This window comes from Cupressus sempervirens, chromosome 1, assembly GCF_028749045.1.
Source record: "Cupressus sempervirens isolate cs-2001-9-10 chromosome 1, ASM2874904v1, whole genome shotgun sequence".
NCBI lineage: Eukaryota > Viridiplantae > Streptophyta > Pinopsida > Cupressales > Cupressaceae > Cupressus > Cupressus sempervirens.
This window is the reverse complement of record NC_143118.1, coordinates 243,171,769-243,315,947: the sequence shown is the minus strand read 5'-3', so window position 1 is coordinate 243,315,947 and position 144,179 is coordinate 243,171,769. Positions and strand designations below refer to the sequence as shown.

The 144,179-nt window shown below is 33.6% G+C and overlaps 1 pseudogene; it reads right to left on the bottom strand.

Annotated features, from left to right (window-relative positions):
• Window positions 1–49,662: 49,662 nt before the first annotated feature.
• On the bottom strand, window positions 49,663–109,929 carry LOC149577070 (ubiquitin-activating enzyme E1 2-like; annotated as a pseudogene).
• Window positions 109,930–144,179: the final 34,250 nt, after the last annotated feature.

Below are 144,179 nucleotides of genomic sequence, written 5' to 3'. Positions count from 1 at the left end.
CCTAATCTCCCATCAAACTAAATAGTTCTAAGGTCTTCTATGCCTTTTCAAACTTGGTTCTAGCATATTTAGGCTTTCGTGCATAATGATCCTATTGTGTGAACCCTTGAACAACTTTTGGTATTGTATAAACCGGTTGTTTCATGAGGTCACAAGAGTCTAGTAGTCTCCTAGGATCTTGTTAGAAGTCTTAGGAGGTGTTATAATCTCTTAGAAGTCATAATAAAGTCTTAAAGGCAAAATAAGTTGCATAACATAGAAATAATGCAACATTTATGCCATAATAAAGATTTTTGTTTGTAATGGTTTCATCCAACAGTCACAACCTTCAAAATTTAGTTGGACCAGTTGGAGGAAGGTCTTCATAATCCCTTATAGGTGGATGGAAGACATACATTCTAATTTCTTGCTTTGAAATCAATAAAAACCATCATTTTTCCTGCAAAAACACCATTTTTCTGAGCATTGTATGAACTATATGAATCAGGGTGGCTGGAGAGTCAAATTTTATTGAAGCATATTGAATCACCTTTCCAATGAGCCTACTCTGAGCTCTTGAATTGATGGGAGATTGGAGATATAAGAGTTTTTGTGAAAGTTGCTCTCAAACCCTAACTACCTAGGGTTTTGAAGAAAAATGCCAATTTCTCCCATTTCCAACATTAGAAAATTCTAATTTTCAATGGAATCGGAGATTGTTAAGTGTACTTTAAGATTTTAGGGGTTTCAAGATAGGAGTAGATGGTGGCTATACTATACCAGCAAGGATGAGTTGGCATTACCATGTGACAACTCTGATGCATTATGAGATTTGTTGATTTGCATGCCTTGGGGTTTGAGCCAGTGAATGAAACCTTGGAATCTACCTTTGCTTGTCCTAACCTAGCTATTTTGATGCATTGGTTTGGTTTACTTCATTGAATTTTTGGTGCTTTCTTTGTTAAAGTGGCCCAATTGAGGTTTTTTTAGGCCTATTCAACAGTGCTATTTTCCAAGGTCAAAAAGTAACTTCAAAACTTGTCCTTTTGGGAGTTTGACAAACTCAATAATGGGTATTAGGGATTCTAATCTATTCCTAGGGTCCTTTGGAGAAGTTTGGATATATGGCACAATTTGCCTTTGGAAGGGCTACTAGCCTAATTGTTGCATTATTAGGATAGGGTCATGAAATTTGTGTTTGGATTGTTGTTAGGTCATGATTCCTTGATTTTGGTGTTGTATTGAACCCATTGACATGTTGATGGACCTTATATGTGAAGATCCACCATTTATGGTTAATAAGTCAAGTAGCCATGTGTGAAGTTGAATGGATTGGTAATGATCCATTAGTGTTATTCTTGTACTAAGGTGTAGAAGTTTGGGTGAATGTTTTGTCTAGTTGGATTGATGTCCGCATAACTTGGGATTGTACTTGATAAACCCTTACCTTTGCATCACTAACAAAGACCTTAATCTTTAAAAAACATGCCTTATGACAACCTCTAATAGGAGCTTGCAAGGAATATCCTATAAAAGAGGCTTGCTAGGTAGTTTTCCCCTCCTCTTGCAATACAATATAAGATACAACCCTATCTTACTAGATACAATACAATATAAGGTATTACTCAAAAATTTAAAATCAAATCATATCTTGTGAGAGGTTTGAGGATTTATCTAGAAATGCTTACCCTTAATGGTTGTATCCATTAATTCACAATTGTTTGAGGCATTTTATCAAACCAACATGGACCAACATGTTTCCTAGACAACTCACAATAACATGGTAACAAAAACAATTCCTAAACATAGAGGCTTTAACAAAACAAGAAGATAAGATAAATTTAAGATCATAGAGAAGCACCTTCTAAATGATACTAAGAACTAGAACCATAGATACATAATTTCTTGCATCGATATTGAGGGGTCACCATAATGTATTATAATGATAAACCAATTCAAAAAAGGAATAAAAACAATTCCATCTTACATGATATAGGCTACAAGAATAACCTATTACTAAGCAAGGTGTCATCTATTAATAAAAGCCAATTCAAATTGTTTTATGTTGTTATGTATATGGAAATCTTTTGATAAGTCATTTTCCTAAATCTCATCATTAAAATTCCAATATTATTAATTTTTTGACATTATGTGAGTGTCCTTAAATTTTTACAAGAATATTACACCTTTAACAATGAAAAATCAATCTTTATCATAAGTACTACATGAATATTGCATTTTATATTTTTGGTCTTTCATTACCCATATAATCTATTATGTTATTTTGTTTTCTTTTTGCAAAAATATTTTGATAAACTCAAAAAAGGGGATAAATTTAAAGTTTTAGATCTGTATGATGGTCATGTGTTTGGTATTGGGATTATTCACTCCTTGTCTATTTTACATGGAGAAAACCTAAGTGGAATTGGAGATTCTAATGTAAAAATTATAACTATCATAAGTAATGTACTGCTTGCTTATGAAGATAAAAAAAGATGGAGTTGTTCCTATTAGAAATTTGATTGAAAAGATCATTGATGAAGAAGATTGATTGAAAGAGGGAGATTGTTGTTAAAAGAATATCTTCAATCATTGTTTTGTCATTGATGTCAAACCTGCTATTTGTAGGAATAACAATTGCTTATAAGATCCAAGTACTATCACTTAGTTGGTTGATGAAGAGGATTTAATCAACAAGATGTAACAAGAGTACCTAAAGGAAAGGTTGAGTTATGGTTTTCTAATGAAGTGCAAGGATTAGCTAAGACATTGGTTAAATGATGCATTGATAACATACTTGAAGATACAAAGGTTGGTCACACTAAGAAACACTAGAAGTATAAGATGGAACAAGGTTGACTGCAAAGCTTAAACTAAGTTCATTAGTGGGTGCCAAGCAAGCTAGTTTAAGCCATTCAACTATTTAGTTGTAGCCAAGAAAATGCAAAATCTAGTGTGTACCAAGTGAAATTCGAGTGCCAAGTGATATACAAGGAGCAGAGTGATAGAAAATCTTAGTAAGTGTCAAGTGAACTTCAGGTGTTGAGCATCAGTAAAACACAGTTGATGCCGAGTAATATAGTATGTGCTGAGCACCAGAATTTCAATAGTGTCAAGCTACTACATTATTTGAAATGTCAAAGATTCATAAAATTTGAGCCAAAAATGTTGTTAACTTGAATTTTGTGAACCAGTTGGAGGATAAGGATGATAAGCTAGTGGCACAAAATTTTATGTAAACCATTTTTGAGAAAATTCAAGAGGATTCTTCATGATGCTTCTAGAAGAAATGAAATATGGGTTAGATTCAATGAATCCTAAATAATCCATATGAATTGAAATTAAAGGAGGGAAGAATCAAGTGGGAAAAAGACTCCAAGACTTCTATTTAAGGAGTCACAGACCAAGAAGCAAGAGTTGTTAGTGTGCCAAATTGTGAAGTCGTTGAAAGGGTGTCAAGGAAAAGGCATCTAGGAGAAGGAAGAATAGAGCACAAAGACTTTGCTTCAACAAGTGGTCCAAAAGAGTGGGTTGCACTAGTACAGTGACTATGCAGACTCAAGGAGACTAAGCTTGGAAGGAGGGAAAGCTATTAGAGTTGCAAAGACTAAAAGCCAAGCAATGATATGAGCTGAGAAGTGATCTGAAATCTGCAAGTTAAGTTGTATGCTATAATAAGGTCAAAACCCCTTATTGTTACTCTCTAGAAACTATATCAGTTAGGGTAAGAGAAAATCCTATGGACTTAGGTTGGTCTAACAACCATTTGTAAACCCTTTAACAGGGTGGCATTCAAAATGAATGTTCTAAAGTCCTCTAACTAGGCCCTTTTTTAATAGAGAGGTTAAATCCTTTAACTAGATCACATTTAATAGTGTCTTGTAGCCTTTAACAAGGCAGGCCTTTCATAGGGCATCACTTTAGAAGAGTAAGAATTGAGTAACATGTTACTGGTGGTTTTCCCCAAATTGGGTTTCTACGTAAATCATTGTGTTATGTGTTATGTTTGCATCTTGATTTACAATAACTTGCTGAATAGGAAAGTTAAATCTTGGATGAATGAATAAGTTTGATGGACACAAATTAGTTGATGAAAAAGTTTGAATAGGATATTTGGACCTTGAATAACTAATTCACACCCCCCCCCCCACCTCATTTATTCTAAAGAATTTCTAACAATTGGTATTAGAGCCATCTGCTGATTTAGTTTTAAGGTACTAGAAGCACAAAGATCAAGATGTCCAAGAGAGAAGTTCCCAAGCTCAACAAAGACAACTTTGTTGCATGGAAATTTTTGATGAAATTGCACCTTGGATCAATAGGTGATTGTGAAAAAACCTCAATTGGAATAGACCATGTAGACCCAGTTGGACCTCTTATTGTAGATGATCTAAACAAAAGGAAGGAGCACAATTAAGCAATGTTGGAGATTTCCTTTGCACTCAATTATGCTGAATTTGATGATATCAAAGGTTGTGATACTACATTCAAGATGTGGAAAGCCCTGTCAGATATCTATGGAGGAGATTAGAATGTCCAGAGAGCAAAGAGAGAAAGCTTCAGAGGAAAGTTTGATGACATGAAAATGGAGGAAGGTGAAAATGCTGCTAGAATGAAAGTAGTAAGTGCAATAAGATGTCTGGGTGGTCAATTGGAAGAAGATACTATCAATAGAAAATACTTAAGGACCCTACCCCCCATCTATGCTATTAGAGTTTCAACCATCCAAGAGCTAAGGTGTGTACAAGGAAACACACTAATTTTTGAAGGAATAGTAGGAAAACTTACTACATTTGAATTGTCCAACTTTGATAACTATAGACATAAGAACCTTGAATCTACTTTCAAGACCAAGCTAACAATGAAAGACACTAAGGAGGTGACATCAAGGAAGAAGAGTAGAAAAGGAAAACATGCATCTAGTGATAACAACATAGATGAGGAAGATGTGGAATAGTTAGAAGCACTATTGTCTTGAAGATTCCATAGAGGTAGAGGTAAATTCAAAGGAAACTTGCCTATCATTTGTTTTAATTGCAATGAAGTAGGTCATATTGTTGCAAGGTGTACACAAAAGAAGAACTATAAAGAAGGAAATAAGTACAAGAACAAGAGAGAAGATGATAGTGGAGATTAAAAGGACAAAGGAAAAATATGCTACATTGTTGAAGAAGATTCTGATGATAATGATGATGAAGTAGTCTATGCAGCCATGAAGGATGAATTAGATAAAGATGAAGCAACAACACTAGTAACTTGTGTGAACAAGAATGATAAGTGGATCATAGATAATAGTTGCTCACATCACATGACAGGAGACAAAAGTAAGTTTATTACCTTTACTCAATATAATAGAAATAGTGTTAGATTTGATAATGATGCTCCATGTCAAAATAAATGAAAAGGATCAATTAAACTTACAGAAAAAATTTCATGTGATAATGCATACTATGTTGAACGACTGAACTATAATCTATTGAGTGTATCATAATTAGGTAATGTAGGTTGCAAAGTAGAATTTGGGAACAAATCTGCCAAGATCTATGACACTAATGGAAATCTAATAGGAAAAGGTGAGCAAACAAGAAGTAATTTGTTTTACCTAGATATAGAAGATGTAACTTGTCTTATTGTTAGTCTTGATGATGTATGCTTATGGCATAAAAGATTGTGTCATGTTAACTTTGATAATCTGATTAGCATCAACAAAAGGAAGAAAGTTAGAGGTTTTCCTAAATTGAAGAAGCCTAAAAATACAGTGTGCAAACAATATCAACTAGGGAAGATGACCAAGTCTAGTTTCAAAAGAAAAACATACACTTCCAAAGAAGTACTAGAGCTAGTCCATACAAACTTATGTGGTCCAATAGAAGTGTAAAGCTACCTAGGAGATAGATACATAATGCTATTTGTAGATGATTATTCTAAGATGATGACTACTATGTTCCTAAAGCAAAAATCTGATGCATTTCAAATGTTCAAGTAGTATTTGGCCATAGGTGAAAAGGAAATAGGTAAGAGTCTAAAATGCCTAAGATCAAATAGAGGAGGAGAGTTTACATCAAAGGAATTTGAGATATTCTACAATGAAAAAGGTATCAAAAGGTAAACATTATTACCAAGAACTCCACCTCAGAATGGTATTACTGAGAGAAGGAATAGGTCAATAATAGACTATGCTAGAACCTTGATGATGGAGAAAAATGTTGCTCTAAAGTACTAGAAAGAAGCTGTAAGTACTATTGTTTACACCCTAAATAGAGTCCAAGTCAAGAAAGAAAAAAATGCAATACCTTTTGAATTGTGGTATGGTCACTCATCTAATGTAAAACATTTCAAAGTCTTTGATTGTAAATGCTATATTCTTAAAGATACTAGAAATGGCAAGTTTGATGCAAATAGTAATGAAGTCATATTCTTTGGATACTCCACTAGAAGTAAGGCATATAAGTATTTGAATACTAACACTAACAAGAAATTGGAGAGTGCAAATGTAAATTTTGATGAGCATGCAGAAGTCCAAGTTGATGAGTCCAAGCAATTAGAAGATTATAGATCTTTTGTATACTTCTATCAAGGAATGACTATTGAAGATAATATTGTTGATCAAGTTAGAAATCAACAACAAATCTCAGTATCAGCCAAGTCACAACCAGTGAATGTTGAGATGCATTCAGAAGCCAAGTTGTAGAATGAAGAAAATGTACATTCTAACTCTAAAAATAGTATACACGAAAGAAATGATAGCCAAGTCACAACTAGTGAATGTCAAGCTGCATTCAGAATCCAAGTTGCAAAATGAAGAAAATGCACATTTTGACTCTAAAAATAGTATACATGAAAGAAATGATGAAGTACCGAATGAAGAAGAATAGAATGACTCCAAAGTTGAAGGATCAAACATGGAAAGAAGGATAGAACCAAGGTTAGCCAAGTATGTGAGAAGACATCAACCTACAAATCAAATCATTGGTGACAAGGATGCAAGACCATTGACAAGAAATAGATTAAGGAATGAATCATGCATGCTAAGTGAGGTTGAGCCCAAAATAGTGAAAGATGCACTTCAAGATGATGATTGGTATAAAGCTATGGAAGAAGAGATAGACCAAATTGAGAAGAACAAAATTTGGACCCTAGTTCCTAGACTAGCTGATAAGAATGTAATTGGTACCAAATAAGTGTTTAGAAACAAACTTGATGAGAATGGTTAGATAACTAGAAACAAACAAGACTAGTTTGCAAAGGTTATGCACAAGAAGAAGGACTAGATTATGGGGAAACATTTGCCCCTATATCTAGAATGGAAGGAGTAAGAAAATTACTTGCATATGCTACTTACAAAAGTTTCAAGGTCTACCAAATGGATGTGAAGTCTACTTTTCTATATGGTATACTGGAAGAGGAAGTCTACATAGAACAACTTGAGGGATTTTTTGATGATAACAACAAATATATGGTTTGAAAATTACATAAGGCACTTTATGGGTTAAAGAAAACACCTAGAGCATGGTATGAGAGACTACACAAATATCTTGTGAAAATAGGATTTGAGAGAACATATGACAACAACAACCTGTATATCAAGGCAGAAAAAGGTAAAGATATTTTGATATCTAAAATCTTTGTTGATGATATAATATTTGGAGGAAAAGATGCTCTATGCAAAGATTTTTTGGATCAAATGAAGTATGAGTTTGAAATGTCAATGTTTGGAGAAATCAAATTCTTTGTTGGATTACAAGTACATCAATTGAAGCATGGCATATTTGTGACCCAATCAAAATACATCAAGAAGATACTCAAAAAATTTGGATTAGAAGACTCAAAACCAGTTAGCACACCAATGGTGACAGGACATAATTTATCAAATAATGATGGGTCAGCTAAAGATAATCAAAAAATGTATAGATCAATGATTGGAAATTTGTAATATGGTGTACATAGTAAACTAGACATTGCATTAGCTGTTGGAATAGTAGCAAGATTTTTTGCAAATCCAAGAGAAAATCATCTGATGGTAGTAAAGAGAATACTAAGGTACCTAAAAGGAACTGATGACTAAGTGAAAATTTTGAACTAAGAGCCTACACTAATGCAAATTGGGGATGTAATTGATGATAGAAAAAGTACCAGTGGAGGGGCACTTTTCATGGGAAGAAGATTGATTACATGGACCAACAATAAACAAAGTTGTAACTCATAGTCCACTATAGAAGCTAAATATATTGTAGCTACTATAAATTGTACTAATATTGTATGGATCAAACACCTGTTACAAGGTATGAAGGAAGAGGTGAATGAGCCTGTGATACTTTATTGTGATAATACAAGTGCTATCAACATAACAAAGAACCATGTAATGCATGTCAAAACCAAGCACATTGCAATTGAGTATCACTATGTAAGAGAATTGGTGGAAGACAAATAAGTGAAGATGGAATATGTTAGTTCAAAGGAAAAAATTGTTAACATCTTCAAAAAAGCACTACCTAAAGATGCTTTTGAGTATCTTAGAGGTAAGTTAGGGGTGATACTCCTAGCCAAGGCTACTTAAGAAAAAGCAAATCTCCCCTACATCAAATGAGCTGATTGTTGAAATATTACACAATGATGTAGAGGATATTTACTTTAGGATTCATGCCTAAAGTAATTGAGGTGATGAAGTTCAAAATTAGTCACAAGCAAGGTGATAGAGGGAGAAATTGAAAGAACCTACAAATACTAAACTTGCATGTTAAGATGCTAAAATAATATGTCTTTGGCATTGTTGTCAAAGAGGGAGAAATATCAGAAACTGATCAATAGTTGAGGGAGAAGATGAAGAAGTTGAACATAAAATATGGATAGAGAAAGAAATAGTAGAAGATGAGCAATGCATAGAGAGGGAGAGAATTTAAGAAAGGATACAATAGCTAAGAGGGAGATAGAAGTAAAATAATTTGGAGAGTAGATCAAGAAAAGGAGATGAGACAACTGATGGTAACACAATTTCCTTTGGGCATTTGACTCACTGTTCTAACCTAGTTAGTACTTTAATAAAATAGTTGAATAGTTTGGTTTGCCATCAATGCCAAAGAGGGAGATTGTTGGAAATCTAATTGAAAAGATCATTGATGAAGAAGATTGATTGAAAGAGGGAGATTGTTGTTAAAAGAATGTTTTCAATCATTGTTTCATCATTGATGTCAAACTTTCTATTTGTAGGAATGACAATTGCTTATAAGATCCAAGTACTATCACATAGTTGATTGATGAAGAGGATTTAATCAATGAGATGCAACAAGAGTACCTAAAGGAAAGATTGAGTTATGGTTTTGTAATGAAGTGCAAGGATTAGCTAAGACAATGGTTAAATGATGTATTGATAACATGCTTGAAGATATAGAGGTTGGTCACATTAAGAAACACTACAAGTATAAGATGGAACAAGGTTGATTACAAAGCTTAAACTAAGTTCATTAGTGGGTGTCAAGCAAGCTAGTTTAAGCCGATAAAATTTTTAGTTGGAGCCGAGCAAATGCAAAATCTAGTATGTGCTGAGTGAGCTTTAGGTGTCGAGTGAAGTTCAAGTGCTGAGTGGTATAGAACAAGTCGAGTGATAGAAAATCTTAGTAAGTTTTGAGTGAACTTTAGGTGCTGAGCATCAGTAAAACATAGTTGATGCCAAGTAACACAATATGTGTCAAGCACCAAAATTTTAATAGTGTCGAGCTTTTGCATTATTGGAAATGTCAAAGATTCACCAAATCTGAGCCAAAAAAGTTGTTACCTTGAATTTTGTGAACCATTTGGAGGATAAGGATGATGAGTTGGTCGCACAAAATTTTATGTAAACTATTTTTGAGCGAGTTTAAGAGGATTCTTCATGATGCTTCTAGAAGAAATGAAATATGGGTTAGATTTAATGAATCCTACCTAATCCACACGAATTAAAATTAAAGGAGGGAAGAATAAAGTGGGAAAAAGACACCAAAAATTCTATTTAAGGAGTCATAGATCAAGAAGCAAGAACTATTGGTGTGCCAAATTGTGAAGTGGTTGAAAAGGTGTCAATGAGAAGACATCTAGGAGAAGGAAAAATAGAGCACAAAGACTCTACTTCAGCAAGTGGTTAGAAAGAGTGGATTGCACTGGTAAAGTGAGGATGGAGACTCAAGGAGACAAAGCTTGGAAGGAGGGCAAGGTCTCAGAGTTGCAGAGACTAAAAGCTAGGCAATGATATGAGCTGAGAAGTGATCTAATGTTTACAAGTTAAGTTGTATGCTATAATCAGGTCAAAACCCCTTATTGTTACTCTCTAGAAATTGTATCAGTTAGGATAAAAGAAAATCCTATGGACTTAGTTTGGTCTAACAACCATTTGTAAATCCTTTAACAGGGTGGCATTCCAAGTGAATGTTCTAAAGTCCTCTAACCAGACCCACTTTTAATAGAATGGTTAAATCCTTCAACTAGATCACATTTAACAGTGTGTTGTAGCCTTTAATAGGGCAAGCCTTCATAGGGCATCACTTTAGAAGAGTGAGAATTGAGTAGCATGTTACTAGTGGTTTTTACCAAATTGGGTTTCCACATAAATCATTGTGTTATGTGTTGATCTTTTAATGTGTTATGCTTGCATGTTGATTTATAGTAACTTGCTGAATAGGAAAGTTAAAGCTTGGATGAATGAATAAGTTTGATGGAAACACATTACTTCATAAAAAAATTTGTGTGAGGCCTCACCCTAAACCTTTGTAGCCTTAATTGTTACTTTATCATTTTGATTCTCACGACTCAAGATGTCGAGACATTATCAGATACTTAAACATATTATATTATTTTATGTTGCATGATGTTACTTTCAGATATTTGATGTTCATCATTTAAGGTTTTATGTATATGTATGTTGATGAAATAAGTAAATGCAGGATTAACATCTTGATTTTTGGAATTTTTTATGATTAAGGATATAAGTAGGATGAATGAAACCCTAACTGATGTATGTTTCAATTTATGTGAATTTTTGATATTTATATACATATGTACATGTGATTTTTGGGACTACTGATGTGTGCAATGAGTGTGAAGATATTTTAGCTGAGAAAATTGACAGAAGAACATAACTAATCCCTGTGTGCTATTGTGGAAACCTTGTTGTTTGTAACCAGATTTATTGTGAGATGTATGTATGTATCTTTCTGTGATTAGTAAATGTTGATGTTTGTAACTATATTCTTTTAGTGTCGCTTGACACTCGTGAATTGTTTGTGCTCTTTAGCATGCTAGTTAAGGTTAGCTGTGTAACCTTTGGACCTAAGTTGGATTAAGTTAGTGTCTTTTTGCTAATTTGGTTCTTAATCGAGTTTAGTCACCCTTAATCCAGATCAGTTCTTAATTTGCATTTTAGAGTTGTTAGTTGGTCCTAATTATTTCCTAGCTTTTGTTTGGTTCCAAACCTATTCCTAAGGCTTCAAAACATGTTATTATTATACCCAAGGGGTATGGGTATGGGTTGGGGGTCTTTTCCAACCCCTAAGCCCCTTTTATTGACTTTTAAGATCACTCAAAAAGTATCTTTTTGCCTTTGTGCGAAAATTGACTATGGCTACCATGAGTTTCCTCACCTCACCTCCACTTAGTGGTTAATCATAGTGTGGGTTGGGTTAGGAGCTTCTAGATTTGTAGGTGGATGGGAGAAGTTATTGATCCTTTTGGTGGTTGAGTTTGAGGCTTATTTTAGAGGCCCTTCTTCGAGTAGTGGAGTTGGTTACCCAATCTCTACATTTAGAGAGGAGTCTTGGAAGATTGAAGAAAGGAAGGGAAAAGCTCTACTCAAACTTGTTCATTTCCATTACCTCTTTCTGAAGGTAGGAATTCTCATCTCCCTTGTACAAATTTTCATGTTTGTTTCATGCTTATGCTATCTTGTTGTTGTTTGAATGATTGTATGTTTGTGGGTATGTTGGGAAGATTTGAAAACCATGTTTTTTGAATGTTTTCCTTTCATGTTTATGTTTGAATTTTGAGATTTTTCTTGTAGGGGTGTTTTGGTCTTACTCACCCTTGGATAGGGCAGAAGTGACCAATTTTGGGAAAGGTCTTTTTAGTTGGACTCCAACCAGTGTAGAGTCTCTTCTCAGGATGAGAAGAGGGAGAGAGGGTAGGGTGTTATGAGCCCCTACCTATTAGCACAAACCTCGTATGAGTATGGCATGTTAAAATGGAAGAATGAAAGTTCTTGGTTTATAGCCCTGATTGGGCATCTATTTTGGTGTTGTGCTTGACTTCTCCTGTTGGAAGAATCCACCTTTCCCTAGTGTTGATTCATTGTGAATCCTATTGTGAAAACCTTGTATGAATATGCATGTTTGATTGGTTCCTTGGTCATGCTTGTTGTCACCTGATCAGATTCTGTTCTCTCCACAGTTCTTAGAAATGTGTTGCAGAAATTGTTATGGAACCCTTGATGAGAGTCATGAAGGAAATTCGATTAAATTACTGTAATTCAGGATTGAAATCCTATGTAATTTGTATTTCAAATGTTGTTGTAATGGCAATGAAGCTGAGTTTTCTTCCTGGTTCTTTCCCGACTGAGCCTTTGAATTAGGTTTGCCAATAAAATTGGTGATTGAGTATAATTGTTTATCATGTGATTTAATCGTAATTTTAAATTAGATGGATGCACATAAAAAATAGGATGGAAATGATGTTTGATTCAATTAGGCAAATTTCAAGTTTTCTTATATGTTGGAAACAAAAATTCTATTATGAATGAAAGATTAGTTTTTGTGATTATTGGAATTAAATCAATTCTTGTATTGTGGTGTAAATGATTATCTAAATTTCTTGGTTTATCTATTCACAAGTAGATCTATTCAATGTGCTTTAAAAATAATAATAATCCCCCCTTGGTTATTAATCAATTGAAAATTTTATACTTAGAAAATTATAAGACCAAACAAAAATGTGTTTCAAGAGAGTAAAAAGTCTCTATCTTTTGTATGGGAGGAGCAAATTATATACCCTTTGATAATAGAGAATCTAAAAGATTCTCCTATTATCCTTTTTACTTTATTGAATATTGTATTTAAAATGAAAAAACAATAATAAATTGACTATCAAAAGAAAAAAAAAAGAAAAAATATTCTAAATATCCTATTCTTACCTAATAAACTTTATAACTTAATGGATTAACCCTTAGTCTTTATCTACCCTTGCATACTCCCTAGGCATTGCTTTGCAAGTGCCATCTTGTTGCTAAGGTCATCACCCACTTGTCCCATCACCTTGGGTGCAGTATGCAAGTGGAAGGAAAAGTTTTAAGTTTGTTTATTGTTATGAAGTTGTTTGCTTTTAATACCCTTTTCACTTTGACATTAACATCAACCCCAATCCATTTTTCTTTAACTAATATACTCCTAGACGCCAGCTCACAGTATGGGGTTTGTAAGATTTTAATTGCATAGTCAATATCTCCACCTAGGGTGACATCACCACGGTACCCTTCTCCTTGCTAAAGCTAGGCGTTCACACTCATGTTGGATGAAAGTTAGTTTGTCTCCATGAAAATAAGCATATTCTATTTGTCTTTTATCTTTTGCAATCCCCTTGGATCACATGCTTGGTGGGGGGGTCTACCATGCCTGACCTTGGGCAGAACGTTGTCCCAACTGCAGTAGTTGGGAAGTGCTCCAGCCCTTGGGAAGCACTTGCCCAAGGAGTTAGTGGGGCATAGGGGGGTGTAAATAGAGTGTAGGGGTAATGAAGTTAGTAAGTAGGTTAGTTAGTATATTTTGTTATGTTAGTTAGTTTTTATTTTGTTATTAGTTTTTAGTTAGTTGTTATAGGTTTGTTTAATTTTTAAATTAATTTAGTTTTATTTTAAGTGAAGTTAGTTAGTTTAAAATGTAACTAAGTTGTTATTAGTAGTTAGTTAAATTTATTTTAAAATGTAAGATAGTTTGAGTTAGCATGCTAGTTACAAATTAGTTTAATTTATTAAAATTGTCTTAGTTAGTAGTATATATTATGTTTTATAGTTACTTTATGTTATTGATTAATTTGTTATTACTTTTAATTACTTAAATTTAAATGTAATTTAAGATGTTAGTATATTATTTTAAATTTTAAAATGTTATAAAGTTTGCATTAAAATTAGTTTCAAATGTAATTAAGTTTGGTTAATAATGTTAGTGAATTATTTAAAATTTATTTAAGTTTTAAGTTAGTTATTGTTTTGTTATTTGTTAATTATTTTAGTTAGTTGTTATTTGAATATAGTTTTGTTTAATTTTGCAAATGTAATTTAGTTAGTTTTAACATTAATGTTAATTTAATATAGTGTTTTTTTTTAATTGTTATAATTGTTTTAGTTCGTCCTAATTAAATAAAGTATAGAAGGGAACTTAATTGCCTATTTGAAATAAGTTTAAATGGGGAATTTATTTGATTAGATTTTACAATTAATTTTAAATTTGAATTCATGTACATTGTTATTTAAGTAATTTTCGCATATCATTATAAGTTAATGTAATATCATAACTTTTGTCAATATCAACTTAATAATGAGAGTATTAATTTAACAATGTAGAGAACCTATAATTAACTATGAGCATAACCTTACCATACTTAGAGCATTTTACAATATAATTATAAAAAAGAATTGTTTGTTTTGCCTCGTAGTTTGGGCATGACAGTTTGAATAGGACATTTGGACCTTAAATAACAGATTGCTGACATCTTCACAAAAGCACTACCTAAAGATGCTTTTGAGTATCTTAGAGATAAGTTAGGTTTGATACCCCTAGCCAAGTCTACTTAAGAAAAAGCAAATCTCCCCTACATCAAATGAGCTGATTGTTGAAATATCACACAATGATGTAGAGGATATTTACTTTAGAATTCATGCCTAAAGTAATTAAGGTGATGAAGTTCCAAATCAGTCACAAGCAAGGTGACAAAGGGAAAAATTGAAAGAACCTGCAAATACTACACTTGCATGATAATATGCTGAAACAATATGTGTTTGGCATTATTGTCAAAGAGGGAGAAATATCAAAAACTAATCAATAGTTGAGGGAGAAGATGAAGAAGCTAATTAGAAAATATGGATAGAGAAAGAAATAGTAGAAGAAGAACAATGCATACAGAGGGAGAGAATGTAAGAAAGGATACCGTAGCTAAGAGGGAGAAATAGAAGTAAATCAATCAGGAGAGTAGCTCAAGAAAAGGAGATGAGACAACTAATGGTAACACAATTTCCTTTTGGCATTTGAATTACTATTCTAACCTAGTTAGTACTTTGATAACATGGTTGAATAGTTTTGTCTGATGATTGATTAGTTTGGTTTTTCATCAATGCCAAAGAAGGAGATTGTTGGAAATCTAATTGAAAAGATCATTGATGAAGAAGATTGATTGAAAGAGGGAGATTTTTTTTAAAAGAATATTTCCAATCATTATTTTGTCATTGATGTCAAGTTTGCTATTTGTAGGAGTGACAAGTGCTTATAAGATCCAAGTACTATCACTTAGTTGATCGATGAAGAGGATTTAATCAACAAGATGTAACAAGAGTGCCTAAAGGAAAGGTTGAGTTATGGTTTTATAATGAAGTGCAAGGATCAGCTAAGACAATGGTTAAATGATGTATTGATAACATACTTGAAGATACAAAGGTTGGTCACACTAAAAAACACTAGAAGTATAAGATGGAACAAAGTTGACTACAAAGCTTGAACTAAGTTCAATAGTGGGTTCCAATCAAGCTAATTTAAGGATGCCTATTTTTTAGTTGGAGTCAAGCAAATGCAAAATCTAGTGTGTGTCGAGTGAACTTTAGGTGCCAAGTGAAGTTCAAGTGCCAAGTGATATAGAAGGAGTCAAGTGACAAAAAGTCTTAGTAAGTGTCGAGTGAACTTTAGGTGTCGAGCATCAATAAAACACAGTTGATGCTAGGTAACACAATATGTGCTAAGCACCAGAATTTCAAGAGTGTTGAGCTACTGCATTATTGGAAATGTTAATGATTCGCTAAATTTGAGCCAAAAAAGTTGTTACCTTGAATTTTGTGAACTAGTTGAAGGATAAGGATGATGAACTGGTGGTACAAAATTTTATGTAAACCATTTTTGACCAAATTCAAGGGGATTCTTCATGATGCTTCTAAAAGAAATGAAATATGGGTTAGATTCAATGAATCCTACCTAATCTGTATGAACTAAAATTAAATGAGGGAAGAATCAAGTGGGAAAAAGACTCCAAGACTTCTATTTAAGGAGTCACATACCAAGAAGTAAGAGCTACAGGTGTGGAAAATTGTGAAGTGGTTGAAAGGGTGTCAAGGAGAAGGTATCTAGGAGAAGGAAGAACAAAGCATAGAGAATCTACTTCAACAAGTGGTTAGAAAGAGTGGATTGCACTGGTATATGGAGACTCAAGCAGACTAAGCTTGGAAGGAGGGTAAGCTATCAAAGTTGCAGAGACTAAAAGCCAGACAATGATATGAGCCAAGAAGTGATCTAAAATCTACAAGTTAAGTTGTATGTTGTAATTAGGTCAAAACCCCTTATTGTTACTCTCTAGAAATTGTATTAGTTAGGGTAAAAGAAAATCTTACGGGCTTAGGTTGGTCTAACGACCAATTATAAATCCTTTAATAAGGTGGAATTCCAAGTCAATGTTCTAAAGTCCTCTAACCAAGCCCACTTTTAATAGAGTGGTTAAATCCTTTAACCAGGTCACATTTAACAGTGTGCTGTAGCCTTTAATAGGGCATCACTTCAGAAGAGTTAGAATTGAGTAGCATGTTACTGGTGGTTTTTTTCTAATTGGGTTTCCACGTAAATCACTATGTTATGTGTTGATCTTTTTATGTGTTATGCTTGCATGTTGATTTATAGTAACTTGCTGAATAGGAAAGTTAAAGCTTGGATGAATGAATAAGTTTGATGGACACACATTACTTGATGAAAAGGTTTGAATAGGACATTTGGACCTTGAATAACTGATTCACCCCCCCTCTTAGTTATTCTAAAGCATTTCTAACAATTCCTCTCAAAGATAAAGATGGAACTTTCACACGATGGCCACTAAAGTATTTGAAGAAAATGACATAGTTGATCAATGTGTTATTTGTTAGAAAATTTGGCTCATTACTTTATATTCTAGTAGTTACAATGTTTTGTTTAAATATATTCTAATTATCAATGTGTATTTGAAAGAGTTGGAAACTCTTAGATAACTTTGACACTGTTATCATAATTAAGTGTATAGTCTTTAGACATGTTTAATATATTATTACTTATATATATTTGCATTAGAATTTTAATCCCAAGTTACTTTTTTTTAATCATGATATTGAATCAATCTTTTAATTTGTGTTGTTCATCTATAATATTTTAATTTTCTTTAATATTTTAGTTCAACTCTAATATCATGTTTTTATTTTGCATTTTAAAATTTATGGTATTCAATAAATTACTCATTTCATAATTATACTTAGTACTAATTAATGGAAATGAACAAATGAACGACCAAACTAACTATCAAATAAATGACTAGTCAACTACTAAATCAACTATGAAATCTACTACTAAATATACTACCAATTTGACTACCAAATTAAATACCAAATCAACTACCCAATATACTACCAAATCAGCTACTTAATATACTACCAAATCAATCACCAAATATACTACTAGCTAAACTACTATTTAATAATAACCAACTACCAAATAAACCATCAAATCAACTACCAAATAAGCTACCAAATAAGCTATCAAATAAGACACCAAATAAACTATCAAATAAACCACCATATAAACTACCAAATAAACTACTATTTAATAACAATAAACAACCAAATCAATGATCAAATTAATGATTAAAATAGTTTTGTGATGAATTTGGTTGTGATATTGATGACCGCCAATAAACTACCAATGGTCACATGATCAAAATTGGTCATATATTTACAATGTTTAGTAGTCTATTTAGTCATATATTATTGGTTTTATACTAGTGGGCTATACAAGAAGGGAGGCATGCGAGATGCAAATGTTTGGCCCTATGTGGTTTACCCACAATTGGTGAAGAAGAAGCTCCCATTGCAAAGTGTGGAATACATGGTAGTCAATGATGGATTTATTTTTTCCATCATTAGGTTTATTGTGGGAGATTATGGTAAATGAATGTTAGTAAAGGCAATGGCAAGAATAACTAAAGTAGGAGCCTACTACATTCAATTTAAGACATTCACATATCTCCAGGTAGTTGGTACTCTTTTGTGCCCCAAAAATCTCTCAAGGTACCATTTGGATCAGTTAATACTTTTGGAGATAGTCTATGAACTCACTTCTACATATGATAGAGTGAGGAAACGACATAAGATAATCTAGGTCTAGCCAATCACCATTGGGGCATTCAAGACAAAACAAAAATAGGATATTGCTACCTTTGATTAAGAGTGGGATTAGTATCTCTTAGAGGAATATTAGGCTTCTTGCCCATATTTTGACAATATTGGGATGGTTCAACACTTAGTAGGGAAGCTCATTCATAAAGAAGCCCTTAAAGAACATTGGTTGAATGTAATAGATAACTATGATGTCTGCATTAGGGACTATATTAGGATGAGTCTACATCTAGTAGATAATGCACTTAAAATGAAGATCCCCTTAAAGGCCATAGAAAAGGATGTCCCAGAGGTAATGGATAATTTGTATAACAGGGATAAAATCTATGATTGGCCTATTATGAACATAGAAAAAGGCCATGGGGAGAATGTTGACATAGATCATTAGACTAGACATGTAGTAAAGCTAATGAGGGAATGGATTCAAAAGCCATTCTAGATGGATCTAGTTCCCCAAGACATACCTTTACAAGCTACTATCATGCCTTACAAAGGAAAAGGTGTTGTATCATTTTAAAATGGAAGCACTTCCATATTAAAAGCATTTAGTCCTTTAAGTTAGTGGTATAGGGTCATTTCAAGAGCCTTGAATGGGTCTTTACATGTATCTAGATGTTTTCCCCCTATTTTGCTTCTCTCTCTCTATTTCCAACCTATTTCTAACAAACTACTTTGTGAAACTAAGGACTTTGTCCTTTGGGTCAAAGATGACCTTTTGGGTCAAGGTTGACCTCAACCTTGACCTAGGTCAAGGATGAACTCAACCCTAACCTAGGGTAGGGTCAACCTCATCCCTGACCCCACGTCCCATTTTCATTTTCTGAGAGTTTTAGGATCTCAGGCTTCAAAAAGTTTCTTTTCCCACTTTTGGGTCAGCTATTTCAGGTTTTGGAATGGTAGATTCTTAAATTACACTTAAATGGGATTTAATTCTAGTATGTCAACTTTCTTTGGGAGTTAGTGCCCTAGATCACTATATAAGGATGCCTTATTCCCTCATTTTGACATCCATTATCCATGCATGTCTACAAGTGATCCAGATATATTTCATGAGAACATCCACTATCTATGAGAAACTACCTACTTTATCAAGTGGGCCATTCTATCATTCAAGAATTTAAGTTCTCTATTGAAGATCAAGGATCAAAGCATTCAAGCCTTTGAAGGAATTTGGTTCAAGCATTCAAGATTCATCATTCAAAACCCTAGATCTATCCATCATGATGGTGTGATCTTCCTTCAAGATCCTTTCTTCATCTTCAACATCTATTGATACTTCTTTCAAGTTTTATTCTAAGCATACAATCATGAAGGTTTTGATTTACATTTGTTAATGTTATGTTCAAGCTTTCATATCAATATACTTGTTTACATTGTAAATATAATTGCATCTTGAGTATCATAGCTTCATTATTAGATTTACTTCTACTACCTTCTAGCATTCTCTATTTCAATTCCATTATATAGGCTGATTCCAAATTGGGGTTTGAGTGAGGCAAACCCCTCGTCTAAATAAAAAAACCAATTTTCTTGTAGATACAGTTGTGGAACAATGAATTGGAGAGTAGATTTAGATATGCTTTTCATTGAACTTGCAACAAGCAGTGTAGGTCAAGGTCAACTTTTTGGGGTGCAATTGTGCCCCAATGTAAGATTTTTCCCCACCAATAGGGTCAAGGTCGACCTCCCTTCAAAAAGACAAAATATTTCTGTGTTTTCTTTGTCTTGATAGTTCTAGTCCAAAACAAGTTTTAGAATTCCCCAAAATTGTACACAAACATTAGAAATCAACATTTTCTAGATTCAAGGTTAGTATTTGTCTTTTATCTATTTCAAGATTTAAGCACATACTCCCCTCAAAATAGAAATTAGACCAATTGAACCTCTTTTCACTCTTTCCTTCATCACTTGATCCATTTCTGCATTGAACACATTCTTGTGCTTAATCAATTTGGATCATTCCTTTAGGAAATTAGGGTTGAGAAGAGGTTTCCATTTTCTTTTTATTCAATTTTGGTGAACCCAATGTTCTTACCTTCTTTTATTTTGTGGAATTAGATTCCCTCTTGTTTTTTATGGTGTTATATTTCCTTTCATATTATCTTGTGCGTTTACCTTCACTATTCATTTTGGTGAACCCGCCACACTTACCCCCTATCTTTTATGGAATTACATCTCATATTATATTTTCTAGTGTTATATTCATTTCATATTTGTTAGGTCTTTTCTTGCATTAAGATTAGATTTAGTTTATGCTCTTGCATTATTCCAATATACAAAAAAATCTATATATTCCATAAAATACAAAAACATTTCTTGCATTTTATTTACTATGAATATTATGAAGATTATTTGGCATGTGGTTATGTTTCTTATTACCTATCTTTTATCATCTCTTTACAATAATTATGATGTTTATGAGAGTATCATTCATTTTATTATGTTCATGATCTTTCATTTTATTCTTTCTTGTTCTTTCGTGAATTTAATTGATATTAGTCTTTCTACATTTAAAACTTTCATTAAAGATTCATGTGGTAGACATATTATTATTTTAGATTATGTGAAGGATTTGGTGGATGATACACCATATCCTAATCTTCCTAATCTGAATCCTATTATTCTTAATCTGATGCTTGATTCTCCATCTATTGATCCTTGTTCTTCTTATGATGGTATTCAAGCTATAGTTTATGATATAGTTGTGCAAGACTTATTTTATTTACCTTCTCCTTTGATTCATTATAATATTAAGGGAAAGAGTAAAGACACTTCTTCCAAACCTATTATTTCATCTTATACAACATTTACTCATGAACATGATAAAAAATCATCTCCTATAGAAGATTTATCTGATATGTACACTACAATATATATGATGATCACTAAACAATGTTATAAAGGTTTAGGTCTTGGAGTTAAAGAGTATGGTAGGAAGTATCCAATTCATATACCCTCTAAACCAGATTTTCATGGTGTTGGTTGTTCAAAACCTCAAGTTAAGGAAATTGATGTCAATTATCATTCTCCTCTTCATCAACTTCTTCCTACACCTACCTTGGATAACTTTGATATTTGTCAAGAGGTGGCTAAATAGGTATATGTTTAATTAATAAATTCCAAAAAAAAGAAATATTTAAATCTATGCTGAAGGATGCTTTACCAAGTACAAATTTCCTTTTCATTATTGTAACACACACTTACCTGCTGATTGTAGACATTTTAAATTGTATGTTCGTGAATGAGTTGCTTTAGGAATTATATCTCATTCTCGTGAAATTTTACAATTCCTTCATAATTTTGATATAGGGGATTCTCCTCCTACTGATGTAATATAGATCTCTTCTTCTCTTGTCTCTAGAGTGGGGGACAAGAGGTGTATTTTCATCTAGTATCCTAGGATCCATTAGGCTTTTTATTTGGTTTAATTGGTATCCTTGCTTCCTATTTTTCTATGATTTTGTATTATGTTTATACTCATTCATAGATTCTATTCAAGATATTTTTTCTATGACATTTGTTTAAAAAAGATATCCCTTATCTTCCTCTCTTGGGGGCACTGTTCTTCCTTCTTTCTATTTGTGTAGGGAACTACTTTCCTTAGCTTAGTGGTACTTGTTTATATTGTAATATTATTTCTTCATATTGATAGATGTTTTGACTATGGATACTCGTTTTCTTATGAGAGGATTTTGTCCTAGATCATCACCTCTTCTTTATGTTGTAGATTATGATTCTTTTCCATCTTCCTTGGAGGGGGCTTGATGATTGAATCTTTGTTTCTATTTGATTTTAAAGATGATATTTTATCTAATTTCACTCCTCTATGGTGGGAATCTTGTTGATAAGATCTATTTTCTTTGAGGATCCTTTTTCCATAAGTGAAATATCCTTTTCATGATTATTTATGTTCTTAGATGTTGGGATAAATATCCCTCATTAAGAATATAGTATACATTGTTGTTAAATAGGATATCTCCTTGCCTTGTGAAGAAGGTATCATCTTCCTCTTCCCTATCATGTCTAGTAGACAACCATGATAAGGAGGGGGGCATATATAGAGTCTCCCTTGTACTATAGTTTCTTATTTATATGCCAAATCTTGGAAGGTAACACACATAAGTTGCTAAATCCTAAAGAAACACACATTTTTCAATTATATATATATGCTAAATCCTTTGAGGGAAAAGCACATAAGTTTTTAAATCCTCAAGAGACACATATTGCTAAGTCTTGGAAGGTAACACACATAAGTTGCTAAATCCTAAAGAACTATGGATTTTTCCAATTTTCAATATGCTAAATCTTTTGAAGGTAATGCACATAAGTTGCTAAATCATCAGAAGACACACATTTCATATTCATAGTGATAAAATAAGGTGGATCTATGAATATTCTGAAAGCCATTAGAAGATTCATTTACAATTTCAAGCATAGTTTATGGGTAAACTATCAAGTTTGGCCACCTATTTGGCTCTCCCTCTCTTTTGGTGATTCATGGTAAGGTGGGAATCTATAGGGAAAGGTAATCACTTTTTCCTTTCTTTCTTTTTTTCTTTAATGCTATTAGGATTGGATCATGAAGCTATGTTATCTATAGTGTTGTTCTTGTCTTTCTTATGTAATCACTAATGTTTTTATGATAGTTTTCCAAATATGATCTTAGTGTGAGAAATACTTCTTAGCAAGGTTTCTTGTGTTAGTTGATTTGGTTTTGTTTGTGCTAACCCTTTAATGTTGTTGTTTTGGTTTTCTTTTCCACTCTCATGCATGTATGTTGAATTAGAATCCTTAGCCTAGGGTCTTATATCCTTAGTTAAGTATTATTTTATCTCATTATGAATCCACTTGGATCTCTTCTTTCTTCTATTCCTTTACCAAGAGTTTGCATCAAGTACATACTCTTCTAAAGTGGGGGCTTAATGTATCATCTTAAAATGGAGGCACCTCCATGTTAAGAGCATTTAGCCCTCCTAGTATGTGGTCTAGGGTCATGTCAAGTTCCTTGAATGGGTCTTTTCATGGATCTAATTTTTTTCCCCTTGTTCCACTTTTCTCTCTCTCTCTCTCTCTCTCTCTCTCTCTCTCTCTCTCTCTCTCTCTCTCTCTCTCTCTATTTCCAGCCTATTTTTGAAAAATTACTTTGTGGAACTGAGCACTTTGGCCTTTGGGTCAAGGGTGACTTTTTTGGTCAAGGTCAATCTCAACCCTAACTTAGGGAAGGGTCAACCTCATCCCTGATCCCAAGTCCCATTTTCAATTTCTAAGAGTTTCAGGATCTCAGGCTTCAAAAAGTTTCTTTTCGCACTTTTGGGTTGATTCCTTTAGGTTTCAAAATGGTAGACTCTTAAATTAGATTTAATCTAAGTCTATTTATATGAGTTAAGGTTAAATAGGATTTAATGCTCCTATTTCAGCCTTCTTTAGAATTTAGTGCCCTAGATCACTATATAAGGAAGCCTTCTTCCCTCATTTTGACATCCATTTTCCACACATATCTACAAGTGATCTAGATATATTTCATGAGAACATCCACTATCTGTTGGTCTGACTTTTTGTGTAACAGAAGTCTTTTGTTCAATTGTAGAAAAGTCAGATTTTTTATTTCTAAGTGAAACATAGGGTTTCTAGATAATCCATCCATTGGCAAAAAACTTATGAAAACCCTATCTTTTCTCTATTCATAAATTGTTGGGCGCAAAATTTTGAATTTTCAAATGAGACGAATATTCTGTCACTTTTTATCTTCTGTTTCCTCCGAGACACCTTTCTTCTCATTTTCCCAACCGTCAGATCCAAGTAGATCTACCATTGTCGTTACCTCACTATGAAGAATTGCATGCTTTTTAAGCATGGTCAGGTAGCAAATCCTGAGTATTTTACGAGGTGGGACCACAAAGTGAAGATACAGTGGTTGAAGCTTTGTTTTTTGATTGATTTATTGTGCAGTTACACGTTGCAACTACTGTCAAAACAGGAAAGGGGACCCAATAGAATATCTGGAATCAGAGCCGAGATGATGATTTTTTTGACGCTTCACCACTTCGCTATCGAAAAAATTAGACACTTCGTTGTTTGTGAAGTAGCGAGGCCCCATGAAAATCAAGAGGCGATGACATTGCATTTTGCCGGTACCATGACTACACCAGGTGGCATGACAAGTAATAAATGCCATTGTCAGAAGCAGTTTAAATAAAAATAATAATTATCTACTACCCCTTGCATTTTTTTGTACGAAATTCATTAAAGTGCCAGAGCTCGCTACCTCGCTATCGAAAAAATCAGATACTTCACCGTTAGCAAAGTAGTGAGGCCCCGTGAAATTTGAAGGTCGGCAGGACCTTTGGTGACATGGAATGATAATTAGGACTACAATAAAATCTTGACAGCGCCAACTATGCAAAAATCTGTATTTCATTAATGCCCTTCTGATCAAATGTACAAAGAGATCCTGAACGTCAGATTGGAATGGAATTAATAGTCCTCGCTACCTCGCTTTGAAAAATTGCATGCTTTTTAAGCCATGTGACATAGTGAATATGAATCAGAAGACCTCGTGCAATTTCCTCACCCTTGATTGAGTATATGATCAACGGCTGTCATCTTCTCGCTATGAAGAGTTGCGAGGGAGATAATTATAGCGACATAGAAAATAGGGCCCACCGCTTTCTTTCTGAGAAAACCTAGTAACATATCATTTGACCAATTACGGATCAGATCAACCATAGTCGCTGCTTCGCTATGGCAAGGTGCTCGTTCTTTATGCATAACAAAGTAGCGACATGCTGACACGTGTCCTCAGTTGTCAATTGGTCTAGATACAAGTGCCATCAAGGAAAGAAATATATACGTGGTAAGTTCTCATTGGGTAAATTGACTGACATGTCAAATGCAACTCCTAGTTGTTCTCTCCATATCACATGATTGTAGGATCTTTGAAAATTGATGACGCAGTTTTAAACAAAGAATGTAGTGCCACTCTCTGTATTAATTAGACATGAAAGCATTGTCCATGAGAAAAAATAGAGTATAATACAAAGAGATTTCATCAGTTTCATCTTACGCGAGCAAAGATTTGGAGCCATTCTTGTGCAGAAGCAATTACTGAAGGAAAGTGTGTCGAAGCCTGGAAGAAATTGTGAAGTTGTCTGTTCACAGAAATTTTGCAGAAATATAGAGGAAAACAAAGACAGAATTCAAGTAATTAGTACTACCATAATCCTTGTAGGATTTTCAGTTCTGTAAAAAATAAGTCCAAGATGCCTTCGAAGAAGGGATTTTCAAGTGTAGTAAACTATTTGGATAGGAATGTGCATGATGATTTGCTTGAGTTGCTTCCTGAGTCTACTGCAGAGACAGTACAAGTTAAGAGGTTAACCTCATTGAACCCTAGGCTAAGGATAGCTGATGAACTGTATGATAAGGGTAATTGGGTTCAAGATGCTCAGACTTCTCAAACTGGTTTGAGTTTGTTCAAAAAATGGTTCTCAGAGAGGAAATTATATGCCCCTCATGCCAATATATGGAATTTTGATCTTGGAAAGCTTGTTGTTCCCAGTGTATTTATGGATTATGACTTGCTTGAAACTGTAGCGAAAAGTTATGATCCAGCCACTAAGGTAGTAAGAAGAATGGATGGTGAGGTTTTAATTACAATCAGCCTAGAAGAAATTAGGAAGGTTTTCAGTCTGGGACCTCTCTCTATGTATCATGTGCCCATTAATTTGATAGAGTTAGAAAAAGAATATATGTCCAAAAGGGATGTAGTTAGACAAGGTGCACTGAAAGCCCACCTAGGCAGAATTGGAAACCTACTAGCAATAACATCATCTTCTAAAGAACCTTTCAAGAAATCATGCTTTAATGCTAGGGCAGTAGAGATATACAAGACCCTATGTAGAGTCTTCGGAGAGGGTGAAGAAGACTTTATTCCGGAGAGCTTCATGTATATGATCACCCAATTCTCTTCTTTCGGTGTAGAAATAATTTTTGATTTTGTATCTTACCTGGCTAATGAGATTAACAATGGATTGGTGGGGATTGCAAAGGGCAAGGTGGAAAAGGTTTGGGGTCAGTACTCCCTATTGATGCATATGTTTCTTTTTAAAGGGGTTACATATTTCGGTAAAGAAATGGTTTTAAATAGGGAGCAAGAAGGGGAGGCACTACCAGTTCAATTATGGAGTGCAGACATGATTAGGGAAGCAAAAAATGCTAGTTTTGCTAGATTTGATAGGCACTTTGCTTCTAAACTAAGATGCCTCATGTTGAGTGACAATCCAAGAATTCCTAAGGCACTAATGCATCTTGTTAGGCCTATGGATAGACCCTATAGTTCAAAAGTTTCACATAATTGGGGAGATATCATCCGATATCCAGTCTCAATTATCATTAGGGTCTATGGGTTCAAAGGGACACCCCATGTGCTACCCTATCAGGTACCTTTAAAGGTAGGGATAGCTGAATTTTTATGGCAGTTGGGAGGAGTGGAGGAGACCTTTTTTCACAAAAAGGGAACAGGATCAATTTTTCCTACTTGCACTGTAGCTCACCAGTTTGTAATAACTAAAGAAGGGTGGATCTTCGTCTACAAATTTTTGGATCGATATAAGATGGCAATATTTCATGCTCATTTTTGTGACACAGAAGATTTCTTTAATTCTGCTCTTAGACATAGGATCAAGCTTCGTCCAAGTCAACATGAATTCTATTTCCCTGAAGATATAATATGGAATGAATATTCTCTCCAAGAGCAAGAAACAAAGAAAGAAAAATGGAGAGTCTATTCAAAAGTTTTGGAGTTTATCAATTGTTTTGACAAAGGTTACAGTCCTCTTAGTAATGCTGCAACTAATGCAGATAGGATAAATAAGATCATGAGTACATTCTCAGAAATAATGGAGGTAATGAATGAAAAGAAACAACATTTTATTGATTGTTTTATAGATAAAGGCAAAGAAGTTATGAGGAAATTGGGTTTCACCCCTAACATAGGAGTAGGTCCACTGGTTGTGCAAAAGAGGATAGGATATACCGTTATTCGGGATCAGATGCCCATTGTAAACAAAGAAAAATAGGTAATTGAATCTACTAATACTGTCCTTGAAGAAAGACCCCCTGAACCTTCTCCCAAAAGAAGAAAAATAATAAGGGAAGAGGAATCCCATGATGAAGATTACTCACGTTCCCAAACTCCAATGAGAATTGATGAAGAGCAGCTCAACAATGAGCAAATTGAACAAATGGGGTCGCAAGGAGGAGTTTTTGTTACTCAAGCAGAAATTGATGAAGGGAACCCCCAAGAGCCTCCTGTGCCAAGTTTTGAATTAACTGTAGCAGATTTTAGAGGAAGGGAATTAGACCCTATTTTGGAACAAGCCAGTCAGCAATTTTTGTCTGATAACAATTTTGTAAAATCTAGGGCTTTCCATCAGTTTGCATGGAGGGCAAACATGCAGAACAAAGGTGTAGGAATATGAAAGCAGAGCATCCAGAAATGGATGAAGCCTCCATTCAGAATCAAATAAAGGAAAAAATGATACAAGAATTCTAGAATATAACCCCTGACGAGGGTAGACAGATGGTGAAAAATGCAAATATTTTATTATTGCCCAATTGGGATATTGCTGATGCCTTAATTTTTAATTCTGTGTCAAATAATTTAGAATTACAGGATCCAGATAAAAAGGAATTCTTGGGAATAGCATTCAGTAATGATCAAGCTGCCCTTGTTATGTGGTCACTAAGAAGAGGATCCAAGACTACTCCATTACAGCCTGATGATTCAGGACTAACAGGGAGTATCATTGTGAGGAGGGTCGCTGATACTTCAAATGTACAGGCAGCCTACATGAATGTGGACTATTCTAAATTTTCCTTGGCCACTATAGAAAGAGAAGAAAAGAAAATGACTAATTTGCAGAGTAAGTATGAAATAGTGGTGGATGCCTACAATCAAGAAGTCAAAAAGAGAATTGAGCTAGAAAACAGGGTATCTAAATTGGAGAAGATACTTGGGAAAAGAAAGGTGGGAGAATCTAGTACACTTAGAATTGCGTACCCTTCATAGTCATTTTTTGGATCAACCCCTATCATTTAAATACTTGACACCCCTGAAAGGCCCCAATTCTATACTGCAGAGGACTTTGAAGTAGAAAAACCAAATTACATGAGTTGTAGATAGAATTTAGAAATCAATAGGAAGAAAAATTGAAGTAGGGTGTGGTATATTTGAGGGATAAAATACAATGGTCAACTTTTTATGATCATTTGACAAGAATTGTAACCCTCATGGATGAGTTGAATAAAGAAAAGGATAGACTGACTTCTCTTGCACAGAAATGGAGGGAGAGAAATAATGATATTACAATCATATATATATCTGCAGTCCAAATGCCTTATCATCAAGTTGAGAAGATTTTTGATTTATTAAATAAGCTAGAGAATTTTGATGATGAAAGAGATTCTTTATAGAGAAGATTAACACTTTGTTTTTCCAAATATATTTTTGAAAAATTCACCCTATTTTCTTGTGCTTTAGAATCTGTTGATACAGTAAAGGAAAAGGAAAAATGGAAAAGGGAGATGGATGAGTTATTCAATGAAATAATAATAAACATCATGAGTGAGACTGGCCACTGGTTCTGGGCAAAGAAAAATGAAGAGCTAGTAAAAATACAGTTGTTTTATACTGCTATGAAGAAAGAATTTGATGATTTAGAAGAAAGTGCAAATTCTTTAATAAAGATACAAAGAGAAGCTCTAAGTTTTGATTGGCCAGATGATGATGTTTTTAATAAATGGAAAAATCAGTTTATGGAACAGATGTCAGGAGACAATGAGGAGGAAGATGCGAAAGTAACAGTTACCCTTGTAATTAGTAATGAAGACATGGAAGATCCCCAGATTAAAGCGAGTTTGCAGGTAACTGAAGATGATACATCACTTTCAAACCTCATGGCTATGTACTCTGAAGATGAAGAATGATTGTAAGATCAGATCATATTTTCTTGTCCCAACAACTGAGAAGCATAATAGAAAGGGACCCACCAAGGAATGTTAGTTGTAATTAGCCTTTCTGTTATTTTGTTCTTGTCTTTTTGACAGAAGTGTAGGTGAGTGCCCCTTTTCTTTAGAGGGACACCTGTCATTTGTTTTTAGCTTGAAGCTTGTTGCATCTCACACTATTTAAGTGAGATCCCAAGGCTAAAAAAGGGGTCCGAATTCTATTTTCTTCTAAGTTTTGTTCTTAGTCTGGTTTTTGGTCCAAATTTGGAAAGCAAGTTTGTAATGTACTTTTCTATCAAACTCTCTGAGAATACATGAATATAGAATGAGTTGTGTTTCTTTCTGAAGACCATTCTGAGTCTACTGTAAAGGATATACCATTTTCAAAGGAAATGAATACAAATTATGAACTGTCCCCCATATCACTTCTTTCTGAATTTTGTCTCCTTTTAAATACTTAGCTGCCTTGATGTTGTATGAGTAAAAGCTTGTGCAATTGAATGCAATCAAATTAGGTTGTATATCCATTTATCATTGCTGTTAATTCAATGGATTAAATAAATGCTTTGATGAATGTGATAAGATTCCTTAAGTATTGAAAAGGATTTTTTAATGATAAGTTTTGATAAGAATTGCTGATAGAATTTGTTGTAAGGAAAAAAATTAGATCTAAGAATTTGCTATAGACTCTAAACCCCAATGGATTAGGCACTGATCAAGTTATTTCAGCTGAAGGATAAATATCTTACAAATGGATTTTTCAAATGCATCATCAAATAAAATTTTACTTTTATTCCCTGTAGATCTTCAAAGTTGGCCAGCACTTGTCTACATGGAATGTTTCAGCTTCAGTTAGCCATTTTTGTTGAAAACATCTGCAGATCTATAGAAGAATTCTTTGCCATATCTATTTATGGGATGTGTTTATCAAGTTAGTAAGAATTATGTATATGTTCACGGATCTTGAAATGAGAAATAGAATGAAACTAAGAATAATCCTCATACACTTGTTTCAATTTTGAACCATCCCTGGGTATACCCACCCTGGTTTTGTAGAGCCAAAAGAGTAGAAAACCATCTGTGGTTTTGTTGAAGTTGGGTCCAAATACCTTACATATGCAATTGTTAATAAGAATAGGCAAAGTCTTTAGATTGTGTATGTATTGACATTTTGGTATTAAGCTTTTTGTCGCTTAGTAGTTTTAGCACTTTTTAAAACACCAACAAAATGGCGACTCTGCTAGGGAGTTGTCCAACACATCTGTGAAAAGTACTGTAGTTTTCTTTGGTTCTGCTGTGAACGTGTGTGTCATGTGATCTATTTTTTTCCTATGGTTATAAGGGAATATTTCAGTGTCAAACCTTGAGAATTTAAAGAAGATAGAGCCCAAGTACCATTACTACACACTGACATACCCAGCTTATCCAAGTGTCTTATCTAACAAGCAAGAGTTGCAGTCTTATGACATCAGTGATTGGTCTGTCTGTGCCATATATTTTTGTTCCTACTTGTGTATTGTTTTCTTTTAGTCAATAAAAGTGTTATTATATATTTTCCCGAAATAGGGTGGCGACTTAGTCAAGGTTTTGAAGCTAGTGCTTATTGTAACAAAAGGTGAATATGGTTGACAAGAGAAAAAACACAAGAGCTTACATGAGAGCCAATCCCGATGTATCAATGTATACTAATTTACCCCAAGGTGGTAGGAAGAACCAAAATAAGAAAAAGATAGATCCAAATCCCACTTGGAAACCCAGAGGTAATGCATCCATCAATTCCCATTATCAACCAGTAATAGGAAGAGAGTTTTTCTTCGCTTAGCTCTGAATCTGAAACTACAAGACTCTTAGGAGGCATTTTCAGTACCTCATTACTAGATGAGAGAGTTCTTCAAGACAAGGATGTGTCTACTATGGGAATTGCTTCATTAAGACCAGATCCTGTAGACGATATGAATTGTAGGCTAGGATTTAGGAGTTCATCTGATAATCCTTTCAATCCCAGAGTAGCCCCATACGTAGAACCAAACCTTATAGATCTGGACGACCCTGATGATTCTGAGGAAACTTCTACAGATCCTAAAGAAGTGCACTCTGAGATAGAATTTTTGAAGAAATGGATTGTTGAGGAAGAAGCTAAATGCATTCGTCTTGAAAAAGAAAAGGAGCAAGCCACCTTAGATGTCATAATAGAAAGAGATGCTCTGTTAAGAAGGATGGCTGCTTTGAAAGAGCAAAATAAAAAATTAGAAGAGAATACCACAACTCTCCATAGGGATGTTTTTGGAGATGTTGATAATCTGAGAGCTAAAGTGCAAGAACAGGAGAAACACCTAAATCAAAGGCAAGAACCAGTCATTGCTCAAGTTCAAGCCTATAAACCTATTCAAGTTGATCCTGTAGAGCCCACTGCAAAAGCTCCAGATAAAGGGAAATCCAAGGCTATAGGAATCCAAATAAATGAGCCTCAAGCTATACCAAGAAAACTTATACAACCCTCCATGTCGAAGTTAGATCTAGATCTTGAGAAGGCTCGAAAAGAGAGGGAAGATCTCACAAAAGAGCTTGAGAAGGTTGAGAATGAAGCTCAAGCTGTAGAAACTAGAAGGAAAATCCAATTCATAAAGTCTAATTCTGCATTGGTTTCATGGCCCAATTTGTCTATCCCACCTACAAATATTGCACCAGTTAGTGCTCCCACAATTTCAACTCAGGGAATACCCCAATCTGCCCCTACCTCATCCTCCAATGTTGGCACCCAAGTCCCATTTGTCCCACCACAATAGTCCCAAGCCACTCCACTAAGTCAAGCTAATATAGCTAGTACATCAAATATTCCTGGTTTCTAGAAGAAACCTATATACCTAGAAAAATATAGACAGATGTCGTTTGCTGGTATTCCTGGTGCCCCCCATCCCATATCTTTTGATTTAAGGGATAAAGTGGTTAAGTTTTCTGGAAATAATGTTGTTACTGGTGAAGAGCATTTGAGGATTTTCATTGACATGTTGAATGATTATGAAGTTGAACATGAAGACATGGTAATGAAATTGTTTGTGCATTCACTAACAGAGGATGCAAGGGATTGGTTCAATAGGTTGCCTGATGATAGTATTACCTCATGGAGTGATCTGGAGAAGTTGTTCAAAGAGCAGTATGGGGACAATACCAATGTAGGATTCATGTTGAATGAGTTCAACAATATCAAGAAGAATCCAAATGAGTCCACATTTGATTTCAATGTGAGATTCCAAAAAGGTACGTACAAACTTTTTCAATTCATGATGTTAAATGAAGATGTTTGTCTCACAACCTATTTCAATGCTTTTGATAGCAAAATGGCTTATCGATTGAGGGATAAAGATCCTAAAACTTTGAGAGATGCCTATAGAGTTGTAGTAAATATAGAGAATAATAGAAAGGCATCTGGAAAAATAGGTAGGAGGGATGATCCTAAGCTTTTTAATTCTAAAAACAATAATAAAAGGGAGGGTGACAAAAATCCTATAGGAAAAAAGCCCAAAGAACCTACTATAGGCCAGGTTTTAGAAATGCTCAAGAAGATGAATCCCACTAGTTTTAATAAGCCAAATGTTGTTGAAAGACCCCCTATGAATAACAACAACTTCAATAGATAGCCTAGGATGCAGAATTACCCTTATACCACTCAGTGGAAAGATGGTAAACCAGTTCCCAACCAGACCCAAAATGTGAAGGATAAGGGTACTCTAGACCCCCTGCAAAGGAACATTGTAAATATGAATGATGATGTACCATGGTGCATTATATTCCAATCACCTCATTCTATTGATTATTGTGTTGTTTCTCAGTCATTTTCCCAAGTCCAAGGAATGCAAGTTGAAGAAGAAACTAAAGAGAAAAGCCATGACGATATAAGCTGCAATATGGTGATCATGTGTGATGATTTGATAGATTTTTATTCAGAAGAGCCTGAAAATGATGTTACTAGCCAGAGAATTGCTTACCAGCTACATCATTAGCAAGTACTTTTAGATGATGAAGGGCATGATATAGATAAGGTATGCAGTACATTTTCTAATGTAGGTCTCACAAGTTTAAGAATGCCCTCCAAGGAGGAGATTAATAGAATTACGGTTGAAATGATTTTACAAGTCCATAGTAATTATAATTTGAGAAATAGAGCAATAAATAATGATGCAGGAAGGCCAACTAGTGTCTTCATCAAGGACATCACTCATAAGATGGATGATCAAGACAAGAAAGTTAGTGTAGATGTGCCTAAAATCAAGGAGAACAAGGGTAAGAAATGGGAACCAAAGAAGAAAGTTCAATTTTAGATAAGTGAAGCAACAAAACCAGTTGTGCACCCAAAGAGGTCAGAACTGGATGTTATCAAGCAAAATGTGGTGTCTACTACTCAAAAGACTCTGATTCTAGGTACTATTGTAAAACCTACTGTGGTTGAACCTATTGATATGATATCCATGTTATGTCAAATTACTGTAAAAGTGCCCTTATCTGAACTTTTTAGAATTGAAGAGCATAAGAATAAGGCTTTGTCATGGTTGGGTGGAATAGCAAACAATAATATTATTATAGATCAAACTATGTCCCAATAGACCCCATTAGTAATAGAGGACAGTGGTATCATATCCCAAATTCCTCAAATGTTTCTAGATGATTCCTCAGTGGCATTCATAGAAGATATTGATCCTTTTTTCCTCAGTCTAATCATAAAGGGGAAGACCTTAAAAAATTGCACGATAGACTCAGGAGCTTCCAAAACTATAATGCCTTTCAAGGTAATGAAAGCATTAGGATTGAAGGTAGATACCAAGCAAGGCAAATGCAGAGGGATGGATGTTAGAGAAGTCCCAGTCATAGGTACTATAAATGCCCTACCATTCAAATTGGTTGCATATCCTGAAGTAGAATTGACCATGTTTGTCCTTGTGGTAGATATAACTCCACACTATGGAATGTTACTCTCCAAAAAATGGAGTGCTGCCATGGGGGGAAGCCTACAATGTGATCTTACTTATGCCATTTTTCATATAGGGGACAAAGCTATCAGGGTAAATAGGGAACCAAGGGTTAACCACATCTTAGGTGAAGAAATTGACAAAGATACCACTTGTTTCCTAGATACTGGGATTAATGCTTTCAGGGCTGAATTAATTATTCAAGATGTTGAAAATTTACCTACTATCATTGAAAATGAAGTTGAATGTTGCATGAATTCACCAAAATTATGGACAATGTTCTTTGATGGGGCTAGTTCTAAAGAGGGTGCAGGGGCAGGTGTAGTCTTTGTGTCCCCTGAGAATAACACTTTTAGGTATTCATTCACCTTGAAGTTTGCCTACACTAATAATATTGCAGAGTATGAAGCATTGCTGCTAGGGCTGAAATTTTCCATACATCATAAAATTAAGAAATTATAGGTCGTAGGGGATTCTAAACTAATTGTCTCTTAGATCAAAGGAACCTACTAATCCAAAAATAGGAGATTGAAACAATATAGAAATGCAGTCTGGGATCAGATAGAATTCTTTGATGCATTTGGGATCGCATGGAGAGATAGGACCCAAAATAAGATGGCTGATCTATTGGCAAATGTAGCCATCAAGCCAAAAGAAATATCATTTGTAGGAATCTCCTCGATTGAGGTGCAAAATAGGCCTTCCATACCTAACAACATTAAAAATTGGCAGGTTTTTGAAGATGACAAAGATATTACAAATTTTTTGTTAAATGAAGACAAGTATCACGGTTAGGAGATGGATTGCAGTGGACTGATTGAAACCATAAATGGGAAGGAAACCATTTTTGGTCAAGAAATAATGCAATTGAAAACAAATAAGATGCCGAAGGGGTTAGTAGTCTTGGAAAATATTTTTGATAGCCAAGACAGAGTAAAATCAAGAGTTAAAGACCCCAAACTTGAGGAGTTAGAAGAAATAAACTTGGGTATTGATGAAGTGCCTAAAAGGGTTTATATTGTCCAACATCTGCCTGTTGAAATCAAGAAAATATTGATTGACCTACTTAGAAAATACAGACATGTTTTTGCTTGGTCATATGATGACCTTAAGGCTTACAGGGAGGATCTTTTCCAGCATGTCATATGATTGAAGGAAAATGTAAGACCTTTTAGGCAAAAATAGAGACCAATCAATCCTACCCTTGCCCCAAAAATGCAAGAAGAACTGACAAAACTGAGAGATGGTGGAATAATCAAACCAATCAGGCATTCCACCTGGGTTTCAAACCTGGTTCCTATTAGGAAGAAAAATGGAGATATTAGGCTTTGTGTTGATTTTAGGAATTTAAACATTGCATCTCTGAAAGACAATTATGGCTTACCTAATATGGAAGCCATGTTACAACAAGTGACTGGCCCTGAATTGATGTCAATGATGGATGGTTTTTTTGGATATAATCAAGTTCTAGTAAAAGAAAGTAAACAGTTCAAGATAGCCTTCACAACCCCTTGGGGAACATATGTGTATGTGAGGATGCCTTTTGGCTTGATTAATGCAGGAGCTACCTTCCAAAGAGCGATGGATGTAGCATTTCATGAGTATATTGACAAATTTATGGTTGTGTACCAGGATGATCTTACAGTGTATTCTAACAAGGTTGAAGATCACTACAAACATTTGGAAAAAATATTTATAAAAGCCCTAGAATATGGGGTATCTTTAAACCCAAAGAAATGCACATTCAGGGTCACAGAAGGAAAGTTATTAGGACACATAGTGTCTAAGGATGGAGTAAAAATAGATCCTAAAAGGGTAATAGCTATTGATAAAGTCCCCAAACCAAAAAATGTGAAAGGAATTCAGTCCTTTTTTGGCCAAGTAAATTTTCTAAGGAGATTTGTTACCAATTTTGCTGAAATTAGCAGACCCATCTCGAAGATGCTCAAGAAGGGAGCCATTATAGATTGGAATGGTGAACCTTCACAAGCATTCTAGGATATAAAAATTGCAATAAAGAATGCTCCAGTGCTGAGGACCCCAAATTATGCAAAACCCATGCATATTTTTTCTTTTGCATCATTCCATACTGTAGTTGCAGTCTTATTATAGAAAAATCAATAAGGATATGAGCAGCCTATTGCCTTTTTCAGCAAGTCACTGCAGCTTGCTGAACTAAAGTATGAAATAAATGAAAAGCAAGCATATGCTTTGGTAAAGGCTGTAAAAGCTTTCAGAAGTTACTTGGTAGGTGCTACTGTTATCGCTTTTGTACCTAGTGCTACAATCAAGGATATATTCTCTCAATAGGAAGTGTCAGGCAGGAGGTGTAGATGGATCAATAGAATCCAGAAATTTAACATTGACATACAAATAACAAAGTTAGTAAGAGGTCAAGGTTTGGCCAAACTCATGGTCGAAACTAATCTAGAAGCTAATTAGATAAATATGGTAAATGATGATCTTAGAGCTGACTTATGTGACATGGACCAATGTGACTGGTACACCAATGTCATATATTACTTGCAACATATGGAAGTTCCTCCCCATTTTCCTAACAATGAAAAGAGGAATACTAAATTGCAAGCCATCAGGTATATAATTGTCCAAAATAATTTATGGTGGAGAAACTTTGAGGGAGTTCTGTTGAATTGTGTTGATAAAGAAAAGGCAAAGGAGGTTTTGAAAGAAATGCATGCTGGAGTATGTGGAGGACACTACATGGCCAAAACTACTGCACATAAGATAATGAGGGCTGGATTCTAGTGGCCTTCTCTATTCAAGGATGCTCAAGTTATGGTTAGAAAATGTGATCCTTGTCAGAGGTTTGCTGGAAAGTTGAAATTCTCAGGAAATAATCCATTGAAGCCAGTTGAGACTCAAGCACCTTTTCAACAATGGGGTCTAGACTTCATAGGAGAGATTTTCCCCAAGTCTAGCACTGGCTATTATTGGATTCTGGTTGCTACTGACTACTTTACAAAATGGGTAGAGGCTATCCCCACCAGAAATGCGACAAGTAAAGTGGTAAATAATTTCCTATTGAATAATATTATTTCTAGATTTGGATGTCCACAGAGAATTGTCACAGATAATGCTATGTGTTTCAGATCTGAGGAGTTCATCAAATTTTGTGATAAATATGGAATGACAAGATCATCATTTGCTCCATATAATCCACAAGGGAATGGACAAGCTGAGTCCACAAATAAGAGCCTATTGAAGGTCATTAAGAGAACCTTGGATGATAATAAAAAGGCATGGGATTCCAAGTTACAGTTGGCAATATGGGCCGACAGAGTAACTGTAAAGAAAGCAATTGGTGTAGCTCCATTTGATTTAGTGTATGGGATTCAAGCCAGAATGCCTTAGAACAACTTGATGGGACTATACAATTACATCCAGTTATATGATGAAGATACTATAGATGAAATGCAAGAAAGAATGGATGAATTGGTAGGATTGATCGAAACCAGAAGAGAAGCATCTTTGAGGAACCAAAAGTTGCAATTGCAAGACAAGACACTCTATGATAAAAGAACTATAAGAAAAAAATTAAAAAATGGAGATCTAGTCTTAATGTGGAATGCCAGAATTGAAGATAAAGGAAAACATGGCAAATTTGATCATATTTGGTTAGGCCCATATCTCATTGAGAATACTTGGGGTGAAGATTCTTATATAATCAAAGATATATTTGACAATATTCTTGAATTGCCAGTTCATGGACAGTTCTTGAAGAGGTATTTTTCTTGAAAAATACTTATTTTCTTCCATGAACAATAGTTTTAGGGTTTCCTATCGTTTTGTTTTTCTGTAAATCTTTGTAAGTATCCTTGTACAGTCTAGTTCTTTGTTTTTGTGTGTTTCTTTGTGCTCTCTGAAGAAGTTGTCATCTTACCAAATGTGTGGTCTGCTCTCCCATAGATTCTGAATTCTTGCATAGACTCAAGTAGTCTATCATCCCCAAACAAAGCCACTGTTGGTCTGACTTTTTGTGTAACAGAAGTCTTTTGTTCAGTTGTAGAAAAGTCAGATTTTTTATTTCTAAGTGAAACATAGGGTTTCTGGATAATCCATCCATTGGCAAAAAACTTATGAAAACCCTATGTTTTCTCTATTCATAAATTATCGAGTGCAAAATTTTGAATTTTCAAATGAGACGAATATTTTGTCACTTTTTATCTTCTGTTTCCCTCGAGACACCTTTCTTCTCATTTTCCCAGCCGTTAGATCCAAGTAGATCTACCGTTTTTGTTACCATGCTATGAAGAATTGCATGCTTTTTAAGCATGGTGAGGTAGCGAATACTAAGTATTTTATGAGGCAGGACTGCAAAGTGAAGATACGGCAGTCGAAGCTTTGTTTTTTGATTGATTTATTATGCAGGTACACGTTGCAACTACCATCAAAATAGGAAAGGGGACCCAGTAGAATATCTGAAATCAGAGCTGGGATGATGATTTTTCTGATGCTTCGCCACTTCGCTATCAAAACAATCAGACACTTTGCCGTTTGCAAAGTAGCGAGGCCCCATGAAATCAAGAGGCGGTGACATTGCATTTTACCAGTACCATGACTACACTAGGTGGTGTGACAAGTAATAAATGCCATTTTCAGAAGTAGTTTAATTAACAAAAATAATTATCTGACGTTACAAAGAGATCCTAAACGTCAGATTGGAACGGAATCAATAGTCTTCGCTACCTCACTTTGAAAAATTGCATGCTTTTTAAGCCATGCGACATAGTGAATATGAATCAGAAGACCCCGTGCAGTTTCCTCACCCTTGATTGAGTATATGATCAATGATTGTCGTCTTCTTGCTATGAAGAGTTGAGAGGGAGATAATTATAGAAACATAGCAAATAGGGCCCACAACTTTCTTTCTGAGCAAACCTAGTAACATATCATTTGATCGATTTCGGATCAGATCAACCATTGTTACTGCTTCGCTATGGCAAGGTGCTCGTTCTTTATGCATAACGAAGTAGTGAAATGCTGACACATGTCTTTAGTTGTCAATGGGTCCAAATACAAGCGCCATCAAGGAAAGAATTATATACATGGTAAGTTCTCATTGGGTAAATTGACTGACATGTCAAATGCAACTCCTAGTTGTTCTCTCCGTATCACATGATCGTAGGATCTTTAAAAATCGATGGTGCAATTTTAAACACAGAATGTAGTGCCACTCTCTGTATTAATTAGACATGAAAGCATCGTCTGTGAGAAAAAATAGAGTATAATACAGAGAGATTTCATCAATTTCATCTTACGTGAGCAAAGATTTGGAGCCATTCTTGTGTAGAAGCAATTACTGAAGGAAAGTGTGCCGAAGCCTGGAAGAAATTGTGAAGTTGTCTATTCGCAGAAAGTTTGCGGAAATACATCAGAAAAAAAAGACAAAATTCAAGTAAGTAGTACTACCATAATCCTCGTAGGCTTTTTAGTTCTATAAAAAATAAGTCCAAGATGCCTCAGAAGGGATTTTAAGGTGTAGTAAATTATTTGGATAGGAATGTGCATGATGATTTGCTTGAGTTGCTTCCTGAGTCTACTGTAGAGATAGTAGAGTTAAGAGGTTAACCTCATTGAACCCTAGGCTAAGGATAGCTGATGGATTGTATGATAAGGGTAATTGGGTTCAGGATGCTCAGACTTCTCAAATTGGTTTGAGTTTGTTCAAAAAATGGTTCGCATAAAGGAAATTATATGCCCCTCATGCCAATATATGGAATTTTGATCTTGGAAAGCTTGCTGTTCCCAGTGTGTTTATGGATTATGACCTACTTGAAACTATAGCAAAAAGTTATGATCCAGCCACTAAGGTAGTAAGAAGAATGGATGGTGAGGTTTTAATTACCATCAGCCCAGAAGAAATTAGGAAGGTTTTTAGCCCGGGACCTCTCACTATGTATCATGTGCCCATTAATTTGATAGAGTTAGAAAAAGAATATATGTCCAAAAGGGATGTAGTTAGAAAAGGTGCACTAAAAGCCCACATAAGCATAATTGGAAACCTACCAGTAATAACATCATCTTCTAAAGAACCTTTCAAGAAATCATGCTTTAATGCCAGGGCAGTAGAGATATACAGAACCCTGTGCAAAGTCTTCAGAGAGGGTGAAGAAGACTTTATTCTGGTGAGCTTAATGTATATGATCACCCAAATCTCTTCTTTTAGTGTAGAAATAATTTTTGATTTTGCATCTTACCTGGCTAATGAGATTCACAATGGATTGGTGGGGATTACAAAGGGCAAGGTGGAAAAGGTTTGGGGTTAGTACTCCCTATTGATGCATATGTTTCTTTTTAAATGGGCTACATATTTTGGTAAAGAAATGGTTTTAAATAGGGAACAAGAAGGGGAGGCACTACTAGTTCAATTATGGAGTGCAGACATGACTGGGGAAGCAGAAAATGCTAGTTTTGTTAGATTTGATAGGCACTTTTCTACTAAACTAAGATGCCTCATGTTGAGTGACAATCCCAGAATTCCTAAGACACTAATGCATTTTGTTAGGCCTATGGACAGACCCCATAGTTTAAAAGTTTCACATAATTGGGGAGATATCATCCCATATCTAGTCTCAACTGTCATTAGGGTCTATGGGTTCAAAGGGACACCCCATGTGCTACCCTATCAAGTACCTTTAAAGGTAGGGGTAGCTGAATTTTTATGGCAGTTGGGAGGAGTGGAGGAGACCTTTTTGCACAAAAGGGGAACAAGATCAATTTTTCCTACTTACACTATAGCTCACCAGTTTGTAATAACCAAAGAAGGGTGGATCTTCCTCTACAAATTTTTGGATCAATATAAGATGGTAGTATCTCATGCTCATTTTTGTGACACAGAAGATTTCTTTAATTTTGCTCTTAGACATAGGATCAAGCTTTGTCCAAGTCAGCATGAATTCTATTTCCCTAAAGATATAATATGGAATGAATATTCTGTCCAGGAGCAAGAAACAAAGAAAGAAAAATGGAGAGTCTATTCAAAAGTTTTGGATTTTATCAATTGTTTTGACAAATATTACAGTCCTCTTAGTAATGCTGCAACTAATGTAGATAGGATAAATAAGCTCATGAGTACATTCTCAGAAATAATGGAGGTAATGAATGAAAAGAAATAACATTTTATTGATTCTTGTCTACATAAAGAAAGAGAAGTTATGAGGAAATTGTGTTTCACCCCTAACATAGGAGTAGGTCCACTGGTTGTGCGAAAGAGGACAGGATATACCGTTATTCGGGATCAAATGCCTATTGGAAACAAAGAAAAATAGGTAATTGAATCTACTAATATTGTCCTTGAAGAAAGACCCCCTGAACCTTCTCCCAAAAGAAAAAAAATAATAAGGGAAGAGGAATCCCATGATGAAGGTTACTCACCTTCCCAAACTCCAATGAGAATTGAGGAAGAGCAGCTCACCAATGAGCAAATTGAACAAATAGGGTCGCAAGGAGGAGTTTTTGTTACTCAAGCAGAAATTGATGAAGGGAACCCCCAGGAGCCTCCTATGCCAAGTTTTGAATTAACTGTAGCAGATTTCAGAGGAAGGGAATTAGACCCTGTTTTGGAACAAGCCAGTCAACAATTTTTGTCTGATAACAATTTTGTAAAATCTAGGGCTTTCCATCAGTTTGCATAGAGGGCAAACATGCACATTTTTGAACAAAGGTGTAGGAATATGAAAGCAGAGCATCCAAAAATGGATGAAGCCTCCATTCAGAATCAAATAAAGGAACAAATGATACAAGAATTCTCGAATATAACCCCTGACGAGGGTAGACAGATGGTGAAAAATGCAAATATTTTATTATTGCCCAATTGGGATATTGCTGATGCCTTAATTTTTAATTTTGTGTCAAATAATTTAGGATTACAGGATCCAGATAAAAAGGAATTCTTGGGAAAGACATTCAGTAATGATCAAGCTGCCCTTGTTATGTGGTCACTAAGAATAGGATCTAGGACTACTCCATTACAGCCTGATGATTCAGGACTAATAGGGAGTATCATTGTGAGAAGTGTCGCTGATACTTCAAATGTACAGGCAGCCTACATGAATGTGGACTATTCTAAATTTTCCTTGGCCACTGCAGAAAGAGAAGAAAAGGAAATGACTAATTTGAAGAGTAAGTATGAAATAGTGGTGGATGCTTACAATCAAGAAGTAAAAAAGAGAATTGAGCTAGAAAATAGGGTATCTCAATTGGAGAAGATACTTGGAAAAAGAAAGGTGGGAGAATCCAGTACACTTAGAATTGCGTACCCTTCACAGTCATTTTTTGGATCAACCCCTATCATCGAAATGCCTGACACCCCTGAAAGGTCCCAATTCTATACTGCAGAGGACTTTGAAGCAGAAAAAACCAAATTACATGAGTTGCAGATAGAATTTAGAAATCAACAGGAAGAAAAATTGAAGTAGGGTGTGGTATATTTGAGGGATAAAATACAATGGTCAACTTTTTTTGATCATTTGACAAGAATTGTAACCCTCATGGATGAGTTGAATAAAGAAAAGGATAGACTGACTTCTCTTGTGCAGAAATGGAGGGAGAGAAATAATGATATTACAATCATATGTATATCTGCAGTCCAAATGCCTTATCATCAAGTTGAGAAGATTTTTGATTTATTAAATAAGCTAGAGAATTTTGATGATGAAAGAGATTCTTTACAGAGAAGATTAACACTTTGTTTTTCCAAATATATTGCTGAAAAATTCACCCTATTTTCTTGTGCTTTAGAATCTGTTGATACAGTAAAGGAAAAGGAAAAATGGAAAAGGGAGATGGATGAGTTATTCAATGGAAGAATAATAAACATCATGAGTGAAATTGGCCACTGGTTCTAGGCAAAGACAAATGAAGAGCTAGTAAAAATACAGTTGTTTTATACTGCTATGAAGAAAGAATTTGATGATTTAGAAGAAAGTGACAATGCTTTAATAAAGATACAAAGAGAAGCTCTAAGTTTTGAATGGCTAGATGATGATGTTTTTAATAAATGGAAAAATTGGTTTATGGAATAGATGTCAGGAGACAATGTGGAGGAAGATGTGAAAGTAACAGTTACCCTTGTAATTAGTAATGAAGACATGGAAGATCCCCAGATTAAAGTGAGTTTGCAGGTAACTGAAGATGATACATTACTTTTAGACCTCATGGCTATGTACTCTAAAGATGAAGAATGATTGTAAGATCAAATCATATTTTCTTGTCCCAACAACTGAGAAGCATAACAGAAAGGGACCCACCAAGGAATGTTTTTTGTAATTAGCCTTTCTGTTATTTTGTTCTTGTCTTTTTGACAGAAGTGTAGGTGAGTGCCCCCTTTTTCTAGAGGGACACCTGTCATTTGTTTTTAGCCTGAAGCTTGTTGCATCTCACACTATTTAAGTGAGATCCCAAGGCTAAAAAAGGGGTCTGAATTCTATTTTCTTCTAAGTTTTGTCCTTAGACTGGTTTTTGGTCCAAATTTGAAAAGCAAGTTTGTAATGTACTTTTCTGTCAAACTCTCTGAGAATACATGAATATAGAATGAGTTGTGTTTCTTTCTGAAGACCATTCTGAGTCTACTGTAAAGGATATACCATTTTCAAAGGAAATGAATACAAATTATGAATTGTCCCCCATATCAATTTTTTTTGAATTTTGTCTCCTTTTAAATACTTATCTGCCTTGATGTTGTATGAGTAAAAGCTTGTGCAATTGAATGCAATCAAATTAGGTTGTATATCCATTTATCATTGTTGTTAATTCAATGGATTAAATAAATGCTTTGATGAATGTGATAAGATTCCTTAAGTATTGAAAAGGATTTTTGAATGATAAGTTCTGATAAGAATTGCTGATAGAATTTGTTGTAAAGCAACAAATTAGATCTAAGAATTTGCTATAGACTTTGAACCCCAATGGATTAGGCACTGATCAAGTTATTTCAGCTGAAGGAGAAATATATTACAAATGGGTTTTTCAAATGCATCATCAAATCAAATTTTACTTTTATTCCCTGTAGATCTTGAAAGTTGGCCAACACTTGTCTGCATGGAATGTTTTAGCTTCAGTTAGCCATTGTTGTTGAAAACAGTTGTAGATCTATAGAAGAATTCTTGGCCATATCTGTTTATGGGATGTGTTTATCAAGTTAGTAAGAATTATGTATATGTTCAAGGATCTTGAAATGAGAATCAAAATGAAACTAAGAATAATCCTCATACACTTGTTTCAATTTTGAACCATCCCTGGGTATACCCACCCTGGTTTTGTAGAGCCAAAAGAGTAGAAAACCATCTGTGGTTTTGTTGAAGTTGGGTCCAAATACCTTACATATGCAATTGTTAATAAGAATAGGCTAAGTCTTTAGATTGTGTATATACTGACATTTTGGTATTAAGCTTTTTGTCGCTTAGTAGTTTTAGCACTTTTAAAAACACCAAGACTATCTATGAGAAACTACCTACTTTTTCAAGTGAGAAAGCATTCTAACATTCAATCATTTAAGTTCTCCATTGAACATCAAGGATTGAACCATTCAAGCCTTTAAAAGAATTTGGTTCAAGCATTCAAGATTTATCATTCAAAACCCTAGATCTATCCATTATTTTGGTGTGATGCTCCTTCAAGATCCTTTGTTCATCTTTAGAAGCTATTCATACTTATTTCAAGGTGGACTCTAAGCATACAATCTTGTAGGTTTTGATTTACATTTGTTAATGTTATGTTCAAGCTTTCATATCAATATACTTGTTTACATTTTAAATATAATTGCATATCTATTGAATATCATAGCTGTATTATTAGATTTACTTCTATTACTTGCTAAAATTCTCTGTTTAGATTCCATTATTAAGGTTGATTCCAAATTGGGGTTTTACTGAGACAAACCCCTCATCTAAAAAAAAAATTGGAGAGTAGATTTGGATACCTCTTTTGTCAAATTTGTGAGATCCACAAACATAAATTTGTTTGGAATAGTGCAAGTCAAGGTTGACTTTTTAGGGTATAGTTGCACCCTAGGGTAACATTGTGCCTTGCCAATAGGGTCAAGGTCGACCTCCCTTGAAGAAGACAAAATATTTTTGGGTTTTCTCCATCTTGACATTTCTAGTCCAAAACAAGTTGTAGAATTCCCTAAAACTATACAAAGACATCATAAATTAACATTTTCTAGATTCAAGGTTAGTATTTGTCTTTTATCTATTTTAGGATTTAAGCACATACTCTTTTCAAAATAGAAAGTAAACCAATTAAACTTCTTTTCACCCTTTTCTCCATCACTTGATCCATTTTTACATTGAAAACTTTCTTGTGCTTAATCAATTTGGATAATTCCTTTTTGAAATTAGGATTGAGAAGATGTTTCTATTTTATTTCTATTTAGGTGCTAAGGTCACCATACCAACCTACCCTAATAAATCACCAATGAGGTCAAAAATGACGCATCAACATGAGTAGGTGGTTGAGTATTCGAGGTTGATAATAAGAGGAAAAGAGAAGCCCATAGGGTAAGGAAACAACTGGCTAAGGGCCAAACAATACAAGCCCAACAAGAGCCAAAGAAAATTTATCATCCTCAACCAAAGCCAGAAAGGAGATAACCAAGAACCTCAAAGGAAGAAGCCTCCCCATGATTGCCAAAGAGAACCATAAAGGAAATAACTATGGTAGGTGTTAGAAGGAGGAGATTAGAGATGAAAAGGACTCCCTCCCCATAGGTTCTAGTGACCATTCTTGAAGTAGAGGATGAGGAAGAAGGGGAAAAAATATAATTTGTTTCCTTAATTTGGAGAACTCACTCAACTAAGGTAGCAAAGGAGGAGAGAAGTAGAATCTCTACTCAAATACCTACATATGCTTGTTGGGAGCCTATCCAAATAGAAACTTTAGAAGATGAACATCAAAAGTGGATAACTAAGATGGAGAGAAAAGGAGGTGATGTTTTTGACCTCTTAGATTTTGACTTCATTCCTGTAGGCACTGAGAAGGTGGGTGAAAAGATATAGGATACTCCAAAAAATGAGCAATCAAGAGAGGATTGGAATCATTTTCCTCCTCTACCTCAAGAACCTCTTGGCATTCCACCACTAACACCATAGGATACAACCACAATATTGGATAAAAGGTTAGTAGCTACACCTCCTCTAGAAATACAAGAAGAATGAGAATGTCAAGACATCAAGGAAGGAGAATATCAAAAACTTTATGTTGATGAAGTATCTAAAGAGGGGAAAATAGTAGAGGAAACTCAACAAGTTCCCCTAGATACCGAGGCCAGATCCTTAGCCCAATAAAGCATGGAAACTCCTTCCAAAGATCCTCCTTGACATGACAAGACTCTAGAGAGGAGTAATAAGGGAAAGGAGCCTGCTTTAGAATAAACTTATTCAGCCATGTACATGTCACTAATGGGGACCACACCATCATGGTGGAAGAAGGAGATTATGTTTCAACAAAATAAGTAAATGGAACTAACAGAAGAGGAAGGAATAAAGGAATTGATAAAAGAAATAAAGAAGCCTAAGCCACCTAAGGGTGATGCTAGAACACTTGCCTTCATTATGGAGAATCAAGATCTAGATCTTCTATCCCATATCACCATTCCTCCTCCTCATGTCAATACTAAATAATTGACTCTTAAGGATTACCAAATGAAGGAGATCATATTGGGAAATTCCACAATGGACATGAATAAAGAAATGATTATGATAGGCCTCAAGGAAGTGCTCAAGCACTTGGATTAGGATGAATCCACTAGTACATTTTGGCAAATATGTGACTAAAAAAATTGATCACACCACTAAAATTTTTAGTCATGTGACTAAACCTGATCACATTCCACTATGTCTTTACAATTTACAATTATGGATGACTAAATAAGTGACTAATTTGGTCGCCCAATAAAATCACAAGATCAATAAAATAGAAGTAACTAAATAAAATACCAAATAAATTATTGAATAAATGGCTCAATTATTAGTCACAAATAACTAGTCACCTTTAAACATAAACTACTAAATAACCTACCAAATAAATGACTAAATAAGTGACTAGATAATTAGTCACTATTAATTATTCATTTATATTTCCTCTTTTCACTTTCTCTAAGGTTTATTTATTTAGGTCTCTTAAATTTATATCACTCACTTGGATTCTCAATGGTAGATTCCAATATTCATAATTAAAATAGTTAATAATTTATAACTAGCAAATAAAAATATTGTGTATCATCCTAAATATTAGAAGCACTTCAATTTAGTGACCTTTTAACACTTATTTATTCCAATTTAATTATTAATTTGTATTAAGGATGCATTTGCATATCTATTTTTAGATTTCCTAGATGAAATTGGGGTAGAATATGATGAATCCTCCTTGCAAGTATTCCTATTTTATGCTATAAAAATCAAGGTAAGATGCAACACCTTGCCTTGGATTGAATGCTAGAATGTCTACATCATCATGACATGAGCTATAAATTTTGGATTAGAGGTCCAATTAGAAATGAGATGCCAAAAGTAGTAGCACATAAAATAGATCTTCTGGTAAAGAGATTCATATAAGTAGACTTGCTAGAGATGACTTGTAGAGGTTTTGGAAAATTCTTTGCAAAAGACCAAAATAGCATACCACTATTTGTGGTTTCATCCTTGTGGAATGTATAAGTGATTTACTACACACAAGATTTTCTTGTCCCTTCATATCATGGTATTCCATGAGACACATTTTTTTAATGCATTTTATCAAGCAATTCATATGCCTTGTCTATGGATCCACATTTTGCATACATACCTAATAGAGTAGTTACAAATGAAACATCTAATAGAATTTCCCCATTGTTAATGTGTTGATGGATTTTTATGCCCTCTTCCAAATATCCCATTTTGACATAGGCAATGAGGAGGATGGAAAAGGTTGTGAAATTTATCTCTAGACATACGCAAGGCAAAGTTATTCATGATGGAATATGTTTAAGTGTGGGTACTAATGAAAGATCAAGACATTAAGGTGAAGAAAATTAATGAGGAAAGTAGCTATCTTTTTTCTTGAATGTCTGATATCTTAAAGTAAAATTTTAACATACCTATTTAATATTGTTAGACATAAATGTAGATTACTTATATTTTGAGCTTAAGTGGCTAGTAGTGGCAAGTAGAGAGGTGATATGGTTAAAATTGATTCCTACTCTCTATTTTAATATTTTTTTTGTATAAACTAATGTAATGTATATGGTTATTGGTGGTACTTACCATTTCTCCCAAAAACTATTTTTTTGTGTTCTTCCTTAGTTCCATTCATGTCCATTCATGATGGGCTTTTGAAGCAAGAAGGGATAAACATATGAATTTTGAGGCTTTGAAAATGTGCATTATTGCATTAGAAGACACTTTTTAAAATAAAATAAAAATTTAATTCTTTTTCTTAAATATTTAAATTATTATTTGAATCATTTTAAATAAAAATAAGAATATATTTTCAAATTACTTTTCTTGTCTTAAGACAAAAGAAATGTGTCTTTTGAACAAGGTGGCAAGTGAAATTATTTTGACATATAAATTAGTTCAAATTTCAATAACTAGATAGACTTAAAAGGGGAAAGGTTGAAGAATTTAAATTTAAAAATATGATTAAAAAAAATTATAATTGAAAATTTATAATTAAAAACATAATTTCAAAAATATATATACTTAACCAAATGTAAAAATATAATTAAAAAATTAATAATTTAAATTTTTTAATTAAGAAAACACTTTCAAAAATATACATACTTAGCTACATGTCCTTGTTGTCCAATATCCCTATGTAGCTAGACTCATTAAAACAATTTTTTTTTCATTGGTAGATAAACTCAAACCAATTTGAGACCAGAGACTATGAAATATTTTGGCATACATGTTTTCATTTTCCCTCCAAGGCTAGTGGATTTTTTTGGGGTCTTTTGTTCACAATGATCTTCTCTCATGCTCTAGAAGTGAGTGATACTAAACCCTAGGAGCTTGTGTGAGAGTCCTTTTGATGTAGTAATGAAATGCAGGGATAGAAACATATAATAGCAGATATATGTGTGATATACAAGAGCTACAAGAATGAGAATAAGGAGTAACCCTAGTATGACATTGTCACAGGATTTGAAAATTCAAGATGGATCAATCCCATCTTTTCATGGAAGAAGGCCCAATAGCGTCACCCCTAGACACGTTGCTCATGCCACTAAAAAATTTGCTAAACATAGTAAGTCTTCAGCACACTGCATAATTATTTTTTACTTATGGAGATCTCCATTGTCAATTTTTTAGTTCAATTAATTTCCCTTGTTGTGGATGTTGCCATTATTGATTTCCCCCGACCAATGTTCAAATCTTTAAAGAGAAATTTCCTACTAAGATTTCTCTTCTCAATAACATCATCATCCATTATGGTCAACTTTCTTCCATTTCTAAAGGAGACCCCTATGAGGGTTAAGTTTTTAGAAGTTCACATCGAAGGGATCCTACACAAACCACAAACACTTTAGCATCCTCCAACATTATCTACATATATCATCCAAATATAGATATTTGGGCATCATAACAAAAATTTAAAGGTGCTACATCCTCAACATGAAATGGTCCAACTGGAAGGGATTTCAATGAATTAAAATAGAAGAATTGCAAGCCAATCCAGGTAACATATGAACAAAGGATTATCTATTTAATTTACAAGATCAAAATATATTACTAACTAGATTTATGCTGATCAAAATTTGATAGTTTAGAATACACACTTAAAAAAGTTAGTGAAACTTTCTAAAACATGCTTTGACAACATCCTATCCAATAATTCCACCATACATAGATGTCACTGGATTTAACACTATTCGTAAACCACTAAAAAAATGCTTCAAAACATTTTCATATATAGCATCCAACTTCTCATCAGCATAAGATACTTCATTAATAGCCTTCACACTCTCAACAAAAATACTTGCATCTTTTTTAGAAGAAGCATATAGAAAATGCCTAAAGTCATTTAAAATTTTATCAAGCACTTGGAAAGACAAATAAAGGAGTGGAGGATGGTCAAATTGAAAAAACCACTTCAAAGAAATTCCCCAAGATATTTGAGTGCCTCTCCCAATGGCTTAAAGTTTAACGTCATTTTTGTCTTAAACTATGTAACAATTCCTCTACTAGTATATCCTCCTAAATTAGTTGTATCCTCATCCAACAAGAATAAATATGGACACACACTTTTTATCTTTCTTTCCTTTCCATCATTTAATTCTTACATACCTCCTACTTTAGAAAAAAAACAACTAGGTCACCATCCTAAAACTCTAACCTCTCATCATCAACACATGAAACCACAACTAGATTATCATTAGAAATAGAAGCTATAATAATATTGTGTGGTTCCTCCCCATCAACATTAAATATAGTAAACTTGGGTCCAAAGTCATAGAAGATGCTTCCAAACAACCCTATGATATATGATTTGATAAATGAAATTGGTGGGTTATGGTTATGACATAACTCATTATACTCAATAGCTTTCCCAAGGATAATGTTTGTAAAGAAAAAGTACCTAAAAAGACAAAAAAATGGGCCATTTACTGCACTTATCAATATTTATACTACAAAAGAAATGCAATAAAAGAGAAAAGCCCCTTTTTCTCTTTAACAACACTAACTAATTAATGCTCAAGAATTCATTTATTTTATATTCAAAAAATAAACACACAACACATGATTTATATTACAAAGAAAATTCAATATGTTTGTACCTATCTAAAACTTTGCCAAGATTGAATTTTTAAGCTCACTATAGTTCAATAGAGATTGTTGGAAAGAACCAAGTTTCAGATAGTAGCTCTAAATGTGACAGTCTTTCAAAGAACCAAAGTATTACTTTAGATATTAAGGATTAGGACAATATTTTTATTTGATTTTCCTAGTAATGCTAATGAACTAATATCCCTTGGCCTCTTCAATTACTTCATAGATGTGCATATATCCTTAGTCTTTATAAATCTTCTCACATCTGAGAGAAGATAAACTCTATAAATGTGAATGCATATATTAATTTAAATGTTAATTATTTATAGCCATTTGAATTCACATGATTATTGTATTCACTTTTAATTCATGGAACTAATTCCCTTATCCTTTGATAATTCTTCATCATAAAACTTGTAGAGTTCCTCATAGTGGCTTCCATTTTCTTGGGCCTCTTTTCCTCTGCCCTATCTAGAGCTACAAATATGATAATATAGGATTCTTTCATCACACTAACGGTATGATAACATAAAATTTTCATGACACTGACTATATAATGATGTAGTTACAATGTTCTTCACTATTCAAAGCAAATATGTTGATTAGCGTTGCAAGTGTGTTAACTTCAATTTACAATACACTGACTTGAGAAACTACAATTTACTAGAATGTAGAGCCTATAATAATTATTTCTTCTAAGTTTCTATATGTGTATTATGATTATTGAAACCAATAAATGAAAAGTCTGCCACTTTCTAGTGGCACCCTTCTATAAGTATTGTTGTTAGAGTATGACCATTTTGCAAAAGTGATTTTTTGTGTGTTTTAGTTTGGTCTAGGTATGTGTAAGTCTAGTATTTCCTCCTTAGGTGAAAATATTGTCCATTTAATTTCCCATCTTTCCCTTCTCTTAAATTTCATGGCCAGGTGGGTTTCTCCTCGATTTCGTATGGGTAGCTTAGTACCTAATTTCATGGAGATTCCTGCATTTCATGAAGTTGTTCACAAAAATAGACTTGTTCATGATTTGTCTTACTTTTTCCCATGAAAGAATGACACTTGTAGAAAATTGAATATTGCCTTCTACTCGGTGGGTTTTTAACCCATGAAGGAAATTCCCCACAACGGTTAACAAATGAAGACAATAGATCAAAATAAGAAGATAACAAGTTGTTTTATTAAAGATCTTTGTTTTCATTGTAGTATTGTACTTTGAGAGATGCTTGGGATTCATCATGATGCTCAAAATCACCTTAAGCAGAAAACTAGAAGATGACTTCTCCTCGATTGGTTTGCAACCCACGAAGTTCGTTTTCCACTGAAAGCAATTCTAAAGGAAATAAGCCAAGAAGTAGGCCCTTTTTGATAGTAGGAGTCCTTTTGTGGTTTTTTGAACCCAGAGAAAAGGTTAACTCAAGAATTAGAAGGTAAATAAAGCTTGAGTGAAAAATTGAAGATCGCTTTCTCCTTGGTGGGTTTTCAACCCATGTGGGTGATTTTCCAGATTCATAGAGAAATAAACTTTTTAAATAGATTGGATTCAAAAATTACACACAAGGCATCTCAAGATGTTAATAGAAACAATCTAACCACTCTTGGGAAGGTATACTAGATAGAATCTGGCTAAGCAGATATTTCCTTACGGAGTACTCTGTTCTTAATTTTCTGGAACTGAATGGAAAATGGGAAGTTAAATATGAAAGGAAGGAAACTTACTGTTTGGCCAATGGAAATAGTGAAAAGACACTAAAATTTCTATTAGGGACTCCTGCATTTACTAATCCAATAGATTTATCCATTAATTCATTCATGTGGCGTGGATCTTAAAGATTAATGGGTGAATTAGGATTTCTATATAGAGGGAAACATAACAATTTTTCAAATTACTTCTTTTTCTTGAGCTGTTATGTAGTTGAATTGCACAACATTTCCAAATCTCTTATACTTGTAAATTCTATCCTCTGTGCTTCCTTCGAGTTCAAAGTTTTGATTCATTTTTACCTTAGATAAAATGACAACTAATTTTTTTGGGTTTGACAGACTTAATGGGATCAAATTCACATTGTAAAGTTTCATGAATACCTTGCTCCATTTCTATGACATGTAAGATTTTCAAAGGAGGCTAAGGTTGAAGCCAATGCATCCTATAATCAAGAAGCTCTAAGGAAGTGGGCTAGTGGAGACAACTAGGTTTCTAGTGGTAGTTGAAGCTCCTAAGTTGATTTTTGAATGCATAATTCACTACAACTTAGATACCAAAAAAATTCTATTACTTGATCATATAGTTCTAATCTCTATTGATAGGAAAACTGTAGTAAATTTCCTCCAATTTCCAAAATGAGAGGAGTTTTCTGAGTTGACAATAGGAGGAGCAATGTCTGAGTTTTCCTTGAAGAAAATGGTGTGGAGAAAAGAAATTATGAGATCTAGGTATCAAAAGCTACTTGGTGCCAAGAGTAACATTCCTAAAACTCTATTTGGCATTGATCTCAAGCCTGAGATCATAGACATTCTAGTTCTCTTACATAGATTGAAAGGTGAGCTAGAAGCACTTAATTTTGTTAATAACATTTCTTTCTCATACAAATTATCTGTTCAGATACATAGTATGTTGATTGGGCCTATGAGGTAAGTGAGCATTTGTCTAGAGCCCTTAGCATTGAAAAGTTTTACAACACCTTTTATATGTCTTCTTTTCTAATTTATGTGCTTGTTCTCTACAATTGTGGCAAAGCCTTCCTAGAATAGATAACTTTCCTAATGATGTGAAAAGCTATGAGTTCTATCCATGTTTTCAATTGTAGAATAGTTATGTAGAATATGTCAAGGTTAATAACATATCTACAATGAGAATTTGCAGTGAACTCCAAGGATTCCTAGAGAGGAGGTTCATCGTGGAGGCAATGGCGGCTATTTATTAGTTTGGTAGCTATTTTATCTAGTTCTTATCCTTCTCATATTTGCATCTTGCAGCTTTTGATGGATTTACTTTGAAGCTGCCTAGGTATTTGAGCAATATGATCGTACTAATAGAGATCATGAGGTAAGCGATCTAGGTGAACGTGCTCAACCCAAGCCTAAAGAAGAAAGGGTATGAATTCCTTATGAATTTTAGAGCTTACAGTTGCAAGTCTCACTTTGATGCAAAAAATATGCTCAAAGCATTCGAGACTAAATATCAATTGGAGGCATATGAGGTCATGAGACCTATGTTTGACCTGAACGAGTATGCAAGAGATGTATTACAAATTGGGAGCATGATTAAACATGTTACCACTATTGAAGACTATTGGGTGGACTATAGAGATGAGCTCAAAAGTAGAGATCATGCTTTCGCTAGGCTTACAAAGGAATAAATTAAAACATATGGTATCAACTTTGATGTAGAAGGCTTGGAAGATGATGGCCAAAATATGTATAGTAATACATATTTAACTAAGTTAAGGGGGATTCCTATCAGTTCAGAGCCTTATGTAGATGTTGAGGAAAATCTTGATATCATGATAGCAAGGATCATCAAGAGAATGGGGAAATGGGTTGAATGGACAACCAAGAGGAGTCGAAGCAAAGGTGTAGCCACTCAAGCTTCTCCAATAGCTGCAACACCTTCTTCATCTTAGAGTGCTACACTAGGCATAACAATAGCTTCCACTCAAGGGCTAGATCAATCTTTACATGGAGATGATCAACCTTTAGGTGGAGGTGATCAACCTTTAGAAAAGAAGATGGAGGAGCCAAAGGATAGCATGGCCACCCCAATTCCATCTACCCATGTGACACTAGTTCCACCACCTAATATTTCTCCAATTCCTTCTCCCCATACTACTCTAGTTCCCTCTCCTCATCATAGTCCAGTTCTGCCAGCAACTGCTACACTTCTCCAACCAAGTGGCTCTTCAATATAGATAGTACACTTAGGGGATGGAAAGAGCAATAATAGAAAGTCTACCGAGTCTGATTAAAAACAAAGAAAACTCTAGAAGTAGGTAAAGGCCAGAGTTCTTCTAAGCTCATCTCCTAAGATCCAAAGAATCCTTTCTCTTTGACTATTGTGACAACCACTCCAGCTAAGAGGAAGATGTTTAGTATAGAATCACTTGAGATGGGCTCCAAGGTGATAGGTACTGACTCCTAGTTGGAGGATACTTTGGAGAGAAAAAGGAAAAGGAAATATGAGTGCACTTCTACTAAAGATATTGTATCTCTCACAATCTACTCTGTATTTGTATTGGCAAAAGTAAAGAAGCAGAAAACCTTGTCCATACTTGGGCAAGATCTAGAAATAGGACACTTGACAATGGAGATCGCCAAGCCCAACAAAGGAGGGATGATTGAGGACATGACTACCAATGATTTTACTTTGCACTCTATGGATCTTGGAGAAGCTAGGCATGACACCAAAGTTAGCTTGTGGAAGTCAACCAATGAGGTGATTGAGGGGTAGTTAGAAAGTCTAAAGTTGTCCAAGACCAAAATGAAGGATGCAATAGAAGAATTGAATAAGTTCATTAGATAGCTAGTCACCCCATTGGTAGCCATCTTTGGAGTACCAGAGACTAAAAATCCTACTATTGTTGAAGTTTAGGCCGTCATCTCTCAACTCCAAGAAGATAGGCATTTTGGTGAAATTGGTAAAGAATGGATTGAGAAGCTCAAATAAGAAGGAGCCACTATTATAGAGCAGACTGGTAATGTTATCTTAAGGTTAGAAATAGAAAAAGATAACATCATAACAAATAGCAATACTCTGGCTGGAGAAAGGGTGAGGTGTGATGATTGCATCTCCCTATTGAAGATGATCATCTGATGAAGGCCAAGGAAGTGGTTGAAGAAAAATTTTTGCCAAAGGGAGATGAACTTCTATTCAAGTGGCTTCAAAGCATGTAGTTTAAGATTGAGATGATCCAATCCGTAGAGAAAGGGCTTAAAGAAATAGATGATAAAGTGAAGAAGAAACAAGACAAGGGATTTGAACTTATGAAGGGACTACATACAAATTCCCATATTAGTGGCCAAGGAAAAGCTCTTATTGGGATCAATGTCATGAAGGAGAACTTTTCCAAATTTTTAGATAGTTTGTCTGATATATCTTCCTATAGTCAAAATAGGGTTCTTGAACTCCAAATACTTAGTGGATACATAGACGTGGTCATAGAGGAACTACTAAATCAATTAAATGTTGTAAAGGAGTTAGCCAGAGAACATTCCAAATGGCTTTTAAGTTATACCAATATCCACCTGCCTAGGCATGAAGAGCTCATCCCAATCATAGTTGCTACCAAGGCCTACAGAGAAAAGGCAGAAAAGGAGAAGAAGTTGAAGTGATTCACATTATGCCTTTTCTTTTGTTTTCTTTTGTAATTATTGAAATGTGACAAATTGGTGCCTTGCCATTTGTCAATCTTGAGAAGATGAACCGATTGAACTTCCATTGTAATGATCATCTCAAAATTGTATATGTATGTGATTGAAAGATTAATAAAAGGTCAAGAAATTTTTGGTGTGAAGTACTTTATGTTGTAGAGACAATGGAATGGTATTTATATCAATTATTTTATATTCTAGTTCTATTAGATTTAGTCTTATGTTTTCTCTTTTGTTTGAATTGAGGAAAGGAAAGAACAAAGTTTCGTCCCCCTATTTCAAAATAATGAATGAATGTGATAAGTAGTGTCATTGTTCATTCAAAAAGAGATCCCTTGAGCACTCTTTTTTTGTTAATTGTAGTTTAGATTTATATTAACCTAGCTCTTACTTAGCTCCATACTAGTTATTACTTAGTTAAGCTTTGTGAATTCATAAGATGTGCGAATTCATAAAATTGTTTAGATATTCAAAAAAAATTATTTGCCTAAGTTAGATTCTATTAGGTCTAGCTTGGTTCTACCTCTTCTATTCTTAGGTCAAGAACGTACCCCAAATTAGTTTAGGAGAAAAACATAATTCATTGCAAATCTATCCTATGGAGTTGTACCTACCAATTGAGAGAAAAACCAATTCATCCATAGGTAGCTTTTCAATTGTTCATAACATAATATTGTTCCAAGTTTGGGCATTTAAGAGTTATAATAAAAAAGAAAAAATCTATTTACCAACATATTTTTGGCGACTCTACTGGGGATACAAATAGTTGCTTGACTAAAAAAACTTGTGTCATGAGGAAAAATGGTACTACCTCAAGAAAACATTATTCTGATACTCCAACCTAATCTTGGTTTTTAAGATGATCAAGAATACATAATTTCATCCCTAAATACATTTGTTTAGAGAGATAGGAGAGATGTTGAGCATTACAAGAATGCTAGCCAAGTATTGGAAGAAGAGGAAAGGAGAGCTGAAGATTTAGAAAGAGTTGTTCAAAGGAGTGACATACAAAGAGAACAAAGATGATTGAGACAAGCACCTTAGAGATAAAATTAACTTAGCATCCTAGAAGAAACAAGTTTCCTTAGAAGTACAAAGGAATAGGGTGAGCAAGACCCTAATTTTGATAAACTTACAGAGCTTGGTTTTCCCATCTTAGAAATTCCAAAGTGGGAAGGTGAAAAGAAAATTCAAAGTAGACCACCTTCCCCTATTAGGAATCAAGGCACTAGTACTTTGCATTCTACCTATTAGATATTGGCCCTGGACAGAATTATTGCTCCCCTAGTTGTTAATTTCCCACCATACATTGCTAGAACAATCATGGCTACTCCATGGGCCATAGTAACAAGACCATTTGCAATAATAGCATACCATCCCCTCCTAGCTGGTTCGAGGAAGAATTTCCCAAAATTCTTAGGAGATGGGAAGGTTACTATAGATGAACATATTAAAGCCTTCTTCGCAGCTACTCACATCTTAGGTGTTGGGCATGAGGATGTTGCCATAAGATTATTTGTGGAAACCTTAGTAGATAGTGCAGCAAACTAGGGATGACTCAATAATTGATTTGGATACAATGAGAATGGCCTTTGAGACAAGGTTCAAAACTATGGAAGATGAATATGCCTTGTTAACATAGTTGAGTTCAATTAAAAAGAAATCCACCATGAGTATAAGAGATTTTGTTGCCAAATTCAATAAGATTATTAGCAGAATTCCAACTACTAATAGACCTACAACTGGTAATTTGAAAACCTTCTTTATTAGTGTGATGCCTCTAGATGTCAATTATGATTTGAGAAGAGCACATCCCATGGATTTGGTAGACAAACAAAAGAAGGAAATTGAATTTTAAGATGATTTGATTTCTATGGGAAAATGGAAGTGAGAACTTAAAACTAAAATAAGTTCTAGTAATACTACATCATTTGATGAGATGATTCAATTTTTTTTGAATGAATTGATAGTAGTAAAAAGACAATTACCTAGATTCAGTAATTCTTATCAATGGAATTATCAAAATTTTCTAGGGAAGAACAATGATGGAAAATATCTGCAGCTCATAGGCTCACAACCTAGGTTGCAAATTGAAGCAACACCAAATAAAGGAAACATGTGCATCTTTTACTTGACCATAGATCATGATAGTGAGAGTTGTCCAAAGATTGCTCGTATGATGCAATTATTATCTACCAATGAATTGAACACTACAAATCCTTTCCAAAGTCTAATTCATATTCAAATGGTGACTCTAGAAATTTATTTTTAGAATATGAGTCAGATTTTGAACCAAAAGGCAAATGTTATGCAACCATTGATGGAACTTCATAAATAGTGCTTACTCGGGGCCAAAAGGTGAAGAATCAATCCTCTAGTCATGCTCACAAGAATGATCCATGTCCTTCAACAAGTAATGTGCATTCTGATCAAGGAATATACACTTCACAAATTGGTAAGGACAAAATACCTTTTAATTTCATTCAGTTCTATGAAGAATAAAAAATTTAAATCTCCCCTATAGATTATTTGAATTCTCACCCTACTAAGTTAAAAAGACTAGTAGACTAGTGTAAAGGGAACGTATTAGATTAGAATCATAGTGTGACCATTGAAAAAGGAGTTAAAGCCTTGACATTTGGCCTATTTAATCAAGAAGATTCTACTATTTTATCAACATCTCCTAGTCAAGAACCTAACCCATTTTATATCTCATTGTATATCAATTGGTAAAAACCAAGCAATTGCATAATAGATTTAGGTGCATCAGATAATGTTATGCCATATTTTGTAGCTAAAGTCCTGGGTCTCAACCTTACTAAAGTGCATGGGAGGTGTTATTCTATGGATGCCAAACAAGTCCCTTCACTTGGGAAAATCAAAGATGCTCAAGTAGCCTTGGCCTCACATCTAGAGAAGAAACTCTTATTGACTATCCTAGTAGAAAATATTCCAGCAAGATATGGACTTCTTTTAAGCAGGATTTTCTGTCAAGACTTAGGAGGAGAAATTAAGCTGGACTAGTCCTAAGCAGTCATACCTATCAGGAATAAGAAAGTTAAGTTAGAATCTAAAGAAAAGGCAAAATTTACAGTTCTAAAATTGAATGATCCTAAAGCCCAAATCCTCTCTCAAGAGCTAGAATTTGGCAACTATATGTTATTTACTAAAGAGGCTCTAGATGAATAAGAGATGAAGATCAAAGCAAAGGAATTCTGAATGGGGACAAATATGTAACAGGTATATGGACACTTGAATTTGATGGAAGTTGTGCCTCCTCAAGGTCTGGCATAGGTGTAGTGTTAATACCCCTTGATGGAGAATTTGAACCCTTGGCTTTCAAATTAGAATTTGGGAATACAAATAATACTACAAAATATGAGGCTTTGTTATTGGGGATAATATCAGCAAAAGAAAGAGGAGTAAAGATCTGGAGAGCTCAGAGTGATGCAAAACTCATTGTCAAGAAAATTAAAGGACAATACTCTATGAAAAAACACAAGTTAAAGAACTATAGAAACAGAGTTTGGGATGAAATAGGTGGTCTAGATGCCTTTTCTATTGACGTAGTGCTAAGGGAGATGAACACCAAAACTGATTCTCTAGCAGTTTCTACTTCTTTTCTACTTCCCCACCCAAAATTCAAGGATAAGAAATACTAGATTGAAATTGTGTATTGAGCTTCTATTCTAGACAATGTAGAGTCCTGGAAAATTTTTGAAGATGACAAGAGCTTATAGTTATTCCTAGAGAATGAAAATTATAGTTCTACACATGAATCCAAGAATGATAATCATGAAAGCTCTAATGTTGAGAAGAATCAAAATTATAAAGTTCAATTGCAAGGTAATATCATTCCCCCATACTTTGTAGCCTTGGAAATATTGTTTAATAGACATGATGCCTACATAAAGCAGAAGAGGGAAAAAAGGGGACCTACCATTGGAGAGTATGAAGGGGTAAATATTAGATATACTCATGATCCTAAAATGATCAACATTGGAAAATGTTGTTTTTCTGAAGAAAAGGAAGTTGCAAAATGACTCTTCATGGAATATATGGATGTTTTTTCTTGGAGTTACAAAGATCTAAAAAGCTATATAGGTGGGGAGGTAAAACATCAAATTCCAATCAAACCTAATGTGGTTCCTTTCTGGAAAAAAACAAAGGAATTATAATCCTAAGGTCGCAAATACCATTTTTCATGAGGTAGATAAAATGTTGAAAGCAATAATCATCTACCCCATCCATCACTCCACCTAGATAGCCAACATAGTACTAGTCATAAAGAAGAATGGACAAATAAGGATCTATGTTGATTTCCACAATTTGAACCAAGCATCTTTGAAGGATAATTTTTCTCTTCCCAATATGGATTACTTATTATGAGCAGTGGCTAGATCTAAAATGATATCTATGCTAGACAAATTTTTTGGTTACAATCAAGTAGAGGTAGAAGAGAAAGACCAACACAATATGAGATTTACCACTCCTTGGGGTACATTTGCATATCACAAAATGCCCTTTGGACTCATCAATGTTGGTGCCACATTCCAAAGATGTATGAGAAAAAAATTTGCTGATCTAAAGGACTGGATTATAGTTATATATTTGGATGACTTCACCATGTTTTCAAAAAAGAGAGAAGATCACATGGAAGATTTAAGGAAGGTCTTATAGAGATGCTGAGAACATGGAATCTCACTCAATCCAAAGAAATTAGTTTTTTGTGTGACAGAGGGAAAGATCTTTGGTCATATAGTGTCTCAAGGGGGCATTAGAATTGATCCCAAATGAGTAAAGGTCATTCAAAGGTTAAGCCTACCCTCAAATAAAATAGGGGTTAAGTCATTCTTTGGACAAGTGAATTTCCTTAGAAGGTTTGTACTAGATTTCACAGAAACTACTAAACATATTGTGGATATGATGAAGGGAAATTCAAATTTCAAATGGAATGAGGCAAGAAATCAGGCCTTTCAAAAATAAAAATTGGTATTGCTAATGCCCCAGTGTTAAGTCACCCAAATTATAAGCAAGATTTCCTTATTTATTGTTATGCTTCTAAACATACTTTATCAGCAATACTTATGCAAGATAATGATGAAGGGGTACAAGCCCCAATAGCTTTCATGAGCATACACCTAAAAATCATGAATTGAAATAATCACAGATAGAGAAGCATGCTTTTGTAGTAGTCAAAGCACTTAAAAGATTTTGGTTCTATATCTTGCATTCACATTCTATCATTTATGTCCCAGATGTAGCTGTGAAAAGTGTGTTGACACAATAGGATGCAGGTTGTAATGCCAAAGGAGTGTAGATAGCAAAGACATAGGAATATGATATAGAAATTAAACTACCAAGCTAGTAAGGGGTATCACATTGTGTAAAGCAATTGCAAAAAATAAGATCGTTGAAGAATCAGAAGAATTAGAAGAAAAGCAGCTAGTGTTGGCAGTAAGTCTTCATGATTCATGGTTTGAAAATATTACTTATCTGCTAACATATGGAGAATGCCTAGAGGGCCTAAATGAAAGAAAAAGAAGAGATCTTAAGTTGAAAGTAGCTAAGTACATAATTTGGGATGGAAACTTGTTTTAAAAAGCTATTGATGGCACTTTTCTTAGACATGTAGACAAATAATACCAAGAAAAGCTGTTGAAAACATTTCATCATGAAGCTTGTGGAGGGCATTTTTCATCATCAGTTACAGCTTTCAAAATATTGAGACATGCCTATTACTAGCCTGGGATGTTCAAAGATGCCTATTCCTAGGTGGAAAAGTGTGAAAAATGTAAGATGCTCATTGGGCGTCCTCAATTGGCTGCTCTACCATTAAGGAATGTCATCATTGAAGGTCCCTTTCAACAATGGGGTCTTGATTTTAATAGTCCTATTAGTCCAACATCTAGTGTTGGCCACCAATATGTGATAACTACAACCAATTACTTTTCTAAGTGGGTGGAAGCCAAAGCGACAAAGAAAACTACTTATGAAGTAGTGTGTGAATTCATTAAGGAGAACATACTAGTTAGATTTGGTGTTCCTATCAAATTAGTGATGGATAATGCAACCTACTTTTTTTTAATTGAGATTACTAATTTTTCTTTGAGTATGGAATTACTATTAGTCACTTATTCAATTATTTCCCACAAGGAAATGCTCAAGCTGAGTCTAGTAACAAGAATTTGATAAATATTGTTAAGAAGCTAGTCACAGACAATCAAAAGACTTGGCATAGGAAAATTCATGAGGTACTATGGGTAGATAGGGTGACACCTAAAAGAGAAATTGGCATATCTCCTTTTGAATTAGTATATGGAATTGCAACTAATCTATCATTACCTTTAGAATTAACTACAAACAAACTCAAAATAGTGATTGAAGATGATATCTATAAAGATGGTCTAGAGAAGAGAATTTTGTACCTAAGCAAGCTTGAAGAGGAAAGAAAAGAAATGGTGGATTAGATCACACCTCACCAGATGTAAGTGAAGGATCTATTTGATAAGAAGGCCAAACCATGGAAATTCATGGTAGGAGATAGTGTGTTACTCAAGGATAAGCGAAGTGCTCCAAAAGGTATGCATAAAAAGTTTAACACCTTGTGGAAAGATCCATTTAGAATTTATCAGGCATTTGAGAATAATTCTTTCAAACTGGCTTATGAAGATGGCAAAGTACTACCTCTAACCTATAATGTTCAAGATCTAAAGCTTTATCAAATTGTAAATTGAGAACAAGTAACCCCTGTATTGTATTGTACTTAGGTTTAGTTTATTTTTCGTGTTTCCTAGTTAGTTTATTCCCTTATCTTTGTTTTCCTATTTGTCTCCTATTTTTGTTTTGTTGTGATTGCCATCTTTTATTTTTGTGAAACCAGAGATTTTGAGTTCCTTGCTTGGGTATGCTCTACCCAAATCCCCAGTCAGAGCTAGCTATTGCCCCACTTTTCATCCTGTACCCATTTTGCAAAAGTGGAAAGTTTTTGTGTTTTAGTTTGGTCTAGATATGTCTAAGTCTAGTCATTCCTCCCTAGGCAAAAAGATTCTCCATCAAATTTTCCATCTTTCCCTTCCCTTGCATTTCACAGTCAGGTGGGTTTCTCCTCAATGTCATATGGGTAGCTTAGTACCTAATTTGATGGAGATTCTTGCATTTCATGAAGTTTTTCACACAATTGCACTTGTTCACAACTTGTCTTACTTTTTCCCATGAAAGAATGACACTTGCAGAAAATTGAATATTTCCTTCTCCTCGGTAGGTTTTTAACCCATGAAAGTGATTCCCTATAATAGTTAACAAATAAAGATCATAGATCAAAATAAGAAGATAACAAGTTGTTTTTATGAAAGATCTTTATTTTAATTGCAACATTGTACTTTGAGAGACACTGGGGATTCAACATGATGCTTGAAATCAACTTAAGCAGAAAACCTAAAGATGACTTCTCCTCGGCGGGTTTGCGACCCATGAAGTCTATTCTCCACTGAAAGCAATTATGAAGGAAAGAATCAGAGGAGTGGGCCCCCTTTTGACTATCATAGTCCTTTTGTGGTTTTCTAAACCCAAAGAAAAAGGTTTACTCAAGAGTTAGAAGGTAAATAAAAATTGAGCAAAAAATTGAAGATCGCCTTCTCCTCAGCAAGTTTTCAACCCACGAGGGTGATTTTTTGCATTCATAGAGAAATCAACTTTTTAAATAGATTAGGTTCACAAATTACAGATGAGGCATCTCAAGATGTTAATAGAAATAATCTAACCACTCTTGGGAAGGTATACTAGACAAAATCTAGCTAAGTGGATATTTTCTTACAGAGTACTCTATTCTTAATTTTTTGAAACTAAATGGAAAATGGGAAGGTAAATATGAAAGGAAGGAAAGTTACCATTGGGCCAATAGAAATAGTGAAAAGCCACTGAAATGTCCATTAGGGACTCTTGCATTTACTAATCCAATGGATTTATCCTTTAATTCATTTGTGTGGCATAGATCGTGAAGATTAATGGGTGAATTAGGATTTCTATATAGAGGGAAACATAATGGTTTTTCCAATTACTACTTTTTCTTGAACTATTATGCTATTGAATTGCACAGTGTTTTCAAATCTCTTATACTTGAAAATTCTATCCTTTGTGCTTCCTTCAATTTTGAAGTTTTGATTCACTTCTACCTCAGATAAAATGACAACTAGATTTGTTGGGTTTGATAGACATAACGAGATCAAAGCTACATTGTAGAGTTTTATAGATACCATGCTCCATTTCTATGACATGCAAGATTTTCAAAGGAGGCTAAGGTCTAAGCCAATTAATCCTATAACTGAGAAGCTCTGAGGAAGTCAGCTAGTGGAGGTAGTTGGTTTTTTGGTGGCAATTCAAGCTCCTAAGTTGATTGTTGAATGCATAAATCACTGCAACCTAAATACTAGACAAATTTTGCTACCTGATCATATAGTTCTAATCTCTATTGATAAGAAAACTGTAGTAAATTGCCTCTGAGTTTCAAAATGAGAGGAGTTTTTTGAGTTGACAGTAGGAGGAGCAATGTTTGAGTTCTCCTTGAAGAAAATGGTGTGGAGAAAAGAAATTATGAGATCCTAGTTTCAAAAGCCATGAGGTGCCAAGAGTAATATTCCTAAAACTCTATTCAACACTTATCTCAAGCCTGAGATCATAGACATTCTAATTCTCTTGAATAGATTAAAAGGTGAGGTAGAACCACTTAATCTTGTTGAACAATATTTCTTTCTAGTACAAATTATCTGTTGAGATACACAGTATGTTGATTGGGCCTATGATGTAAGTGAGCATTTTTCCAAAGCCCTTAGCACCATGAAGTATTACAACACCTCTTATATGTCTTCTTTTCTAATTTATATGCTAGCTTCTCTACAATTGTGGCCAAGCCTTCCTAGAATAGTGAACTTTCTTGATGACATGAAAATCTATGACTTCTATCCATGTTTGCAATTATAGAATAGTTATGCAGAATATGTCATGGTTAATGACACATTTATCATGAGAATTTTCAAGGAACTCTAAGGATGCCTAGAGAGGAGGTTTAGCCCAGAGGCAATGGTAGCTATTAATTAGTTTGGTAGCTATTTTATCCAGTTCTCATCCTTCTCATATTTGCATCTTACAACTTTTGATGGATTTCCTTTGAAGTTGCCTAGGGATTTGAGCGATATGAACGTGTTGATAGGAATATGAGGCAAGTAATCTATGTGAACATGCTGAGTGCAAGATTGAAGAATAAATGGTATGAATCCCCTATGAAGGTTGGAGCTTACAGTTGTGAGTCTCACTCTAATGTAAAAAAACATGATCAAAGCATTCCAGACTAAATATCAATTGGAGGCATATGAGGTCGTGAGACCTATGTTTGACTTGAACAGGTATGGAAGAGATGTGTTGTAGATTGGGAGCATGATCAAACATGTTACCACTATCAAAGACTATTGGGTATATTGTAGAGATGAAATTGAAAGTAGAGATTGTGCTTTTGCTAGGCTCACAATAGAAAAAATTAAAACATATGGTATCAACTTTGATGTAGAAGGCTTGGAATATGATGGCCAAAATATGTATAGTAATACATATTTAACTAAGTTAAGGAGGATTCCTATAATTTTATAGCCTTATGTAGATGTTGAGGAAAATCTTGATATCATGATAACTAGGATTATCAATAGAATGGGGAAATGGGTTGAATGGACAATGAAGAGGAGCTAGAGCAAAGGTGTAGCCACTCAAGCTTCTCCAATAGCTACAACACCTTCTTCATCTTAGAGTGATACACCAGAGATAATAATAGCTGCCACTCAAGGGCCAACTCAACGTTCAGGTGGAGGTGATCAAACTCTAGACAAGAATGTTCCCATAGCTAAGACCTATCATGATGGTTCCCTCCTAGTCATTAGAACCTAGATTAGTACTAAAGAAAAGAAGATGGAGGAGCAAAAAGATAGCATAACCACCCCACTTCCATCCCACCATGTCACACTAGTTTTGTCTTGTCATGTTTCTCCGATTCCTTCTCCCCATACTACTCTAGTTCCCTCACCTCATCATAATCTTGTTTCACCAGCAAGTGCTACACTTCTACAACCAAGTGGCTCTTCAATACAGATAGTAGACCTAGGGGGTGGAAAGAATAGTAGTAGTAAGTTTACTGAGTCTGATGAAGCATCAAAGAAAACTCCAGAAGTAGATAAAGGTTAGAGTTCTTCTAAGCTCATCTCTTGAGATCCAAAGAATCCTTTCTCTTCGACTACTATGACACCCACTCCAACTAAGAGGAAGACATTTAGTATAGAATCACTCAAAATGGCCTTCAAGGTGATAGGTACTAACTCTTGGTTGGAGGATACTATGGAGAGAAAAAGGAAAAGGAAAGATGAGAGTACTTCTGCTAAAGATATTGTATCTCTCACAATCCACTCTATATCTGCATTGACAAAAGTAAAGAATCAAAAAACCTTGTCCATACTTGGGCAAGATCCAAAAATAGGACACCTAACAATGGAGATCACCAAGCCCATCAAAGGAGGGAGGATTGAGGACATGACTAGTGATGATTTTACTCTGCACTTTGTGGATCTTGGAGAAGCTAGGCATGACACCAAAGTTGGCTTGTGGAAGTCAACCAATGAGGTGATTGAGGGGCAGTTAGTAAGTCTAAAGTTGTCCAAGACAAAATGAAGGCTGAAATAGAAGAATTGAATAAGTTTATCAGACAGCTAGTCACTCCATTGGAAACCATCTCTAGAGTACCAGTGACCAATAATCCTATTGTTGCTAAAGTTTAGGCCCTCATCTCTCAACTCCAAGAAGATAGGCATTTTGGTGAAGTTGGTAAAGAATGGATTGAGAAGCTCAAATTAGAAGGAACCACTATTATAGAGTAGATTGGTAATGTAATCTTAAGGTTGGAAATAGAAAAAAATTTCATATCAAATAGCAATGCCCTAGCTATAGAAAGGGTGAAGTGTGATGATTGTGTCTCCCTCTTAAAGATGATCATCTAGATGAAGGCCAAGGAAGCAGTTGAAGAATTTTTTTTGCCAAAGTGAGATGAACCTCTATTTGAGTGGCTTCAAAGAATGCATTTTAAGACTGAGATGATCTAGTTCGTAGAAAAAGGGCTTAAATAAATAGAGGATAAAGTGAAGAAGACACAAGGCAAGGGATTTGAACTTATGAAGGGACTACATATAGATTCCTAGACTAGTGGCCAAGGAAAAGCACTTATTGGGATCAATGTCATGAAGGAGATCTTTTCCAAATTTTTGGATAGTTTGTCTGATATATCTTCCCATAGTCAAAACAGGGTTGCTGAACTCTAGGCACTTAGCGGATACATACATGTGGCCATAGAGGAACTACAAAATTAACCAAATGTTGTAAAGGAGTTAGCCAAAGAACATTCCAAATGGCTCTTAAAGTATACCAATATCCATGTGCCTAGGCATGAAGAGCTCATCCCAATCATAGTTGTCGCCAAGGCCTATAGATCAAAAGCAGAAAAGGGGAAGAAGTAGAAGTGATTCACATTTTGCCTTTTCTTTCATTTTCTTATTTAATTATTGAAATGTGACAAATTGGTGCCTTGTCATTTGTCAATCTTGAGAAGATGAATTGATTGAACTTCCATTGTAAAAATCATCTCAAAATTTATATGTATGAGATTGAAAGATTAATAAAAGGTTGGAAAATTTTTGGTTTGAAGTACTTTATGTTGTAGAGGCAATGGAATGGTATTTTATATCAATTATTTTCTGTTCCAATTCTATTAGATTTAGTCTTATGTTTTCTCTTTTGTTTGAATTGAGGAAAGGAAAGAATAGAGTTTCATTCCCCTATTTCAAAATAAAAAATGATTGTGATAAGTAGTGTCATTGTTCATTCAAAAGGAGATCCCTTGAGCACTCTTCATTTGTTAATTGCAATTCAAATTCATATTAACCTTGCTCTAACTTAGCTCCATACTAGTTATTACTTAGTTAAGCTTGTTGAATTAATTCATAAACTTGTTTAGATATTCAAAAAAAATTAATTTCTTGAGTTAGACTCTATTTAGGTCTAGCTTGGTTCTACCTCTTCTATTCTTAGGTCAAGACCATATGTCGGATTAGTTTAGGAGAAAAACATAATTCAGTGCAAATCTATCCTAGGGAGTTGTACCTACCAATTTAGAGAAAAGCCAATTCATCCATAGGTGGCTTTTCAATTGTTTATAACCAGATATTGTTCCAAGTTTGGGCATTTAAGAAGTCTAATAAAAAAGAACAAATTTGTTTACCAATAGAGTAGTAACTTAAATCTTTACTTGCATAAATTATATAAAGTATCAGATGATAAATATAATAGTAGTTGGATTAACTATTCCATAACTATAGCAATAGATATTTATGATGTTATATCAAGTAATAATATATTTAATGATGTTCTTAGAGAAATGGAACATCAATTATAATTCCTTCAAAAATAGCTCTATACTCTAGCAGGCTAGCATGAAGGCATGAAATTGTTGGAAATATAAGAGGAGTAACTAAGAGGGGAGGGTTGAATCAATTACTACTAAAATAAATACTAGATTGCTTAAAAGTCAAATAAAATTTGGACTAATAAAATTGATTACTGTTGATACTCAGTAAGCATACAAAAATTGTTGTAATTCAGTAAATGCATAATGTGTTTAACTTTAGCAAATCTTAAGATGTTATTAATAATTTATTTGCAAGCATGAAAGAAATAACATGAACACATATGACACCAAGATTTAACATAGAAATTCAATTTGGGAAAAACCACCAAATGCAACTAGTTACTATTTTTTTCACTCTTTTGAAGTGGGCCTTGTTAGGAGCCAACCCTGTTAAAGGTTACAAAACACAATGTTAGGTGTGACCCTTTTAAAGGATTTGATCACCCTATTAGGAGTGGCCTTGTAAGAGGTCTTGAAATAATTCAATGGAAGTACCACCTTGTTAGAGTATTTACAAATGGTTGTTAAGCCAACTCTGTTAAGAGATTCTAGATCATTGCTACAATGGTTAAAGAGTAACAATGAGATGACTTGATTGTGATGCAATTGAATTGTTGATTATAGATATCTGTTCTAGCTTTATACTTGATCCTTCTTGATTGAATAACACTTTTCTACTCTAGAAGGATACCTGCTTATCCTTCAAGTTTTCTCCCTCTCTTCTTATCTCTTTCAACTCATTCAACTTGCATATTTTGAAATCATGAATTGACCTTTTTACATATACCTTCTAGATTATCAAGTCAACTCAAATACAAATTAGAATAATCAATATTCATTACCATAGTTAGCTAGAATCAATAGGTAAAATAATTAAGCTTTACATTCCAAAATCAGAAAATCCTTTAGTAGTCAACCCAGCTTGGTAGAAAGTGATTCTGAGATGATTTCCTATGTTAACCAACAGAAGCTCGGTTAACACTGTGAACTTATAAAATTCCTCTAGTAACTGAGTGAACTCTGTTAATATTAACTCTATTCACTTTTCCCTTTGTTAATTGAGTGAGGTTGATTAACATTCTTTTTTGTATAACTTCCTTTGATGCCCGAATGAGCTTAGTAGATACTACCTTCTATTCATAGTAGACTCAAGAATGCTTAGCAGACTAGGAAAATTGTCTTCACTAACAAAGTGAACTCAGCATGCACTAATTGTCAACTAATATGAAATTTGTGTAACATCAAAGACAACACACAATTAATCAATTGTATCCAAAAATATCCCTCTTTAGCATTGATGGCAACACAACATGTCATGGCACAATGAAATTTTGAGAACAAGACTCCCTCTATCAGAAAGTTTCTCCCTCTCTGATTTTACATAGAAAATATTTCCTATAGTATTCTCCCTATGTTAATTATAAAATTTAAAAAGGATATGATAGTAAAATTCTCCCTGTTTGACAACACATGTCAACAAAAATTCTAATTAGTATTAATGTACCTTGAGTACAGATTCATCTGCAATATGTCCTTGTCAATACTGCATCAATTGATTGATCTTCAACTTAGTTCTTGTTGATGCATCACTAAACCTTATTTAGTAAGCTTCAGATAAGGGAATGATTACCTCTTAGATACAAAAATGCATCCTTAGGTAATGACTTGGTGAATATATCTGTAATTTGTTCTATTGTATGCACATATTCCAATCTGATTTCTTTGTCCTAAACTAATATTCTCACAAAGTGATATTTTATAACAATTCAATTTGTTTTGGAATGCATCACTGGATTCTTTGATATGTTCATTGCATGGTGTTATCATAATACATGACTATTAGCTCTTTGATTTCAATCTTCATTCCTTGCAACAATTGTTTGAACCAAATAATGTTACAGCAATTTACTGTTGTAACCACATATTTTGCTTCTACTATGGATTGAGATGTGTAGTTTTACTTCTTTCTTGTCCAAGGTACTAGCCTTTTACCAAGAAAGAAAGCTCCAACACCAGTACTTTTTCTATCATCAAGATTTCCTGCCCAATCAGCATCAGTAAATACTTTTAGGTCAAGATTGCCACCAAGTTTGTACCATAAGCCATAGTCTTCAATATCTTTTAGATATCTGAAGATTCTTTTTATTTCCATAATGTGGTTTTCTCTAGGCTTTGCTAAGAATTTTGCCACTATCCCAACTGCTAAGGCAATATTAGGCCTTGTATGTACTAAATACTGTAATTTCCCAATCATTGATCTGTATAAGGTCTAATCTACTTCTTTAGAGTCATCATCTTTGATAAGCTTAAGTCTAGTACACATGGGGGTTCCAACTGGTTTTGAGTCCTCCATTCCAAACTTCTTGAGTATATATTTGATATACTTAGATTGAGTGATATAGATACCATTTTTATTCTACTGTATCTGCAATCCAACAAAGAATTTTATTTCACCAAACATGGACATCTCAAATTCTTTATTCATTTCTTCTGAGAATGCTTTGCGTAAGTCATCATTTCCTGTGAATAGAGGATCATCCACATATATTTTTGCCAACACAATCTTCTTATCTAGTCCTTCCTTGATGCATAGACTATTGTTATTATTTGTTCTATTCTGTATCAAATAGTTATGTAATCTTTCATACCAGGCTCTAGGAGCTTGTTTTAGACCATATAGGGCTTTGTGTAATTTTTAGACCATGTCCCTTTTGTTTGGATCAAAAAAACCTTTTGGCTATTCAATGTGGACTTTGTCATCAAAAATTCCATTCAAGAATGTAGATTTAATAGTCATTTGATATACTTCAAATCCCTTATGAGCTACATATGCCAATAAAGTCTGAACACCTTTTAGTCTTGCAATAGGGGAAAAAGTTTCACCATAATCAATACCTTATTCTTGAGAATATCCTTTACATTCCAACCTTGCTTTATTTCTTGACACTTTTTCATCTTTATTTAGCTTATTTCCAAATACGCATTTTTTACCAATCACATTTTTATCTTTGGGTCTAGGAACAAGAGTCCAAGTTTTATTCTTTTCTATCTTTTCTATTTCTTCATTCATAGCCTCAATCCAAATTTCATTTTCCAATGCATCTTTAACACTTCTAGGTTCAAATTTAGCAAGTAAACATGTACCTTTTAGTTTTCTTCGTATCATTATTCCATCTAATTTATCTCCAATGATCTAATTAGGTGCATGATGCCTTCTGACATATTTAGCCAATATAGGTTCTTTGACTTTTGAATGAGTTCCACTATTTTCATTTTGAATTTTAACTTCAGGCTCGGGTCCTTCTATCTATGGCTTGGGTCCTTCAAACTCGGTATGCACTAACTCAGTAGCCTCTGAATGTGTCTTAGGTTTTTGTGACTCAATTTGCACTTCCTACAACTTGGTAAATATTGAAGACTTGGAGAGCTTGGAAGATGAAGTCTTCATTTTGTCAAATGTGTTTGGCAATGTATTAGGTTCATAGTAGACAAATCTTCTATAATCTTTTGGCTCCTTTTTTCTTTCTTCTTCACTCTTTTCTACAAACTCATCAATTCTCACATGTCCACTTTCTATGATTTTGTGAGTAGATAAATTTAGACATTTGTATGCTTTACTTTTGTAAGAATATCCTAGAAATATACCTTCATCAACTTTTACATCAAATTTGGCTTTTCTAGATTCTTTCAAGATATAACATTTGCTGCCAAATACTTTCAAGTAACTTACATTGGGTTTGTAGCCATACCATAGTTCATAGGAAGTTTTGTTTGTGTCCTTCTTCAACTGAACTCAGTTCAAAGTATGAACTACAGTGCTAATAGCTTCCTTATAGTATTTTATAGCAACATTCTTCTCAATCATTAGTGTTCTTGCACAATTGATGATGGATTTGTTTCTTCATTCAGCTATTCCATTCTGCTCAGGAGTACTAGGGACTGATACTTGTCTATTGATTCCTCTTCCAATGAAAAAATTGTTGAATTCATTTGAGATGAATTTTCCACCTCTATCTAATCTTAAAAATTTCAATCTTTTTCTAGTTTCTTTTTCTACTCTAGCTAGATATCATTTGAATTTCTCAAAAGCTTTTAATTTTTCTTTGAGATACATACAATCATCATTCTAGAATAGTCATCAACAAAAAGAATGAAATTTTTTTCTCCACTATAAGTTTCTATTCTAATGGGTCTAAATAAATTAGTATGCATAATTTCCAAGACATATTTTGATTGATAGTTTTTTCTTTTGAAACTAGTCTTTCCCATTTGACTAATTTGGCAATTTTTTGCATAATCCAACATTAGGTTTCTTCAAACTAGGGATACCTCTTACTCTTCTGAGTTTTCTTATCTTGACCATATTATCAAAGTTTACATGAAATAGTCTTATGTTCCATAACCAACTTTCTTCTACTTGAGCAATAAAGCATGAGCAATAATTAAGATCAAGATAAAATAGGTTACCTTTTGTTTGCCTACCTGATCCAATTAGATTTCCTTGGTTACCTAGTAGTCTTGCCTTACCATTCATGAATTCTACCTTGAATCCAATGTTATTCAACTATGCCACACTTAGTAAGTTATGTTTTAGTCCTTCAACCCAATAGACATTGTCACATATAAGTTCATTGGTTAATGAGATATGGCCTTTTCCTTTTATGCAACAAGGTTCATTGTTTCCAAACCTTACACTACCCCCATCATAGTGTTCAAAATGTTCAAACTTAGTTTTATCTCCAATCATATGGTCAGAACATCCACTATCTATGATCCATGTGTCATTTTTACTAATATGAGAGAAAAGTGCCATCTTATCTCCTTCATCATCAAATTCATCTTTTACAACAATATACACTATCTCATCTTCACTTTTATCAGAATCCTTAACCATAACACAAGTTTTCTTACCTTTGTCTTTGTAGGATTTGTGACCTTTGAATTCCCTCTTGCCTTCGTACTTGTGGATTTTCTTCTCTTCCTTAACTTCTTTGTTTGGACACCTAGTAGCAATATGACCAATATCTTCGCAAGAAAAATAGATTAAAGAAATTTTACCTTTGTACTTTTCTCTACTCCTGGAATATTTCTTTGCAAGTAGAGCTTCAAAAATTTCAAGATCACTATCAGAACTTTCTTTAGTTTCTTCCTCACTTCCTAATTGATTGTCTTTTATTATCTTTCCCTTTTCCTTGAGTGAAAGTTATCTTCAAATGTAGACTCAATATTCTTGGAAGGAAGATAATAGTTGTCAAAGTTATCTAGTTCAAAAGCTATCAGTCTTCCTACTAGGGCATTGAAGCCTATCTTGTTATTTGTATCACGTCTCTTTTCTTGAATAGCAGACACTTTGATTGCATAGGTGGGAAGAAAAGTTCTAAATATTTTGCTTACAACAATTTCTTCTTTGATTTCTCCTCTAGATGCTCTGATTTCACTGACACTGGCCTTATTTCTTTCCACATATTTTGCAACATTTTCATCTTCTCTCATTCTCATTTGATCAAATTTTCCTCTAAGGCCTTTTGCTTTGGCTCTTCTTACATTGTCATCTCCTCCATAGATTTCTTTTAGTTTGTTCCACATATCAAAAACAGTTTTATATTCTTTGACCTTATCAAATTCAGCATAATTGAGAGTAGATACAATATCAGTCATCATGATGTTATGGTTGTATATCTCAACAATGTCTTCAACTGATAATGTTTTAGTGGGAGTTTTGTATTCTTCATGAAGGTATTTGCATCCTAAATCACTGATGGTAGCTAGATGACAATTCATGAGTCCTTGTCGTGCTACAAAGTTGTCTCTGTTTAGCTTTGGAATCTCTCTTGTGTAAGACATCCTAATTTTTAGCTTAGGTCCTTGAAACCTTCTCTACAAGCACCAAAAGCTCTCATACCAATTGTTGAAAATATAAGAGGAGTAACTGAGAGGGGAGGGGTGAATTTATTACTACTAAAATAAATTCTAGATCCCTTAGATGTCAAATAAAATTTAGACTGATAAAATTTATTACTGTTGATACTCAGTAAGCATAGAGAAATTGTTGTAATTTGGTAATGTAGAATGTGTTTAGCTTTAGCAGATTTTAAGATGTTATTAGTAATTTATTTGCAAGCATGAAAGAAATAACATGAACACATATGACACTAGGATTTAACACAAAAGCCCAATTTGGGAAAAACCACCAAATGCAACTAGTTACTATTTTTTTCACTCTTCTAAATTGAGCCCTATTAGGAGCCAACCCTATTAAAGGTTTCAAAACACACTGTTAGGTGTGACCCTGTTAAAGGATTTGATCACCCTATTAGGAGTGGCCTTGTAAGAGGTCTTAAAAAAATTCAATGGAATTTCCACCTTTTTAGAGGATTTACAAATGGCTGTTAAACCAACTTTGTCAAGAGATTTTAGATCACTACTACAATGGTTAGAGAGTAACAATGAGATGACCTGATTGTAATGCAACTGAATTGTTGATTGTAGATCTCTATTCTAGCTTTATACTTGATCCTTCTTGATTGAATAACACTTTTTTGCTCCATAAGGATACTTGCTTATCCTTCAAGTTTTCTCCCTCTCTTCTTATCTCTTTCAACTCATTCAACTTGTATATTTTGAAATCACAAATTGACTTTTTTAAATATACCTTCTAGATTATCAAGTCATCTCAAATACAAATTAGAATAACCAATATCCATTACCATAGTTAACTAGAATCAATAGGTAAAATAATTAAGCTTTACATGCCAAAATAAAAAAAATCCTTTTGTAGTTGACACAATTAGTGAAACTAATTCTAAAGAAATTTCTTGTGTTAACAACTAGAAGATCAGTTAACACTATGAACTTACAAAATTTCTTTGGTAACTACTCAGTGAACTCAGTTATTACTAACTTTGTTCACTTTTCCCTTTGTTAACTGAGTGATATTAGTTAACACTCTTTTCTACATAACTTCCTTCAATGCTTAAGTGAGCTTGGTAGATACTGCCTTCTATTCATAGACGACTCAAGAACACTCGGTAGACTAGGAAAATTGTCTTCACTAACCAAGTGAACTCAGAATGCATTGATTGTCAACTGATATGACATTTGTGTAACATCAAAGACAACACACAATTTGTCAATTGTATCGAGCAGAAATAGGTTATGGCTATGATTACAAGTATATCCACTTTATTTAACTCTCACATTCCTTATTCCTTAATGATCTAGTAGTTGTATTAGATCTCATATTTATAAACATTTTTCAATCATATCCTACTTTTAATAATCAAAATCTACATTGAATCATTAAACAAAATGATGAAGGAACAACTATCTTAATGTAGCCATTTATCTTATAATATTATATAACCATTTTCTATACTTCTTAGAATATTAAAAACTTAGTCACTTTCTTATTGCATTCTCTTGTTGTTTCTAGTTTCTCAAATTTGTTCTTATATAAAATAAGAGCTATAGGGCAACTTACTTCCTACCAAAATGTGGGCAGGGCAAGTTTTGGGTTGAGAAAAGAGTAATAAAGGGGTTGTGGGTTGGAGTGATAAAGGAGGTTTGGTACAAGATAATAATGATATGAGTTGGACTAGATTTGATAGATATGTTATAGTAAAGCTTGTTATAAGTAGCAACTAAGTAGATCCATCCATTTAAGGTATTCAAGATTAATTCATAGAACAAAACAATTTTCTATGCTTGATAGAAGTTGTATCAGTGTGCTATGATGTATATGTTGACAATTGGCTAATGAATATATGTAATTATTGTCATTTATGGCAACACATGATGTACATGCTTGCAAGAAACCTCAGAAATAAAGATACTTAGCTTTTGGTACCAAGAAAATAATCAAAGTATGAATTTGGATTACAGTTGTGTATTGTTTTGTATGTAATTTGTTACTAACACCATATTATGACTAGTGAAGTTAGATGGAGATAGTATACGTGTTGACGATGGTGTGTATAACCTTAGAAGTCAATATGGATTGTACACAAAAGATATATTCATGTTTTACTAGTAAAATAGGATAGTGGAATTAAAGGAAAGGAATTATTTTATTTACAAAATAATTACTTGACAAATTAGGGCCAACATCCTAGATGTTTACTCTAAGTTGGAAAAGTATATTGTGCTCTTAGCCAACCTAGTAGAAATTTATGAAAAGTCATGGTACTTATGAAAATGACATGTTGCAAATTCAAAGTGTGCAATTGTGAAAGAGATGTGTAAGTTGTGTAAGTATTGTGATATGTGAACTTACAATGAAAGTGATATATGCAAAGTTTTGAGATGCTATTTTTTGATCTAAGATCGAGATGAAGATCAAAGATTAGTCAAGAAAGAAGTTATAGAATTCATATTCCAAAAGTCTAATTACTTTTTTGGGCAGTGAGCTCTTCTTATAATTGGAAGTGCATATTTGGGCAGTGAGCTCATCTTGCATCTAATGTACTACAACTCCTAATAGGGTTGGAATCTCCTAATAGGGATTCAAATTCTCCTAACAAGGACTCTCTAGACTAAAATTTTCTTGTTGACTCCTAATAGGGTCTATCCTCTAACCAGTAACTTATGTATCAATATATTATCTAGTGGGTATCACCCCCACCGGGATTTTCCCTTGGCTAGGGTTTCCTTAGTTAACAAAACATGGTGTTATGAGTTATCTTTGTGCATGGTTACTGTTACTATTTAGCATTATTTATTATTTTCTTAAGTATGGTTCAAAGTAATAAATAATATCTAGTTGGTGACTAAAGATTGTAGATTATTGATTCACACCCCCACCCCCCCCTAGTAATTCCTATTTCTAACAATTGGTATTAGAGCATAGTTACTTAGAAGAGGCTTAACAACTTGAGTAAGATCCCTATAGATATGGAATAGTTGATGAAAAACATTGAAGAGGCACTTGAAAAAATTGATCTCTTTACTAAAGAAAGAGATAAGATGAAGGGTAGATATGAAGACTCCAAAGTATACAGTGGACAACTAAAGGATAAGATTGAACATCTCAAATCCAAGCCCAAATCTACTAAATCCAAAACTAGTGATGATGATCATTCAAAGATAAAGATAGAGTGTAATATCTTGAAGCATGAATTGAAGATTATGAATCTGAAGTTGACTTTGAGGAGTGATCCTAGAAAAGTTGAATCTGATTTGAAGACTAAGAATATAGATCTTAGAGAAAGTCTAGCAAAGAAGACATCTAAGTTTGAAACATTGAAAGAAGATCATGAAGAAATTCATAAGTACAACATTATTATGAAAGGTGAATTAACTTAGTGCAAGCAAAAACTTGAGAAGCTTTATTCTAGCAGAGAAAACCTTGATGATTCAATGTCAATAGAGAGACCTACTTATGATAAGACTGGTCTTGGTTATCTATTTAACATGTCTACAAAGAAACCTGAGAATAGATCAGCTCTAGAAGAAAAAGAAAAATCTGATGACAAGATTGAAACTAGTCAATCTTTTGAAAAACCTAAAGAAGTTGGAGAAGGCAAGGAAGTTGAGATTTTGGATGAACCAAAGCAAGTTGAATCTCCTAAAGAAATCGGGTATGAATTTAGAGGTAAGTGTTTTTCATGCAATGAAATAGGTCATATGAAAAGAGATTGTAAAAATAAGTCATTTAAACATGTTAAGGAAATTTATTGTTATAATTGTCATGGTATGGGTCATAAAGCAATTGGTTGTAGGAAACCTAAGTATCATAATGGTAGACAAAATAGTTGAATGTCTAGATATACTAACCCTATAGATAGAAGAAGATCTAATGAAAGGACATTGAGAGAAGGAGGACCTTATGAAGAAAGAATACAAATCATGTGTTATAAGTGTAACAACTTCGGACACATAGCTTAGAATTGTCATGCACTTGATGATCAATAGAATCCTAGAAGCAGAACTCTAGTATGTTAGTTATGCAACAACTTTGGACATACAAAAAAGTATTGCAGAATGGACAAAAACTTTAGAGATAGAAGGAAAAATGGAAGAAACTTTAGAAATAGAAGGAATGATGGAAGAAACATAAAAAATGATAGAAGGACCCATGAGAGGAACTCTAGAACTAAGGAAGACAATGAGGAACAAAGAAATGTAGTCAGTGAACTTCAAGAAGAACTTGATGAGGCATTTGTAAAAGGATTAGACATCTCAAAAGAAAAGTTAGAAGATGATGAGAAAGGATGATCAAATTTAGTAGTCAAGTTTGATTCAATTAAGTTAAATTAAGCTTGTTCATAGCACCAAAATTTCAAACTTCATTCAGAGATCAAATAATGGGTATTGAAGTTGGGAAAAGGTGTATTGAGATAAGTTTAGATGGTATCTAAGCTCACTTGTAATTTGGAGCTTATCTAAACTAGTTACAAAGGAATTAAGAGTTATTGTTATTGTAAAGAAAGTTAATTCTGTAGCTAAAGATGAAAACTATGTTCTTACTGAGAATTTCATGAAGTGAATTTTTGTGGATAATTTTAATGATGGAAGAAAGCTATGGAAAACCTTAGGTAGCATCTGAAGATCAGATTGAAGATCTTAAGAAGAGATTTGATTTCAAAATGTAATTGATAGCTTTTTCATGTTTGCAAAGTATGCAATTAATGTAAGTTCAAGTTGAAGGAATAAAATGGAGTATAGACTTGATTGCCACTTCATTGTGACTAAATCCCAAGCATAGAGCACTTAGAAGTGACTTGATAATGCAATTTCAAAGCAAACCCAATTTTTGAAAAAAGGTATTTGATCATTTATCTACATAATTTATTTGATTAAAATTTATACTTGATAGAGTCATGGATATGTTAGTAGTTCATAATGTTGAGAATGAGGAGAGACTAAAACTAAAGGTTATTTCCATGAAACCCATAGAAGGAAACCCTAATTAAGCATTATCCATTATGCCAAACAATATAGTTTATTTGGAAGATTGAGGAAGTTATCTTACCAGCAAGTTTGAATCTATTGGGAGTGAGTATATGAACAAGGATATGGAACTAGTCTTGAACCATGATATGACTGTGAAGCCCAAATTTGAACATTTGAAGGAACTAGACCTATTCAAATATCATTTCTACTGAGAATTTGACACCAACGAGTGGACACAAATCATACTAAGTAGAATACATAATGGAAAATTATGGATGGAAGACAATGTAGTTGATATTTCAGCCAACCTCATTCATGAGGTAATTGGTCTTAGCAAACAAGGAAGTGTACCTATAGGTGAGAAACTTGTTAGGAAGAAGGTGGAGTGCTACACAAAAGCACATGGTGATCAACACCATTAAACAAGATGATGTAAGATTCCTGAGTAGAATCATTGCCTACTTTATATGTGAAAGTTCTATGATTGATGAATTGTCACTTGGATTCATCTATGTAGCTTACAAGATATGTGTTGAGAAGAAACAAGTTAACCTTAGTGAGATTCTAAGAATGCAACTTCTTGAGAACCTAGGTAAAATGAAGAGGGCCAAGAATGGTGTGTTTAGATTTTAGTCACTGATCAATCATTTATTTTTTCATTTACTTAAGAGATTTCTATATTTTTTGGTCATAGAGATAATGAGTAATGAGAGGTGTAAAATGGAGAAAATCCTAGAAGTTTGTAGAAGACATCCGACAGATAAAATCTTGGATAGTAGAAATTTGACAATGAAAACATTTTAGAATGAGATGAGACAGAGATTCAGAATTGCACCTATAATTGTAGAAAGATTTAAAGAAGATATATGTGTTATGGTTGATACAAATTTTACTTATATTCAAGTAGTAGAACCTCAAGAAAAATTTATTGATCCCTTAGGTTATGAATTGAGTGATGAATTACTAGTTGGATACATTGATTTATTGTTGAAATCTAAGAAGGACCAAGCTGAGTATAGGTTTGGAACTTATGGTGAGATTACTCAATCAGCTCATTAGGCATCCTTGGAGAAAGCATCTCACAAGAAGATAGAAACAATAATGAAGAAAGCTTTATCAAAGGCTAGTATGACTAAAAGTGAGTCACGAGTAGTCAAACAGACTATGAAGCAAGGCATAACATAAATGCAACCTTTATCAGTGTCTATTCTAGAGACATTTTAGGAACAAAGCATTCCTTATGCAATAGTATCAGATGTACAACCAAGTGAGCTGAAGAGGAAATTAGAGAGATTAGTGGAAGCTACGACCACCAAGACAAAAAGGGTCAAGCAACAAGCCATTAGACTAGGAAAGACACAAAAGACATTGTTGAATCTAGTGAAGAAGAAGAAGAATAACAAGAAGCCAAATAGGTAGAGAAGGTAACTACTTCTAAATAGTCAACAAGAAAATCTCGGCAACCCTAGAAGCCAAATATAGAAAAGATTAATTTAGCTATTGCTAATTAAGGCAACTTTGTTCAGATGAACAAATTTTATGACTTGTATAATAATTTTGAGAAAGATCAAATTGATATCTCTACTGTGAGATATATAATAGCCAATAATCTAAAACTTAAGGATATTGAAGGTATGATAAACCATATAGTCTATGAAAAACTTATTGAAAAGAAGGCACCGGCTTGAGAAGAAGACATAGAACTTCAAAAGTCTATGATAAGAACAATATGCACGACTATTGATGAAGAAGAAGTCAAGAGATTGTTGAACAATCTAGCACCTTACTTGAGAAACAAGGTAAAACCATTCCTATTTATGGTGGGTAAGAAAGATAAGATAAGAAGTGAAGCAGTGGTAGCCATAAGTTAGATGTTGACAGAATCCAATGTAGCATCTTCACCAACACTCAGAACCTTAGAAGTGTCAGTAAGTAGAGATAGAATGCAGATTGATGAGACTAATATTAACATTAACATTGATGATACAAACCCTTTCAAGACTTTGAAATAGACTAAATCTCATGCCAAGGATATTGAAGATCAATTAAAACAAATTTAAGAAGAGAAGATGTTATTAGAGGAAGAAGAAATGAAAAGAAGAGTTGAGGAAGAAAAGAAGAATATAGAGGAGGAAGAAAAGAGAGAAAGAGGAAGAAAAGAAGGAAAAGAGAAAGAGGAAGAAGAAAGAAGAGTCAAAGAGGTAACTAAAAAAAAGAAAAGGGAACATGACACTAAACCTTCTAGTTCATCTACTCCACTTTTGTTTGCTAGCCCAAAAATTGATGATGATTATCAAACTAACTTTATCTCATCTTTGTCAAAACTTATTGAAAAGAATAGAATAGTAAAGAGCCTAAAAAGAACCTTGATGGAGGTTACTAAAAAATTACATAGTATTATGGTAGTCTAGCATACTGAGGTAGATCTTGAATAGAGGGCATAGACAGTGCTAAAATCTTTTGATGAAGAATTTGAATTCCCAAATTTACTGAATGTTGCAGAATTGAAGGCACATATCTCACATGATGCTAACTTTTTTAGCACTATTTGTTAGAATGTCAAGAACCATTTGATAAGTCTTGATACTTGTATCAAGGAGCTTCAAAACTTTCAATGAGATGGCATGATATTGTACATTAAGTGTACCCTATCTCATAAGTTGACTAAGGATCTTTATAGTCAGATTGAATGTAGGCTAATTGAGCTAGAGGCTCTATCTAACTAGGTACAACAACCTTTCAACAAAGTTGATGACTATGAAGGACAAGTGGCTAGTATTCATTATGATATCAAAAAATTGGAACTTTGGAAAGTACAAATCTTGAAGAGAGTATCAGATTTTAGAGATTCTATTGCTCTAAAAATATTTATTGTTGAGAGATGGTTGGAGGAATGTGTCAAGGCGATTGACAGTTATTCTAACTTTTTTATATTCTGATCTTAATGCAGTTGAGATTGAATCATATGCCTTATGTGAAATTCTCATCTCTACTGAATCAGCTAAGGATACATGGAAAAAAGGTATGAATAGTCTTAAGGTAAGTTTTGATGATTGCATGAAGACACTATTAGTTTGAGACAGATGTTTATAGACTTTTTGGCAGTAGTTTTTGACAGTTTTTGACACGACCTTTGTCACTGATGTCAAAGGGGCGGAAATTGCATAAGAAAACTGTAAATTAGGCAAAGCAGAAGACAAAATTGTAAGGTTTAAAATCATATTGTAAGGGGAAGCATATGAAATATGGAAAAGTTGTAATAGTTAATTAATGTAATGCTATTGTATTGTTTTCAAGTTTTTGATACTTAGCCAATTTTCCCTATTTTATTGCCATCAATACCAAAGGGGGAGATTGTTGATAATTGGCTAATAAAGATATGTAATTTTTGTCATTTATGGTAACATATGATGTACATGCTTACAGGAAACCTCAGAAATAAAGATACTTAGCTTTTGGTACTCAGAAAATTGTCCAAGTATGAATTTGGATTACAATAGTGTATTATTTTGTATGTAACTTGTTACTGACATCATATTATGACTAGCGAAGTTAGATGGAGATAGTATACATGTTGATGATGACATGTATAACCTTGTAAGTTTGTACAAACTATATGGAAAATATATATTCATGTTTTACCAATAAAATAGGATAGTGGAATTGAAGAAAAGGAATTATTTTGTTTACAAACTAAGTACTTGACCAATTAGGCCCGACACACTAGATGTTTACTCTAAGTTGGAAAAGCATATTGTGGTCTTAGTCAACCTAGCAACAATTTGTGAAAAGGCATGGTATTTATGCAAAGGACATCTTGCAAATTCAAAGTATGTAATTGTGAAAGTGATGTGTAAGTTTTACGAGTATTGTGATATGCGAACTTACTGTGAAAGCAATATATGCAAAGTTTTGAGAAGCTATTTTGTGATCCGAGATCAAACTAAAGATTAGAGATTAGTCAAGAAAGAAATTATAGAATCTATATTCTAGAAGTCTAATTAATTGTTTGGGCAGTGAGCTCTTCTTGTAATTGGAAGTGCATGTTTGGGAAATGGGCTCATCTTGCATTTACTATACTACAACTCCTAACAGGATTGACACAACTCCTAATAGGGTTGGAATCTGCTAACAGGGATTCAAAGTCTCCTAACAAGGACTTTCTATACTAAATTTTCTCATTGACTCCTAACAAGGTCCATCCTCTAACAAGGAACTCATTGACTCCTAAAAAAATATGGTGTTATGAGATATCTTTGTGCATGGTTACTGTTACTAGTCAAAATTACTTTATTACTTTCTTATGTATGGTTCAAAGTAATAAATAATATCCAGTTGATGACTAAAGATTGTAGATTATTGATTCACCTAGGTCCCACCCCCGCCACCTCCCCCTCTACCCCCCCCCCCCCCCTCCCCCAAGTAATTCCTATTTCTAATAGGATAAGGCTATGTTGTATAAGTGGGAAATCTTTATGTGATTCTATCGCACCCTAAAAAGGTTTTCATATATTTTCCTTACCTGTGTACATCAATTTTGAATGCATTTGTTTTTAGCCTCTTTTAGAAGAGGCTTGTTTGGCTACTGACATCCGCTGAATACTTATGTCTAGGATTCTAGATGTTTGTCTCTTCTTGTTATTTAAAAGAGTTCACAAGCTCAAACTCATCCATCCACTAGTCATTTGCTTCATAAAGTAAGTTGTCTTTTTTTTGGATAAATTTCCAAACTAGTGTTTGGCCTTGATACCACCACTTGATGTTGTAGAAAATCCATACCTTGTCATCTCTAATATATACTAATTTCATATTGAATTATACTCTAAAAATCACACTATAGTGACATCTAAATTGCAAGTCAAATTTAGCAATTATAGTCCATATGTATTATCAATTAGACAAGCATGTCTTACAAAGAAAGAAAGGATTCCAATACTTGTGTGCTTGATCTAATGAACATAAGAAATTCATGAAAGACATCTAATGCAACACAAAAAATTCTAAGCTTAGGTATTTCATCAAATCCTGCTATTGACATATGTAAAAGTTGAAAATAGAAATTTAAAAAATCAAAATTTTAGGAGCTATGTAATCACTCAAAGCACTATCTCAAATTTGTACTCTTCAAGAGCCAAAAAAATAATATTTATCAAAGCATAAGAAGCTAACTGCTTATCTTCCACCAATGACTAGGCAGGTAGAAGCCAAAAAGTGAAAGGTTGGAGCACTAAAATAGGGAAGAATGGGGTTAAGGGATTATCAAAGAGGCTGATGCATTCAAGCAAGTTTGAGAAAATTGGTTTTCAGTCATTGAATTTTTAAAGAGTAGTCAAAGCTAGTGCTTCAATTAAAGGGACACTAAACAAAACTTTAGATAAAGATAAATGTAAATCTATATATATTTTCTATGTGAAGAGATATAACATAGGGTCAATTTTTTAGTACACTGAACTTTGCTTGTCTGTTACCAAGGTTTTTGAGTAGATTTCCAAGAATTTCATGATTAAATAAGGTCATGATGAAGTTTTGAGGAGACGATGATCCTTTGAGAGTCGTTGTTCAGTTTAATCTCTAGTTCATTATATTCTTTCATTATGTGAAAAGATTTACTTAAATTTTACGTATCACACTTTGTCAATAAGTATGAGCAATTATATTAACATTTTGGACATGAATAAGCTCTTCTCCAATTTTTTTAAATTTTGGATGTTGGAGATCTTATTTTTCAACCAGAAAATAAAATAGCAAAATAAAATATAGATAAGATACATTATTTTCAATATATTTTTTTAAACAATAAAATCTTAGTTAATAGTTACCCTTACCCAATTCAATGGTGACATTCTAATATTATCACTTCTCATTTGTCAATGTTTTCGCACTTTGGCTCTAGCAAATAATGAAATTTGTTGAAGAGATATTCATATAGTATTGCCTCCAAAAAACTTTGTTAACTTCATTGACCTTTGCTGGTTCTGGATAACTCAAAATCATGGCACGTATTCTAATCATCATGTGGGCATTTTCTTTACCTTTATGCCTACCCACAAAACATGAATAATCATCTTCATAGCTAGAAGGTATTTGTATTTCTCTGAAGATTCACCTCTTCATGCCTTACTAAAAATATGACATCCAACACATTCAAGATTTTTGCATGGAAGTCTTATAGATTCCATGTACTATTCTTATCAATAAATTACCCCTTTCACATATCACTAGGAAAGTCCAACTAGTCAGTCGTTCATATTTTTGTTATATGATCTTTTGTAGACATCTATAAACTCTCTATCTTTGTTGTACCCATGTTCTCATTCATAGTCCCAGACTCCCACGCAGTCTGATTGATAAAAGTAACTCTGGATATTTTCGCTCTAAGAATAAAAGTCATAAATGCCAATTGTGCCTGCAACAGTATTAGTAATTATTGTTTGACACATATCTCTATTCTTTGCCATCATCAATGATTACCTTGAAACTTTGTCAAGAAACCTTTGCTACTGTATTTATGACAATGATCACTTTTCCTTCATGATAGTTGTTGCCAAAATAGTATCTCTGTCTCCTTTATAACAATCATCTCTTTATCTTTTCTCTTAGAATTTCGTCCTTTCTATTTCAACCATATATAGTTTAGGACTAGATTTGCATCATTTTTTACAGTAATCACATTATTTTCATGATATTATTAGTTCTTGCCATGGGCAGGAATACTTATGCATTCATGTTAGTGCTAATATGACATTAGCACCGACCAATCAAATCAAAAAATTTAAAAGATTATATAAAATTTTAAATGTTTATATCTTTTTCTAATTTTTCATTATTTTATAAATCACATATTTCATTCATTCTATTGGTCCATACTATTTTTGGTAGGGGAGAAAATTAATTTTATTCAACAAAAATACAAATATTTTCTAACAACTTCATTATGCATTAATGAATGCATTAATTACAACTTTATCTTTTCCACACTTGTGACAATTTGATAAGATTTTTTTTTCAATCATTTTATCTTCCACCTCACACAACATGTCTAATCAAATATTAATTCTCAATAGCAATATAATTTCAATATGTTATATCTTTGTATTTGTATTTTTTATTTTTTTTAAACTTTGATTTTCTAATAAAAATAGTTGAATTATTACTATTATTTTACTTTTGTAAAAATAAATTAAACAATATTATTTTTTAATTATATTTTATAATAGTATTTGTAATATGTATAATTGATAAGTGTTACAATTTGTAAATTATACCATTTATTATTATTAATATTTTTATTTAAATAATTTATCATTTAGTTTAAATATATTTAAAACTTAAATATATATTTTAATATTAAATTAATAATTATATTTTACATCAAAAAAAATACTAAAGGAAATAACCACAAAAAATAAATAATTCAATTATAAAAGATATATAAATTATTATTAAGTTTTTATAAACTATGTACTAAAATTAAATAGTTATATTCTATTTCTTATTTATTACATCATATTTATTCATCAACATCAAATTTATATGTATTACATCTATTTATTATTTACAAATGTATATATTAAATTAAATAGATGTTATTTCATAATTAAAAATTACTTAATTTTATGAAAAGATTAGAAATACAAAATATTAAATAGTAAACCTTCTCTAACTGTGTAAAATTAAAAGTTAGTTTTACCTATAAAATATTTTTATATTTCAATACATTTCATTTTTTCTTATAAAAAAGTGAGTTTTAATATAAAAATTAAATTTTTAGTTTCATTAATCAAAATATAATATATTTTAATATTTTATTATAATCATGATCTTATCAGATCACAAGTGCATTTCTAGGAAAAAACTAATGAATTCACAATGTTAATTTAGAACTATTTAACTTTATTCTCACTCATCTACACCTCTACAACCATTATGCATTACGCAGGAACTATGACGCATTGTGTCTCTTGTTTATTATTGTATTTAATACATCGTTGAAAACTACCTTAAAGATATTTTCTGTTACTACTTTCACAGTCACTTCTAATTAGATTTTTCATCTTAGCTTTTTGAGTGGCCTCTTTATCATCAATTTTTGTCTAACTCTAAAGTCCTATCATCGCAGTTCATCTCACTATTATTAACACATTTGTTACATGTTCTAATTTGTTATGAACTAAATTTTTCTTGAAATTGTAGAATGAGGAGGGATTCCTTTATGCCTCATACAAGGAGTACATAGAATGTAGTGAGATCCTAAGTGGAAGTGGAAGTGTTCACACAGAATTGAACCCAAATTGAGCATCATGTTGGAAACTCAGATTTAGCACTTAGCTCAGGCAAAGTCTATGGTAATGTTGAAGAGATGGTGGGGGTACCTATGAAAGGAGGGATCTATGAGGTATGCATTATTATTTATTATCTTAGTATTCTTGTACATAACTTTTTTGCAACCTTACTTTTTTCTAAATTGGGGAAGCTTTGGATGTGGTATTGATTTGAATTTTCTTGTTGTGTTGCAATCCACTGATTAAAGACACATAGTTATTGTGTTTTCTTGCTCATAGTTGTGTTCTACTTTATCTTCATTTTCTTTATATGTAAAATAAATTTCAATATGGGATACTTGTACAATTTTCTGAACCAAAAGGAATGCATGCTTCATAACCTTAATATAATAATCTATGTTTCTAGTACTTGTTAGCTAGTAGTTCACTTGATTTTCCAATTATTTACTAGATTAAATAATATAAACACTTTTACTTTTTGGATAGATTTATGTGAAATGCATCAAATTGATTGTATTGGCATTGCATCACTTTTGTTCTTGTTATTGAGTTTTGTCCATTCAATTCTTGTTGATTGTCAAACCCACAGGTTGGAGGTAAATAGTGAACTTTTAAAATGTTATCTTATGCATTTGCATTGGATAAGACCCCAAATTTGATAAGAAGAATGGGGTTATGATGTATATTAAATGTTGTTGAGTTTGCAGGTTGTCATTCAAGATCATGCACATACTTTGAGTAGCAAGTTTGACTGAGAAATTATCTCTACGATAGTATAAAGACAAAGGAGGCTTGGGGCATATTTGGGGCAATATTACAATAATCAACACTTTTTTATCAAATATTGATTTCATAAGTGAAGCCAAAATACCATGGCCTCTCTAGACAACCTCTCTACTTATGCCAAAATGGTACTTTTGGAACTTAAAATAGGTGCAAAAGTTTGGTGGATGCTTATACATTGTTCTATTGCATAAAATAATGAGATGATGTTTCATGGAATAAGAATTTTTCAGTGTGTAGAGGGCATGTGTATCATAATTAAGTAATCACATGTCATATCCCCATTTTAAGCTAGAATTTTAATAATAATTAGATAATTCAATGTTATTAAATAAATAATAAAGTTATATTAAAAATAATACTAAACTATAAACCAAGGAAATAATAATTATTTAATCTATATTATTAATAAAATAATATATAGTATGATATTTTAAATTCAAAAATAATAAAATTTCAATGAGTAAAGAAAGAAAGAAATAAATTAAATACAAGAGACAAAACTGTAGAAAGTATGTTAACTTTCTAAATAGAATTTAATAATAAATAAAATGAACACATATAAGTAAGTAAGTAAATAATATAACATAGAATAATATAAATTAACTAAATCTAATGAAAATTCAAGAGATGTTTAACAAATAGACACTATTCCTTAAAATTAGCATATAAAAGGGAGGAGAGATTATTTTAGAGAGGGGAGAAAAGGAAGAGAAGAAGACAGGAGTTCAAAAGGAAAAATGGAAGAGGAATGTAATATGAAGAAAATAAAGAAGTGACTTTCTGAAAAGGTATCAATGATATTGAAAGGATGCAAACCTTTGAAAGGGCCATAATTATGAACAATTGTGACTCTTCAAAAATATTTTAATTATAAAGTATTGGAACTTTTCCAAAGGATCTTAGTTATGAAGGTTTGTGACTTTTTGAAAGGATTCTAACTATGAAGTGTTGTGGCTTTTCAAAAGATTTGTATTATAAAAGGGTGCAAATCTTGAAAAAGAAGGTAAGAAAGATATGTTTATGAATTATATTTGTTTAATTATGTTTATGAATTTATTTATGAACAATACTTGTGGATAATATTGTGTTAGCTCATGGGTTAACACTATGGATATCAATGTGAACTTGAAGCATGGAGCATGTGAGATATTAATATCTACATTGGCCACCATGGCCAAGATTCGATATCGAAGCATGGAGCATGGAGATATTAAGATCTCCATTGTTTGCCATGACTGATAATCAAGTAATAATACATTAATCTGTTATGAGAATTATAAGACTCAAAGCATTGGGGTAGCAAGGTATTAACACCTTGAACCAACCACCATGGCTGAGAATTCTTCATATTGCTAGAATATTCTAATGTTGTCAAACATATGTATATGTCATTGGCCTTGGATAGAGGATGCCCATCTAGGAAGAATCTTAAGGAGTGCACTCCTAGGATGACAATGAAGTAGCTATGAGCTATGAAGCCCAATCTAGAGATGTCCTTAAGATTGGGGTTAACTTAGAGGGTAGAATAATATAGTTAGTTTTATTATTATTGTGATTCTAACATTTATTTTTGTAGATATTAATTGTCCCCAACAAACCCTATTAGTGGGGACATTACATTGGTATCAGAGCATGATCGTGTCATCTTGTAGGGTTAAAGAGGATATAGAAAAATAATTTATATAAAAGACTAATGTAGAAAGTTAATGACTATTACAAAGGATTCAAACATATCAATGATGGAAACCTAATAATTTGGACTAAAATAAATATATATCTCAACTCAACAAAAGAAATTATCTAATTGCTTGAGGGCAAGCAATTTGAGAAAAGGTGGACTATCATATCCCCATTTTAGGATAGAATTTTAATAATAATTAGATAATACAATGTTATTAAATAAATAATAAAGTTATATTAAAAATAATACTAAACTATAAGCCAATGAAATAATTATTTAATCTATATTATTAATAAAATAATATTTAGTATGATATTTAAAAATAATAAAATTTCAAGCAGCAAAGAAAGAAAGAAATAAAATTAAATACAAGAGACAATATTGTATAAAGTATGTTAACTTATTAAATAGAATTTAATAATAAATAAAATAAACATATATAAGTAAGTAAATAAATAATATAACATAGAGTAATATAAATTAAATAAATCTAATGAAAATTCAAGAGATGTTTAACAAATAGACACGACTCCTTAAAATTAACATATAAAAGGGAGGAGAGTTTATTTTAGAGAGGGGAGAAAATGAAGAGAAGAAGAGAGGATTTCAAAAGGAAAAATGGAAGAGAAAAGTTATATGAAGAAAATAAGGAAGTGACTTTCTGAAAAGGTATCAATGATATTGAAAGGATGCAAACCTTTGAAAGGGTCATAATTATGAATAGTTGTGACTCTTCAAAAATATTTTAATTATAAAGTATTGCAACTTTTTCAAAGGATTTTAGTTATGAACGGTTGTGACTTTTTGAAATGATTATAACTATGAAGTGTTGTGACTTTTCAAAGGATTTGTATAATGAAAGGGTGACTCTTGGAAAAGAAGGTAAGAAAGGTATGTTTATGAATTATATTTTTTTAATTATGTTTATTAATTTATTTATAAACAATACTTGTGGATAATATTATGTTAGCTCATGGGTTAACACCATGGATATCAAAGTGAACTCGAAGCATGGAGCATGTGATATATTAATATCTACATTGTCTACCATGGCTGAGATTCGATATCAAAGCATGAAGCATGGAGATATTAAGATCCCCATTTTCTACCATGGTCGATAATCAAGTAATAATCCATTAATCTATTAGGAGAATTATAAGACTCAAAGCATGAGGCTAGCAAGGTATTAACACCTTGAACTGACCACCATGGTTGAGAATTCTCCGTGTTGCCAGAATATTTTGATGTTGTCAAACATATGCATAGGTCATTGGCCTTGGATAGAGGATGCCCATCTAAGAAGAATCTTAAGGGGTGCACTACCAGGATGATGGCGAACTAGCTATGAGCTATGAAGCCCAATTTGGAGATGTCCTTAAAATTGGGATTAACTTAGAGGGTAGAATAATATAGTTAGTTTTATTATTATTGTGATTCTAACATTTATTTTTGCAAGTATTACTTATCCCTAACTAACCCTATTAGTGAGGACATTATAGTGGTATCAAAGCATGATCTTGTCATCTTGTAGGGTTAAAGAGGATATAGAAAAATATTTTATATAAAAGACTAATGTAGAAAGTTAATGACTATTATAAAGGATTCAAATATATCCATGATGAAAACCTAATAATTTGGACTAAAAGAAATATATATCTCAACTCAACAAAAGAAATTATCTAATTGCTTGAGGACAAGCAATTTGAGGAAGGGTGGACTGTCATATCCCCATTTTAAGATAGAATTTTAATAATAATAAGATAATACAATGTTATTAAATAAATAATAAAGTGATATTAAAAAATAATACTTAACTATAAACTAAGGAAATAATAATTATTTAATCTATATTATTAATAAAATAATATTTAGTATGATATTTTAAATAATTTAAAAATGATAAAATTTCAATAAGTAAAGAAAGAAAGAAATAAAATTAAATACAAGAGACAATATTGTACAAAGTATGCTAACTTTCTAAATAAAATTAAATAATAAATAAAATAAATGCATGTGAGTAAGAAAATAAATAATATAACATAGAATAATATAAATTAACTAAATCTAATGAAAATTTAAGAAATGTTTAACAAATAGATGCGACTCCTTCAAATTAAGATACAAAAGGGAGGAGAGTTTATTTTAGAGAGGGGAGAAAATGAAGAGAAGAAGAGAGGAGTTAAAAAGAAAAAATGGAAGAGGAAAGTAATATGAAGAAAATAAGGAAGTGACTTTTTGAAAAGGTATCAATGATATTGAAAGAATGTGAACCTTTGAAAGGGTCATAATTATGAACAATTGTGACTCTTTAAAAATATTTTAATTATAAAGTATTGAGACTTTTCCAAAAGATTTTAGTTATGAAGGGTTGTGACTTTTTGAAAGGATTATAACTATGAAGTGTTGTGAATTTTCAAAGGATTTGTATTATGAAAGGGTGCAACTCTTGAAAAATAAGGTAAGAAAGGTATGTTTATGAATTATATTTGTTTAATTATGTTTATAAATTTATTTATGAATAATACTTGTGGATAATATTGTGTTAGCATAAGGTTAAACACCATGGATATCAATGTGAACTCGAAGCATGGAGCATGTGAGATATTAATATCTACATTGTTCGAACATGCTCGAGATTCAATATCAAAGCATGGAGCATGGAGATATTAGGATCCTCATTGTCTACCATAGCTGATAATCTAGTAATAATACATTTATCTATTAGGAGAACTATAAGACTTGAAGCATGGAGGTAGCAAGGTATTAATACCTTGAACTGACCACCATGGTTGAGAATTCTCCATGTTGTCAAACACATGCATATGTCGTTGGCCTTGGATAGAGGATGCCCATCCAAGAAGAATCGTAAGGGGTGCACTCTTGGGATGATGGTGAAGTAGCTATGAGCTATGAAGCTTGATCTAGAGACATCCTTAAGGTTGGGGTTAACTTAGAGGGTAGAATAATATAGTTAGTTTTATTATTATTATGATTCTAACATTTAGTTTTACAGGTATTACTTGTCTTAACTAACCCTATTAGCGGGGACATTATGTAATGCCTCGCTTGAGAACCCAAGAGAAATAAACCTAACATGTTACAATGTTTACTAAACAATTTTTTTAAAGTTTAAACAACATCAAAGTAACAATAATGTGGAAGCAATATATACATACACATCAAGAACACATACTCAATTATAGATACAGTTTCAATTCCTCAAGGGTTCCTTCACATTCAGTTATGTTAAGATGTTTATATTAATTAGTTTAAGTTTCAAGTACAATGTCTCATGATCATAAAGAACTAACAAATACATAATCACATAAGAAAATGCATATGTATAACTAATATAATGAAAGTACATCCAATAAATAACATCCAATGCACATGTTGCAGGGTATGTGAGAATAGATACAATACATCAGAATACATGATAGCATTATTACATCAATTGAAAAGAAGTCTCTGAGATAAGAAATAAGAATGATAAAGGTACATCTCCTACAATGAACATCCAATAGCTGGCAATGTGAGGGGAACCCAAATGGTAGGAAGACACTACCTCCTAACCACATGGTTACCTAATCAAGCTTGCACTCCCACTATGCATGAAAGATAATGAATGATCGACATACAACTAATCAATCATAAAAAATTCCTAGGGAAGGAATTCTTAATAGCCAAAACTACCACAAAGGTAACACATTCTACTCAATAAAATAGGATAATCCAAAAAGAAAGAACACTCAATATAGTACCAACACCACATATCCAAACATCATTCATATACCAAGAATAGATAAAATCAACAAAATCATAAGATAAAGTCAATGAAAGATATCCACCTCAAGTCAAGAACCACATGTCAAAAGTACATTATCAATGAAAGAAAATAAACACATCCAACAATAAGTACACCACCAAAGATATAAACAAAATCTATAGAGGAGACTTAGGCTACATACTAGGGAGTGTCATCACATGGTCAAAGTACTTGAGTTACCCTAGAATGATCTCTCAATAGACCCTAGACCCTCAAGTGTTTAGTTACCCTAGACTGGTTACTCTAAACCCCAGCCCCTCAATGTGACACATGCAAAACTAGAAAACCCTCTCAAGAAGACGAGGAAAACTAGTTATACTATCATCCCATTCCCATTCTTAGTCTATACAAGAACTCAAGGCATGGGCAGGAAAAATATCTCTAACTTATCTTTTTAGTGTGTTTCCCCAAAATATTAATTACTAGATTATCACTTATTACATAACTCACAATAGGTTACCTTGGCACTCACCACTTTGGATCCCATATCGCTACTGCAAGCCACTCCCAAAGACATGTACCTAGACAACCTCTCCTAAGCACATAAAACATAGTTGTGTCCCATACCACAACACCCATAATGGTCAAACTTGGTTCCTTAACAGGAAACCTGAAAATAAACTAGTTCTTCCAACACAAGTAAACATAAATACACCACATAGAAAAACTCATAAATGCAATTTCCAAATTGAAAACATAGACTCAACATAATTCCCAAAGTAGAGAAACATCATAAAATAAATCACAAGGACGACCTTTGGTGTATGTCCTAGCTGTCCAACCAAATGACACAACAAAATCTTACGTACATAATTGTGACAATAATTGGTCATACATCCCCAATTAAAACACCTTAATAATACAAGTGTAAAAACCATAAAAATATTCCAAGTCCATGAAAGGATCCTTCTTTGAACAAAAATATACATGTGAATGACTATAATCCACTCCCAAAAAAAATCCAAAAAATATATATGAACATATAATTCTCAATTGATCATACAATATAATTAGCACTAAATATAACTTAATTTAATCACAATCAATATTATGAAATTGTCTCATTTTGAAGCTTAATTTTAATAAAAGTATATGTTTAATTTAAATTAAAAAATATATTTATACTATAAAACACTTAAATTCTATATTAAGAAGAAAATACATATATATATATATATATAATAACTAAAAGAGTAAACAAGTTTAAAAGAATATTATTATAAAACAGAGTTGAAATGCTCTAAATACTATTAAAATATATTCTAATAAAGCTATATATAAGATCCATGTACATACTTTATTTTAACTTAATTAAAATTTAAGACATCTCTTAAAAAAAAATCCATTATTTTAAGGAAAAGTAATTTAAGAAGAAGTATAACAAAAGAATATGTTTTGGGCAAGAATCACGTGGTCCATATAGCTTATGTCAAATTTTTGTTTGGAAGGATGTGAAATTGAAAATTCCTAATTTACCTTCGGTTATTTGTGCACTATGCCCATACTTTTGAAAAAAAGAATGGCATTGGATTTTTTTAAATTTTTTTTTGACAAACAAGGTCAACCTTCTTACTTTGGACAAGAACATGGACAAAACAACGATTTGAAAAAAAATAAAAAAATGAATCCAGTTCTAAAATTGGTGCTAATTTTATTTTATTTTTCCATAGGTTTGGGGCGATTGTCAAACTTGATTAAGAAGAATGTGTAGGAATATTTTATTTTATTTGAAACATATTAAAATATTTTATCTTTCCTTTTCCAAACTATCATTAGTATAGAGAGATGTGACAGGTCATTAAAAAAAATGTAATTGATTAAACATCCCATCCCTCTCTTTTATGTGGTATCGAGAATATCATTCAAAAGAAATTTAAATAATCAAAGTTGAGAGTACGAGGCTCTATGACAGGCATCTAATATGGTAATAAGTCTTTTATTTTATTTTATTTTTTAAAATTGATTTTCATGCAAATCCTAGCCTATCAAATTCAATTTCTTGCAAAAAATTTCTCCCCTCAAGAATCAAATAAGGGCTTTTAATTCACAAGACATATCTGAGATTAAAAAAATAAAATGACAAACAAATTCCAAGCACCTAGAAGACATAGCATTTAGATCTTTTCAATGAAATATATAATCATGCGTTTCAAACCCTACCTCATGCTGATGCTAATAATCTAGCAACTTAGTGAAATGCTTGCTAAAATAGAACCCTTCAAGCTACCAAAAATTTTGTTTGCTCCAAATCCGAATATTGCCCTCCAAAAACCTATGTGTGCAACAATGACCCAAAACCCCTCTAATATAGATCTCTAATTCCCTTTTAGGTTTTCTATCTCCACAAGTTCTAAAATTGAAATTATTTTATTTAATTATTTACTTCATGCATAAATAATTCACTTTTTAATTAAAATATTCGTTTATTATTTTATAAAAAAATTATTTCTCCACATTAAATTTAAAATAAATTTATAAAAATAAATTCATTCATTATTTAATTAATAAAGATAACATAAGTGCATTATTTAAATATCACTATTTGTTAGCTTAAAGAATAAATTTGACGACTGAGTGTCAATACACTTAACCAAGATCAAGAACAAGTGCCGAGTGTAACAGGTGTCAAGTGTTAACAAGTGCCGAGTGGTAACAAGTGTCGAGTGTTAACAAGTGCCGAGTGTTAACAGGTGCCGAGTGTTAACAAGTGTCGAGTGTAACAAGTGCCGAGTGTTAACAAGTGTCGAGTGTTAACAACTGTCGAGTGTAACAAGTGTCAAGTGTTAACAAGTGTCGAGTGTAACAGGTGCCGAGTGTTAACAAGTGCCGAGTATAATAGGTGCCGAGTGATACAGTTTTGTTTAGGTGCCGAGCTATCCAGGAAACAACATGTGCCGAGTATCAGCAATACTTCAGGAGCTGAGTAACTCAGTAGATCAGCATAAAAGTTTGAAATTGCACAAACTATGATGCAAACAGTTTTTGCAGCTGATAGAAGGTAACCTTCGAGGGATTTAATGATAAAATCAAATCTTTTATTTTTCCTATGCAATTTGCATGCAGCCAATAAGAAAAATGCTAAAGGCATGCAACCAATCAACAAAAGATAAGTATTGAGTGGAAAATGAAGATTGAATATGGATCATAGATCCATACCTAACCCTAAATCCTCAAATGTCTTTATAAGGAAGACGAAATTTTATTGTAAAAATATATGAAAGGACATACAAGGGTGCATAAGAAAATCTGTTTTCAGAAGCAAGGGTTATCAGATCACAAAGGATCAAGATCAAGAGAAGGCAGAAAAGGAGCTTGCATTCAGCAATCAAGGATTGTAATCTATCAGGTTTATTGTATCTAATATTCTCTAGCAATTGTATTAGAATGAAAATCCTATGGTGATAGGTTAGGTTTATAGCTATTCTATAGATCCTTTTGATTAGGTGATTAAAATCCTTTAACAGGGTGACACTTCATGTTAAGTGTTTGTAAATCCTCTAACGAGGTCACTATTAATACAGTGTAAAGCCTTTAACAGGGCAAACCATCAAAAGTGGTTGAACAATATTTTTGCAGTAAGTTTTGTGGGTATCATCCCCACCCCATTTTTACCTTCTTATTCCTGGAGGGTTTCTGGGTTACCAAATTCCAATGTTATGAGTTATTGATGCATGAGTGTTGTTACATGTTTATTTGATGTATTTACATGCATGCAATTTACTTTAAGTTAAAAGTTTTATTGGCTAAAGTGTGATACTTATGATTCACCCCCCCCCCCCCCCCCCCCCTCATAAGTACTCTGTTCATATTTGAATATTCCAACAATTGGTATCAGAGCACATCCAGGTTCTCACAAGGAAAAGCCTAACAGCTTGGAGGAAAAGATCTAAAGATGGAAGCTTTCAAACTTGGAAAGATCATTGAAAGATAGATGTGCAACTTGCTTTGCATAGCTTGGAGAAATTCAGAAACAAATTGAGAAACTCATTAAAAAAGAGGAAGGATCTAGCCATAGCTGAAAATGATATACACTACAAGGAGATTGATACCACCAACATACTTTCTAGTGGAGACACTAAAGAGTTTGATACAGCAATAGCAGAACTGATGGAGAAAAATAAAATTCAAGCAGATGAGATAAGATCTCTCAGGATGGAACATGAATCACAGGCTATAATGATATGTGAAATTACTGAACAAAAGAAAAGAGCAGTTGATGATAAGGTCATGATAGAAAATGACAAAAGGAATCTTGCAAATAGACTTGAAGAAAAATGTACTAAATTGACAAGGATCTCAAACATGCAGATGGATACACTTGCTCAAATGATGAATCTTCATCATGAACTCAATATGAAAGATATTGAGATCTCTACTTTGAAGATGCAGAAGGAACAAATGTAGAATGAATTGAACAGAGAAAGAGAGGTGGCAAAAAATCTCAACAAATCAAGTGAAGCCATCAAATATTTTGAGCAAGTACTAAAATTTCCAAGATCAACCCATGATACAATAGGGCTTGGATATAATGTTAAAAGGCAAAGATGTTAAACCTACATGTCATTTCTATGGAAAGAAAGGACATACATCTAATGTCTGTAGAAGCAAGAATGCCCATCAGCATGTCAAACCCAAAAGCATAAATCATTGTCATAAATGCAAGAAGCAAGGTCATCAAGCATATGAATGTAGAACCCAAACTATCAAGACATCAAGATTTGATGGACATTGTTACAATTGCAAAAATTATGGACATAGAGCTTTTGAATGTAGATCAAAGTCTATGTGGATAGTAAATCAACTAGTAAAGACATCAAACCATGAATTTTGGGATTACAACACCAGGTACAGCTGTCACTATTGTCAAGAATATGGACATATCCCACAGAACTACATAAGAACACATTTTAGAGGGAACTACAAAAGATGGTTGAGTCAAACTACATGTTTTAGTTTCTTAAAAACTGGTCATGTCAGCAGGAATTGCCCAACAAGGTCAAAGGCAGCAAGTTCTGAGTTCAGCAATGGAAAGGCAAAGATAGATGTTGAACATATTAGAAGTGAAATGAATAAGACATGGAGGAAGAAAAATGAGTATAGCACATCAAGTACAGAGATCACTTCACCTAATAGGTCAAGTGATCACACTTCATCAAACTAAGCAAAGAATAAGTGTGTGGGATTGATAAACCAAGTTACATCATAAATCAAGTCCCAAGACATATAAGAACTGCAAAAATGAAATCAGCATAAGCAAAGATGAAATTGAGAACTTTTGTGAAGATATGTCAAAGTTTCCTTCAGGAGCCGAGTTGCTAACAATGACTAAATTGATAGTTGAAGCTGAGCTGTGAAATATTAATAGGAGTCGAGTAAAGTAAAACACAATGGGAGCCGAGTCACGACAAAACTTTTCAAGTGCCGAGTAGACAGTTGGTAGCGTACTAAGCATTTATTACTCTATTTTGAAGGGTACATAAATCTAATTTTCGATCATTTTCCCACCATTCGAATGAGAAGCAAAGCCAAAAAGAGCGGAGAAGATCAAGATCAGCTCAGAAGCCATTTGTGAAGATTTCAACAGCGATTCAAGACAAGTTGCATCGATTTAAGGTATTTTACTTAAGTGCTGAGCTACGTAGGACCTATAAACTTGTTTAAATCATAAACCTTAGTTTGGTAAACAATGGCATCTGGGTCAGGAACCACTAAGGGTATAAAGAGTCATGAAGTACAGTTGGTCAGCAACAAAGTTAAACAACCTGAATTTAAGCCCATACTAGAAGTAGCGTACAAGAATGATCCTGCAGGTGCATTATCAGTTGTTTCGGATAAAGTTGTTATGGTCCAAGATGTTTGCAGATGTTATAATTGCAAAATTGGTGCCATAGGAGACTTAGAAATATTTAATGCATATGATAAGCTATGTGAAAACAAAGTACTAAAAAATGAGTTTTCAATAATAGAAAGAAAAGGGTTAACCAAAACCCTAGCATTTATGACTATTTTCAAAACTGAATGGGTACGGATAGTTCTGAGCCAAATACATGATGGAGCTTTTTGGTTAGAGTCACGGCCAATAAAATTCACCAAGAAAATTGTTCATAGGGTTACTGGTATTCCAACCCTAGATCGGCCAAAGATCCTACGAAGTGACAAAAGGGAAGTAATAGAGAAAAATATAGGTGCCAAATGGAACAATAGAGGAATGACTATCAACACAATCATAGATCCCCTACTAGATTTTTCTGTGAGAATCATTTCACATAAATTATATCAATCAAGTAGGTTAAACAGTGTACCTTGTATAGCAGTTGATGTTGCATACAAGATAATCAAAAGGGATCATACTTATGATTTTGCAGAGCTCATGTTTCAACAGATTAATGAAAATCTAGGAGCTATAAGGAAGAGCAAGGGAGCTCAATGCAAATTTGGATCAGTTTTGATGTGCATGTTTTTCTATCTAATGAAAGAATTTTCTTCTATGGATAAAGTAAGATGGAATCCAGATAAAACAATTTTTGAACAAATTAATGGATACATTGAACAGATGGGTGAAAATTTTGATGCCCAAATGACTGGTTACTTTGAGGACTTCAAAAAGTCCATGAAACAAAGAATGAGAATTCTAGTCTCATTGACTAAGAAATATGAAAAAGACATTTGTTTTCTTGTAGATATAGATTATACCTACATACAAGCAGTTATACCTAGAGTATGATGGCTTAGGCCACTAGGTTATGAACTTGATGTTGATCAAGCCTCTGTAGCAATAACAACCCTACTTGCAGAAGAAGCTGATAAAAATGAAAAAAAAGTTTGGAACCTATGATGTTGTCAAAACAAAGGTGATAATAGATTTGAAGATTGCTTCAGCAGTAAAGAAGAAAGAGAAAATGGTGAGACAAATAAAAAGAAAATTTGGCATTGAAGAAGAAGGAACATCAGAAGAAGGAGAAGACATTGAAGAAGAAGGAGATAAACTTCAAGGTCTGACTCAAGGGTTAGGTGAAGATAAAGAGGAAAGTGCTAAGGTAGAAGAAGCCAAGAAAGCACCAGTCAAGAGAAAGACCACAACTCCTTCTACTCCTCAATCCAAGGGAAAGAAAGCAACTGCTCCTGCACCAAAGAGACCTACCACAAGGGCTGCAACACAAAAAGCCCAAGAGGAGGCAAAAGGAAATTTATTCCCCAGCATGAAATAGATGAGTAGAAAACAAAGTCAGAGGACAATAGTCAATTTCAAGTGGTAAGACACAAACCCCAGACTTCTATTGATAAATTATGTTCAAAAATTAGGAATGATAATTTAAAAGGTTTAAAGAACCTGAATTTTTCTAAGCTCACCAAAGAAGAGCAGAATAAATTAGAGGAATTTGTGTATGCTATGATGGCTGAATATAAGCACACACCTCTAGAAATAGATGAATCTATGCCAAGAGAATTGTATAAAATTGTAGAGGATAAATGGCATTTTTGTTTACAAATGGAAAAAGAGATAAGGGAGTCAACATTAGCCAGATTGTTGCCTGATTTGACTAAAGATAAAGTAATAAATGCAGTAAAAAGGCATAATAATAGATTAACTCCCAAGTATAGAGCATTTAGCATATTGCAGAATAAAATTGAAGAGGTAGTTACTAAATCCACAAGATTGTGGAAAATAGTTTACAAGAAAATAGAAGATGTATATAATGAAGAATATAAGGCAGAGGCAAGTGCCAAGACAAAGGAAAAGAAGGTGTTAGAAACCAAAGAAAAAGAGAAGAAACTAGTGGAGAAGGAGAGTAAAGAAGAAAAGGAAGAAGAGGAACATAATGAGGAGAAAGAGGAAGAGAAAGATATAGCTGAGCCACAAGATCAAAGTATGCAAGACATACAGGTATCTCCTCCTAGTCCTCCTCATGCCACCATCACACCTATAGATATCATAAAGATAAAAGATGTTACAGACACTTCAAATCCAAACATCAATCCATTAACTATAGAGGATTTGAAAATCCTTGACCAATCATCACTAGTAACAAAATTAAGTTCAAATCCTGTATTGGTCAGTGTTGATGAATTACAGAATCTAGAAGTTAAAACAGAGTTAGTTAAGGTAAAAGCACAAGTGCCATCCTTGACCATACAAACTACTGGTATTCTATTTCTTCCACCACCACCTCCACCAAATATAGTCACTTATACACTCCAAATGTTGAGTACAACAGCAGGAGAAATAAAAGAAGCATCTGAACAACCAACAGGTTCAACCCCACCTAGCAAACATAAAAGGGATATTCAAGCTAAAGAAAAAGATGAGACAAAGAAGAAGAAGGAGACTGTAATACAAACCCTGGTTGCATTACCAAAATCTGGTACTCCAACACAGACTCTTTAGCAGCCGAGCACAGATGGGTTACAACTGCAAATCAGGACACCAGGCTCGAGCTCATCAAAAGTAGTCAGGAAACTTCACTATGGAGTTCCTGAGCTTGATGAAGAAATAAAGATCCCATATTATGAATCTAGCACTCTTACTGAAGAAAAGATTAATGAAATTCAGAGTGCATTGGACAAAAGAAGGAGACAAGAAGCACTAAGAAAAGAATACAAGCATAAGCTTACCTTGAATGAAATTAAAGATATATTCACAGAAGCTTTTTGCTTACAATCTCTAGATGAGTCAAGACCAATTATAGAGCAACTATCTGATATAGTTGACCAGGTGACTAATGAAGACCAAGAAACAAATGCCAGATTGCTTGAATGGTCAGAAAGGAAGTTCCAAGGTAAGGTAAATAGTAAAATATTTGGTGATATAGCACTGTCTCAAGATGAACTAGCAAAGAAAGTTATAATAGTTAAAATTGTACTAGGAAACATCTTTTCCCTGTACAACAAGTTGTGTGATTTTTCCACATTAACACAAGACATTAGCCAGAAAATACTGAGCTTGGAAAACAATCTAAAAATTTCTAGCATGCAACTCCCCACAAATCCAGCTCAGAGTGAGAAGCATTTTGCCCAATCGCTTCACGCACAAAGAGAGTTAGCTGTCTTAGCAGCAAAGGAGGCAACCAAAAAAGCTAAACTGATGCAAATTCAATCGTCAATAACTCCTCATTTGGAATTACTTCACAAGGAGTAGATAAATGTAGAGACAGTCCTCAGGAAAGACCCCAATCTTTCTTCATCTAATGGACTTGTACACCTAGCAGCAGAGATTACCATCCAGCATAAGACATTGGATGTCGCATTAGCAAATTGGGATGCAGCTCTGAAGGTACACCTTGAAGTAAATAGCACATTTTTGGCTAAGTATGGCATTTCATTATAAGACCCTTGACATAAGTACCAAAAAGGGGGAGAATAAGTAATAAGAGAGTAATAAGAAGTGATTAAGTATGGGGGAGTTAAGTACAGGAATGAAATGATAAGTATGATAAAAGGGGGAGATAGCAAAGAGATAGTAGTAAATTTTGGGAGCAAATTTTGAGATAGTAAATTTTGGGAGCAAATTTTGAGATAGCAAATTTTGGGAGCAAATTTTGAGATAGCAAATTTTGAATGTAGGATAAATTAATGAGTCACAAGGATCTTAATTAAGTGTTTTTGCCACTCATGTCAAAGGGAGAGATTGTTAGCTTAAATAATAAATTTGACAACTGAGTGTCAATACACTTAACCAAGATCAAGAACAAGTGCCAAGTGCAATAGGTGTCAAGTGTTAACAAGTGCCGAGTGTTAACAAGTGCCGAGTGTTAACAGGTGCTAAGTGTTAACAAGTATCGAGTGTAACAAGTGTCGAGTGTTAACAAGTGCCGAGTGTAACAAGTGTCGAGTGTTAACAAGTGCCGAGTGTAACAGGTGTCGAGTGTTAACAAGTGCCGAGTATAATAGGTGCCGAGTGATACAGTTTTGTTTAGGTGCTGAGCTATCCAGGAAAAAACATGTGCCAAGTATCAGCAATACTTCAGGAGCCGAGTAACTCAGTAGATCAGCATAAAAGTTTGAAATTGCACAAACTATGATGCAAACAGTTTTTGTAGCTGAAAGAAGGTAAACTTCGAGGGATTTAATGATAAAATCAAATCTTTTATTTTTCCTATGCAATTTGCATGCAACCAATAAGAAAAATGCTAAAGGCATGCAACCAATCAACAAAAGATAAGTATTGAGTGGAAAATGAAGATTGAATATGGATCATAGATCCATACCTAACCCTAAATCCTCAAATGTCTTTATAAGGAAGACGAAATTTCATTGTAAAAATATATGAAAGGACATACAAGGGTGCATAAGCAAATCTGTTTTCAGAAGCAAGGGTTATCAGATCACAAAGGATCAAGATCAAGAGAAGGTGAAAAAGGAGCTTGCATTCAGCAATCAAGGATTGTAATCTATCAGGTTTATTGTATCTAATATTCTCTAGCAATTGTATTAGAATGAAAATCCTATGGTGATAGGTTAGCTTTACAGCTATTCTATAGATCCTTTTGATTAGGTGATTAAAATCCTTTAACAGGGTGACACTTCATGTTAAGTGTTTGTAAATCCTCTAACCAGGTCACTATTAATACAGTGTAAAGCCTTTAGCAGGGCAAACCATCAGAAGTGGTTGAACAATATTGCTACAGTAATTTTTGTGGGTATCATCCCCACTCCAGTTTTACCTTCTTATTCCTGGAGGGTTTCTGGGTTACCAAATTCTAGTGTTATGAGTTATTGATGCATGAGTGTTGTTACATGTTTATTTGATGTATTTACATGCATGCAATTTACTTTAAGTTAAAAGTTTTATTGGCTAAAGTGTGATACTTATGATTCACCCCCCCCTCATAAGTACTCTTTTCATATTTGAATATTCCAACACTATTTTTCAAAAAATTTATTAATTAAATAATAATGGTACACCATAATTAGAGTTTAATATGTAATATTTAATTTTCAAATCTTTTTAACATAGTTCTCTAAAATTAGGACTTTTAAATATAATCTTTAATTTAACTAAAAATCTATTTAATTTTAAAAATGCAAGATTATCCTATTTTAACATTTTTTTTTTCACTTTTAAATTAAATAACATTTGATAAATCAATATCATCTGTCAATTCAAGAATAATAAATAACTAGTCTCTTAGGAAAATCACCAAGTTAAACCTCAAGAAATGCATAAGGAAAATAAACCAAAGCAAGAATCAAACCACATACACACAAAAGACTCACAGGTTTTAAAAGGGTAGATAGTCTATTATGAGTCCTCCTTGTAGGACAAGTATTTTAGGCTATGGCTGGGATTGGACCTCATTATTATCTTCCCATTCTCACCATTTGAGTATTTGTAATAGGGCATGATCATCCTAGCAATTTAGGGAAGTTGATGCCTGATAATTGCATCCTACATAAAAGATGAGCATGTACATGTATATAAATATATCTAAACTAAATAGGCAATGGTAGGGAGTGGTACATTGTGTAGATCCTGACTAGCAGGTGACTATGACTCCCTCCCTTAACCACATCAAACACGTCAAACATAAGATAAAATAGACACATGCACCATACACATGCAAGTATGGGGTAAGTACCATAATAAATCATGAGCCAACTTATCAAATGTGTAGATATAATAATGCATCTCTATCAATACAAATGTAGTCATCATTAAAGACATCACGTTAACATTGCTATGAAAGAAACCACATTTACTAACTAGGAATCATCAAAACATCATTAACAACAAGTGAAATGAAATAAACTAAGTGATTATAATTGATATATTTGTAATCCAAGTCATGAAATAATATCATAATACTATAAATCCAGTATCACTGAAACTAATCAATCCATAAAATCAGCCCAAAAGAATTTGGAAATTAGAATATAAAAGCAAACTATAGGTGAGCATTGCACATTACATCATATTATTCCACCATATACAATGTGAATGAACAACCTCCCAAATTAGTCATTTGCAACCATCTCATGGCCTCTAAGAAATAAGGGCATTGAAAAATGACTTAACACTCACTAAAACATGAAGGATATGGACATTTTTCATATGCTATATTTGCAACCACCTTAGTAAATTTATATGAAAATGTGGAAATAAAGACAACATTATAGCTAGTGATAGAATGCCTTAAGAAATTTCATCACATGGTTCGTAATGGTTATGTGGTTTGTAAAGGTTGGGGTTTTGAAAGTAATTTAAAGCTATTGAGAACATGGAATGTAAGTGTCTCAAGGACGAACTAATCATTGGTGGCCTATATGTCAAATGTCATTGGTATTAAAGTTCAATAATCAAGATACAATTTGTAAATCAATCAGGAAAACATCTATTTATTTTGTGAAAATAAAAGCTTTAGCAAGCATCTAGGAAGAATGAGAGAAAATAAGTCAAAATGAGTATATTGGAGCAATTGTCTCCATAAGTGAGAACAATTTTGCAACCATCTTGAAAACATATTATGTTTTTGCTAATGAATTACTTTTACCATTGCTTTGTTTAGCTCAAATGCATATAAGGTTACTCAATTGGAGCTTACTTTTCTCGCTGCCACCCAAATTCCCTTTGGTAATTGGGTATAATCTATATGAGTTATGTGATATATATGATGAACATTTTCAATCACCATTTCTTGTTTGGGATGATTTTTGTGAGGCCTCGCCCCGACCCATCCTAGCACCGATGATACATTGTTATTTTGATACTCATGTTTGTTATGTCAGAACATTATTGGATACATTGAACATTGTTAAGCTATTTTTACGATGTGTGATGTTACTTCAGTTATTTGATTTTTGTCATTTAATGCTTTTAAATATGCATAACAATGAAGAAAATGTATGCAACACTGACACATTTGGTTATGCAAGTCGAAAGGTTAGAAATATGAGTAGAATTAGATAAACAACTATTTAATTGAGAAATGGATGCTTTAATTTATATAATTCCTCTAATATGTAATTCACATTATGCATGTGGTTTTGGACCTACTGATGTGTGCAATGAGTGTGCAAGAAAATTAGCCGAGACAACTCAACAGAAAAGCGGAGCTAAACTACTTGTGAATTTTGTGCTAATCTTATATTGTAATTCTTTAAAGGTTGTAATTTGATCTTACTATTCTCCTAACCTGTAATTGTTCCAAATAAGCCTTTAAAGGCTTAGAAACATTAAATTTAAGTACCCCTATGGGTAAGGGTATGGGTGGGGGTGCTTTCCAACCCTTTAGCCTCCTAGGTTGACTCTTAGGGTCTCTTAAAAACCCTATTATAGGCTGATTTCGAAAATGGGTGGCTCTTTACTTGGGTTAGTGAAACCAAACCTCCATCTTGAGTTACTTGAAGCTTAGTGGAGTTAAGGACCATACTTAGGGGCATGTTTGGGGGAGTTTAGTTTTTTGTCACCCAATCCTCTAGTTTTGGAGGAAGTCTTGAAGATTGAAGGGAGAAGGGGAAGCTCTTCTCAAACCACCATTGCCATAACTCTTTTTATGAAGGTAGGAGTTCTTCTCTCCATGAATGGTTCTTTATGTGTGTTCATGTTTTAAATCTTGCTTGAATCATGTTTGAGACATTGTGTAGATATGCATTTCTTGTTTGTGTGTTGGGGATGGATTTGGGAGGGATTTTATCTTGTTTCTTTTGATGTTATTCATATGCCTTCTTGGTGTGTTGATTTTTCTTGAGAGGTTTTCATGGGGATGCTTTTGGAAACACTCACTCTTGGATAGGGAAGAAGTGGCCATGCTTGGGGAAAGGGCATTAGTTGGACCTCAATAGTGTAGAGTCTCCTCTCATGGAGAGAGGAAGGAGAAAGGGTAGGGTGTATGGGCCCCTACTTGTCATCCCATACCTTGTTGTTATTGAGAATTCTTGAATGTGGAATAGAATGAAAATCCTTGTGGATATAGCCTCGAAAGGGCCTTGTGAAAGAATGGAAGTTCTTGAAGTTTTAGCCCCGAAAGGGTTAAGTGAAGGTATGGTGATTGACTTCTCCTATTGAGAAAATCCACCTTTCCCCTATATTGGTCCATTGTTGGACCTATTGTGAAACTGGGTGGGAATGCATGTTCATTTTGCTTATCTCCTTGTGTTGTTATCTCCATGTTGGTTCTTGTCTTTTTCATGTTTTTCCTTGAAGCAATGTAGACATTTGATAAAAGCTCTCTTGTGGAATCCTTGAAGAAATCTCATTGAATTGTAATATTTTGTAAGTTGTAATTGATTTTGATGTAGTGGCAAAGACATTGGGTTTTCTTACTGGTTCTTTCCCGATGGAGCCTTGAACCAGGATGAATAATAGAGAAAAGAAAAGATTATGAAATTTTCCTTGCAATGCTCTCATGAGGTTCCAATTTTTTGGCATATGTATGTGAGAAATTAGAATGATAGATAATGTCTTGAATTGGGAAATTTTAAGTTTCAATTATGATAGTGAAAGACAATTGATGTTTGAAGTTTTCAATTCGATGTTTTGAATATTAGCATGTAATGATAATTCTACATGGTGATCACCAAGTTATCACATTCATTGTTAAGCTTCATTAGTAATACAATTAAATTTGATAAGAATTATTCATCACCTTTTTGAATTTTGAATATGGGATCATAATTCCTTGTTAAGTTTCATAAAGAACAAAATCAATATGATTAAGAGGATTATATTACTTTGCATGCTTGTTTATCGATTTGATTAAGAAGACTATTATCCTTTGCATGCTTGTGTATCAATTTGATTAAGAAGATTATAATCCTTTGCATGCTTTTGTATCAATTTGATTAAGAAGATTATAATCCTTTCCATGCTTATGTATCAATTTGAGTAAGAGGATTATAACTCCATATTGCCTCTAGAAATGTTTAAACTCATCTTGCATATCAAAGAACCTAAGAAAGAAAGCATGCCAACACTTAGTCAAAATTGGCTTTCAAAAAAACAAATGTGCACCTCCAGGTCTAGAAAGGCCCTCTGGAAAATCTATGGAAGAAAATCTAATTTCCCTAGTTACAAAGAATATTCTCTGTATTATTCTCTTGGATTCAAATAAACATCATTTTAAATCTTTAAAAAGAATATATATAAAACACTTTTGAAATCTAAATATTATATAGAAAATCTTGATGACATTTTTTCACCAATAAAACTTTTTGCATTAAACTCCTAGTGGCTAAGGAGTCAGAGTACTTGGTTAGGTCATCATTTAAATTAATTTATAAATCAAAAAAAAAATCCAAACTTAAATTCAAGTCCCCCTGCACCAAGTACAAAGGTCAAATCGCATGGGAGGGCAAGCAAGTGTTTTTTAATACTAAATAAATCTAACTCCATGCGTTGACCTTGTAATGCTTGGGAAAGGGGCAAGTGAAACTCAACACATTTAATACTTCATACCCCCCACCCTACCTTTTTCCAAACGCATGTCTTGCATTTCATCTCGCTGCGTGAGGACAGGGGCAGGCCTACCATGCGCAGGCCTTGGGCAGCGCATGGGCAGGCCTAGGCAGTGTACGGGGGGGGGGGTGGTTGGTGTAGCTAGTGTATTTTGTTTTTTTTTAAATTTGTTTTTTTAGTATGTAAGTTGTGGTTAGGTTAGTAAGATTAGTTAGCATGTAGTTAGGTGATATTATATTTAGTTAGTCATAGTTTTTAGCTAGAATGTTAGTATTGGGTTAGTTATGTTAGAAGATAGTGGTATTATTATTATAGTTAAAATTGAATTTAGCTTTGGCATATCTTTAGTTAGTATTAAAATTATGATAGTTTAAATTTTTTATTTTTTTTAGTTATTTTAGTAGTATTTAATTTAGTTAGGATTTAAATTTATATTTAATTTTGAATAAGAGTGGTATTAAAACTTACTTAGATTTGTAGACGTTAGATAATATTAAGAGAGATAAAATGTTTTATGTTGGTATGGATGTTAGTATATTATAGTGGTTGATGTTAAAGTATTAAATTAGTTTAATTTAAAAAGTTTTAACTAGAAAATTGAATGTTTTAATTTAAAATAATTTTTCTAATGGTTATTAATCAATTTATACCAATGTAAATTAGTTAGATTAGTTGTAATATTGGAAATGTAACGTTGGACTTAAATCTCATCATAGTTAGAATAAGGTTTAGATCAAAATGTAGATTTATTTGAAATTTTTCTAGTCATAAATTTTTTTATAGCAAACACTAAATTAATTAATTAGATTGTATACGAATGTTGGAGAAAATTTGAAGGTTAATATAGATTTTGGACTAAAGATTTAAAACGTAAATTAGAATGAAGTTTAAAGAAGCTAATTAAAGTCATTAAGCCTGAAGTAAAAGATTAAGATTTCAATGACGTTCCAGTTACCAAGCCAAAAGAGGGACTAGCCAATTAGATCATCTTTAGGGATAAGTGGTTTATTTCTCATAATTAAATTGTATCATTAAAACAAATTGTTGGACTATGACTTAGTTAGTTAGATTAGTCATTTAATTTCATTAATGGAATTTCTTAAAGACTTTCAGTTCAACCAATTAATCTCTTTCTCGATAAGATCTAGCGGAGTCCTTACCTTGTTAATTGTCTATGGTAATCTTGCTTTTAGCTTCTTAGTACCTTTGACATTTTGGATCGTAAACCCCTCCGAAAATCCACTCCATTGTGGTTAAACATCTAAACCTTGTCGACTATTTTATTTTATTGGATCATAGTACTTTTACAAAAAAAAAAATTGTGTGTGTTTTGCCCGTTATATTCTGGACATGACATTTTGGTATCAAAGTTCATGTTTCAACACTAGGAACCTAAAACCATTATGCTTCTGAACTTAACTAAAAACTTTATTTGTGTAGGATGCATCTTGTTACACGGAGCAACTGACGGGGTAGAGGTCGTAAGGCGAGAGGTGGTAGAGTAGGACAGGAGGATGGACCTCCACCTCCACCACCACCTCCACCTCCGCCACCACTGAACTTGAACCAGGACATTATAGATGCACTTCATACCTTGATCGGTGTAGTTCAGTAGAGAGTAGGACCTGTAGTTCAGCCAGGTCAGCAAATTATAGTTGTGGAAGCAGAGGGACTCAGAGGAGGCAGACCCAGAGTCTGAGAGAGGACTAGGAGTTCCCCACCAAGATAGTTAGAGGGTCAGGGTGCATGAGGAAGAGTCAATACACCAGAGAGGACCCCCACATGACAAACATCCTAGACATATAGGAGATGATATCAGGGAATTGATTCGACTCAGGCCACCTTTATTTACCAGTTCCACTGAGGGGACAGTAGCAGAGGCATGGTTACAGAGCCTACAAAAGTGCTTTGGATTATGTCCATATGGGATTAATCTAAAGGCATGACTAGCAGTTCATCAGTTGAGAGGTGATGCCTCCAATTGGTGGCATCAAGAGGAGACCATTGGAGGAGTGAGCTTAGATACCCTCACCTGGGATTCATTCCTAGAGAGGTTCAGGGAGAGGTACCTGTCTAAGCATTTTAGGCAGAAGCAGATAGAGGAATTTCATTCACTACATCAGAGGGGCCTCACCATGGCTCAGTATGAGAGCAGATTTCTCAAGCTCCTTCCTTATGTCGAGTACACGAAGGACGAGAAACTGTGAGTGCATCGATCTATCATGGGCCTGAATTTCTCACTTCAGGGTCTAGCTCGCATGGCCTTTCCTACCACCTTCAGACAAGTTGTTGAGATGACACTAGTGGCAAAGGACACTCGAGGTAGATAGGAGTCACTGGATCAGTCTCAGAATTGAAACTCGACCCAGCAGAAACCCCCTTGGAAAGGGAATCAAAACTACATAGCAGGGTCCCCTAAGGTCCAACAGTCTCAGCAGCAGCAGAAACCCTCACAGGGTTATCAGGGCTCCAAGCCCAAGCAGTGGCATCCACAGGGTTCGAGGCAGGATCAAAAAGTATAGGCCCCATAGTCATAGCCAACAAAGACTCAGTAGTCTTCTAGGGGTGGATTCAGTGGATCTAGCAGGTCAGGAGGCCCATAGCAGTCTGGATCACAGGGTGCTCGATCCTATACACGAGGTCCATGTTACACTTGTGGTGGCATGGGGCATATTGCTAGAGAGTCTTCTCAGGGACAGTCCTTTAGTGATCAGAGAGGGGCTTTTTCAGAGCTGACAATTGGTGACATAGGCAGATCTCACAAGGTTTTTGCAGCGGTTGACAACTGCCAAGCCGAGCATCAGGCCATGATTATTGAGGCTACAGGTAGTATATGAGGTAGCATGGTTACTATTTTATGTGATTCTTGAGCTACTGATTCATTTATATCTCCTTTTGTCGTGGAGCGTTGCGGGCTAGTGGCAGTTAGTTAGGATGTCAGCTAGGAGGTAGAGTTAGCCTCAGGAGCCAGAGTGTCAGTTAGTTCTATGGTGCATAGTTGCCTGATTTAGATTGGAGACATGTCCACGATGTTGGATCTACGTATTACCCCTCTAGGTTCTTATGATGTTGTTCTTGGCATGGATTGGTTGTATGCCCATAGCGCTAAGATGGATTGTCGAAAAAAAGAGAGTGGAATGTGTGGATGGGTATGGTATCTCTAGAGTGATCCTTGGGGTGAAGAGACCCATATCCCTTCGTATGATTTTTGCTATGCAGCTTAGATGGTGCATGTGAAAGGGATGTCAGTTGTTCGCCATCAGCATCAGCGATAGGGAGGAAGATCCTGAGTGGGAGCCATCCCTTGATGATTTTCCTATTTTGCAGGAGTTTGTAGATGTATTTTCTTCAGAGCTCCCTGGTAGGCCTCCACCTAGAGCAGTGGATTTCCATATTGACCTTGTGCCAGGAGCAAAGCCAGTGTCGAGAGCAAGGTACAGGATGACTACTCATGAGCTTAGTGAACTTAAGATTCAGCTAGAGGAACTCTTAGAGAAGGGGCATATTCAACCTAGTGTGTCACCTTGGGGTGCACCAGTGATCTTCGCTAAGAAGAAGGATGGATCACTTAGGTTGTGCATCGATTATGGACAATTGAACAAAGTAACCATCAAGAACCGATACCCCCTTCCTAGGATTGATGACCTCTTTGATTAGTTGCAGGGTGCTCGAGTATTTTCGAAGACTGATCTCAAGTCAGGCTATCATCAGTTGAGGATTGTGGATAGTGATATTTCTAAGATTGCTTTTCGTACTAGGTATGGCCACTATGAGTTCACTGTGGTACCATTTAGCCTCACAAATGCTCCAGCTGTATTCATGAGCCTCATGAATGGAGTATTTTGTACCGTTTTGGATAAGTTTGTGGTTTTTTTCTTGGATGACATCTTGATATATTCTCGCGATGAGAAGGAGCATGAAGAGCACTTGAGTCAGGTATTGTAGAAATTGAGGGAGAACCAATCGTTTGGTAGCTTGTCGAAGTGTGCATTCTTTAGACCTGAGATACGTTATTTGGGTCATGTCATATTAGGTGATGGTGTCTCAGTGGACCCATTGAAGATTAGAGCCATCATGGATTGGTTGGCACCCACCAGTGTCACTGAGGTGAGGAGCTTTATGGGACTAAAAGGGTATTATCAACGCTTCATTGCAGGATTCTCTAGATTGGCACATCCCATCACATCTCTTCAGAGGAAGGGAAAGAAGTATGAGTGGACAAAGAAGTGTGATAGAGCTTTTCAAGAGCTCAAGAGAGCCCTCACAAGTGCACCAATTTTTGTAGTACCAGACCCATCTGTGGACTTCGTGGTGTGCACTGATGCATCTTTGGATGGTATAGGGGCAGTCCTTATGTAGGATGGCCAACCCATTTCCTTTGAGTCTAGGAAGTTGAAGACTCATGAACTCAACTACCCTACTCACGACCTAGAGCTTGCAGTAGTAGTTCATGCCTTAGTGAGGTGGAAACACTTTCTATTGGGTCATAGATTTGAGCTTCATTTAGACCACTAGAGCTTACAGTACATATTCACATAGCCGAACCTTAATGCTACCCAGAGAAGGTGGATGGAGCTCCTTTGTGAGTATGATTTTGATGTTCAGGACATCAAGGAGAAGGAGAATGTCATTGCGGATGCCTTAAGTAGAAGGTTCCATGAGTTATCATCTATGACTACTTGTATTGATTTGAGGGAAAGGATCCTTCAACACTTGGCAGCGGATGAGCTTTATTCAGAGGTTAGTCAGGTGGTGCGTTCTCAGAGACCCTTAGAAGGGAAGTATTCAGAGTATTCCTTGGAGTCCAACAGACTCCTGTGCCATAGAGGATGTATGTACGTACCTTCCACTGGGGAATTGCATGAGTTCATTATACTTGAGGCTCACAGAGCACCTTATGCAGCGCACCCCAGTTTTAAGAAGTTACACGCAGACTTGAGATAGTTATATCACTGGCTAGGCATGAGAGTGCAAATTGCTAACATAGTTGCGATATGCCTCGAGTGTCAGAGGGTGAAGGCAGAGCATCAGCATCCCGGTGGGCTCCTTCAGCCTCACGAGATCTCAAAGTGGAAGTGGGATGTTATATCTATGGACTTTATTGTTGGTCTTCCCTTGTTGTCTCATTGCCATGATGCCATTTTGGTGATAGTTGACACATTGACCAAGGTTGCCCACTTCTCTCCCATGCATACTACATATACATCACGGAACATAACGTTGGTATTTCTACGAGATATTGTTAGACTTTATGGCATTCTCCGTAAGATCATCTCCGACAGGGACTCTTTGTTCACCTCATCTTTTTGGAGAGAGTTGCGGTTGGCATTGGGCACTAAGCTCAATTTTAGTATAGTGTACCATCCTTAGACCGAGCGAGTGAATCAGGTTTTGGAGGACATGTTGCGTATGTACGTGATGGACCATCAGGTCAACTGGGAGGAATACCTACATCTTGTCGAGTTTACCTATAATAATGAGCACCATTCTTTCATAGGTATGCCACCCTATGAGGCCTTGTATGGAAGACCTTGCAGGATGTCGTTGAGTTGGGAAAGGATCGAGGACCGAGTATCTATTGGCCCTCAATTGGTTAAGGAGATGGAGCAGCAGGTGACTCTAATTAGACAGTGCCTGAGAGAGGCACAAGATCGACAGAAGAAGTATGTAGATGCGAAGAGGATAGATTGGGAGTATCAGGTTGGTGATAGAGTTTTCTTGAGGGTGCGGCCACATAAGAGTCTGATTTGATTCAGAAAGGGCTCTAAGTTGGCACCCCAGTTCATTGGACCATTCGAGATCCTAGAGAGGATAGGACCAGTTGCCTACCATTTAGCCCTGCCACCTAGCCTGTCATGCATCCACAATGTGTTTCACATTTTCGTACTTAGAGAATACATTTATGATGAGTCTCATATTATAGATTGGGATTCTTTGCAGGTGGATTCGGATTGCTAGTTAGCACTACAACCCATCTGTATTATTGCTCAACGGACCCTAGCACTTCGAGGTCGAGAGCTAGACCAGGTGAGAGTCCAGTGGGATTGCTACGATGAGGTTATAGCTTCTTGGGAGGATGCAGCGCAGATGCAAGCACAATACCCTTATCTTTTTGATGAACTCCAGGAGGAAGTTCATGCCTAGTGGGGGAGGATGTGAGGCCTCACCCCGACCCATCCTAGCACCGATGATACATTGTTATTTTGATACTCATGTTTGTTATGTCAGAATGTTATTGGATACATTAAACATTGTTAAGATATTTTTACGATGTGTGATGTTACTTCAGTTATTTGATTTTTGTCATTTAATGCTTTTAAATATGCATAACAATGAAGAAAATGTATGCAACACTAACACGTTTGGTTATGCAAGTTGAAAGGTTAGAAATATGAGTAGAATTAGATAAACAACTATTTAGTTGAGAAATGGATGCTTTAATTTATATAATTCCTCTAATATGTAATTCACATTATGCATGTGGTTTCGGACCTACTGATGTGTGCAATGAGTGTGCAGGAAAATTAGCCGAGACAACTCAACGGAAAAGCAGAGCTAAACTACTTGTGAATTTTGTGCTAATCTTATATATTGTAATTCTTTAAAGGTTGTAATTTGATCTTACTATTCTCCTAACCTTTAATTGTTCCAAAGAAGCCTTTAAAGGCTTAGAAACATTAAATTTAAGTACCCCTATGGGTAAGGGTATGGGTGGGGCTACTTTCCAACCCTTTAGCCTCCTAGGTTGACTCTTAGGGTCTCTTAAAAACTCTATTATAGGCTGATTTCGAAAATCGGTGGCTCTTTACTTGGGTTAGTGAAACCAAACCTCCATCTTGAGTTACTTGAAGCTTAGTGGAGTTAAGGACCATACTTAGGGGCATGTTTGGGGGAGATTAGTTTTTTGTCACCCAATCCTCTAGTTTTGGAGGAAGTCTTGAAGATTAAAGGGAGAAAGGGAAGCTCTTCTCAAACCACCATTGCCATAACTCTTTTTATGAAGGTAGGAGTTCTTCTCTCCATGAATGGTTCTTTATGTGTGTTCATGTTTTAAATCTTGCTTGAATCATGTTTGAGACATTGTGTAGATATGCATTTCTTGTTTGTGTGTTGGGGATGGATTTGGGAGGGATTTTATCTTGTTTCTTTTGATGTTATTCATATGCCTTTTTGGAATGTTGATTTTTTTTGAGAGGTTTTCATGGGGATGTTTTTGGCAACACTCACCTTTGCATAGGGAAAAAGTGGCCATGCTTGGGAAAAGGGCATTAGTTGGACCTCACTAGTGTAGATTCTCCTCTCATGGAGAGAGGAAGGAGAAAGGGTAGGGTGTATGGGCCCCTACTTGTCATCCCATACCTTGTTGTTATTGAGAATTCTTGAATGTGGAATAGAATGAAAATCCTTGTGGATATAGCCTCGAAAGGCCTTGTGAAAGAATGGAAGTTCTTGAAGTTTTAGCCCCGAAAGGGTTAAGTGAAGGTATGGTGATTGACTTCTCCTATTGAGAAAATTCACCTTTCCCCTATATTGGTCCATTGTTGGACCTATTGTGAAATCGGGTGGGAATGCGTGTTCATTTTGCTTATCTCCTTGTGTTGTTATCTCCATATTGGTTCTTGTCTCTTTCATGTTTTTCCTTGAAGCAATGTAGACATTTGATAGAAGCTCTCTTGTGGAATCCTTGAAGAAATCTCATTGAATTGTAATATTTTGTAAGTTGTAATTGATTTTGATGTAGTGGTAAAGACATTAGGTTTTCTTACTGGTTCTTTCCTGATGGAGCCTTGAACCAAGATGAATAATAGAGAAAAGAAAAGATTATGAAATTTTCCTTGCAATGCTCTCATGAGGTTCCAATTTTTTGGCATATGTATGTGAGAAATTAGAATGATAGATAATGTCTTGAATTGGGAAATTTTAAGTTTCAATTATGATAGTGAAAGACAATTGATGTTTGAAGTTTTCAATTCGATGTTTTGAATATTAGCATGTAATTTTAATTCTACATGGTGATCACCAAGTTATCACATTCATTGTTAAGCTTCATTAGTAATACAATTAAATTTGATAAGAATTATTCATCACCTTTTTGAATTCTGAATATAGGATCATAATTCCTTGTTAAGTTTCATAAAGAACAAAATCAATATGATTAAGAGGATTATATTACTTTGCATGCTTGTGTATCGATTTGATTAAGAAGACTATAATCCTTTGCATGCTTGTGTATCAATTTGATTAAGAAGATTATAATCCTTTGCATGCTTTTGTATCAATTTGATTAAGAAGATTATAATCCTTTGCATGCTTATGTATCAATTTGAGTAAGAGGATTATAACTCCGTATTGCCTCTAGAACTGTTTAAACTCATCTTGCATATCAAAGAACTTAAGCAAGAAAGCATGCCAACACTTAGTCAAAATTGGCTTTCAAAAAAATAAATGTGCACCTCCAGGTCTAGAAAGGCACTCTGGAAAATGTATGGAAGAAAATCTTATTTCCCTAGTTACAGAGAATATTCTCTGTATTATTCTCTTGGATTCAAATAAAAATCATTATTAAATCTTTAAAAAGAATATATATAAAACACTTTTGAAATCTAAATATTATATAGAAAATCTTGATGACATTTTTTCACCAATAAAACTTTTTGCATTAAACTCCTAGTGGCTAAGGAGTCAGAGTACTTGGTTAGGTCATCATTTACATTAATTTATAAATAATAAAAAAATCCAAACTTAAATTCAAGTCCCCTTACACCAAGTACAAAGGTCAAATCACATGGGAGGGCAAGCAAGTGTTTTTTAATACTAAATAAATCTAACTCCATGCGTTGACCTTGTAATGCTTGGGAAAGGAGCAAGTGAAACTCAACACATTTAATACTTCATACCCCCCACCCTACCTTTTTCCAAACGCATGTCTTGCGTTTCATCTCGCTGCACGAGGACAGGGGCAGGCCTTGGGCAGCGCATGGGCAGGCCTAGGCAGGGTACGGGGGGGTAGGTGTAGGTAGTGTATTTTGTTTTTTTTTATATTTGTTTTTTTTAGTATGTAAGTTGTGGTTAGGTTAGTAAGATTAGTTAGCATGTAGTTAGGTGATATTATATTTAGTTAGTCATAGTTTTTAGCTAGAATGTTAGTATTGGGTTAGTTATGTTAGAAGATAGTGGTATTATTATTATAGTTAAAATTGAATTTAGCTTTGGCATATCTTTTGTTAGTATTAAAATTATGATAGTTTAAAATTTATTTATTTTTTTAGTTATTTTAGTAGTATTTAATTTAGTTAGGATTTAAATTTATATTTAATTTTGAATAAGAGTGGTATAAAAACTTAGTTAGATTTGTAGATGTTAGATAATATTAAGAGAGATACAATATTTTATGTTGGTATGTATGTTAGTATATTATAGTGGTTGATGTTAAAGTATTAAATTAGTTTAATTTAAAAAGTTTTAACTAGAAAATTGAATGTTTTAATTTAAAATAATTATTCTAATGGTTATTAATCAATTTATACTAATGTAAATTAGTTAGATTAGTTGTAATATTGGCAATGTAACGTTGGACTTAAATCTCATCATAGTTAGAATAAGGTTCAGATCAAAATGTAGATTTATTTGAAATTGTTCTAGTCATCAATTTTTTTATAGCAAACACTAAATTAATTAATTAGATTGTATACAAATGTTGGAGAAAATTTGAAGGTTAATATAGATTTTGGACTAAAGATTTAAAACGTAAATTAGAATGAAGTTTAAAGAAGCTAATTAAAGTCATTAAGCCTAAAGTAAAAGATTAAGATTTCAATGACGTTCCAGTTACCAAGCCAAAAGAGGGACTAGCCAATTAGATCATCTTTAGGGATAAGTGGTTTATTTCTCGTAATTAAATTGTATCATTAAAACAAATTGTTGGACTATGACTTAGTTAGTTAGATTAGTCATTTAATTTCATTAATGGAATTTCTTAAAGACTTTCAGTTCAACCAATTAATCTCTTTCTCAATAAGATCTAGCAGAGTCCTTACCTTGTTAATTGTCTATGGTAATCTTGCTTTTAGCTTCTTAGTACCTTTGACTTTTTGGATCATAAACCCCTCCGGCAATCTACTCCATTGTGGTTAAACATCTAAACCTTTTCAACTGTTTTATTTTATTGGATCATAGTACTTTTACAAAAAAAGAAAAAATTTGTCTATGTTTTGCCCCTTATATTCTGGGCATGACAATTTCATTGCTTGGTCAAAGTCATCCAATAACTTTTCTATCAAGCTAAGAGATAAAATACTAGCATCTCATGACAATTGCTCAATTAAATGCTTTAGAGGAATGTGCATCTACAACCATTATGTATGTAAAATATTACAAAATACTATGACATCCATTTGAGAGTCAAACTAATGGTCAATTCTAACATCTAATTATGAAGACCTTTAAGTTTGCAATATAATTAATTAAATGGGTTAAGTTCATACAATTGTAAAGAAATTGTATTCTTAGGTTATAATATTGTTATTTTATATGATACTTCTTTGCAATTTGTAAGTTCCATTCAATTTTATTTATTTCTACCATATAGATTTTTCAAAGGGGAAAAAATGTAGTAGCTGATGCTTTATCAAGAAAAGAAGCTATATGTTCATTATCCACCATAAACAATGATTGGAAGGCCCACCTCCTAGCTGAATACTCAAAAAATGCACACAACTGACCTAGCAAGAGTTCATGTAATTATAAAAACTTAAAATTTGTTGTTATTCTTCAAGATTTGATCATCAATGCTTCCAATCAAACTCCATGAGCCTTCATTAGGGCATGAGAGAAAGAGTGACATTAAGAGAAGACAAGAAAGGATCATGGAGTTTGATCCCATGGGCATGAGAGCAGGAGTGAGAACAATAGAAGAAAATTGAGGATCATGGAGTTTGATCCCATTTATTAACAACAAAATATACACAATAAAATTCAAAAGAATACAAACAAATCATCCTGAGCTGTAAAAAAATCTTGATTTTATCTTAAAATTTGTTTCTCAACTTTGATAGCATACATTGTGGTTGTCTTTGTACTAGTCACCTATCAGTAGGGTGATGTCATCATTAGGAAAGGTAATGGAACAAAAAATCTATGCCTACTAATAAAATTAAGGCCTCCAAACCCTCTTGTTGCCTTGTGGAAGTAGAAATAATAGCCTATCTAATCTTTGACCTTGAACTTGTATGAAAAGTTCTTTCAAGGAGGAATGGGCAATTAAATCCAAAAACTCCATCTTGCCAATAGTTTCTTCTCTATTGTATCCCATTCTTGTTATAGGAGCATTTATGTTAGCACAATGCATACTCCAATAAAAGTGACTTGAAAATAATAGGATGTAGCATACTAGCATGTAGAAAATGGAGATTTAACTCACCATGATTAAAAAAAATGTTGATTTAACTTATTGGATACATTAACAATAATCTTATCATTTTTCACACTATCAATCTGAGGTCTAGGGAACTAGCCATTTATAAGAATACCATACAAGAACAACAATACTTAGAGTCATGTGTAGATCTGATTTTTTACTAAAGCAAAGAAAAGTCACCTAATGAGGAATAGCAAGAGGCCAATGGTACCATATGTAACCGTCCATGTAAATAATTTATATGGATATTTAGCAAGAGATGAACCAAATAATTATATAATGAAATAAATACACATGAACAATAAAGTGCCATAGAAATCCATTGATCTCTCACTCCTACTTCTTGACATTCCTACTGTTAGAGTAATGATTTGTTCTAACTTATTAATTAAATCACTTTGATTTAATTAATTAAGTTGCCTATTACTCTAGTTTTCTTAAGCTATCTTGTAGGTGCATATAATTAATATTTTATTAATTATATTGTGCAAACCTAGCTTTTTTAGGCTTTAGTTTCCCTTTTCGGGTTTCGTGATTCCTTTATAAGGATTCACCTCTTTGTATTTTATTGATTCACTTATTGGATTATATGAGATATTGCTCTTTGCATGTCCATAAGATGGATCTGGCTTTTTGGCCTCCTTGATTTTTCCTTGCCTCTATTCTTTGCTTCATCCATGTGACAGGTTTATGCATGCAGGTGTTCTTGGGAGATTAGTTTTTCACCTATTCTAACATGGTATCAGAGCAAGCTTGTTGCTCGTTGTTTGTGGTTTGTTGAAGCATTTTAGAAGCTGTGTTTCTCGGAGTAGTGGGAGACCGTAAGGACAAAAATTTTTTTGGAGCACTTTGGGCTCAAACGGACGCATCCATTGGATTCGGAAGGCCATTTGTAGTCAAAATCCATATAAAATTTGTCCATTTTGGACACTGTTGGTCTGGGAGGCAAATTTTTTTGTCCGAAAGGGCCGTTCGGCCCCCTGCATGCGTTTCGAGGCAGAAATTTAAAAAAAAATCGCAAAAAAAAATACTGTGGCATTTTTTTAAGCTGTCGCGGTTAATTAACCGCAGCGGAGCCGCTAGTGGTCACCGCTGACGGCCACCGCTAGCGGTTACTGCTGGCGGTTACCGCTGGCGGTCCGCCAGCGGCCCGCAGCGGCTCCGCCCCGCGGTGGCTCTCCTCCCTCCCGCCGCCCGACCGCCGCTCCACCGGCGATGGAGAGTTTTTTGTTTTTTATTAAAAAAAAAAATTTTTTTGCATTTTCAGAGACCCTGGAGGTTTTTTCTCCGTAACTTGAGCATACGGACGTATTTTTTCAATTCGAAAAATGCACCGAAAAGCTGGTTCTGAGACGGAGATGCTGGTATAGGTGTTTTTGGGTTTTGATGCATTTTGGTTGCCTGTTTTGGCAGTCAAATCTGAATGTTCTATTTTGCACTCCGGGAGGCGTATCTTGAGCTTCCGATCTCTAATTTTGGACTTCTTTATATCGCTGGAAAGCTCTTTCTATGCTCTTTCCAGTGATGCTGGTTGTTGTTCAGATTCTATTCCAAGCACATCTTATTCAGTCTTTTGCATTTTAGCATTCTGGTGGATGTCTTGATTGTTTCAGGTCCGGAGATTGATTTTGTTGCTTCAGTTGCTTCGTTTTGGGCTTTACCTTCTGTTGTTTCAGCTTTATGTCTTTTCTGATCATTATTGATATTCATTGTAAGCATTTTTATGCAACGCACTGAGATAAAGTGCCACTCTTGCATTTCAGGATCCTTTTCATCATTGTGATTCGTTGTACTCGCACTATTATATAAAGTGCCATGGGGGGGATAGTTGTTTGCCGCTTATAGGCCCTCTTTCTCTAATTCTTCATGCAGTGTCGATGACACGTGCCTTTATTTGTGTTTGTACCTCACTCTCGATGTGTTTGGCTCCTGTGTTGTAGGAGATTTTTGGCCCATCTTTTCAGCTGCCTGTCACCTCACCTGCCTTAAGGGGAGGTTATATTGCTGTTCTATGCTTCTTTGGTTGATGGTTCGTGCCTTCTATTTCCATGGAGGTTCTACAGATCAACATTTTGACAGAGTTTTGCAGTTCTTCATGCTTCAATGATTCTCTTCTGATCTCTTTGTTCCTTCTTCTGGAACATTCTTTGCTATCTCTTTTTGGAGTAGGGTTTTTCCCATGTGGTTTTCTCTATTTCTCCTCTTTATAGAGATTTTGTTGTGATTGGGTACCTGATCTGACCTTGTTGCCGGGACCCAATTCTCTTTCATAGCTGTGCTAGGTTAGCTTCCTCCCAAGCTTCGCTTAAGGGGGGGTGTTAGAGTAATGATTTGTTCTAACTTATTAATTAAATCACTTTGATTTAATTAATTAAGTTGCCTATTACTCTAGTTTTCTGGGTTATTAATCTTTTCAGATTCTAACATGGTATCAGAGCTTTGCTATGTGCAAGAGTAGATTTTAGTTTCCTTATTTGAGAGATTCGGGGGGGGAAAATAAAATTTATTGTATTTTTTTGAAAAATGAAGTATGCTCTTCTCTTGCATCTTTGGATGATCTTGAGAATCAGAAAAGTTTTGACAAAAACGATTTTTCTTTGGGGTTTCAATCTCAAATCTGACAACCAACTTGCATATTTGAAATTTTCAATCAGTTTTGCAAGTTCCACCATGCCATTGATGGACTTAGAAGTTGATCCAGCATTTGCATGTCATATTCTGGTTGCTGGGGTCATTTTTAAATTTTTGGAGCCATTTTTTACTGTTAAAGGCATTTGATTTACACTACAGCAACATCTTCTGTACATTAGCAAGAAAAACGCTTTCTGAGTTTTCTTCGCAGCCTCGAAAAACCATCTAGGTATCTTTTAGATTTTGCATGCAAGCTGTATATTTTACAGAATCGAGCATGCAAAGCTACAGCCATACCCCTCTCCGTTGGCAGTTGTAGATTTGAACGCAGTTTTCAAATGTCTCATTCTTGCTCATACGGACTCCGATTTTGATGATTCTTGTTATGAGCTTGGCTATTTTTTTGTGCTCTATCCATTAGTGGAGTTGTTTTTTGATTTTTATACATGAATTCTTCAAAAATTGCAGATTCTCAGTCGTGACTGTGCACAGTTCTCGTTTTGAAAACTTCAGAGGATCATAACTTTCTCGTACGACCTCGTATCGAGGCGATTCTTTTTTTGAAAGTGCATGATTTTTTGAGTAGATCATAGTGGTGTTATTTTTTTCCTTCATTATTGTGCCCAAGTTTCACTTTTAGCATATGCTCTTCATGAGGAGGCCTTGTCGGTTTTTCTTTCGTAACTTGAGCATATGGATGTATTTTTTCGATTCAAAAAATGGATTGGAAAGCTGGTTCTGAGACAGAGATGATGGTACAAGTTTTTTTGATTTTTTCTATAGTCTGGTTGCCTATTTTGGTAGTCAAATCTAGATGTTCTATTTTGTCTTCCGAGAGCCATATCTCGCTCATTCGGACTCTTTTCTGGGCTGGCCAGATATTGTTGGAAAGTTGGTTCTATGAGTTATTCAGTTGCAAAGGTCTTTTATCCAGATTTTGCTCCAGGTTCTTTCTCCTTTGAGTTTTGCACTTTCACACTCTGGCAGATTACTTGGATTCTACAGGTCCTGGAATCTCTTCTTCTGTTCTTTTGGCTCACTCTTCTTTCTGACTTCTGAGCATTGTATGCTTCTATTCTTTTGCATTCCTTTTTTTTGTAAACGCACTGAGATAAAGTGCCTGCTTTTGCATATCTAGGATCTTGTACACCTTGTGTTTGTTTATACTCGCACTCAGTTATAAAGTGCCATGGGGGGTCATGATGTTTTGCCATTTTGTGCTCATCCACCTTTGTCAAGTGAATTTTTCTTCCACGACATTAGCCCATGCAGTGTGTCAGTGACACCGCCCTTTATCATGTGCTTGTACTTCTATTGCACTATTGGTGTTCCTAATTCTTCTTCTTGCAGATGTTTTTGGCATTACATTTCAGTGTTCCTGTCACCCCTCTCCCTGTTCAGCATTATGGGGGGGTTCACTTGTTGTTCTATGCTTCTTTGGTTGATGGTTCATGCCTTCTATTTCCATGGAGGTTCTGCAGATCAACATTTTGACAGAGTTTGCAGCTTCATGCTTCAGAGATGCTTCATGCTCTTTTTTGTTCCTCTCTTTGGGACATTTCCTAGATTGGAGGCTTAGTTTCCTTCATCTAGCTATTTTTCTTGTATTGGGTACCTAATCAGACCTTGTTGTCAGGACCCATTTTACTGCTTTCATAGCTTTGCTAGGTTAGCTTCCTCCCAAGCTTCACTTAAGGGGGGGTGTTAGAGTAATGATTTGTTCTAACTTATTAATTAAATCACTTTGATTTAATTAATTAAGTTGCCTATTACTCTAGTTTTCTTAAGCTATCTTGTAGGTGCATATAATTAATATTTTATTAATTATATTGTGCAACCCTAGCTTTTTTAGGCTTTAGTTTCCCTTTTTGGGTTTCGTGATTCCTTTATAAGGATTCACCTCTTTGTATTTTATTGATTCACTTATTGGATTATATGAGATATTGCTCTTTGCATGTCCATAAGATGGATCTGGCTTTTTGGCCTCCTTGATTTTTCCTTGCCTCTATTCTTTGCTTCATCAATGTGATAGGTTTATGCATGCAGGTGTTCTTGGGAGATTAGTTTTTCACCTATTCTAACACCTACTCCTTTTCTCAACAAGATGGATGAACTTGTAAACTAAAAATCAACAACCTTTCTCTCATAGGAAAAAAAAGAAGTCTTCTTTCAATTACCATCCATTGAAACAAGGTAAAGAAACATGTGGATCAAATAATGTATATAAATCTTAATAAAAGCCTAATCTATATGACATGACATCATAAAATGGATGGATCTAAAATAAGCAGTCTAACTTACAACACCACATTAAAAAGATCCTAAATGAAAAAAAAACTACATAGCAAAATGTTTTATATCTTCCTCTATACGAAGGTTTATATACCAAATCTCAAATTTCTATTTAAATATACAAGGATCAAGGTCTAAAGCATGCCAATATGACCTTAATTAGGGATAATAATATTTTCCTTTATTTCCTTATAGTTGGTCTCTTTGTTTTCTCTTTGAGGGAATATCCCCTTGAAATTGGTCATGATCAGATTCTACACTCTTTACTGACATACTACACTTAAGCTTTGCATATAATAGAAAATTGAGAACCTTCTCTCCATAAAAATCATCTTTAGGACATATTTAAGAGAAGAATAGTCAATCATAGAGGATTAGGTCTAAGAGAAAAAAATCATTATATGTCATTCTTGGGGAGTTACACATGTAGAGTGATATGTATGCTTTTATTGTTGTCAAGCTCAACAATCATCTGAACTCTTTACAATATTTGTGACCATTAAAACCTACCCCACCAAAAACATGGAAATATCTCTCTAGGCTTGTAAAATTATGTATTTCCTAAGGAACTCCAAAATCTTATCCTCTTCATGCTAAATATTCATTTTTTCCAACACTACTTATTTATAACATTTCAACATTTTTTATTAGTATAATATTTATAGCATATATTGCTATCACCTTAACCATTGTGCCTTGTTGGTGTGAGTGCTAGTTTATTGTTTCCTACCAAAGAACTATGGGGTAGAGTTCATCTGTTGAACAATGATTAAACCAAGCATAAGAAGCCAATTAGCATTTACCAATTTCTAAAGCTTTATTTTCTTTTGTTAGCTATATTAGTGAAGTTGCATTTTGGCATTTTGTTGTTTTTCTTTGTTTCTATTGTAGAATGGTAGAAAGGATTGTAGGAAGGTTTTATACTTATGATGCAAGAGATCACACACGAGGTCTTGAGAAATACATTTTTGGGTTTGTATAGAACATAGATTAAAATAGGTTTATGTGGGATTTGATACATTTTTTGGCTGGCTCATGGAGTGAAAAAGAAGTTGCACATGACATTCTATCAATTTACCTACCTTACCTATACTATTTTATGTGTCTTCCTTATGCTTATTGTCTTTGTGCTTGCAGTGAGGATGTTCTCTTCTTTGTAAGTAAGCTATGGTCTAGTGTTTCTGGCTTACAAGATTGACATGACAATGCATTATCTTTTTCCTTTCTTCCTTACCTATTGGATTAGCAACCTTTTGGTAGGAAATTTCTTATTGTAGTGAATAATAGATAGTTGTAGACATCTTTTAGGGTTTTAACTTAGCAAAGCTTGAAAGCAATGTAGCAAAGAAGGAAATTGACTAGCTTTTATCAGTGACTGGAATAATTTTTGTTTCTTTTTTGGTCATAAATTCTGCTGGAAATATGGTTTAATCATTTTCTAAAAAGATGCAAACTCTACAAATTTTAGTTAAGTATTGCTAAATTTAGGGGTTTTATTGCTGAATGTGTGGTGTGGAGGACTTTGTAGTAGTCAATATTGTTTATGGAGAACATCTTGAGAGAAGAGATTAAGAAAATGATAAATTGGTAAAATCCCTCATAGTACATAGAGGAGAAGTTATAGCTTTCAATTCCCATATATGATTCCTAGAGGTGCATGCCTATGTTTACCTTATTTTTATATCTTCAAGTAAAACACCTTGACTATTAGTCTACATTATATTGCAACTTTTTATTGTGAATTTTCATATAGATTTATGTTTTTTCTTTGTTTTTTTTTTTAGGGGGAGGGGTATAGATAGCAATGTACAACCAATTGGAAGATTGATTATCTTTGTTTTATAAATAACTTCCATTAGAATGACATGATTAGTATTACTCTTAGTTATATATTACTAACTAAAGCTATTATTTTTCTTATTTGCAATTGACATCCTAAAGTCAAGTGGGCATAGAGGTTGGATAAGTTATATATTACTATTGAACTACTTGATGCCAACAATCCAAAAGAGAAAGTTTAACATGAGGGGAAGTTCTATTTCTCCTCAAGAGTTGTGTAAGATTAAGTATTCTAAGATTTTAATCTTGACTTGTTAGAAAAAGTGAATTTCAAGGTATGTGGAGTATATGTTGAATCTGGTTTGTTCTATTCTTCTTCACTTCAATTTTCTTGGTAAGATAAGTTATTTAAATGTGCATTCAACATATTTGAAATGACATGAGGGCTCATTTGTTTACTCTTGGTTATGATGTAGGGAATTCAAATCAATGTTGACTTGAGGAACATACTTCGTAGTATTGAAAACAAGAAAAATACATGGTGGAAGTAGTTGGTGAAGACCAAATTAAAGTGATTACCATTCTTGAAAGTTGATTGCAAAGAATGGATTTATGAGGATGAAGAAAATGGAATGTTATGTTTGAATCATAAACAAGATGATTTAAGATCTTTTCTTTTAAATAGGAATCCTACTTTATTTTCTATGTACTACTTTTGTGTTTTGGACGTGTGAATATATTGTATTCCAAAGATACATACATGAATTTGATCAGATGGACTTATTGGTATGTTGAATTATGTATTTTTAAATGGTATGTTGTTTGAAAGTTTAAAATTCATTGCTCTTACAGTTAATTTTAACATATGTAGAAAATAGGATTGCATGATGATGATGAAATTGACTTTAATGAGCCTAAAGATGAGGAGATTGGTAGCAAAAATCAGCTTGTTGATAAAAATTCAGGTATATGTCATTTAGGTTAAATGTGAGGGTGGTATTTTTTATAGGCACATCAGAAATCAAACCAAATTTTCTCTTTTTGTGTAATTAAAAAGTAGGTCAAGAAAATCATAAAGTAGATTCCAATAAGGGAAAGGCCATAGAGACTTGAGCAATCTTTTAGGTTATCTCAAACAAGGAAAATATGTCAAAAGGTAATAGGTGCAAAATATGCAACCATTTGACATTTTTATTTTCCTTCTTAGCATATGCTTATATGTTCTATAATTAATTTTATACATGAGGTAAGTCTTTATGTCTTTTTACAGGCCAAGATAGCATGTTGTTGGTACAAGTGATTCCCACTAGGATTTTCAGATATAAAAAATGAACAAATAGTTTCTTAATCTCTCGTTAGTATGTATTTTTTTATGTTTCCTTTTCATTATTCCAATCAATGGTGACTTGGATTTACAAGTGCAATGGATATTACCATTCCTTCTGATTAATTATATTACAAAAAAAATTTATTGTAGGAGAACATTGTGTGATTGAAAGGATTCAATTCACAAATGCACTTTGTCATATAGGACTTTGGTACAGATTTTTCTTAGTTATACCTTTATTAATGTGTGTGTAGGGTAGGAATATAGCAAATTAAACAATCTTGCTTCTCTTCTTTTGTCTATGTGGATATGGATATATGGTAGGATAACACTAGGTCATATATCTATTAATAAGTAGTGATAACAAGTTACATTTTGTTAATTGGATAAAGTGCTCATTAGAATTTCATTTTTACAAGGATAATGAATTAGTTTAAACAACATCCCATAATTCATTGGCTACTTATAGTTCTCTTCCTACAATTTTGAATTTGCACCTTGAGTTCATTTGTAAGTCAAATTATATTACATGTGGTATCAGATGTGGGTGCAATTGATTAATGGTTTTCTCTACACTAAGAAACACAAGAAATCTTACCTGGAACAACATTAATTTCATCAATTGTATTACTACCATTTTTGCTAAAAAATTAGTTATGTTTGCAAAAAAAATCTTTTGAGTCTTATGAGATTCAAATGGCTTATGCTACCAATTATTGTGGCTTTAGTTTTGAATTCCTTATATTCCTATCTTGGGCTCATTGATTGTCTGATCTTATTTACCACACAAGATAAGGCACAAGCACTTTGCCTAAAAATCTTGCTTATGGTAGAAGTCAACAACATGTTGCTTCCATCATGTTGTGATGGGCACTAACCTACCCCATCACCACACTTCTTATCATACCATTGTACTATTTCTATACCAAGAATTATGCTAAAAATACCAGTGCTTGAAGTGGAGGCTAAAGCCCAATTTGGTGGCATATAATTATAAACCTTGATATAGCCATGGTCAAAAACCAATACAATAAAATGATTTCTAATAGAGAAGCTACTTGTAGATTACATAATAAGGAATTCATGTTACCCCAGTAAAGTTGGTTGTGACTACTGATGCCTCTCTATGGTTTATTTTGAGTTTTGATTAATTCCAAAAACTCAATTAATCAAATCATTTGTACAATACATGTCAATGTATCTGGATAATTTTAAAAAATTCATAGTTTTCTTTTTTCACAATTAGGAAAATTTATAGTCTTCACTTGGGGTCATGATGATGGGGATGATCTTTATGCCATGATTGAGTTGTTGAATTTTCTTATTGGAGTTTGTATTTTTTGTCTACTTTCCTTGTAGTCTTTAGTATATTTTAGTTCATCTAGGGTGTATGTTTAGTTATGGTTAGTTGGATACTACCAAGTTTAGTAAATATAAATGCATTTTTTTATATATCATAAATTGAGCCTTACACAACATTTTAAAAAAATATTTTCCATGATGAAAGACCTCATCGCACCAAATATGTCCCAAGAAGTAGAGGACTATGCCTTGTGCCTTGCAAGTATTATCTACTCTTCATTGTGGCCAACAACAACAATGCCAATTTTTGGACTTTTGGATTATACGGTAGTTCAAAGTTTTAAAATTTCACCATATCTTCTCTTTTGGGATATATATATATATATTCCCTTATTTTTAAACTATGTTCCTCCTTTTTTCAAAGGAATGATTTTTAACCATTTACTTTTCCCATCCAAATTTCAACATATAGGCTCAATGGATTGTCATGCCCAAAATATAAGGGCAAAACACACACGACAATTTTTTTTTTTTAAATTAAGAACAATGATTAAATAAGATAACATGGTCATAAAAGATTTTAAATGTTTAACTATAATGGAACTAATTTGTTCGAGAAGTTTTAAGTCCAGATACCCAGGGTACTATGAAACTAGATGCAAGTTCACCATTGATATAAAAAGGTTACAAAATAGTTTGAACATTTTGTTGAAGAGATTATTAGGGTAAACTGAGAGTTTCTTAGTAAATCAATTAATTAAATTAAATGACTAATCCATTTAATCCAAAGTCCTACTCCATCAATTGATTTAGTGATTCAATAATTTATTACCTCCTAAGGAAGACACTAGATTATCACGACACTTATTCGATACGTCAAAACTATCATGCTAACTAAAAGACATCTGTCTCTTAATTACATATCTTGTCTAGCATCAATTTAGTTATGATCTGAATACCACTAACCTTATAATGAACTGATTAACTAGTCCCTTTCATCAACTTGATAACTTGAACATCATTATGATTTTAATCATTTAACATTAAGAGAATTTGATGCTTTAGAAGGTCAATTCCAACTTGACTATTCCATGCATGGTAACTACGTTTATAACTTTAATAAAAAATCTAACTAGCCTTTAATGTACATACCATAGAGATAAACATTATTATCAATTATACTATCTATGTTTTAATTTTCAAATTTATTTCCTACGTTCTCATAATGATCTAATTTATATTAATCTATTATTTACAATTAAAATTGTGACAAGAATTAATTCAAATAAATCTATATGTTAAACTAAGCTTTATTCAAAAACTATTATAATTTAAAGTCCAATATTAAAATGTCAATGTTACAATTAATCTAACTAATTCACAATAGTATCAAACTAGTTTATAACACATTAAACCTATTTTAATTAAAATATTCTAATAACCAAAATTATTATTCTATGCTAACATCTACATAACTTATAATGTTATGTCACTTTTAAAAAAAAAACATAAATTAACTCCTAATCTAATTATAGAATTAATGCCACTCTGGTTTAAAATAAAACATAACTCTATAACTAATAAAACAACTTAACTAAATGACATAACAATAAAACTAAACTTAACATCAAAATTTACTAACATACTAGCTTGAGTGCATTTTAAAACTAATCCTAAAATAACTTTTAAATAATAAAAAAAACTAAATTGAAATTACTAACTAAAACATGAACTAACTCTTTTTAAAAGAAAGATGAAAAACTAAAAAGCAAACTTAATTTACATTATCACTAAACTAACCTAAACTAACCTAACAACTATCCCTTCCCACTAACTAACTAACAAAACATTGAAATTATTGTAATTGAAAATATTCCAATTTCAAATTAAAAACTTTTAAATTAGAACTAATTGTAATAGTCTAACGGCTGAGACACTCTTTTGTACTAACATCTATACTATTATACAATGTCATACTACTTCCTAATATTATCAAAGACTCCTATTCTAATTATAGATTAATGTCATTCTTAATATAAAATATTAACGATCTAAAACTAACCAATGAAAATGATAGGGTAAACATAACCTAAATTAATCACACTTAAAACTTAACTAGCATCCAAATTAATTTTTGATGCTACATTCAATTTAACTAACTTAATTTAAAAACATAAGGGAAACATCTAAACTGACTTAATCTAAAACTTAAGACTACCCTAAACCCACCACTAACTTAAACTTAACAACCTTTACATCTTAATCTAATCCTATCCTATACCTCCCTAAGCTAGTCCCATAACATGTGACACATGTCACATCACATCTCCTTAGCACTAAGTGCCTCCCAAGAAAACATCCACGCTACCCAAGGTAGTTAAAAGTGTAGGTTACAAAGGGGTTATGAAAGGTTGGAGTGCCAGGTCTGTAGGTGTCATAAAGACAAGAGTAATGGTTAGTCCATTCAATATAGTTTCCTTTTCAAACAATTCCCACACAATTCCCAAGCACTGGCAGTACCATCCTGAAGACCTGGCCATGGTGTGAGATCCATGTGGTAAGTTTCGCATGTGCATGGTCAGTTTAATATGTATTGAAACAAGATCAAGCTTTCCCTTTTCAAATGGCTCGCTGACTTGGTGGCCAAACATAAATTGCAAAAAAAAAGGACGAGCATATCCCAAAATGCCTAACTTATCATGCGCAGGTTCTTCTGACATAGGGATGGCTTGAGGAGTGGAAGAAGTTTTGACCACGCTAGAGTAGGGGAGTGGTGCATTTACTTTATAAAGTTTATTAGGTGGAGGGGTAACTTAGGTAATATATATATATATATATATATATATATATATATATATATATATATATATTCAACATATAATCCCTCTCTCTTTTTTTTAAATATTTTCTTTTATTTATGTATTTAAGATTAGAACATTTAATGAGTTAGGAGGATGTTGAGAGAATGTTTTTAAGATTCTCTATATTTCAAGGAGATTAAAATTTCTCCATACAATTTCTAGAGTGTTTTCACTCTTGGAGATGCATTTTTTTTGAGGCCAATTTCTAAGTGATGATACCTTTTTTTTTGCCATATATATATAAATTAAAAAAAAAAAAACAAACTTAAGAGTGAATTCTACCTAAGGACAACATAGATTCCTTTTAACAATATACCATTACAAGGAGTGCATAAGGCTATTCTTTTCTTACTTTTCTCCTAAATTTTATGTTTTAATGATTGCCATGATATAAGGTGTATGTTCCATTTATATTTAGAATTCAAGGTGGAGCCAAAATTCTTAATCAAATTTGATTTTGTCAACTATGAAACTTAACAAGGAGAGAGATAACTTTGTGATCACAATGTAGGATTTTTATTTCCTCTTAATACTTAAACATCGAATTAGAAACTTCAACATATCAAATTGCTTCTCATTAACATAATTGAAAACTTGAAAGTTCATAATTCAAAGACATTATCTATCCTTCTATTTTCTCACATACATATGCATAGTTTGAAATTGCATAAGAGCAATACAAGGAGGTTTCCATAATCCTTTTTGTTCTATATTATTCATCCTGGTTCAAGGCTCCATCGAGAAAGAACCAGTAAGAAAACTCGATGTCTTTGCCAATACATCAAAATTCAAATAAATTTCACATAAATTCAAATACATTTTTCATAATATTACAATTCAAATTAAATCTTTTCTAAAACCTTCACAAGTACTTTCTTCCAATATCTTCAATTATTCAAGGAAACACAAGGAAAAGACAATAGCTGATCTAGGGTGAAACATCACAACATCAAGAACAAATCAAGCATGCACCCCAACCCGATTTTACACAATAGGTCCAAGCATAGAACTTGACTAGGGGGGAGGTGGATTTTTTCAATGGGAGATGTCAATCACCATACCATAACATAGCCCTTTCGAAGCTAAAACTTCAAAAACTTCCATTCTTCAATAAGGACCTTTCGAGGCTCTTACCACAAGGATTTTCATTCCTTTCCATATCAAGAATTCACAATATCAACAAGGTATGTGATGACAAGTAGAGGCCCATACACCCTACCATCTTTCCCTCCTCTCACCATGAGAGGAGACTCTACACCATTGAGGTCCAACTGAGGCCCTTCCTCTGTACATGGCCACTTCTTCCCTATCCAAGGGTGAGTAATGCCAAAACAATCCCCATGAATCCCCTCAAAACACAAAATATCAAAGCAAGCATAGGAATAACACCAAAGAAAAACAAGTTAAGATCCCTCCCAATCAACCCCAACACACAAGCAAGCAATACAAGAACAACACAATGCCTATGCATGATTCAAGCATGATTCAAGCAAGATTCAAGCATGAACACATTAAGAAATAATTAAAAGGAGTGAAGAACTCCTACCTTCACAAAAAGAGTTATGGCAAAAATGGTAAGTTGAGAAGAGATTTTCCCTTTTCTTCCTTCAATCTTCAAACTTTCTCCAAAACTAGAGATTGGGTAACAACCCTAAAACTACTCCAAAATGCCTTTAAGTATGATCCTTAACTCAACTAGACTTCAAGTAACTCAAGATGGAGTTTGAGTCACCAACTCATGGTGGAGACAATCAATTTTTGCAATCCATCAAAAATATTGCTTTTGAGTGACCCTAAAAGTCAAACTAAGAGGCTAAGGGGGTGGAAAGTACTCCCCACCCATACCTTTATCCCTAGGGCACTTAAATTTAATGATTTTAAGCCTTAAAGACTTAATAGGAAAAAAATAAAAGCTAGGGGAATAATAAGACCAAATAACAACCTTTAAAGAAAGACAATGCAATGATAGCACATTTAAACAAGGGGTTTAGTTCTATCTTTCCTTTAGGTTTCCTGGCTAAATTTTCCTGCACACTCATTGCACACATCAGTAGTTCAATAAACACATGTACATATATATATAATGTGCATCAAGAAATTCATGTAATTTAAAACATCCATTTTTCTACAATTCAATTGTTTATCTTATTCTATTCATTAAATTGGAAAATTCAAAGTGTTAGTTTTGCATTCATTCACTACATCATCATACATGTTTATAAAGCATTAAATGATGAAAAAATATATCTAAAAGTAAAGCATCACACACCATAATAGCATAATAATGTTCAGTGCATCAAATAATTTTCTGACATATCGAGTCATAAGTATCAAAAATAATAATGTATCATTGATGCTAGGATGGGTCAGGGCGAAGCCTCACCTGGATAAAGAAGAAAATTTTAGAAGAATGGGACAAAAGAAGTCCTTTTTTTTGTCATGTTCTTTACATGCTGATTCAAACTTTCCTTCTTGCCAATGTAGTTTTTGTAAAGCTTGTCAAAATGCGAGGCAATTTGGTGTTGTTTGAGGACCATGATAGTTGATGCTTGCCTTGGATACTGCCTTAGATACCAATATTAGGAAACATGTGGAGCCTCTTTATAATGTGACTAATGAGTCTTTGGTAATCAATATGTATGTAGGAACATAGAGAGTAATCATTATCATATTGCACAACACTAAAAAATGGTTATGATGCTTATGTCACATGTGTTCCTAAAGGTTATGCCTATATTGCGAACTGGTAATTTATCCTAGAATAGGTAATAATAGGGATAGGCTAGTTAATTTTTTGAAATATTATGTTTTTTTTTTCATTTCAGAGGCTATCTCATTGTAAATGTATGTTCTGATAGTCATTCGTCTAGCTACAAGAATTTTGTCAAGATTTCTTGCTATGTTCTATCAGACATTACATAATGTTTAATCAATGAGGTGCTCAACCAGGCTAAGAATTTCCATTGTAGAAGCTCATGGGATAGCATATGTGCATGGATATTCTAAGACCATTTATAGCGATGAATTTTTTACTATGATTCCTGATTGTTCATTTTAATTTATCTTTTCAATTGTTTTGATGAGTACCCTAAACATTGAATTTGTACATGACATGGCATCCTTTTATTATTCATAGGGATGTAAAGTGGGATACAAATTGAATTTGAATTTTCACATGATAGGTCATCATTATTTTCCTTTTCACATTGTTTACTTTATGGTACTAGGTGGGATGCTTTGAAGAAAAACCCATTTCCATTTATTCATCAAATTTGATAGCTTACAGTTTAATATATATGCAACACCCAAAATAATCATTTAAAAAATGAGGGTTTCTTTATCACGTGGTAATGAAAAGAATTCAAAAAAGTATTGGAAAAAATAGGGAGGGTTTCCTCCAGTATTGCAAAAAACCTAGAGATTCTGTCACAAATATCATTGATTTCACCATCAGTGAAGGAAGGTATAAATTGAGCCATCGTTAGTAGAGACCATTGACCACCTAGTTACATATCTAGAATAGTATGACTTATTTTGTATGGGGTAGAATTATTATGCCATCATGGACAAAAAAAAACATCATATATGAATAATAAAAGGCCAAATTTTTAGCAAGGAATCATCAATGTCAATTTTAATCCATTTTTTACTCTATAAAACATTGGTACACTTTAGTGTACCCATTGTACCTTTGGTGAGATCTATAATTGTAGTTTGATGATTACAATATTAAAAAGACTTTTGGTTATACATATTCTTATCTTCCTCATTCATTAACTATGAAAGATCAACTTGATCATTACTCTTCTTCTTCTTCTTCTTATCATTGTCTTAAGATTTTTCTCAACCCCTTGCCTTGCTTAATGATTTCTCTACAACTTCTTGATTTTTCAAGGTAATTTATAATTGCTTGAGATGGACACCTATAACTATTTTAATTTGAGTAACTTTTGGCAGATGTGGGTTATATTATTGAGTTGGCTAATGAATTTCTTCCCGACGTTGATGCCCTTAGCTGTCTAGCCACCTCTACTAACTTATATTGATGACTAGTTTGTATTGCGGTATAGTGACTTGAAGGAATTGACATTACTAATCATTTTCTTCTCTACCAACACCAGTAGATTTCTCATGATACTATCTAATTTTGATTAGTTACACTCCACAATTTTATGTCCCTGGATTGAGCTGAGGTTAGTTCCAAGATATGAACACTTCCAATGTTTGCTGGCAGGGATCAATTTTTCATTTTTGTTCTACTCCTCTATACTACCTTACTTCTCCAACATAGCCTAAATGAGTAATACTTTGATGCCAATCTATATTTGTTTATCCTTATCTATTGAGTGTCTGAGTATTTTATATTCTCTTATTAATAGATCTTCTTTTATGTTTATCTCTCATTGTTTATAGCTATTATGCTACAATTGTTGAAATTCTTCAATCCTAATCCTTTTTGATGACTCTATGATAATTATTTGGACATTTGTATGTGTAGATGTTAATTATTGAGATTCAATTCTAGGTATATATCTAACATTACCATTTCTTGTCTAATAGAGTTATGTGCTTTCTATGTCTAGTGTTCATTGCAAGACTCCTATGATTTCCTTTCGATCTCCATAAATCGTAGATAAACCTTCTTCTCCTATCAAATGTAGCTCTTGACTTGGATTAATATTTCATGTATGAGTACCATTTCCTTCCTTGCTATCCATTGACTATCTCCCCTTCAATGTATCCTTCCTATTATCCACTCCAACTAATCTAAATTGCTACACCTAATTTATATAGCTCATAATAGATGAAGAGTCATGACTATTTGGTTTTTATTGTTAACTTATTTATATTATTTAATATGACCTATATTAGGTATGTTTTCATTGTAATATGACATAAATATATTTTAATATGAATGTTTTTAGATATAATATTTCAAATATTTATCTTGATATATAATCTATATGAAAAATTAATTATTTATTATCATTTTTCAATTTCATTTTATTATAATTATAATTTTATATTTATTATAATAATAAGTATATTCTATTGTTTATTTAATTGTCATTCATAACATTTTTTTCTTACTCATTATTACAATGATCATTCTTTAAAGGGTGCTAGCTCAATAGAAGAGCACCTACTTTACAAGCATATGGATGGTGGTTCAATTCCATTGTTCCCTATTATGACCAAATACACTATTAAATATGTTACTAAATATTTGATCAAATATACTACTAGACATACTACTAAATATACCACTAAACATGTCACTAAATATACTAAATATGTGACCAAATATATGATTAAATATTCTACTCCATATACAACTAAATATATGTCTAAATCAACTATCAAATATACAACTAAATATGTTATTAAATATACCACTATATATACTAAATAATATACCACTAAATCAATGATCAAATAAATGGCTAAAATTTCTTAGTAGTAAATTTAGTAGTGTTATAAATGACTAGATATTAACTACTATTAATCATGCAATGACTAAGTTTAGTCACATATATACAAGTTTTAGTGGGTTTTTAGTCACGTATTATTGTTTTTGTACTAGCGATCAGAGTTGATAATGCTATGAAAGCATAATGAGCTATTAAGAGGCTATTTGAATGAAGTGGTGGGACTCATTGACCTACAAAATCTTGAGATCACTCTTGGCAATCCATTGGGAAGGAAGAAAGTAGAACCAAAAATGAACTCATTTTTGGAAGCATGTCAGTAATGGCATGAAATTTTGAAGAGAGAGGAGTGCAGATAATATAGGGTAATTTGAACCTATTGTACCATATCCAAAATAATGCTAACAAGTTGGTTTCTATTGTAAACCAAGATTTTAGGCTGATGGATGAAGTGCATAGCTAAGCCAATGATTTACAAGCACTTAGATTAATAAAGGGTCAAATGTACCAATTGCTAATGGAAGTATACTTAGTGGAAGACTTAGATAAGCTAGACAGTTTGATAGAGAAGATATCCTTGGGAAATAAACCTATGGAAGCATTATGTGAGGGAATCTAACAAATAAAGTTCAAAGAAGAAGAAAGGTACTATTGTGTCAATAGCCTTGAGATTTTTGAAGATGAATCAAAGACCAAGTTTTTTTTGGTGCATTCAATGGTTCAACAATTTAGAGATACATTAAAAAATGCTTCATTAGAAGATGATGTATGACAAGCATTCAGAACTGAAGAGGCATTGTTAGAACTAGACACCAAGCTTGAGGATTTTGGAGAGATGATGAGAGAAGTGAGCAACTACTAGCAAGTAGTAAAGAATAAGTATGACGCATTAAATTTATCGGAGGCTAGTGAGGTTGTAGAAATAATAGAGAAATTAAAGAATAAACATCTAGACATTATTTTGGTATAAAGGGGAAGAAAACCTAGATGCTAGAAATTTAGTTTTGATACTTAGAAGATTTTTTGGTTTTTTGGATCCTATCACCAAGGTGCACAATTTTGTTTTTTGAAGTAGTGCACCGATAGTTAATTTCTAGTTTCTATTTTAGAGTATTTCATGCATCGAAAATACATTTTGATGACACTTCAACTCCGAACAACACCTAAAGAAGGTCAAGCTTCCATTTTAAGATCTCCTAGAGACTTCCAAATCATCTCATTACTTCTATCTTCTTGTCTACTCATTCCTTTATTATTTTTAGTCATGTAGAGGCTCATGCACCCATTAATAGATATAAACAAGGGTGGATACCTACTTAGCGCCATTTAGAGAGTTAGTTTGTATATAATTAGTTTTGTTTTATTAGTTTTTAAGCATAAGTTTACATTTAAAGAGCTCTCACTCCTAACACAAAAGGAGGAGGTGATTTATTTTAAATGCATGGATGTAATATGTAATCCAGGATATTATTTTGATGTAATAATATATGCTATTGGTGATCTCATTCTGAGTATAGTTATTCTTGCTAGAGTGTGTTATTTTTTGTGAATGCATGTTCATGAATTATAATGGAGCACATGGTTTTATTGTGTTATTATGTTTGTGTGATCTTTTATTCTAGTGTTTTTCTTGTGTTAACAAATTTCATTGTTGTGAAAAATTGGAGAAAGGATCATCTTTATTCTTACATAGTTTTTGTCTTGTGTGAGAACACTTTCTATGGCCTCATGATTTGATGAAATGTAAAACATCTTTTAGTCAAAATTGAAGTTCCCATCGATGATTGCATCATTAGATTTGAGGAAGTGTTGATCCTAATTTCATTGGTTTCCTACCAAGATCCTTTTGATAATTTAATTTGCATACATGATACTTTGGCTTATGTCCATTAGAAATTTCCCTTTTAGTTATTTGCTTAAAAATCTCTTGTTACTCTATCTTTGTTATTTCATTTTCAAACATTTGGTTAGTATAGGAATTCATATAGGTGCATTGATAAATTGCATTCATCACAAATCATAAAATACAAAAAAAAATCTCTTTGTGGTTACATTTCAGCAATAGGTTGTGTAGATTAGTTTGAACCAACAAAGTATTCCTCATGAATATACACATTTATCTTTAATTGAACTGCTAAGAAATTTGAAAAACAACCATATGGAACCTTGGAGTCGGTCATTGATCATTTTTCAAGAGAAATATCCAAAAGGGTCTCTATCATTCAACATCATGTAGAATGATAGGTCAATAGAAGTGGCACTAGGAGGGCCAAAAAACCATTCTTGCAAGAAACTCAAGTTGTTTTTTGAAAATTCTATAATTTTCAAAGGATTCCAAAAAATTTCTAAGTCTATTGCTGTTAGAAGGTGCATAGTTGTGTAGGTGCATATGTGCATAGGTGCAAGGTGCACTTTTTGAAAAGGTGCATTTTTCAGAGGTGCATTTTTCCTCTAGAATCAACATAAATTGGAAGATCCTAATCCACCATCCCAATTTTGAGGAGCTTTGAGGTCTTCATCTAGTGGACACAAGTTCTTAGAACTTAGTCATTTTTTCAAGCCTTGTAGTGATAAGAGGATATCAACAATTCTACCAATCTCATTTCAAACTTCATCGTCTTCCTCAACTCCACCTATAAACTTACCTCCACCTAATCCTCCACCAATTTCCTTCTTTGCAAATGAAATAGATTCAATAATAAATTTTCAAGCTGCACATAATGACCTTCCTAAGAACCCTGATAAATTCTCCCCAAGGTTTTTAATGGAGAAACACAGATAGTTGAAGATCATATCAAGGTTTTTAAAGAAATATTCAATTGAAAATAGACTCAAAAAGAGAATTTGGTCCTCTGTTTATTCCCATACACATTGGGAGAGGTTGCCTTTAATTGGTATGTGAAGTTTCCACCAAGATGTATCCAGAACTGGGTGGCCTTTGAAAATTTGTTCCTGGATCAATTCAAAACATTCATCAACTTGGTCATGATACATCATAATTTTATATCAATAAAGAGGGATCCAAAAAAGACCATTTCATATTTCAATCATCTATTTCACATGGCATACCTTAAGTTGGAAACACCCTACACCATACTAGTTGAAGCTGCAATCCAATTCTATCTTAGTGCTATGGACCACCTCACTACTATCTTCCTAAGGAGATTTCTTTCTATAAACATCAATACATGTGAAAAAGTCTTCAAAGAATCACTTACCTTTACTAAACAAGACAATTCTAATGGGGGTGGGTTGATGGTTCTGATTCATGCTAGTATGACAATACCAACATATCCTATTGGAGTGCAAGTAATTCCTAGTCAATTCATTCCACTGACTCCAATTTCACTACAATAGGGACCATCTATGCCAGCTCTAGCCATAACCTACCTAGGATATGAACCTATAAAAGTTTCTTTCTTTAAGCAAAATGGAGCACCATTCGCTAAGGTAGAAAATAATGTCACAATTGAGTTAGGTCAAATGAAGAAGACCATGTCTCAAATAACCAACTAGTTAACCCATTTGAGTTTGTCACAAGAACAAAACAATAATTTCCAAAGATCAAATGTAGGCCCTTGTAAAAAAAGCTATGGTCAAAATCACAACAAGAATCTTAGTGGAAATAACAATGTAGGGAGTAATTTCAATCCTCTAGATCACAACAATGGTTTCCAAATACATAATTGACAATGGAACAACCATCCAAATAATGGAAGGATCCTTGAAAATAGTAATAATAATGCTTAATTTGTAGACTTCAGTCAACTTGACACCAATCAAAACATACCAAATGATGGTAACTCATATTTCAATGGAAATCAAGAAGTGAACCAAAATTCACAACCCACTAACAATGAGCCCCCTATGCAGTTCAATACTATGTTATTAGAATGTTATGATTATCCATAGAACTCTAAAATGGATGGACAAGTCAACAAATAAATCATCTTTCCATTCAATCAAGAATATGATCCTAAACTAGCAGAGATGTTCTCTTTTTGGAATGACAATCAAAATACTTACAACTTGTAGAATTGAAGGGAACTCATGATTGATGAGATTCCTCCTGCACTACAACCAACACCTACAAATCCAAGAGAGAATAACAATGCAATGCCTACAAAATCACTCTATGTTGGACCACAAATTCAAAACCAATGAAATATACCTACAATACTAAAGAATCTTGCTTGGTCAACTACAAAGTGTAGTGCAGTTGAAGATTTAAAAAGGAAAAAGGTTGATATTTCTATGTTTGATATGCTACAAAGGGAACATTTTTTAGGACTCTTGATCATACAAAGGAAATTCCTAATGCAGACCCTCAGAAGAAAATTTTACAATAGCTTAACACTTTTGAGGCTACTCCTACGATGTATAAAGACAAAGCCAAAGTGCCTCCTTTCTTACTTAGTCTTAGAATTTTAGAAGAAACCTTCACACTTATGTCATAGATTTAGAAGATTCTTGCAATGTCATGCCACTTTTGATAGCTTAGAAGTTGGAAGTCACTCCACAATGCACAAATTGAATAGTGATTCAACTTGATGAAATAAAAGAAAAGGTTATTTGGGTATTGAAAGATGTTTCAATATAGTCAACTATAGACCCCAAATTCAAGATATCATACAAATACATGTGATGGAAATTACAGAAACATACAACTTGCTAATGATTAGAGAATGGACCTGATGCCTAAGAGGATGGTTCTTAACTAATTTTACCCAACTATGGTTACCTTGGAAAGGATTGAATAACAAATCAAGATAGATGTTGAGCAAAAAATGAAGACAATGATTATAGAATACAATGCACTGAATGAAATAGAATTTGTTCAATCATATTTAGGCTCTTAAAAGGTAATGACTCTAGATATAACTTCAATTGGAAAATTAGATGATTTGAATAAAGAATCAATGAACCCTACCCCAAGAGAAGAGATTGTGACTCGGTTCATAGATAGCATGGTTGCAAATTTTTAATGCTTAGGAGAAGAAGTCTACCCAAAAATTTTGTTCCCTCTAGGATTTTGTAGGTTCCATAAAGTAAGTCATTCAAAATTTGATTGCTCACAATGCAAAAAAGCAATTGCTAAAGTATTGACTTAGACAAGGCATCTGAAAAGCTATCAAGCTCCAAGTGGGGTACCAAAAGGAAATTCGAGTCCCACATGCATATCTAAAGTCGTAGAGAATGATCAAGAAAAAGAAGAAGATATTAATGCATCATATAGTGACACATAATTATATGGTTGAGCTTTGTCTTATCCTCCACCATGGATGATTAAATTCCTAAGGAGAAGATGCA